The following is a 144,179-nucleotide window of genomic DNA, read 5'->3' as shown; positions in this document are numbered from 1 at the left end:
TGGGGGGTATATTGTTTTTGTCATTCCGTTTGTAACACATCGAAATATTCATCTAAGACCCATAAGTATATATATTCTGGATCCTCATTAAATTCTAAGACGATCTAGCCATGTCCGTCGTCTGTCCGTCTGTTGAAAACACGAAAGAGTCCAAACGGAAGAAGCTAGCGAGCTGAAATTTAGCACAAATATTTTATATTGATGCAGTTTGTTTGGTATTGAAAATGGGCAATATCGGTCCACGATTTCGCATATTTTATAGGCATCTTAATATCATTGTAAAATTTTATAATGATCGGTCTATAATTGACCCTATCCCCCATATAAGGTCCTCCTCAGAAAAGGACATTAAAGCTCATAACTGATTAAAAAAAGCAACTATAGCGATGAAATTCGACATAAACATATCTTATAGGAATCTTAATATCATTGTAAAATTTTATAATGATCGGTTCATAATTGACCCTATCCCCCATATAAGGTCCCCCTCAGTAAATGACATTAACGCTCATAACTGACTAAAAAAAGCAGCTATAGCGATGAAATTCGACTTAAACATATTTTTTTGGAATCTTAGTATCATTGTAAAATTTTATAAGAATCCGTCTATAATTGACCCTATCCCCCATATAAGGTCCTCCTCAAAAAAGGACATTAACACTCATAACTGATTAAAAAAAGCAGCTATAGCGATGAAATTTGACATAAACATATCTTATAGGAATCTTAATATCATTGTAAAATTTTATAAGGATCGGTTCATAATTGACCCTATCCCCCATATAAGGTCCCCCTCAGAAAACGACATTAACGCCCATAACTGACTAAAAAAGCAGCTATAGCGATGAAATTCGACTTAAACATATTTTTTTGGAACCTTAATATTATTGTAAAATTTTATAAGAATCGGTCCATAATTGACCCTATCCCCCATATTAGGTCCCGCTCAGAAAATGACATTAACGCTCATAACTGACTAAAAAAACATCTATAGCGATGTAATTCGACATAAACATATTTTTTAGGAACCTTTATATCATTGTAAAATTTTATAACGATCGGTCCATAATTGACCCTACCCCCATATAAGGTCCCCTTCAGAAAATGACTTTAACGCTCATAACTGTCCAAAAGAAGCATCTATAGCGATGAAATTTGAGATGAACATATTTTATAGGAACCTAAATCGCTTTGTAAAATTGTATATGGATCGGTTCATAATTAACCCTACTCCCCATATAAGGTCCCCTTCAGAAAAATACTTTGACGCTCAGAATGGTCTAAAATAAGCATCTATAGAAATTCGACACGAACATATTTTATAGAAACTTTAATATCATTGTAAAATTTTATAAGGATCGGTCCATAATTGACCCCCCATATAAGGTCCCCTTCAGAAAATGGCTTTAAGGTTCATAATTGTCTAAAAGAAGCTTCTATAACGATGAAATTCGACATAAACTTATTCTATTGAAACCTAAATCGCTTTGTAAAATTTTATAACGATCGGTCCATAATTTATCCTACCCCACAGTGGGGCAGAATGGAAATTTTTTGGAAATAAATCTGGCATTTCTAAACGGCTGATCCGATCGGTATAAAATTTGGCGTGAGCGTAGCCAAGGAGTATTCGAGTTTAAGTTTTGAAGATGAACCCTGCAGATGCCCCAGGGACGGCGCTGTGGCGGCTCAAAGTAGGGTACCTACGACATGTAAAATTTTTAAACTCGTGCCATTTTTTTTGTTTTTCACCCAAATACAAAGATTTTTATATTTTTGAAAGCGCTCGACGAGATCTTGAAAAAACATGCTTGGACATACTACTTATCTCTTATAATATCCGAGTTATAGGCATTTAAAAATTTAGTGATACAAAATTTACCATACCTTGGTCCGCCTTTTTTTGAACATCGGGCGTAATTTTGGACCAAATGGACTCAATTTTTTCTTGTTAGTTAGACAACAAAATTTCCAATAATATACAAAAAATTTCAGATCAATATCATTTACAGATCCAAAAATATACGTTTTTTAATTTAAAAATTCAAAAAATTTTAGATTTTTGCCGTTTTTTGCCAAAAATGTGTCTTAACTATTTTATTAATAAAATAAAATTTTCTTTAAGAACATATAACAATTTTATAGTTTTCTAAAAGGTATCTTTACGCAGAACGCTTTGGCGTAAAAAACTTGTCCTATGACCTATTTTTTATCAAAACTTCAACTTTGGGCGACATGTTCTAAAATCCCAAAGCTGGGATCAGAAAACTGAAAGCAGTTTTGGAAACCTGAATATGTTTTCTATTTACTCCAAAAGTATTTTCCCAGCCCTGAAAGAAATGTGGACCCTATGGGCAAAAAAGTAAAAAATCCCATTTTTGGGATTTTCATTCCTATTTTTGGGAATTGCGGGATGCCCTTTGACCTTTTCAATTTTTTTTTTGCATATTCTTATTTGAAATGACAAATTTAACAAGCGTTGAAAATTTCATTGAGTTTTGTTCATAAATAAAGATTTTGTCATATATTACATATTTGTTTAATTTCTAAAACTATGATTTATATCAAAATTTTAATAGGGTCGCAGATAGCTACAACAATTTAGTCCATATTTATCCCTTAATATCATTTTTTAGTTAGATATGGAAATTCTCGACCCTTTACAAAAAATTTCAAGCCAATATCTCAATTACATTCAAAAATATGTTCATTTAAACCTGTGTCCTTTAATTTCATCTTTTTCATATTTTAGTATTAAGTATGACAGAACATACATTTGGTGTTGAATAAAATATTTGGACAATTTTTAAAAATTATTTAGTTAATTATTTTATTAAAGACTATAACATTGTATATACAATAAAAAAATTATAATTTTATTATGAGCCACGCACAACAACACCTAAATCACCCCACACAAACCACCTTTCCCGCCCACCGAAACATAAAACACAATTTAATTCAATATCATCAGTTAGTATAATAGCTATTTTTATTTGAACTGTTTATCTTGAACATAATACAATTAATTCTTACAACCTACTTATATAGTTAATTCCTAACACTACTTATTTTCTATAAAATAATCTGTCATATCGGTATACATATCCAGAAGGTAATATAAGTCCTTTAAATCTTCCTTGTTTTGAGATGATAGAGTTTCATAACAAATCCATCTTTTTCGCATAGTTGAAAGAACAGGATCAGAAGATAGAAGTAAACTATTAAAAATATCTTCATTCTGTGATTGCCTGGAGCATTTTCTTGAGCTGAATAGTTGAACATGCTTAAAATCTCGATTCCTCGCTTCCTGGGCTTCTTCTGTTAACTCTCCAAGTGGAAGAATATTCGATTCAATTATTATTTGACCATGACACAATACTTTGTGTACTGTTGGTGTTAGGTTAGGTTGATAGGAGGATGTATACTACATCAAACCCGAAGAAATACACCTAGGCCACTATCGGGCCTGTTGTGCGCTCCAATTCAAGAAAAAAAAAAAAAAAAAAAAATTGTTCACTGAATGTATTATTTTTCCATGTTCAGAAAACAGTTTCCTGGACGTAATTCCTAAGAATCTTCCAATCGGTGTTGGTTAAGAATGTTATTTCCGGAATAACATCACTTCCAAGATACTTGGATCTAACTTCGACGAATGCCTGACAATGGCAAAGAAAGTGCTCCAGAGTTTCACTGTCCTCTCCACATGCTCTACATTCGTCTGAATTCGCACGTCCAATTTTGTATAGATGTGCTCGTAATCCTGTGTGTCCACTGAGAATACGTACCATCATACTAACCTCAGACTTGCTCATTTTGAGAAGATTTCTCGTCTTGCTCTCATCAGGGTCACCCCATAGAATCTTTGTGGTTCTACCCACTGTTTCATTATTCCAAGAGGCCTTATGGGATTCTCTCATCCATATTTTTAATTCAGCTTTTGTTGCGTCGAATGGTTTTGCGTTTGTCAGGTTAACTACATCGAGCTCCCTTCCCTTTAAAGCTATTACATTCGCCCTTTCGTTGCCGATTACTCCCGAGTGGCCTGGTACCCATATGATGTGAACCTTACCTCTGGGAGAGTATTCAGTTAAAGCTTTCTTACAATCCAATACGGTCTTAGATTTAATTCTATCACCTGATATCGCACAAATTGCCTTCTGGCTGTCGGTAAATATATTAAGCCCTGTGGGCGCCATATTTATTCTAATCCAATTTACACATTCCGTTATTGCTCGTACTTCTGCCTGGAAGCTTGTGTTATGATTAGGTAAACGGTGGTATATTTCTGTTTCTGGGTCTTCAATATAGAACCCCAGACCCACTTTGTCCCCTAATTTAGAGCCATCCGTGTAGCAACGGATTCCTACTGGTATTTGCTCTAATGTTCCGCTTGACCAAGACATTCTATCTGGGATTAGCGTTTCAAAGTTTCCGACATATTCAGTGTCTGGTATGCGATCAGGCACGTCCGATGAATGTGTATAACCTTACAATGTGTCCAGTATACATTGATGAGGTGTCCTATAACCGTTTTTGGCCAGTTCGCCTAAAGTAAAGAGCCGTTCGGCTGTAAGCGCCGCCTCATATCTTATATATGTTTCAATGGGTGGAATATCTAGCAACGTTTCCAGAGCCTTGGTTGAAGTAGTACACATGGCACCACTTATACCCAAGCAGCATGTACGCTGAACTCCCTGTAGTAGTTTGATATTACACTTTTTGTCCAAAGCAGTCCACCAGATTATTGAAGCATAAGCTAGAATTGGTCTAATTACACTTTTATAAAGCCAATTTGTCATAGTAGGAATAAGACCCCATTTCATGCCTATGGTTATCTTACATATCGCCCAGCACCGATGTGCCTTGTTGATCCTATCCTCTATGTGGTGTCTCCATTTTAATTTCCGGTCAAGTATTACACCTAAGTACTTAACTTTGTCTGTCACCGGTATCTTCTTGCCCAAGAAGCAAGGTTCAGTATATGTAGAAATTTTTGTCTGTTGGTGTTAGTTCCCTCCATTAGTTCCCCAAATCGATTTCCATTAATTTTATGTTTACTATTCAGTGCCATTAAAATAGTGTTAACTCTTCGAAGCAACTCCTTGTCGATTCCAGTTATTTTTGAAGTAATTTCAAAATCACGAAAAAACCTTCTCGCCGTATTACCGTCATTTGTACTACCGCAACTTGGAAGTGGTTTGTCGATGTTTAATCCCATCTGAACTTTAAATTCTTCTTGGATTCTGCTTTTTTCCGCAGCTCTCAGTTCTTTCAATTCTTCATTATTTTTTGTTGATTTAGTAAGATTCTCTGGCACACTTCTATATTTGAGGTTGTATGCTATGTGTAAAAAGTAATCTAAAAATCGTATTCTGGCATGAAGTGGTGAAATTCCGAAAGACAGGACTTCTTCATTAATACTTCTGCTTTTGTTTATATTTGAGAATTGCGACTTTTTCTCATTACATATTGAGCATCTCCAGAAGGAAGAAGTTTCTGTTATGGCATTGCTGACCTTTCCATCAATCATTGTGATGGAAAGGTCAGCAATGCTGATATGATACGTTAATAGAGAATTCCTTTATTTTTATGCAAATGGGCTCCAGTGCATTTATTTCATCTTTTAAATATTCCACTAAATCTTTTGTTGTTTTCTTTGACTCCTTTATATATTCAAATCCAATGGGTCTACAAAAATTTTTTGAACCCGGAGTTGTATTGATCCATATATCTTCAAATGAATTTCCGATGCTTGACGATGATGGATTAAGGGAATATGAACGAATTCGTAATGGCACTAATGATGACATAAATACACTTTTGTAGTCTGCTAATGTCCGACATCCACAAGCTTGTTTGTATTCTGGAAGTACTGATAAACCGTCACATCCCCACTTACACATTAAAACAACATCACAGTTATGAATTTTCCTTAGTTGGTCTTCTGAAAAGTCTGACACAATTCTTGATGCTATGTTTTCGAGCAAAGATGATATATCAATACAAGCTTCCACATCATTAACAGCAATAGGTGATGGTAGGATAGTTTGTTTTTTTTCCTGGATCGCCTTGTATGATGTTAATATATTGTGTCCTTTTTCATGCAGAGCTTTCCTTAATATTTGGTACTTATTTCGACTGAGACCCAGTTCCAACATAAGCGCTATTGCTTCCTCTTCAGTAAAATTTGATTGTGATGTTGGAGTTGGTATACTTTCCACAATTCGCTTAAGTCGTTTTGGTGATGCATTAGGAAGAATAGTTGCAATATGTACGGCATCCATAGGTTGGTTTTCCTTTTTCAGCATTTCGTTAAATGTATCAGCAATTTCCTCATTTGAGATTGAAAAAAGTTTTTGTGTGACCCTCTTTTTTTTTGACCTTGAACATAAGTCTTCGTATGACTTGCAAGGCGCTCCTGTTGATGTGTTGTAAGTTGAGATTTCCGTAGTAGTTTCCATCCAACTACAAAATTTTAATCGAAATTTCTTTTGATTTCCATCCACACTTTGTTTTTGATATGCCTGTTTTGTCTACTTTTCTACTATATGTAGTTTTTATATAATTTGAAATGTCTTCAATTCTTTCTGGCCCTTTTGAAGATACACTCCATAAAACGGAACACAACTCTTCGTACTTTAATGTAATCTTCATTGTAGATTTATTAAATATGGTACTTAAAATCTAAGAAGTTTACTTATATACCAATTCTTGTCATTTCCGATACAGGTATTCCAAAGTAAAAAATTACGAATTGTCTACCTATTAACATTTAGGACTATATTACTATAACCTGTAATTCAGTCATTGATATTTCTTATTAGTGAATGAATCGAAATTATCATTACCTGTATATGTTTACCTACATGATCATATGTTCTGTCATACTTAATACTAAAATATGAAAAAGATGAAATTAAAGGACACAGGTTTAAATGAAGATATTTTCGAATGTAATTCAGATATTGGCTTGAAATTTTTTGTAAAGGGTCGAGAATTTCGATATCTAACTAAAAAATGATATTAAGGGATAAATATGGACTAAATTGTTGTAGCTATCTGCGACCCTATTAAAATTTTGATATAAATCATAGTTTTAGAAATTAAACAAATATGTAATATATGACAAAATCTTTATTTATGAACAAAACTCAATGAAATTTTCAACGCTTGTTAAATTTGTCATTTCAAATAAGAAAATGCAAAAAAAATTGAAAAGGTCAAAGGGCATCCCGCAATTCCCAAAAATAGGAATGAAAATCCCAAAAACGGGATTTTTTACTTTTTTGCCCATAGGGTCCACATTTCTTTCAGGGCTGGGAAAATACTTTTGGAGCAAATAGAAAACATATTGAGGTTTCCAAAACTGCTTTCAGTTTTCTGATCCCAGCTTTGGGATTTTAGAACATGTCGCCCAAAGTTGAAGTTTTGATAAAAAATAGGTCATATTCGGAAGGACGCAGTGGCAACATTTTCAAAAAATAGGACAAGTTTTTTACGCCATATGTTCTTAAAGAAAATTTTATTTTATTAATAAAAGAGTTAGGACACATTTTTAGCAAAAAAACGCCAAAAATCTAAAATTTTTTGAATTTTTAAATTAAAAAACGCATATTTTTGGATCTGTAAACGATATTGATCTGAAATTTTTTGTATATTATTGGAAATTTTGTTGTCTAACTAACAAGAAAAAATTGAGTCCATTTGGTCCAAAATTACGCCCGGTATTCAAAAAAAGGCGGACAAAGGTATGGTAAATTTTGTATCACTAAATTTTTAAATGCCTATAACTCGGATACTATAAGAGACAAGTAGTATGTCCAAGCATGTTTTTTCAAGATCTCGTCGAGCGCTTTCACAAAATATAAAAATCTTTGTATTTGGGTGAAAAACAAAAAATGGCACGAGTTTAAAAATTTTTCATGTCGTAGGTACCCTACTTTGAGCCGCCACAGCGCCGTCCCTGGGGCATCTGCAGGGTTCATCTTCAAAACTTAAACTCAAATACTCCTTGGCTACGCTCACGCCAAATTTTATCCCGATCGGATCAGCCGTTTAGAAATGCCAGATTTATTTCCAAAAAATTTCCATTCTGCCCCACTGTGTACCCCCATATACGGTTCCCTTCGGAAAATGGCTTTAACGCTCATTACTAGCCTAAACTAAAATCGTTATAGAAGATTTGACGAGGATCGGTCCATAATTGACCAAACGTCCCCTCAGAAAATAACTTTAACGCTTTTTGCTACCTTAAAAATACAAGGACAGCGACAAAATTCGACAAAAATTTCCCTATACATAGATGTAATAAATGAGAAAATTGTTTTGATAATAACAAAAGCATCGATTCTTAAATATGAAAGTTGATTTATAAGGAAGCTTCCCTTTTTGGCAATGATTTGATGGTGGGTATACAAGATTCGGCACAGCCGAATATAACACTCTTACTTGTTTTAATTTGTAACTGATTGTAAGACTGTTTGTAGGCTGTTCAGTAATTTCAAGATTTTTTGAAATATGTCACAATTCGTTTACTTTTTTGAAATTTGCAAAATATTTCTACTTTTGTGAAATATTTCACTATTCAGTCGACTTTTAGAAATTTGCTGGATATTTCTACTTTTTATAGAGATTTTGTGAAATCTATCAGTATTTGATTGACTTTCTAGAAAAACTTGGACAAAATTAAAAGATTTTCAATATTCATTTGACTTTTTAGAAAAATGTCCTAAAACTCAGCTGTTCAGTAAATTACAAGATTTAATTATTCAGTTGACTTTTTAGACATTTTCAAGATATTTCTACTTTTGTGAAATATATAGTCATATATTTCACAAAAGTTGACTTTAGTTGACTTTTTACAAATTTGCAAGATATTTCTACTTTTTATAGAGATTTTGAGAAATCTTTGCATTTTTTTTAATTTGCAACTGATTGTAAGAATGTTTCTAGACTGTTCAGTAAATTGCAAGATTTTGTGAAATATTTCACTATTTGGGTGACTTTATAAAATAAATGAAATAAGTTGACTTCAGTAAATTGCAAGACTTTGTGAAATATTTCACTATTCGGTGGACTTTCTAGAAAAAATAGTTGACAAATTAGAAGATTTTGTGAAATATTTCACTATGCAGTTGAATTTTTATAAATTTGCAAGATATTTCCAATTTTTATAGAGATTTTGTGAAATCTTTGAACTGTTTCTAGATTGCTCAGTAAATTGCAAGATTTTGTGAAATATTTCACTATTTGGTTGACATTGTAGAAAAAGCAGTTGACAAATTAGAAGATTTTGTGAAATATTTCACTATGCAGTTGACTTTTTAAATATTTGCAAGATATTTCTACTTTTTATAGAGATTTTGAGAAATCTTTGCATTTTTTTAAATTTGTAACTGAATGTAAGACTGTTTCTAGACTGCTCAGTAAATTGTAAGATTTTGTGAAATTTTTCACTATTTGGGTGAGTTTCTAGACTGTTCAGATTTTGTGAAATATTTCACTATTCAGTCGACTTTTAGAAATTTGCTGGATATTTCTACTTTTTACAGAGATTTTGAGAAATCGTTGCATTTTTTAAATTAGGAACTTAATGTAAGACTGTTTCAAGACTGTTCAGTAAATTGAAAGATTTTGTTAAATATTTCACTATTTGGGTGACTTTGCAGAAAAATTAGTTGACAAATAAGAATATTTTGTGAAATATTTCACTATGGAGTTGCCTTATTATAAATTTGCAAGTCATTCTACTTTTTATAAAGATTTTGTGAAATCTAATAATATTTGCAATTTTTTAAACTTGTAACTGATTGTAGGACTGTTTCTTGACTGTTCAGTTGAAGTATGTCGCAACTAGTGAAATATTTCACTATTCAGTCGAATTTTAGAATTTGGTAGATATTTCTACTTTTTATAGAGATTTTGTGAAATCTATTGCTATTTGGTTGACTTTATAGAAAATCTTGGACAATATTAAAAAATTTTGTGAAATATTTCACTATTTTTAGAAAAATGTCCTAAAACCCAACTGTTCAGTAAATAACAAGATTTAATTATTCAGTTGACTTTTTAGACATTTTCAAGATATTTCTACTTTTATGAAATATATGACTATTCAGTTGACTTTTTAGAAATTTGCAAGATATTTCTACTTTTTATAGAGATTTTGAGAAATCTTTGAATTTTATGTTAAATTGTTAACTGATGGTTAGACTGTTTCTAGACAATCAACTGTTCATTGAATTGCAAGATTTAGTTGATTTTCTAGAAAAAAATCGTTGACAAACATTAGAAGATTTTGCGAAATATTTCAATATTCAGTTGAATTTTTAGAAAAATGTCATAAAAATAAACTGCTCAGTAAATTACAATATTTTTGTGAAATATTTCACTATGCAGTTGACTTTTTATAAATTTGCAAGATATTTCTACTTTTTATAGAGATTTTGTGAGATCTTTGAATTTTATGTTAAATTGGTAACTGATGGTAAGACTGTTTTTAGATAATCAACTGTTCATTGAATTGCAAGATTTAGTTGATTTTCTAGAAAAAAATCGTTGACAAACAATAGAAGAATAGAAGAAGTAAGACTGTTTTTAGAAAATCAACTGTTCATTATATTGAAAGATTTTTTGAAAATGTCGCAATTCGTTGACTTTTTAGAAATTTGCTAGATATTTCTACTTTTTATGGAGATTTTGTGAAATCTATCACTATTTGGTTGACTTTCTAGAAAAACTTGGACAAAATTAGAAGATTTTGTGAAATATTTCCCTATTCAGTTGACTTTTTAGAAAAATGTCCTAAAACTCAACTGTTCAGTAAATAACAAGGTTTCAATATTCAGTTGACGTTTTAGAAATATTCAAGATATTTCTACTTTTGTGAAATATATGACTATTCAGTTGACTTTTGAGAAATTTGCAAGATATTTCTAATTTTTGACTTCAGTAAATTGCAAGATTTTATGAAATATTTCACTAGTTGGTTGACTTTCTTGAAAAAATCGTTGACAAACATTAGAAGAATTTGTGAAATAATATTTTGTGAAAAATATTTGACAACATTAGAAAATATATAAAGATCAACTGCTGAAATATTTCATTAGACTTTTTAGAACACATCGTTGACAAATTAGAAGATTTTTATGAAATATTTCACTATTCAGTTGACTTTTTAGAAAAATGTCAGTAAATTACAAGATTTTATTATTCAGTTGACGTTTTAGAAATTTTCAAGATATTTCTACTTTTGTGAAATAAACTATTCAGTTGATTTTTTAGAAATTTGCAAGATATTTCAGTTGAATTTTTAGAAATTTTCAAGATATTTCTACTTTTGTGAAATATATGACTATTCAGTAAACTTTTGAGAAATTTGCAAGATATTTCTACATTTTTACTTCAGTAAATTGCAAGATTTTATGAAATATTTCACTAGTTGGTTGACTTTGTAGAAAAAATCGTTGACAAACAGAAGATTTTGTGAAATATTTCATTATGCAGTTGACTTTTTATAAATTTGCAAGACATTTCACTATTTGGTTGACTTTCTAGAAAAAATATTTGACAACATTAGAAAATATATAAAGAAATGCCGAAATATTTCACTAGACTTTGTAGAACAAATCGTTGACAAATTAGAAGATTATGTGAAATATTTCACTATGAATTTGACTTTTATAAATTTGCAAGATATTTCACTATTTGGTTGACTTTCTAGAAAAAATACAACATTAGAAAATATATAAAGATCAACTGCAGAAATATTTCAAATCGTTAACAAATTAGAAGATTTTGTGAAATATTTCACTATGCAGTTGACTTTTTAGAAATTTGCAAGATATTTTTACTTTTTATAGAGATTTTGAGAAATCTTTGCATTTTTTTTTTTAATTTGTAACTGACTATTTCGAGACTATTCAAAATGTTTCTAGTTTTGTGAAATATTTCGCTATTCAGTCGAATTTAAATTTGCTAGATATTTTTACTGTTTATAGAGATTTTGTGAAATCTATCACTATTTGGTTGACTTTCTAGAAAGACTTGGACACAAGTAGAAGATTTTGTGAAATATTTCACATTTCAGTTAACTTTTTAGAAAAAAGAAAAAAGATTTCATTATTCAATTGACTTTTTACAAATTTGCAAGATATTTCTACTTTTTATAGAGATTTTGAGAAATCTTTGCATTTTTTTATACCCACCATCAAAAAAGATGGGGGGTATATTGTTTTTGTCATTCCGTTTGTAACACATCGATATATTCATCCAAGACCTATAAAAGTATATATATTCTGGATCCTCATTTAATTCTAGACGATCTAGCCATGTCCGTCTGTTGAAAACACGATAGAGTCCAAACGGAAGCAGCGAGCTGAAATTTTGCACAAATATTTTATATTGATGCAGTTTGTTTGGTATTGAAAATGGGCAATATCGGTCCACGATTTCGCCTAGCCCCCATATAAGGTCCCCCTCAGAAAATGACATTGACGTTCATAACTGACTAAAAGAAGCAGCTATAGCGATGAAATTCGACATAAACATATTTTTTAGGAATCTTAGTATCATTGTAAAATTTTATAATGATCGGTCCATAATTGACCCTATCCCCCATATAAGGTCCCGCTCAGAAAATGACATTAACGCTCATAACTGACTAAAAAAAGCATCTATAGCCATGAAATTCGACATAAACATATTTTTTAGGAACCTTTATATCATTGTAAAATTCTATAAGGATCGGTCCATAATTGACCCTATCCCACATATAAGGTCCCGCTCAGAAAATGACATTAACGCTCATAACTGACTAAAAAAAGCATCTATAGCCATGAAATTCGACATAAACATATTTTTTAGGAACCTTTATATCATTGTAAAATTTTATAAGGATCGGTCCATAATTGACCCTTCCCCCCATATAAGGTCCCCTTCAGAAAATGACTTTAACGCTCATAACTGTCCAAAAGAAGCATCTATAGCGATGAAATTCGAGACGAACATATGTTATAGGAACCTAAATCGCTTTGTAAAATTTTATATGGATCGGTTCATAATTGACCCTACTCCCCATATAAGGTCCCCTTCAGAAAAATACTTTGACGCTCAGAATGGTCTAAAATAAGCATCTATAGAAATTCGACACGAACATATTTTATAGAAACTTTAATATCATTGTAAAATTTTATAAGGTCCATAATTGACCCCCCATATAAGGTCCCCTTCAGAAAATGGCTTTAAGGTTCATAATTGTCTAAAAGAAGCATCTATAGCGATGAAATTCGACATAAACTTATTCTATAGAAACCTAAATCGCTTTGTAAAATTTTATAACGATCGGTCCATAATTTATCCTACCCCCATATACGGTTCCCTTCGGAAAATGGCTTTAACGCTCATTACTAGCCTAAACTAAAATCGTTATAGAAGATTTGACGAGGATCGGTCCATAATTGACCAAACGTCCCCTCAGAAAATAACTTTAACGCTTTTTGCTACCTTAAAAATACAAGGACAGCGACAAAATTCAACAAAAATTTCCCTATACATAGATGTAATAAATGAGAAAATTGTTTTGATAATAACAAAAGCATCGATTCTTAAATATCAAAGTTTATTTATAAGGAAGCATTCCTTTTTGGCAATGATTTGATGGTGGGTATACAAGATTCGGCACAGCCGAATATAACACTCTTACTTGTTTTAAATTAGGAACTAAATGTAAGACTGTGCAGTAGATTGCAAGATTTTGTGAAATATTTCACTATTTGGGTGACTTCTTAGAAAAAAAATAGTTGACAATTTAGAAGATTTTGTGAAATATTTCACTATTCAGTTGACGTTGTATAAATTTGCAAGATATTTCTACTTTTTATATATATTTTGTGAAATCCTTCGTTGACTTTTTAGAAATTTGCTAGTGAAATCTATCACTATTTGGCTGACTTTCTAGAAAAACTAGGACAAAATAAGAAGATTTTGTGAAATATTTCACTATTCAGTTGACTTTTTACAAAAATGTCCTAAAACTCAACTGTTCAGTAAATTACAATACAAGATTTCATTATTCAGTTGACTTTCTAGACATTTTCAAGATATTTCTACTAGTAAATTACAAGATTTCATTATTCAGTTGACTTTTTAGAAATTTGCAAAATATTTCTACTTTTTATAAAGATTTTGAGAAATCTTTGCAATTTTTTAAAATTGTAACTGATTGTAAGACAGTTTCTTGACTGTTCAGTTGAAGTATGTCGCAATTCGTTGACTTTTTAAAAATTTGGAAGATAAATCACTATTTGGTTGACTTTCTAGAAAAAATATTTGACAACATTAGAAAAAATGTGAAGATCAACAGCCAGTAAAGTTTTTTTTATAAATTTTCAAAATATTTCTACTTTTGTGAAATATATGACTATTCAGTTGAATTTTTAGAAATATGCAAGATATTTCTACTTTTTATAGAGATTTTGAGAAATATTTCACTATTTGGTTGACTTTGTAGAAAAATCGTTGACAATTAGAAGATTTTGTGAAATATTTCACTATGCAGTTGACTTTTTATAAATTTTCAAGATATTTCTACTTTTTATAGAGATTTTGTGAAATCTTTGAATTTTATGTTAAATTGGTAACTGATTGTAAGACTGTTTCTGGACTGTTCAGTAAATTGCAAGATTTTGTAAAATATTTCACTATTTGCCTGACTTTCTAGAAAAAATCGTTGAAAATTTAAAAATGTTTTCAAAATCAACTGCTCAGTAATTTCAAGATTTTTTAAAATATTCGTTGACTTTTTGAAATTTGCATAATACTTCTACTTTTGCGAAATATTTCAGTCGACTCTTAGAAATTTGCTGGATATTTCTACTTTTTATCGAGATTTTGTGAAATCTATCACTATTTGGTTGATTTTCTAGAAAAACTTGGACAAAATTAGAAGATTTTCACTATTCAGTTGACTTTTTAGAAAAATGTCCTAAAACTCAACTGTTCAGTAAATTACAAGAATTCATTATTCAGTTGACTTTTTAGAAATTTTCAAGATATTTCTACTTTTTTTTAGAAATTCGCAAGATACTTCTACTTTTGTGAAATATTTCACTATTCAGTCGACTTTTAGAAATAGTTGAAAATTGATGTGTTGTATATAAAGGTTCTTATTTAAGTGAAAATTTTTGAAAATTATACAATTCATAAAATACAATATTCGAACTGTTTACTACAAAAATTATCATACAAAGTATTTACAGTAAATACAAATAACATTATATTCAACACCACCCCTTAATGTTACAATTGTATTATACAAAAACAATATTAAAAGAAGTTTACATACTAGTCTTTAACAAAATCGGAAACAATATTTAAACATTTTCGAAAATTCTCAAAAACAGGCTTTGAAGGGGTTTAGTAAAAATATCTGCTAAATGTTCTTTTGAATGAACAAAACACAGCTCAAATTCTTGTTCAGAAAATTTTTCTCGTATAAAGTGATATTTAACATCAATATGTTTGGTCCTTTTATGGTATTCAGGATTCTTGATAAGTTTAATTGTGCTTTGATTATCCAAATATAAAACATTTTCTTCAATGTTGTATGCAATTTCTTTCAAAAAGCGTTTCGTCCACACGATGTCTTTTACAGCTTCACATGCAGAAATATATTCTGCTTCAGTGGTTGATAGTGCAACCGTTCGTTGTTGTTGAGATTTCCATGTAACTGTACACTCACCCAACTGTGTTATAATTCCAGAAGTTGATTTACGATTTTCAATATCACCAGCATTATCAGAATCAGAAAAAGTTTTCAATATACATTCGTTTTGCTTTGTGTAGAGCAAGCCATGGTTGATTGTTCCTTTAATATATCGAATAACTCTTTTTGCAGCATTTATATGAACTTGACATGGCTTCTCCATATATCTGCTCAATACACAAACTGCATATGAAATATCAGTTCTACTTATTATTGATAAGTAAATTAATGAACCAACCAATTCTTTATAGGGAAACTGTTCATTTGATTTTTCATCTGTAATATAATGGTTTATCCATCCTGGTTCCAAAGGCGTAGATACAGAATTACAATCTTGTATCGAAAATCTCTTAATCTTCTCCATGTACTGTCGTTGGTTAAGAAATATAGATTCAGAATTTATTAGCTTTGTTCCTTTACTTGTCAAGTTTGCAGGTTTTTACCAGAAATTGTAAAAGAGAACAAATTTGAGCAATTAAAATTATTTTCTCTTTGCCAGAACTTGCAGGTTTTAGCCAGAAAATTTTTTCCTGGCAAATAGAAAAAAAATTGTCAAATAAATTATTTGTTTAAAAAAATACATTGAAAACAAAAAATGTTTGATATTTTTAATTTATTTTCATAAATAAGTATGTGTGATTGTAGTTTTTCAATTTTATTTTAATTTCAATAGAAATTTATATGAATAAACTTCAATACAAATTTATTGAAAGAGAAATTTAGTTTTTTCTGTTCCCGTACTTTTTATAAGTACGAAGAGAAAATTCATTAATTCTCTTTAGCCAGAAAAGTTCTGGAACAAAGCTATTATTTTAATTAATTTGAAAACCAAGAAATTTATTTATTTGACATTCTTTCATTTCGAAATCATTAGCTAGTTTGACATCATTATAAATTAACAACCCATCATCTACGTATATTGCCAATATAATTTTTGAACCTTTTATATTCTTGAAAAAGATACATGTATCAGACTTACTAATTTTCATATTAAATTTGTCCAGAATTTCACAAAATTTTTTATTAAAGCATCTTGGAGCTTGCTTTAATCCATAAAGACTTTTCTTCAGCAAGCAAACATTTTGAGGTTCTTTAATAACGACATTCCTTCAGATACTGCTACTGCTAGCATAAGACGAACAGCGTTATACTTTACCACAGGACTAAAAGTTTCTTCGTAGTCGAGACCATGCTCTTGGGTAAAACCTCTAGTCACTAAGCGAGCTTTGTATCGTTCAATTGTGTTATCAGCTTTGTATTTGATTTTATATACCCAACGGCAATCTACTAATTTTCTTCCTTCAGATAATTTGCAAAGTTTCCATGTCTTATTTTTCATTAGCGCGTCATATTCTTCTTTCATAGCTAGTTACCATTTTTCTGAATTTCTAGTTTTTATAGCTTCTTGATATGTAATTGGTTCTAAAAAGTCCTCCTCCATTACAGAAAGAAACATCTCATCAATGTTAATTTTATTTTTTGGATTGGGCCTCAAATTATATTTTGTATTTGTTCTTCTGGTATTAGCACTTCCATTTTCAAAATTTACTAGTTGAACACTTGGATTTTCAGACTGAAATGAAATTGAAACAACTTCTTTCTACATCTTGAGTACATTCGTCTACTTGCACATTTATATTGTTAGGTTCAAAACTTACAATTTCTTGGCAGTTTTCATGATTAATTTCTTCTTCATCTTGTTCAGCATTTAAATTGTCACATACTTCAGTTTCAAAGGGTTGACATGCTTCTTCAGAAATCTTGTAATGACAAACGCTGTGATTGTCGTCACTGTTGTTATTATTAATTACTATTTCAAGTTCATCACAAAAAATTATATATTACGTCTTTTATTGTTACTTTCAAAATATATACGATATCCTTTAACTTTTAAATCAAATCCAACAAAAATACCTTTCTTACTTTTTGCATTCCATTTTTTTCACATTTGTTTTGGAATATGTGCATAAACTTGAGTACCAAAAACTTTTAAATGTTCAATTTTAGGTATTTTGTTAAACCAAATTTCAAATGGAGATTTATTCTTGATTGAACTAGGACCAGTTCTATTTAATACATATACAACATGATATACTGCTTCAGCCCATAAAAACTTATTTAAATGTTTACTTTGTAGAGAACATCTTGCTAGTTCTACAATTGTCCGCATTTCTCTTTGAGCAGCTCCATTCTGTTTCGGGGTGTAAAATACAGTTTTCTGATGTTGTATACCGCAATTTTTAAACAACTGATCCATGTGTTTGTTTATAAATTCTGTACCATTATCGGATCTAAAGATGCTAATTTTGACATTTTGATTTTTCATCATGTTTGAAAAATGTTTAACATTTTCAAAAACTTCGCTCTTTTGTTGTAGAAAGTAAACCCACTAAAATTTGGAAAAATCATCTTTTAGCAATAAAAAATATTTTGATTTTCCAATTGAAAGTTCCTCCATCGGACCACAAACGTCTACATGAATTATTTCACCAGGAGCTTTTAAATTATTTTTACTTGAAGTATATGGTAATTTATGTTGTTTACCAAAACAACATCCTTCACATATTTTGTTATCATCATCTTTGTATTTAATATTTCGTAAGTTTTATACTTCTTTGACATGTTTTGGGTTTTGATGAACGAACCTTTGATGCCATATCCTTGAATCAGTACTTGTGTTTGCAGTATAATTACATTGATTAGTTATTACTTTTAATTCCAATTCGAATAAGTTGCCATTTCTATGACCAATAGCTTCAACTTTATTATTTCTAAAAAAGTGCACATATTTTTGTTTGATTTCATTTCATATCCTTTATCCATGACTGCAGCTGTTGAAAATAAATTAACTGTGATACTAGGTACAAAAAGAACGTTCTCCAAATATTTTTGCTTCCAACCATCATCACCATTAATAAGAACATCAATGTTTCCTTCGCCTACTGCATTCAAAATTGTTCCATCACCAATTTTTATTTCGGACGGTTCTTCAAACTTACGATAACTTGAAAACCATTCTCTATGTGCTGTCATATGTTCAGAAGCTCCAGAATCAGAATTAACCATGTTTCATTCGCATTTGAAACATTTGCTCTCCTAACCATGAAAGCATTAGATATGGAATTATGTGGCTTAAAGTTCTTCTTTTTCTTCCATAATGGACAATCTTTCTTCCAATGACCTTCTTTATTATATTTAAAACATTTACCCGGCTTTTTGCTATCATCACGTGGATTTTGTCTTCTTGTAGTAAAACCATCAGCCATTTCCAAATCACGATTCAAACGTGATTGTTCCAAAATGAGGCGATTAGTTAAATTTGCAATATTCCTTTTATTTTCTTCAGTAGATTCCCAAAATGATTATAGGTTGACGGTAACGTCATTAAAATCTTTGTAATAATCATATTTTCTGTCAACAGTTCACCTAAATTTCTTAATCGCTCAGCAAGTTCTTCTATTTTGGCAATATGCAATTCAATAGTGTCTTCTGAATTCTTTTTGAATTCATAGAATTGCTGTTGCAACAAATGAATGCTTACTTCGGTCTGCATTTCATGTACACTATGTTATTTTTGCCACATTTCATTAGCTTCATTACAACACATCAAGTATTTCATAATAACGTTATCAATTGAGGTAATAATAATCCTTTGAGCTTTGATATCAGCTTTCTCCCAAATTTGTAGATTTTGAAGATATAATGCATTATTTGCATCGCCACCGCCATCTGACATAATTGGCTTTCGGTAGGAACCATCAACAATTTTGTAAAGGTCCATGGATTTTAAAATAATACGCATCTGGAACTTCCATGAACTCCAATTCACAGCTCCGCATAATTTTTCAATTTTAAATTCTTCCATAATTAGTCCTTACCTTTTATTACTAACCCCTTTCAAAAATTCTAGATTGTAACACTAATCTATATATTTAAAATTTTATTTAATATTCAAGAATCCTATTCGGCTTTTAAAACATCAGCTTTTATTTTATTTTCCCTTCTAGGTCTTCAAATATTTATTTGCAATTTATCCTTTCTAGGCGACTTGAAAATAGTGAGAAACTTACTGATATTCCAATATACCAAAGCGTCTTGATATAAAAATATATCCTTCTAGGCGTCTTGTGAAAAACTATTTCCTTTTTGATAACTTTCTTTCTAGGCGTCTTGAAATATTTACTATTCCCTTCTAGGCCTCTTGCTATTAAGATCCTTTATTTTTGTAAATTTGCACAAATATTTCTTTATATTTATTCCATAAATTATATTATGCCCTCAGCGAGAGTGTCCAGGGCTCATAACCAGTTGAATATTGATGTGTTATATATAAGGGTTTTTATTGAAGAGAAAATGTTTGAAAAGTATACCGTTCATAAAATACAATATTCGAACGTTTACTCCAAAAATTATCATACAAACTATTTACAGTAAATACAAATAACATTATATTTAACAGAAATTTGCTGGATATTTCTACTTTTTATAGAGATTTTGTGAAATCTATCACTATTTGGTTGACTTTCTAGAAAAACTTGGAGAAAATTAGAAGATTTTCACTATTCATTTGACTTTTTAGAAAAATGTCCTAAAACTCAACTGTTCAGTAAATTACAAGATTTTATTATTCAGTTGATGATTTTCAAGATATTTCTACTTTTTTTACAAATTTGCAAGATATTTCTACTTTTTATAGAGATTTTGAGAAATCTTTGTATTGTTTTAAATTGCAAGATTTTGTGAAATATTTCACTATTTGGTTGACTTTCTAGAAAAAATCGTTGACAAATTAGAAGATTTGGTGAAATATTTCACTATGCAGTTGACTTTTTATAAATTTGCAAGATATTTCTACTTTTTATATATATTTTGTAAAATCCTTCGCTGATCTTTTAGAAATTTGCAAAATATTTCTACTTTTGTGAAATCTTTTACTATTCAGTTGACTTTAAGAAATTTGCTAAATATTTCTACTTTTTATATAGATTTTGTGAAATCTATCACTATTTGGTTGGCTTTCTAGAAAAACTTGGACTAAATTAGAAGATTTTGTGAAATATTTCACTATTTTTAGAAAAATTTCCTAAAAATCAACTGCTCAGTAAATTAAAAGATTTCATTATTCGGTTGACTTTTTATAAATTTGCAAGATATTTCTACTTTTTATAGAGATTTTGTGAAAACTTTGAATTTTATGTCAAATTGGTAACTGATTGTAAGAATGTTTCTAAAAAATCAACTGTTCAGTAAATTGCAAGCTTTTGTGAAATATTTCAATATTGGTTGACTTTCTAGAAAACATCTTTGACATCATTAGGAAAAATGTTAAAATCAACTGCTCAGTAAATTTTTTTTAGAAATTTTCAAGATATTTCTACTTTTGTAAAATATACTATTCAGTTGACTTTTTAGAAATTTGCAAGATATTTCTACTTTTTATAGAGATTTTGAGAAATCATTGCATTTTCTTAAATTTGTTACTGAATGTAATACTGTTTCTAGACTGTTCAATAAATTGCAAGATTTTGTGAAATATTTCACTGTTTGGGAGACTTTCTAAAGGAAATCGAAGACAAAATTAGAAGATTTTTTAAAATAAGTCTCTATTTTGTTGACTTCAGAAAATTGCATGATTTTGTGAAATATTTCACTATGCAGTTGACTTTTTATAAATTTCCACGATATTTCTACTTTTCATAGAGATTTTGTGAAATCTATCACTATTTGGTTGACTTTCTAGAAAAACTTGGACAAAATTAGAAGATTTCCACTATTCATTTGACTTTTTAGAAAAATGTCCTAAAACCCAACTGTTCAGTAAATAAAAAGATTTCATTATTCAGTTGACTTTTTAGACATTTTCAAGATATTTCTACTTTTGTGAAATATATGACTATTCAGTTGAATTTTTATAAATTCGCAAGATACTTCTACTTTTTGACTTCAATAAATTGCAAGATTTTGTGAAATATTTCACTATTTGGTTGACTTTGTACAAAAAATCGTTGACAAATTAAAAGATTTTGTGAAATATTTCACAATGCAGTTGACCTTTTATAAATTTACAAGATATTTCTACTTTTTATAGAGATTTTGTGAAATCTTTGAATTTTATGTTAAATTGGTAACTGGTGGTATGACTGTTTATAGGTAATCAACTATTCATTAAATTGAAAGATATGGTTGATTTTCTAGATAAAATTAGAAAATTTTGAGAAATATTTCAATATTCAGTTGAATTTTTAGAAAAATGTCATAAAAATCAATTGCTCAGTAAATTACAATATTTCGTGAAATATTTTACTATTCAGTTGACGTTTTAGAAATTTTCAACATATTTCTACTTTTGTGAAATATATGACTATTCAGTTGACTTTTTAGAAATTTGCAAGATATTTCTGTTTTTTGACTTCAGTAAATTGCAAGATTTTGTGAAATATTTCATTATTTGGTTTACTTTATAGAAAATATCGTTGACAAAATTAGAAAAATGTGATAAAATAAACTGCTTAGTATATTTCAAGATTTTTTGAAATATGTCGCAATTCGTTCACTTTGCAAAATTTTCTACTTTTGTGAAATATTTCACTATTCAGTCGACTTTTAGAAATTTGCTAGATATTTTTACTTTTTATAGAGATTTTGTGAAATCTATCACTATTTGGTTGACTTTCTAGAAAAACTTGGACACAAGTAGAAGATATTGTGAAATATTTCACTATTCAGTTGAATTTTTAGAAAAATGTCCTAAAACTCAACTGTTCAGTAAATTACAAGATTTAATTATTCACTTGACTTTTTAGAAATTTGCAAGATATTTCTACTTTTTATAAAAATTTTGAGAAATCTTTGCATTTTTTTAAATTATGAAATTAATGTAAGACTGTTTCAAGACTGTTTCAAGACTGTTCAGTAAATTGCAAGATTTTGTGAAATATTTCACTATTTGGTTGACTTTGTAGAAAAAATGGTTGACAAATTAGAAGATTTTGTGAAATATTTCAATATGCAGTTGACTTTTTATAAATTAGCAATATATTTCTACTTTTTATAGAGATCTTGTGAAATCTTTGCATTTTTTTTAAATTTGTAACTGAATGTAACACTGTTTCTTGACTATTCAGTAAATTGCAACATTTTGTGAAATATTTCACTATTTGGGTGACTTTATATAAGAAATGAAAAAGGTCTATATTTAGTTGACTTAAGTAAATTGCAAGATTTTGTGAAATATTTCACTATGCAGTTGACTTTTTATAAATTTGCAAGATATTTCTACTTTTTATTTAGATTTTGTGAAATCTTTGAATTTTTTGTTAAACTGGTAACTGATTGTAAGATTGTTTCTAGAACATTGTCAAGATATTTCTACTTTTGTGAAATATACGACTATTCAGTTGACTTTTTACAAATTTGCAAGATATTTCTACTTTTTATAAAAATTTTGAGAAATCTTTGCATTTTCTTAAATTTGTAACTGAAGGTAAGACTGTTTCTTGACTGTTCAGCAAATTGCAAGATTTTGTGAAATATTTCACTATTTGGGTGACTTTATATAAGAAATGAAAAAAGTCTATATTTAGTTGACTTCAGTAAATTGCAAGATTTTGTGAAATATTTCACTATTTGTTTGACTTTCTAGAAAAAATCGTTGACAAATTAGAAGATTTTGTGAAATATTTCACTATGCTCTTGACTTTTTATAAATTTGCAAGATATTTCTACTTTTTATTTAGATTTTGTGAAATCTTTGAATTTTTTGTTAAACTGGTAACTGATGTAATGTTGTTTCTAGAACATTTTCAAGATATTTCTACTTTTGTGAAATATATGACTATTCAGTTGACTTTTTAAAAATTTACAAGATATTTCTACTTTATATAGAAATTTTGAGAAATCTTTGCATTTTTTTTAAATTTGTAAGTGAATTCAAGACTGTTCAGTAAATTGCAAGATTTTGTGAAATATTTCACTATTTGGGTGACTTTATAAAAGAAATGAAATAAGTCTCTATTGAGTTGACTTCAGTAAATTGCACAATTTTATGAAATATTTCACTATTTGATTGACATTTTAGAAAAATGTCCTAAAACTCAACTGATCAGTAAATTACAAAATTTCATTATTCAGTTGACTTTTTAGACATTTTCAAGATATTTCTACTTTTGCGAAATATATGAATATTCAGTTGACTTTTTACAAATTTGCAAGATATTTCTACTTTTTATAGAGATTTTGAGAAATATTTGCATTTTTTTTTTTAATTTGGAACTTAATGTAAGACTGTTTCTAGTCTGTTCAGTAAATTGCAAATAGTGAAATATTTCACAAAATCTTGCAATTTACTAAACAGTCTAGAAACAGTCTTACATTCAGTTACAAATTAAAAAAAAGTTAAGATTTCTCAAAATCTCTATAAAAAGTAGAAAAATCTTGCAAATTTCTAAAAAGTCAACTGAATAATGAAATCTTGTAATTTACTAGTAGAATTATCTTGAAAATGTCTAGAAAGTCAAATGAATAATGAAATCTTGTATTGTAATTTACTGAACACTTGAGTTTTAGGACATTTTTCTAAAAAGTCATCTAAATAGTGAAATATTTCACAAAATCTTCTTATTTTGTCCTTGGACAAAATTAAAAAAATTTCACTATTCAGTTAACTTTTTAGAAAAATGTCCTAAAACTCAACTGGTCAGTAAATTACAAGATTTCATTATTCAGTTGACTTTTTAGTCATTTTCAAGATATTTCTACTTTTGTGAAATATATGACTATTCAGTTGACTTTTTACAAATTTGCAAGATATTTCTACTTTTTATAGAGATTTTGAGAAATCTTTGCATTTTTCTAGAAATTTGCAAAATAGAAATTTTGCTAGTGAAATCTGACTTGCTGACTTTCTAGAAAAACTAGGACAAAAGAAGAAGATTTTGTGAAATATTTCTCTATTCAGTTGACTTTTTAGAAAAATGTCCTAAAACTAAACTGTTCAGTAAATTACAATACAAGATTTCATTATTCAGTTGACTTTATACACATTTTCAAGATATTTCTACTACTAAATTACAAGATTTCATTATTCTGTTGACTTTTTAGAAATTTGCAAGATATTTCTAATTTTATAGAGATTTTGAGAAATCTTTGCATTTTTTAAATTTGTAACTGAATGTAAGACTGTTTCTAGACTGTTCAGTAAATTGCAAGATTTTGTGAAATATTTCACTATTTTGGTGACTTTATAAAAGAAATGAAATAAGTTGACTTCAGTAAATTGCAAGGCTTTGTGAAATATTTCACTATTTGGTTGACATTCTAGAAAAAATCGTTGACAAATTAGAAGATTTTGTGAAATATTTCACTATTCAGTTGACGTTTTATAAAGTTGCAAGACATTTCTACTTTTTTTAGAAATTTGCAAAATAGAAATTTTGCTAGTGAAATCTGACTGGCTTTACTAGTGAAATCTGACAGTTGAGTTTTAGGACATTTTTCTAAAAAGTCAACTGAATAGTGAAATATTTCACAAAATCTTCTTATTTTGTCCTTGGACAAAATTAAAAAAATTTCACTATTCAGTTGACTTTTTAGAAAAATGTCCTAAAACTCAACTGGCCAGTAAATTACAATATTTCATTATTCAGTTGACTTTTTAGAAATTTGCAAAATATTTCTACTTTTTATAAAGAGTTTGAGAAATCTTTGCAATTTTTTAAATTTGTAACTGATTGCAAGACTGCTTCTTGACTGATTTCATTATTAAGTTGACTTTTTAGACATTTTCAAGATATTTCTACTTTTGTGAAATATATGACTATTCAGTTGACTTTTTACAAATTTGCAAGATATTTCTACTTTTTATAGAGATTTTGAGAAATCTTTCCATTTTTTTTTAAACTTGGTACATAATGTAAGACTGTTTCTAGACTGTTCAGTAAATTGCAAGATTTTGTGAAATACTTCACTATTTGGGTGACTTTATAAAAGAAATGAAATAAGTTGACTTCAGTAAATTGCAAGGCTTTGTGAAATATTTCACTATTTGGTTGACATTCTAGAAAAAATCGTTGACAAATTAGAAGATTTTGTGAAATATTTCACTCTTCAGTTGACGTTATATAAATTTGCAAGATATTTCTACTTTTTATATGTATTTTGTGAAATCTTTCGTTGACTTTTTAGAAATTTGCTAGTATAATCTATCACTATTTGGCTGACTTTCTAGAAAAACTAGGACAAAAAAAGAAATGAAATAAGTCTCTATTTAGTTCGCTTCAGTAAATTGTACGATTTTATGAAATATTTCACTATTTGGTTGAATTTTTAGAAAAATGTCCTAAAACTCAACTGGTCTGTAAATTACAAGATTTCATTATTCAGTTGACTTTTTAGACATTTTCAAGATATTTCTAAAATATATGACTATTCAGTTGACTTTTTACAAATTTGCAAGACATTTTTACTTTTTATAGAGATTTTGAGAAATCTTTCCATTTTTAATACCACCATCAAAAAAGATGGGGGGTATATTGTTTTTGTCATTCCGTTTGTAACACATCGAAATATTCATCTAAGACCCATAAAAGTATATATATTCTGGATCCTCATTAAATTCTAAGACGATCTAGCCATGTCCATCCGTCTGTCCGTCTGTTGAAAACACGATAGAGTCCAAACGGAAGCAGTTAGCGAGCTGAAATTTTGCACAAATATTTTATGTTGATGCAGTTTGTTTGGTGTTGAAAATGGGCAATATCGGTCCACGATTTCGCCTAGCCCCCATATAAGGTTCCCCTCAGAAAATGACATTAGGGAGAATCCATGTGAAAGCGGACAGCAGTCGGATTTACCATCTCCGATTTTAATGAAATTTGCCACACATATTATGGTTTGAAAGTGTTCCTCAAATCCATGACTTTTTGGTCGGAATCTCATTCCAGTCCAAAAATATCGCGCTTTGAAAATTTAAAAATATGTTAAAATTGTCTAAAAGTATATACACATAATTACTCATAACTTTGAAACTCCTTAAAGTACAGAATAATTTTTGATTTCATTTTAAAGCCAAAGATATTGTCTTTAATATCGCGTAAATAAAATATTTTACTTCCAAAAGGTTAAAGGTCAAATTTCAAAGTGTAAAATTCAATGTAAAATATATCAGTCAGCCCCGTGTTAAAAATTAAAAAAGAACATGGTAGAATGACACTTGAACTCTCCTCTATGTCCTACCAAAAACAAATCGATGGAGACTCGTTTAGTTTAGAAGTTATTAATCAAAACATAATATAAATCAAGTTTTTTAAACTAAATTTTTATACAAAATAATATAAAACTAAAGGAAATAGGCAACAAAACTCAGTAAATAAATTTAAATATAGATATGTCGATTTTTTTGGTACATTGTAATTACCGCATATCTCTAAAACACAAGTAAATAAATGTAAATCATTATTATCCGATCTTTCTGAAGATGTATGTTTTAAGATCCGATTAAAATATAGTGTTGAAAACAAGGTCTTAAAAGTAAATTTTTTGACTTTTATCTGCTGTAGTGTCGACTATACCCGACTATGCTCTCTTATTTATTTTTTATACCCACCATCAAAAAAGATGGGGGGGATATTGATTTTGTCATTCCGTGTGTAACACGTCGAAATATTGTTCACAGACCCCATAAAGTATATATATTCTGGGACCTCGTAAGATTCTAAGACGATCTAGCTATGTCCGTCCGTCTGTCCGTCTGTCTGTTGTTGGCACGATAGCGTCCACCAAAAAAGAGATATTGAGATGAAATTTTCCCAAAATATTTTTTATTGATCAGAAATGTTTGGTATTGAAAATGGGCAAAATCGGTCAACGATTTCACATAGCCCCCATACAAATGTACCCCCGGAATATTGTGTAAAAAGCTTCAAACATTCACAAATTCGTTGTTTATGAAGCAAATGGCACAAAATTTAGCATAAGTCAGTTTTTTGACCTCCGAAATAAAATTCTGAATTATGTCGGACATAGAACCACAATTGGCCCTACCCCCCATATAAGGTCCCCTTTTGAAAATTACTATAATTCTGATTACTGGCTTAAACATACGAATATAGCGACGAAATTTGCTAAACATGGGTTTCTTGCCAATATCTCTCCACCAAACTATATGTGGATCGGTCCATAATTGACCCTACCCCCCATATAAGGTCCCCTTCAGAAAATGGCATTAACGGTCATTATTGGCGTTAAAATACGAGTATAGCGATGAAATTTGACATAAGTAAGTTTCATACGAGTAAAAATCTCTCCACTAAATTTCATGTGGATCGGTCCATAGTTGCCCCTACCCCCCATATAAGGTCCCCTCCATAAAATTACTTTAACGCTCATTACTGGTTTAAAAATACGAATATAGCGATGAAATTTTACAGAAGTAAGTTTTATATGAGCCAAAATCTCTTTACCAAATTTTATGTGGATCGGTCCATAATTGGCCCTATCCGCCCATATAAGGTCCCCTTCTGAAAATGTCTTTAACGCTCATAATTGGCGTAAAAATACGAGTATAGCGAAGAAATTTGACAGAAATAAGTATCTTAGGAGCCAAAACCTTTATGCGGATCGGGCCTTAAATGACCCTATCCCGCACATAAGGTCCCTAACAGAAAATTACTTTAACGCTCATTACTGGCCTAAAAAAGCGAGTAAGGCGATGAAATTCGAAATAGTCTTGTATGAGCTAACATCTCTCTACAAAATTTTGTGGGGATCGGTCCATAATTGACTCTACCTTTCATTTAAGGTCCCCATCAGAAAATAACTTAAACGCTCATTACTGGCGTAAATGAAATTCGATGCAATTCGACATAAACTCATTTTTAGCTAAAATCTCTCTACCATATTTTATGAGGATCGGTCCATAATTAACCTTAACCCCGTATAAGGTCCCTTTAAGAAAATGACTTTAATGCTCATTACTGGCTAAAAAATACAAGTAGATCTATGAAATTTGAAATAAATAAACTGAAATCTTCCTACCGACTTTTGTGAGAATTGGTCCATATGTGTATATATAACCCTACTCCCTATATAAATTAACATATTTAATTCGAAAGAGCACTGTCAAAAGTTAACCCCCATTAATGGACCTCTTTCAAATATTACAATGATGTTCTCATTAATATCGATACATAATAATAAAATATTCAAAATATCAAAGTTTATTTATATGACAGTGATTTGATGGTGGGTATATAAGATTCGGCATAGCCGAATATAACACTCTTACTTGTTTTTAATTTACATTTGTCAATTTTACTTAAATGACTAAGGCAATAAGTACAACAACATATAATATGTCTTCAGTGCGAAAAAAGAAACATTTTAAGATGTCTGGTTTAAGAAACGTTCAGAAATGGATGAGGGACGTGAATAAGAATATTTCATTAAAAGATAAAATATGTGACACATGCAGACTATCGCTTGTATTTATAAAAAAATCTTATTTTGCTTTTAATGCACTCAATAGTTAAAGCACACTTTAGCCTTAAAAACCATTAATTGTGATATTCATAAACAAATAATAAACGTATATTAACTATTGTGCTGATTTATGTTTAAGTTGGCAGCACTGTACAATATGGCTGTCATTTTATGTGTTAGTGCTGCGTACAATTAGGATAAAATATTCGTTGATTCGGTTTTCTTAATTTCATATTTTTGTTTATAATAGATTTTTGACAATAAAAACAAACTTTTTAAGAAAAATAAATATATATATGGCTTTAATAAATGTCTATTTAGTTCAGATGTATAAATATAAGATATAATTTCTAATTATTATTAAAAGTATCCGAATAACGGATATTTTGCGACAAAATATACATCACTATGACACATTTTCTTATTTTTACTTATTTTCCTTGCAATTTTTGATAAATTTTTGCAAATATTGATAAATTTCTTTGATATTTGACTAATTTTAATGCCGGCGAATATATTTTGCATTAGTATAACACTAATCAATATAATTTACATGGTTAATTACTTTATGGCATTATATTTAACCAACAAACTTTGAAAAAGCCAAATCAAATGATTTTGTCGATCATTTGGTTGACAGACGAGCATTTCCAAATTGCCTAAAAATAGTGCTGGACAATTGGAATATTGTCAAATATTCATGCATTAATCCAATAATGCCTAGATTTGAGTTTTTTCCTCAAAATATAATCGTTTAAAAATTTTCTGGGATTTTATTTACAAATTTGTAACGTTAAAATTAGAATTTTTAGATTTTATTTTAAAAGAAACCATAATTAGTTTTCGCAATCAACCTAAAATTACCGGAAAAATCTTTATCTGAGAAAAAAAATTGTTAAAAATCAACTTATTGTTGGCTTAAAGAAGGGTCGAGCCTACAATAAAATTCTTCTAATTGTCAATATTTTATTGAAGGTGTTTTAAGCTATTTCACGTTTATAAATACGATTTTCCTGAATTTTGACTAAAATTGTTTAATAAACCTAAAATAAGTTTTTATAAATACAGCCGTATATCTTTATCAACAAATAAAAAAATTGAATCTTTGGATGATACTGAAGAAATTGTTGAGCCTGAGTGCAATGAAAATGATTCAGATGATCGTTTTTCATCAGAAAAAGTTTTGTTGTCTAAATTAAATGAATCATTGCCATTCCTAGAAGAAACACCTATATCGTCTAAGAAACTCTCTTCCAAAAAATACAGTCACTCAAAATATAATAAATTAAATACTTCGATTAAAAAGGCTCTCTATGTGTATGTACAATACATCAAAACGTTAAGTTGATGGTACATACAATCAATTCCAAAAAGTTAACCAACAACTTGGCTGAATTTAAAATGGAAACATACCAAGATTGCTAAAAACAAATGATATGTTCTCCAAGTACCCCAAATTGCTACCTTTCTAAATGCAAAGTATGCCCCGGAACCGAAATTTTAAAAGACAAACTATTTGAGATATTTCGTGATAATGACATAGATGAAATTACTTTCAAGCAGTACATATCAGTTGATAGAGATAATTTGGAAACGATCATAAAATCCAGTGATGAATTTATAGATTATTTTGTTGAAAAGCTGCAAAAATTACTCCCTCATTCATTTATAACAAAATAGCAACAATCATTTTTATCCTTTAAAAAATCATCATTAAAAGAAAATGAATATGTTGTTATTTGCGACTTTTCGGAAAATGTTTCATTCGTTGTTCAAGATTCCGTACAAGGTTATCACTGGAATAATGTACAGTCTACATTGTACCCAATTATTATATACTACAAATGTAATGGAGAAATAAAAAATACAAATTTTATAATAATTTCCAGCAGCTTAGTACACAATACAGTAGCTGTTCATTTGTTCCACAAACATATGCATTTTTTTATAAAAAACTAATTTGGGTCCGTTCCTAACAAGGTAACATATTTCTCTGATGGGTGTGCAGCTCAGTTTAAAAATAAAGAAAATTTCGTAAATTTATGTGTTGGGGTCTAATTTTTAACTTGTTCATAAATATTCGTTACTTTTTCAATTTTAAATTTAAATTCAAATATTTTTAGATTTTCCAATTGAGTAACCTTTTATTTTTTTTGTCTTCTTACAATTTTGAACATTTGAAAATTTTCAACTAAGTAGTCTTTGATTTTTTTTATTTTCAAATTTTAGTTTAAATATTTTTAAGGTTTTTCACTCAGTTGGCTTTGACTTTGTTATTTTGAAATTTAAATTTTAGTTTGAATATTTTTCTTTATTTTTAATCATGTTAGCTTTGATTTATGTTTTTATTTTAAAATTTGAATTTGAATTCAAATTTGGAAAAGGTAGAATCAACTGAGTTGGCTGAGCTTCAAATTTAAATTGCAATTCAAATATGTTTATTTTTATTTCAATCAAATTACCTTTGATTTTTGGGAATTCATAAAATGCTTTGGTATACTGTTTTGAAATTTGAAAATGAAATTTGAAATGTTTTAATATTTGAAAATTTTAATCTAGTTAGCTTTTTGGTTTTTTTGTTGAAAATAATGTAGAAAAATTGTATGTAGGTAAATTGTTATTTTTGAAATTTGAAATTTGAAAATTATATGTGATTGTAGTTTAGGAAATTATTTTTTCATCACGTAGGCTATGGTTTTGGAAATTTTGATTGTTAGATAGTTTTAGGTTTGTAGGAAATTATTCATTATAGTTTTGATTGTTAAATTGTTCGGTTGAAAAGTCTAAAAATAATAGTGTGGAGTGTAAAAATATTGTGCCTTGAAAATAGAGTAAAAGGATATTCTTAGTAAATTAAAAGTGAAAAATGGACGAATTTGAAAGGATAATCAAAATAGACACTATGAAAGGAATATTTTGGCAGGACATGTTCAGCCAGTGAAGTTAAACGGATATTTTAATAAACGGATAAGGATTATTTTAATAGACATGTGGATAATTAGTGGAGGAAAAAAAAAACAAAAAAAAGGAATATGAGTGAACTTTGTAATGAAAAGAAATACATGTCAATATATTTGAATGAAAACATATTTAATTGAAAATTTAATATATCAAAACCTAACAAGATAAATGTGAATATAAAATGTTTGAATTTTTCAAATGAAAACTAACGTTTAGAAGGAAATGAAAATGGCAGAGAGGAAACAAAACTTATTTGAAAATTAAAATTCTTCAAAATTTAAGAATTAATTAAAATGAAACAAAAGAACAGTGATAAAAATTGCATGCATTATTCCTATTTTTGTGCATATAAATCAAAATTTATTTCAATGTAATTAAACATACTAATTTGAGTATAATCGCATGATTTAATGAAAATTTATCAATATTGCTAAATAAATACGTGAAGGAAAATAAACCAACAAATAAAAGAGTAAACCAAGAGGTGTGCCTTATTTCTGAGAATTTTGGATCAAATGTAAAGCTAACCTGTGACTAACTTGTGAAGATTGAATGAACGTGTAAATTTAAATGCTGTTAAAATAATAATTAATCATATTTTAAATGTTGATATCTAAAAGTTTTTTTTTTTTTTGTTAAATTTTGTTTTGTTATAAATTTGAATAATTCATATTTAATTATTTTGTTTTTAAATTTAAAAATTCTAATTGAATTGATTTTCTTAATTTGAAAATGTTTTTATTTTGTTTAACTTATTAATTAATGTAAAGAAAAAAATATTTATTGTTCTATAAGCCATTGTCTTTGTGATGCGGATATGTACATGTCGTCGTTGCAGTCAATGTATGTAAGTTTTTCTTTGTAAATTTTTAATTTTCTCTTAATTTTTTTTGGTAAATAACTTTTTGAATTTCTTAGTTGTTATAAGATAAATATGGAAACAACTTTGATCTTTAATAAGTTTTGTATATTAATTTTTAGTTATTTTTATTTAAATTAAATAAATGAATTGTCTGTTAATTTTGAATATTTAAAAGAAAATATGGTGCATTAAATCTTTTTATTTGAGTTGTGGAGATGAAGTAGGATAGATGGATTAGAATTGCAGCAAAGTAAGTTTATTAATTAGGGATTGTATTTTAGACAATTAAAATATGATCATGGTGGTATATTTACCAAAAGGGATGGCAATTAATATGGGTGTTAACATCAAAACCCAATCAGATATTCAGGTTTTTCAGACAATAGTAACTCATTGATCAGAACCCAAAGCACGTAAGGCAATGACGTTACAAATGGCGCCCAACGGGAACATGAATTTTTGACTTTAGTGTATCTTAGTTGTCAAATTTATTTTGATTGATAATTGTACATTGGTTGAGAGTGATTGTTTTGAACCATTGGTTAGGCAATATCCTGTGATATGTTGTTCGTATCAGAGCTGTGTTGTTTAATCAATCTTTTATTGAATTTCAAAACACATTATCCTATAAAATTCGAAAAGATTAGATGTAATGAATTTGAGGTTCAATAATATTGTCGTGAATTGTTTGAATATTTGTAATTTCACTATTATTTTGCTGTAATTCCATTTTGAACACGAATTCTCCACAACTCAAGTATTTTATTGAATTGATTGAATATTGTTGGTTTGTTTTGAATTGTTTGATTTTTGTTGTTCTTTTTTTTTCTTTTTTTGAAATTTTGATTATTTTTATCACTGTTCATAATTTAATCTATTTTAGTTCGCGAAATTTAATTTAGTTCTTTTTTTTATATATATTTGTTAAGTTTTGATATTTTTAATTTTTGAAAATGGATCCTAAGTTACGCGTGGTTATACAAAATCTTTGGAAAATATGGGTAGGAATACTGTTTCCGAAAGGGATTCAGATCGTGCATTTAGCGAATCTGAACTTAATGATACGGTTAGAAATATAGATGAAAATTTATTGAAAGATAGTGATGATAATATTAAGGTAGCAAATAGTTTAACTGTAGATAGTGTTAGGAAATTAGTTAATGAAGTTGTCCAAAATAAGGTAGTAGGTCTTTTATCTGATTTAGAACAGAGTCTATCTATGAGGATGAATGAGACAATAACGGAGTTATTGTCACATTCAAATTTTAATCTCAAGGGTAATCATCAACAAGTAGAGGATAGTAAGAATTTTAGATCTTCTGACGAAAAACACTCCAGAATCTGTAATAAATCTTTGGAAATGCACAGATGGAATGTTCATTTCTCAGGAGATGATAGGGAACTGAGAGTGGATGATTTTATTCGTAGAGTAGAACATATAGCTTTTTCTCAGGGTGCTTCTCTTCAGGAAGTAGCTAACAATTTATATTTGTTATTGAAAGGTCAAGCTGCTAATTGGTATTTTCAATGGGTTCAGCGTAATAATAATATTACTTGGAATTCATTGAAATCAGCTTTAGGAGTGCAATTTAGATCCTGCGAAAGCGATTACGACTTGGAACATAAGATGATGAATAGGTTGCAGAAATCTAATGAAACATTTGACCAATTCTACAATATTATGTTAGATTTGAATTCGAGAATGAGTTGTCCAAGATCGGATAGAGATTTAATGGAAATTATGAAGCGTAACATCTCGAGTAAAATGCTCATTTTTATTCATAATTCCACATCACAGACTTTACCTGAGTTCCTTGTAGAATGTCGACGTGCAGAACGCCATGTTTCAAAAATTGAGGTCGGTTTTAATAGGACAATTTTTAAGCCGAAAGTTAACGAGGTTGATTTGGTAGAAGAAGTTTCTTCTGAAGTTTCTGATAAAGATGAGTTTATCGAAGCATTAAGTCGAGGAAAATCAAACAAGGATGTTTCTGACATTACTTGTTTTGATTGCAGGGAAAAGGGACATTTTGCTTTTGACTGTACGAAAAAATCTGGAAGAGTATTTTGTTATCGGTGTGGTAGGGATAACTATGTGGTTTCCAACTGTCCTTTTTGTGCTGAGGGAAACTTCAAGAAGAACAGGAAATCCGGGGATTCTGTTCAGTAAATCATACCCCGGAATCAGAGTTATCGAAATTTTCACAGGACGTTCAGGATAATTTCCATAACAGGTGGGCAGATTATTTAAAGGTTAGGACCAAAATTTTTAAGGAAGTTGACGATGAAGATTTTGGACAAATATCAGGCAAAATCTTAAAAACCAGACAGCGACATAAACAGCTTAGAAGTGAACATAAATTAGTAGAAAGTGCTATAATTAGTGGTGAAAATGGTGACATTAGACCTTTTGCAGAGGTTGAGATTTTTGGTGACAAACTGAAAGGCTTATTAGACAGTGGTGCTACTATTTCTGTTTTAGGTTGTGATTCAATTGAATTCTTAAAGGATCACAATGTTCAAATTAGTGATTTTCGTTCTGAAGTTAAAACTGCTAGTCGTTCCACAATGCCTATTGTAGGGAAAATTATTACAGATGTGACATTTAATAACCGTTGTGAACCTATAACTTTTTATATTTGTCCCGGACTTTCACAAAAACTTTACTTAGGATTTAATTTTTGGAAAATTTTTGGCTTGGATTCATCACTAAATTTGGAAGTAAATGAAATTGAGAACAAAATTGACAGCAATAGACATAAATTGACAGATTTGCAGGATAATGAACTCGAAAGAGTGATAAAATTGTTTCCTTCGTCGGAAATCCTAGGTCTAGGAAAAACGACGATTTTGGAACATGTGATTGATACTGACAATGCTAAACCAGTCAAGCGTAGACATTACCCTATTTCACCAGCCAAGCAGAAGGTGGTTTATGAGGAACTTGATCGTATGATAAGTTTAGGTGTCATTGAGGAAAGTAGTAGTTCTTGGTCATCGCCCGTGACTGCAGTCATTAAGCCAAATAAGACGAGAATTTGCCTGGATAGTCGTGAACTTAATAAAGTTACGGTCAAAGATGCGTATCCCATTCCGAATATTGAGGGTCTATTGATGAGACTGGAGGATACAATTTTCATAAGTGCAATAGATCTTAAGGACGCATTCTGGCAAATTCCGTTGGAGGAATCTAGTCAGGAGAAAACAGCTTTTACAGTCGCCGGTAGACCTCTCTATCACTTTAAAGTCATGCCATTCGGTCTCTGCAATGCGCCGCAGACAATGATGAGGCTAATGGATAAGGTTATTCCGTCAGAGCTGAGGGAAAGGGTATTTGTTTATTTGGACGATCTCCTTATTTTTTCAAAGGATTTTGATGATCACCTATTGTTATTGAAAAAGGTTGCTGAATGTTTGCGCAAAAGTGGTTTGACAATAAATGTGACTAAATCTAAATTCTGTATGAAAGAGGTTAACTATTTAGGTTTTATAGTTGGTGGTGGGGTTATTAGGACATCAGATGAGAAAGTAGAAGCTATTAGGAATTTCAAAATCCCCCGCACAGTTCGTGAAGTACGACAGTTTCTTGGTGTAGCCAATTATTATCGTAAGTTTGTTCCTAACTTTTCTACTATGACCTCTCCCATTTCTGATTTAATAAAGAAGGGAAAGAAATTTGAAATGACCGAGGAAGCTTTAGAAGCTATTTCTAATTTGAAGAACGCTTTGACCACTGCTCCGGTTCTAGTTCATCCGGATTATTCCAAACCTTTTATGGTTCAGTGTGATGCTTCCAATTCGGGAATTGGTGCAGTCCTTTGTCAGATTGATGAAAACGGTTTTGAGAGGCCTATTTACTTTTATTCGAAGAAGTTAAATAAATCTCAAAAGAATTACTCCGTTACGGAACTTGAATGTTTGGCAGCGGTGTCAGCTGTAAAAAAGTTTCGTCCTTATTTGGAAATGCAACCTTTCAAAATAATAACCGACCATTCCAGCTTAAAATGGTTGATGAGCCAAAAGGACTTGTCTGGTAGACTGGCTCGTTGGAGTCTTGCCTTACAAGGATATGACTTTGAGATTGAACACAGGAAAGGTTCAGAGAATATTATACCTGACGCATTGTCTCGCTCATTTGTTGAGAACGAAATTGCTGAACTTTCTGAATGTGTTCTGGATATTGATTTGGATAGTAATGAGTTTGAAAGTGAGGACTATAAATCTTTAAGACAAAATTGTGAGGACAATAGGGAATCGTTACCGGACATTAAAGTTTCTGGAAAATATGTATATAAAAGAGTGGGATTTTCGGAAGGAAATTCGATTTCTGATACCTTGGTATGGAAGTTATGGGTTCCAAATTCTCTCACTGAGGATCTGATTAAGTTTGCACATACTCCTCCTCAAGCATCCCATGGTGGGATTTCTAAGACTCTCTTTAGACTACATGAAAAGTATTATTGGCCTAACATGGCAATTCAAGTCAGGAATTTCATAGGTAGTTGTGAAATATGTAAATCTACCAAAGCACCAAACTATGTGACAAGGCCACCGATGGGAAAACAGACCATCACCGAAGTACCATTTCAGAAGATTTTTATTGATTTGTTAGGACCGTATCCTCGTTCAAAAGCCGGAAACACATACATGCTCGTTATTTTGGATCATTTTAGTAAGTTTTGTTTTATTCACCCATTACGAAAGGCAGATTCGAATAGTATTATACAATTTTTACAGTCTAATGTATTCAGTATGTTTGGTGTTCCTGAGACCATACATAGTGACAATGGGAGTCAATTTACATCTAAGGACTTCGCTGAAATGTGTAGGATTTATGGTATTCGTCAAACATTTAGTGGATCCTATGCACCTCAGAGTAATGCCTCTGAAAGGGTAAATAGGTCGATATTGGCTGCAATTCGATCATATGTTTGTGAAAATCAAACGGTATGGGATGAGAACATTTGTCAGATTAATCAATCCCTTCGAAGCTCGGTACATTCTTCAATAGGAATATCTCCATATTTTGCTTTATTTGGTAGAAATATGATTTTACATGGTTCTGCATACAACATCCTTAGGAATTTGGAGAATGTCAATGACGGGGAGATTGAGATTATTGGCCAACCAGATCAGATGAAACTTATTAATGACTCGATACTGAAAAACTTGGAAAAGACCTATAAAAAGACCGAACGTACATACAACTTAAGAGGTTGTCGAAATGTAAGGTATGAGCCTGGTCAGGAAGTTTACAGAAAGAATTTCCAACAGAGTGATTTTTCTAGACAATTTAATGCTAAATTGGCCCCAAAGTACGTTAAGGCCCGAATAGAATCAACGTTAGGAAACTGCTTATACAGATTGACTGATTTGAATGGTAAATTTATAGGTGTATTTCATGGAAAGGATCTTAAACAATAAGGATATAATTTCGCCCGGCTATTATCGTGGATCGTGCCACACGTAGGAACATGTATTTTAATGGCACAGAGTCCCAAAACATTTCCCTTTACATGGAATTTTTGAAAATGTTTTGGTTTGTTGGGGTCTAATTTTTAACTTGTTCATAAATATTCGTTACTTTTTCAATTTTAAATTTAAATTCAAATATTTTTAGATTTTCCAATTGAGTAACCTTTTATTTTTTTTGTCTTCTTACAATTTTGAACATTTGAAAATTTTCAACTAAGTAGTCTTTGATTTTTTTTATTTTCATATTTTAGTTTAAATATTTTTAAGGTTTTTCACTCAGTTGGCTTTGACTTTGTTATTTTGAAATTTAAATTTTAGTTTGAATATTTTTCTTTATTTTTAATCATGTTAGCTTTGATTTATGTTTTTATTTTAAAATTTGAATTTGAATTCAAATTTGGAAAAGGTAGAATCAACTGAGTTGGCTTAGATTTTTTCCTATTTAAATTTTAAATTTCAATTTGAATAATATTTCTATTTTTAATTAAGTGTGCCTTGCTTTTTACCCAAATTCAAATTATAATTCGAATATTTTTGATTAAGTTAGCATTGACTTTGCTTCAAATTTAAATTGCAATTCAAATATGTTTATTTTTATTTCAATCAAATTACCTTTGATTTTTGGGAATTCATAAAATGCTTTGGTATACTGTTTTGAAATTTGAAAATGAAATTTGAAATGTTTTAATATTTGAAAATTTTAATCTAGTTAGCTTTTTGGTTTTTTTGTTGAAAATAATGTAGAAAAATTGTATGTAGGTAAATTGTTATTTTTGAAATTTGAAATTTGAAAATTATATGTGATTGTAGTTTAGGAAATTATTTTTTCATCACGTAGGCTATGGTTTTGGAAATTTTGAGTTAGATAGTTTTAGGTTTGTAGGAAATTATTCATTATAGTTTTGATTGTTAAATTGTTCGGTTGAAAAGTCTAAAAATAATAGTGTGGAGTGTAAAAATATTGTGCCTTGAAAATAGAGTAAAAGGATATTCTTAGTAAATTAAAAGTGAAAAATGGACGAATTTGAAAGGATAATTAAAATAGACACTATGAAAGGAATATTTTGGCAGGACATGTTCAGCCAGTGAAGTTAAACGGATATTTTAATAAACGGATAAGGATTATTTTAATAGACATGTGGATAATTAGTGGAGGAAAAAAAAACAAAAAAAAAAGGAATATGAGTGAACTTTGTAATGAAAAGAAATACATGTCAATATATTTGAATGAAAACATATTTAATTGAAAATTTAATATATCAAAACCTAACAAGATAAATGTGAATATAAAATGTTTGAATTTTTCAAATGAAAACTAACGTTTAGAAGGAAATGAAAATGGCAGAGAGGAAAGAAAACTTATTTGAAAATTAAAATTCTTCAAAATTTAAGAATTAATTAAAATGAAACAAAAGAACAGTGATAAAAATTGCATGCATTATTCCTATTTTTGTGCATATAAATCAAAATTTATTTCAATGTAATTAAACATACTAATTTGAGTATAATCGCATGATTTAATGAAAATTTATCAATATTGCTAAATAAATACGTGAAGGAAAATAAACCAACAAATAAAAGAGTAAACCAAGAGGTGTGCCTTATTTCTGAGAATTTTGGATCAAATGTAAAGCTAACCTGTGACTAACTTGTGAAGATTGAATGAACGTGTAAATTTAAATGCTGTTAAAATAATAATTAATCATATTTTAAATGTTGATATCTAAAAGTTTTTTTTTTTTTTTGTTAAATTTTGTTTTGTTATAAATTTGAATAATTCATATTTAATTATTTTGTTTTTAAATTTAAAAATTCTAATTGAATTGATTTTCTTAATTTGAAAATGTTTTTATTTTGTTTAACTTATTAATTAATGTAAAGAAAAAAATATTTATTGTTCTATAAGCCATTGTCTTTGTGATGCGGATATGTACATGTCGTCGTTGCAGTCAATGTATGTAAGTTTTTCTTTGTAAATTTTTAATTTTCTCTTAATTTTTTTTTGGTAAATAACTTTTTGAATTTCTTAGTTGTTATAAGATAAATATGGAAACAACTTTAATCTTTAATAAGTTTTGTATATTCATTTTTAGTTATTTTTATTTAAATTAAATAAATGAATTGTCTGTTAATTTTGAATATTTAAAAGAAAATATGGTGCATTAAATCTTTTTATTTGAGTTGTGGAGATGAAGTAGGATAGATGGATTAGAATTGCAGCAAAGTAAGTTTATTAATTAGGGATTGTATTTTAGACAATTAAAATATGATCATGGTGGTATATTTACCAAAAGGGAGGGCAATTAATATGGGTGTTAACATCAAAACCCAATCAGATATTCAGGTTTTTCAGACAATAGTAACTCATTGATCAGAACCCAAAGCACGTAAGGCAATGACGTTACAAATGGCGCCCAACGGGAACATGAATTTTTGACTTTAGTGTATCTTAGTTGTCAAATTTATTTTGATTGATAATTGTACATTGGTTGAGAGTGATTGTTTTGAACCATTGGTTAGGCAATATCCTGTGATATGTTGTTCGTATCAGAGCTGTGTTGTTTAATCAATCTTTTATTGAATTTCAATCCACATTATCCTATAAAATTCGAAAAGATTAGATGTAATGAATTTGAGGTTCAATAATATTGTCGTGAATTGTTTGAATATTTGTAATTTCACTATTATTTTGCTGTAATTCCATTTTGAACACGAATTCTCCACAACTCAAGTATTTTATTGAATTGATTGAATATTGTTGGTTTGTTTTGAATTGTTTGATTTTTGTTGTTAATTTTTTTTTTTTTTTGAAATTTTGATTATTTTTATCACTGTTCATAATTTAATCTATTTTAGTTCGCGAAATTTAATTTAGTTCTTTTTTTTTATATATATTTGTTAAGTTTTGATATTTTTAATTTTTGAAAATGGATCCTAAGTTACGCGTGGTTATACAAAATCTTTGGAAAATATGGGTAGGAATACTGTTTCCGAAAGGGATTCAGATCGTGCATTTAGCGAATCTGAACTTAATGATACGGTTAGAAATATAGATGAAAATTTATTGAAAGATAGTGATGATAATATTAAGGTAGCAAATAGTTTAACTGTAGATAGTGTTAGGAAATTAGTTAATGAAGTTGTCCAAAATAAGGTAGTAGGTCTTTTATCTGATTTAGAACAGAGTCTATCTATGAGGATGAATGAGACAATAACGGAGTTATTGTCACATGCAAATTTTAATCTCAAGGGTAATCATCAACAAGTAGAGGATAGTAAGAATTTTAGATCTTCTGACGAAAAACACTCCAGAATCTGTAATAAATCTTTGGAAATGCACAGATGGAATGTTCATTTCTCAGGAGATGATAGGGAACTAAGAGTGGATGATTTTATTCGTAGAGTAGAACATATAGCTTTTTCTCAGGGTGCTTCTCTTCAGGAAGTAGCTAACAATTTATATTTGTTATTGAAAGGTCAAGCTGCTAATTGGTATTTTCAATGGGTTCAGCGTAATAATAATATTACTTGGAATTCATTGAAATCAGCTTTAGGAGTGCAATTTAGATCCTGCGAAAGCGATTACGACTTGGAACATAAGATGATGAATAGGTTGCAGAAATCTAATGAAACATTTGACCAATTCTACAATATTATGTTAGATTTGAATTCGAGAATGAGTTGTCCAAGATCGGATAGAGATTTAATGGAAATTATGAAGCGTAACATCTCGAGTAAAATGCTCATTTTTATTCATAATTCCACATCACAGACTTTACCTGAGTTCCTTGTAGAATGTCGACGTGCAGAACGCCATGTTTCAAAAATTGAGGTCGGTTTTAATAGGACAATTTTTAAGCCGAAAGTTAACGAGGTTGATTTGGTAGAAGAAGTTTCTTCTGAAGTTTCTGATAAAGATGAGTTTATCGAAGCATTAAGTCGAGGAAAATCAAACAAGGATGTTTCTGACATTACTTGTTTTGATTGCAGGGAAAAGGGACATTTTGCTTTTGACTGTACGAAAAAATCTGGAAGAGTATTTTGTTATCGGTGTGGTAGGGATAACTATGTGTTTTCCAACTGTCCTTTTTGTGCTGAGGGAAACTTCAAGAAGAACAGGAAATCCGGGGATTCTGTTCAGTAAATCATACCCCGGAATCAGAGTTATCGAAATTTTCACAGGACGTTCAGGATAATTTCCATAACAGGTGGGCAGATTATTTAAAGGTTAGGACCAAAATTTTTAAGGAAGTTGACGATGAAGATTTTGGACAAATATCAGGCAAAATCTTAAAAACCAGACAGCGACATAAACAGCTTAGAAGTGAACATAAATTAGTAGAAAGTGCTATAATTAGTGGTGAAAATGGTGACATTAGACCTTTTGCAGAGGTTGAGATTTTTGGTGACAAACTGAAAGGCTTATTAGACAGTGGTGCTACTATTTCTGTTTTAGGTTGTGATTCAATTGAATTCTTAAAGGATCACAATGTTCAAATTAGTGATTTTCGTTCTGAAGTTAAAACTGCTAGTGGTTCCACAATGCCTATTGTAGGGAAAATTATTACAGATGTGACATTTAATAACCGTTGTGAACCTATAACTTTTTATATTTGTCCCGGACTTTCACAAAAACTTTACTTAGGATTTAATTTTTGGAAAATTTTTGGCTTGGATTCATCACTAAATTTGGAAGTAAATGAAATTGAGAACAAAATTGACAGCAATAGACATAAATTGACAGATTTGCAGGATAATGAACTCGAAAGAGTGATAAAATTGTTTCCTTCGTCGGAAATCCTAGGTCTAGGAAAAACGACGATTTTGGAACATGTGATTGATACTGACAATGCTAAACCAGTCAAGCGTAGACATTACCCTATTTCACCAGCCAAGCAGAAGGTGGTTTATGAGGAACTTGATCGTATGATAAGTTTAGGTGTCATTGAGGAAAGTAGTAGTTCTTGGTCATCGCCCGTGACTGCAGTCATTAAGCCAAATAAGACGAGAATTTGCCTGGATAGTCGTGAACTTAATAAAGTTACGGTCAAAGATGCGTATCCCATTCCGAATATTGAGGGTCTATTGATGAGACTGGAGGATACAATTTTCATAAGTGCAATAGATCTTAAGGACGCATTCTGGCAAATTCCGTTGGAGGAATCTAGTCAGGAGAAAACAGCTTTTACAGTCGCCGGTAGACCTCTCTATCACTTTAAAGTCATGCCATTCGGTCTCTGCAATGCGCCGCAGACAATGATGAGGCTAATGGATAAGGTTATTCCGTCAGAGCTGAGGGAAAGGGTATTTGTTTATTTGGACGATCTCCTTATTTTTTCAAAGGATTTTGATGATCACCTCTTGTTATTGAAAAAGGTTGCTGAATGTTTGCGCAAAAGTGGTTTGACAATAAATGTGACTAAATCTAAATTCTGTATGAAAGAGGTTAACTATTTAGGTTTTATAGTTGGTGGTGGGGTTATTAGGACATCAGATGAGAAAGTAGAAGCTATTAGGAATTTCAAAATCCCCCGCACAGTTCGTGAAGTACGACAGTTTCTTGGTGTAGCCAATTATTATCGTAAGTTTGTTCCTAACTTTTCTACTATGACCTCTCCCATTTCTGATTTAATAAAGAAGGGAAAGAAATTTGAAATGACCGAGGAAGCTTTAGAACTGCTCCGGTTCTAGTTCATCCGGATTATTCCAAACCTTTTATGGTTCAGTGTGATGCTTCCAATTCGGGAATTGGTGCAGTCCTTTGTCAGATTGATGAAAACGGTTTTGAGAGGCCTATTTACTTTTATTCGAAGAAGTTAAATAAATCTCAAAAGAATTACTCCGTTACGGAACTTGAATGTTTGGCAGCGGTGTCAGCTGTAAAAAAGTTTCGTCCTTATTTGGAAATGCAACCTTTCAAAATAATAACCGACCATTCCAGCTTAAAATGGTTGATGAGCCAAAAGGACTTGTCTGGTAGACTGGCTCGTTGGAGTCTTGCCTTACAAGGATATGACTTTGAGATTGAACACAGGAAAGGTTCAGAGAATATTATACCTGACGCATTGTCTCGCTCATTTGTTGAGAACGAAATTGCTGAACTTTCTGAATGTGTTCTGGATATTGATTTGGATAGTAATGAGTTTGAAAGTGAGGACTATAAATCTTTAAGACAAAATTGTGAGGACAATAGGGAATCGTTACCGGACATTAAAGTTTCTGGAAAATATGTATATAAAAGAGTGGGATTTTCGGAAGGAAATTCGATTTCTGATACCTTGGTATGGAAGTTTTGGGTTCCAAATTCTCTCACTGAGGATCTGATTAAGTTTGCACATACTCCTCCTCAAGCATCCCATGGTGGGATTTCTAAGACTCTCTTTAGACTACATGAAAAGTATTATTGGCCTAACATGGCAATTCAAGTCAGGAATTTCATAGGTAGTTGTGAAATATGTAAATCTACCAAAGCACCAAACTATGTGACAAGGCCACCGATGGGAAAACAGACCATCACCGAAGTACCATTTCAGAAGATTTTTATTGATTTGTTAGGACCGTATCCTCGTTCAAAAGCCGGAAACACATACATGCTCGTTATTTTGGATCATTTTAGTAAGTTTTGTTTTATTCACCCATTACGAAAGGCAGATTCGAATAGTATTATACAATTTTTACAGTCTAATGTATTCAGTATGTTTGGTGTTCCTGAGACCATACATAGTGACAATGGGAGTCAATTTACATCTAAGGACTTCGCTGAAATGTGTAGGATTTATGGTATTCGTCAAACATTTAGTGGATCCTATGCACCTCAGAGTAATGCCTCTGAAAGGGTAAATAGGTCGATATTGGCTGCAATTCGATCATATGTTTGTGAAAATCAAACGGTATGGGATGAGAACATTTGTCAGATTAATCAATCCCTTCGAAGCTCGGTACATTCTTCAATAGGAATATCTCCATATTTTGCTTTATTTGGTAGAAATATGATTTTACATGGTTCTGCATACAACATCCTTAGGAATTTGGAGAATGTCAATGACGGGGAGATTGAGATTATTGGCCAACCAGATCAGATGAAACTTATTAATGACTCGATACTGAAAAACTTGGAAAAGACCTATAAAAAGACCGAACGTACATACAACTTAAGAGGTTGTCGAAATGTAAGGTATGAGCCTGGTCAGGAAGTTTACAGAAAGAATTTCCAACAGAGTGATTTTTCTAGACAATTTAATGCTAAATTGGCCCCAAAGTACGTTAAGGCCCGAATAGAATCAACGTTAGGAAACTGCTTATACAGATTGACTGATTTGAATGGTAAATTTATAGGTGTATTTCATGGAAAGGATCTTAAACAATAAGGATATAATTTCGCCCGGCTATTATCGTGGGTCGTGCCACACGTAGGAACATGTATTTTAATGGCACAGAGTCCCAAAACATTTCCCTTTACATGGAATTTTTGAAAATGTTTTGGTTTGTTGGGGTCTAATTTTTAACTTGTTCATAAATATTCGTTACTTTTTCAATTTTAAATTTAAATTCAAATATTTTTAGATTTTCCAATTGAGTAACCTTTTATTTTTTTTGTCTTCTTACAATTTTGAACATTTGAAAATTTTCAACTAAGTAGTCTTTGATTTTTTTTTATTTTCAAATTTTAGTTTAAATATTTTTAAGGTTTTTCACTCAGTTGGCTTTGACTTTGTTATTTTGAAATTTAAATTTTAGTTTGAATATTTTTCTTTATTTTTAATCATGTTAGCTTTGATTTATGTTTTTATTTTAAAATTTGAATTTGAATTCAAATTTGGAAAAGGTAGAATCAACTGAGTTGGCTTAGATTTTTTCCTATTTAAATTTTAAATTTCAATTTGAATAATATTTCTATTTTTAATTAAGTGTGCCTTGCTTTTTACCCAAATTCAAATTATAATTCGAATATTTTTGATTAAGTTAGCATTGACTTTGCTTCAAATTTAAATTGCAATTCAAATATGTTTATTTTTATTTCAATCAAATTACCTTTGATTTTTGGGAATTCATAAAATGCTTTGGTATACTGTTTTGAAATTTGAAAATGAAATTTGAAATGTTTTAATATTTGAAAATTTTAATCTAGTTAGCTTTTTGGTTTTTTTGTTGAAAATAATGTAGAAAAATTGTATGTAGGTAAATTGTTATTTTTGAAATTTGAAATTTGAAAATTATATGTGATTGTAGTTTAGGAAATTATTTTTTCATCACGTAGGCTATGGTTTTGGAAATTTTGATTGTTAGATAGTTTTAGGTTTGTAGGAAATTATTCATTATAGTTTTGATTGTTAAATTGTTCGGTTGAAAAGTCTAAAAATAATAGTGTGGAGTGTAAAAATATTGTGCCTTGAAAATAGAGTAAAAGGATATTCTTAGTAAATTAAAAGTGAAAAATGGACGAATTTGAAAGGATAATTAAAATAGACACTATGAAAGGAATATTTTGGCAGGACATGTTCAGCCAGTGAAGTTAAACGGATATTTTAATAAACGGATAAGGATTATTTTAATAGACATGTGGATAATTAGTGGAGGAAAAAAAAAACAAAAACAAGTTAGAGTGCTATATTCGGCTGAGCCGAATCTTAAATACCCTCCACCAGCAACTTTTGTATTAATACATTTCTAATTAATAAAATATTTGTAGAAATAAGTTTTCTCATGTCATAAATAGAAAAAACCCAAGATTTAAACATCTTAAATCTACTACAATTCCAAGATTTATTGAACATTAGAAACGCCACTTCCTTTTAAATTTTTATAGCGCCCTAAGATATGCTTTAGCGATATCTAGTATTTGCATGTGTGTGAAAGATTTAAGGATTTTCAAAATACATACATATATATAATTTTGTTCTACACAAATTTATAATGCAAATAGTTAAATACGGTTAAATCGCTTTTAGGGGCAGGACCTAGTATGAGAAATATGACCAAATATAGACCGATCGTGAAAAATTTTTGAAATAACATTAAGTGCTTTTTGCATTACAAAATAGTATTTATGAACAAAAATAGTATTTTTTTATATCATTATTTGGTAATGAGTTATGTGCCTTTAAGTGTTTTTCTGAAAGGGACCTTGTATGGGAGCTATGATCAATTATGGATCGATAGGAAAACAATTTCACAGTAATATTTCTCTGTATATGAGCAATATTTCTGCCAAACTTTATATGGATATCTTAATTTAGTAATGAGTTATGCGCGTTTAAGTGATTTTCGGGAGGGGACCTTGTATGGGAGCTATGACCAATTATGGACCGATCGGAAAAAAATTTCACGGTAATATTTCTATGCATGTGGGCAATACTTACACCAAATTTTATATGGATATCTTAATTTAGTTATGAGTTATGCGCGTTTAAGTGATTTTCGGGAGGGGACCTTGTATGGGAGCTATGACCAATTATGGACCGATCGGAAAAAAATTTCACGGTAATATTTCTATGCATGTGGGCAATACTTACACCAAATTTTATATGGATATCTTAATTTAGTTATGAGTTATGCGCGTTTAAGTGATTTTCGGGAGGGGACCTTGTATGGGAGCTATGACCAATTATGGACCGATCGGAAAAAAATTTCACGGTAATATTTCTGTGCATATGGACAATACTTATACCAAATTTTATATGGATATCTTTATTTTGTAATGAGTTATGTGCGTTTAAGTGAGTTTCGGGAGGGGACCTTGTATGGGAGCTATGACCAATTATGGACCGATCGGAAAAAAATTTCACAGCAATATTTCTATGCATGTGGGCAATACTTACACCAAATTTTATATGGATATCTTAATTAAGTTATGAGTTATGCGCGTTTAAGTGATTTTCGGGAGGGGACCTTGTATGGGAGCTATGACCAATTATGGACCGATCGGAAAAAAATTTCACGGTAATATTTCTATGCATGTGGGCAATACTTACACCAAATTTTATATGGATATCTTAATTTAGTTATGAGTTATGCGCGTTTAAGTGATTTTCGGGAGGGGACCTTGTATGGGAGCTATGACCAATTATGGACCGATCGGAAAAAAATTTCACGGTAATATTTCTATGCATGTGAGCAATACTTGTACCAAATTTTATATGGATATCTTAATTTAGTTATGAGTTATGCGCGTTTAAGTGATTTTCGGGAGGGGACCTTGTATGGGAGCTATGACCAATTATGGACCGATCGGAAAAAAATTTCACGGTAATATTTCTATGCATGTGAGCAATACTTGTACCAAATTTTATATGGATATCTTAATTTAGTTATGAGTTATGCGCGTTTAAGTGATTTTCGGGAGGGGACCTTGTATGGGAGCTATGACCAATTATGGACCGATCGGAAAAAAATTTCACGGTAATATTTCTATGCATGTGGGCAATACTTGTACCAAATTTTATATAGATATCTTAATTTAGTAATGAGTTATGCGCGTTTAAGTGATTTTCGGGAGGGGACCTTGTATGGGAGCTATGTCCAATTATGGACCGATCCATAAAATTTTTCCTCTGGAAGAATTCTATTGACATAAGATTTTAATTTGTGAAATTTTGTGAAGATATCGACATTGTGGCGGAAGTTATTAACAAAAAACCCATTTTCCGGGAATTTGTACTTTTGTATGGGAGGTATATGAAATTGTGGACCGATTCTGGCAATTTTCAGCAGGGATCAAGATCTTGTGCAGAAACGAATATATGGTGATTTCCATGAAATTATCTTGCATAGTTTTCGAGAAAATTATATCATAATGTGTAAAAAATGCTTATTTTTTTCCGAGGTTGTTTTAAATTTTGATTCATAACTTTTCCCGGTGTGAACCGATTTTGCCCATTTGCAATACCAAACAACTTAGGAAAATGAAGAACATTTTGGGTGAATTTGGTTAAACTCTATTGCTTCGTTTTATCGTGAGCGTGTTTTACATAGACAGACGGACAGACGGACAGACGGACATAGCTAAATCGACTCAGAATTTGATAAGGACCCAGAATATATATACTTTGTTGGGTCTCAGATGAATATTTCTTGGTGTTACACACGGAATGACAAAGTTATATATACCCTCTATCACCACTGATGGTGGTGGAGGGTATAAAAAAGGAATATGAGTGAACTTTGTAATGAAAAGAAATACATGTCAATATATTTGAATGAAAACATATTTAATTGAAAATTTAATTATCAAAACCTAACAAGATAAATGTGAATATAAAATGTTTGAATTTTTCAAATGAAAACTAACGTTGAGAAGGAAATGAAAATGGCAGAGAGGAAAGAAAACTTATTTGAAAATTAAAATTCTTCAAAATTTAAGAATTAATTAAAATGAAACAAAAGAACAGTGATAAAAATTGCATGCATTATTCCTATTTTTGTGCATATAAATCAAAATTTATTTCAATGTAATTAAACATACTAATTTGAGTATAATCGCATGATTTAATGAAAATTTATCAATATTGCTAAATAAATACGTGAAGGAAAATAAACCAACAAATAAAAGAGTAAACCAAGAGGTGTGCCTTATTTCTGAGAATTTTGGATCAAATGTAAAGCTAACCTGTGACTAACTTGTGAAGATTGAATGAACGTGTATATTTAAATGCTGTTAAAATAATAATTAATCATATTTTAAATGTTGATATCTAAAAGTTTTTTTTTTTTTTTTGTTAAATTTTGTTTTGTTATAAATTTGAATAATTCATATTTAATTATTTTGTTTTTAAATTTAAAAATTCTAATTGAATTGATTTTCTTAATTTGAAAATGTTTTTATTTTGTTTAACTTATTAATTAATGTAAAGAAAAAAATATTTATTGTTCTATAAGCCATTGTCTTTGTGATGCGGATATGTACATGTCGTCGTTGCAGTCAATGTATGTAAGTTTTTCTTTGTAAATTTTTAATTTTCTCTTAATTTTTTTTGGTAAATAACTTTTTGAATTTCTTAGTTGTTATAAGATAAATATGGAAACAACTTTGATCTTTAATAAGTTTTGTATATTAATTTTTAGTTATTTTTATTTAAATTAAATAAATGAATTGTCTGTTAATTTTGAATATTTAAAAGAAAATATGGTGCATTAAATCTTTTTATTTGAGTTGTGGAGATGAAGTAGGATAGATGGATTAGAATTGCAGCAAAGTAAGTTTATTAATTAGGGATTGTATTTTAGACAATTAAAATATGATCATGGTGGTATATTTACCAAAAGGGAGGGCAATTAATATGGGTGTTAACATCAAAACCCAATCAGATATTCAGGTTTTTCAGACAATAGTAACTCATTGATCAGAACCCAAAGAACGTAAGGCAATGACGTTACATATGCTATCACAATAAGGATTTTGGATGTGAAGCTGAGTGGCATTTTTTCACAACCAGTCATGGTAAAAGTCCTAGTGATGGACTTGGAGGCACTGCGAAAAGAGAGTCTCGTAGAGCAAGCCTACAACGACCGCTTGAATTTCAAGCCTTGAAAACCAAATAACAACACCATTATTTTTATTTGACCAAATAACAACACCATTATTTTTATTTGACTGGTGTCAAAAAAAACCAAAAAAAAAATTTAATTTTATCTACCTTACTGAAGTTGATTATAAAGAAGAAGGAGATTTTCTAAAAAATCGGTTTTTTGGATTAAGGACTATCCCATGCACTCAAAAATACCATTGTTTTATACCAATAGATACTAATAAAATAAAGGTTAAAATTTTCTCAGATGATGTAGCTTTTTCCATTGAGAAAATTTATCTTTAATAAAACAACCTTAGATATATTTTTTATTTCAATAACAAAAGGAAGTATATAAACACTGCAAGCAGTGGATATAGTTCTGTATAACATTTAACAATTTTTACATTTGAAGAATTCACTGTTAATAGTATGTATATATCCCACCTTATACATATTTAAATTGACATTTCATTTAAATACCAACAGCGGTCTAAAAGTTATCGCTTTAGACCACACACTTACATTTTTAGTTGCTTGAGTTTTAATATAAACTTATAAACATATATTTCTTATGTTATTTTGTATAAAAATTTAGTTTAAAAAACTTGATTTATATTATGTTTTGGTTAATAACTTCTAAACTAAACGAGTTTCCATCGATTTGTTTTTGGTAGGATATAGAGGAGAGTTCAAGTGTCATTCTACCATGTTCTTTTTTAATTTTTAACACGGGGCTGACTGATATATTTTTACATTGAATTTTACACTTTGAAATTTGACCTTTAACCTTTTGGAAGTAAAATATTTTATTTACGCGATATTAAAGACAATCGGCTGTATTTATAAAAACTTATTTTAGGTTTATTAAACAATTTTAGGCAAAATTCAGGAAAATCGTATTTATAAACGTGAAATAGCTTAAAACACCTTCAATAAACCGTTGACAATTAGAAGAATTTTATTGTAGGCTCGACCCTTCTTTAAGCCAACAATAGGTTGATTTTTAACAATATTTTTCTCAGATAAAGATTTTTCCGGTAATTTTAGGTTGATTGCGAAAACTAATTATGGTTTCTTTTAAAATAAAATCTAAAAATTCTAATTTTAACTTTTACAAATTTGTAAATAAAATCCCAGAAAATTTTTAAACGATTACATTTTGAGGAAAAAACTCAAATCTAGGCATTATTGGATTAATGCATGAATATTTGACAATATTCCAATTGTCCAGCACTATTTTTAGGCAATTTGGAAGTGCCCGTCTGCCAACCAAATGATGGACAAAATCATTTGATTTGGCTTTTTCAAAGTTTGTTGGTTAAATATAATGCCATAAAGTAATTAACCATGTAAATTATATTGATTAGTGTTATACTAATGCAAAATATATTCGCCGGCATTAAAATTAGTCAAATATCAAAGAAATTTATCAATATTTGCAAAAATTTATCAAAAATTGCAAGGAAAATAAGTAAAAATAAGAAAATGTGTCATAGTGATGTATATTTTGTCTCAAAATATCCGTTATTCGGATACTTTTAATAATAATTAGAAATTATATCTTATATTTATACATCTGAACTAAATAGACATTTATTAAAGCCATATATATATTTATTTTTCTTAAAAAGTTTGTTTTTATTGTCAAAAATCTATTATAAACAAAAATATGAAATTAAGAAAACCGAATCAACGAATATTTTATCCTAATTGTACGCAGCACTAACACATAAAATGACAGCCATATTGTACAGTGCTGCCAACTTAAACATAAATCAGCACAATAGTTAATATACGTTTATTATTTGTTTATGAATATCACAATTTTATTAATGGTTTTTAAGGCTAAAGTGTGCCTTAACTATTGAGTGCATTAAAAGAAAAATAAGATTTTTTTATAAATACAAGCGAATATCTTTGGCTTTAAAATGAAATCAAAAATTATTCTGTATTTTAAGAAGTTTCAAAGTTATGAGTAATTATGTGTATTATTGTATATATACTTTTATATACAATTTTAACATATTTTTAAATTTTCAAAGCGCGATATTTTTGGACTGGAATGAGATTTCGATCAAAAAGTCATGGATTTGAGGAACACTTTCAAACCATAATATGTGTGCGAAATTTCATTAAAATCGGAAATGGTAAATCCGAAAATTGATATTTTCTGTCCGTTTTGATATGGATTCTCCCATTAACGTTCATAACTGACTAAAAGAAGCAGCTATAGCGATGAAATTCAACATAAACATATTTTTTAGGAATCTTAGTATCATTGTAAAATTTTATAAGGATCAGTCCATAATTGACCCTATCCCCCATATAAGGTCCCCCTCAGAAAATGACATTAACGCTCATAACTGACTAAAAAAAGCAGCTATAGCAATGAAATTCGACATAAACATATTTTTTAGGAACTTTTGTATTGTAAAATTTTATAAGGATCGGTCCATAATTGACCCTATCCCCCATATAAGGTCCCCCCTCAGAAAACGACATTAACGCTCATAACTGACTAAAAAAAGCAGCTATAGCGATGAAATTCGACTTAAACATATTTTTTTGGAACCTTAATATCATTGTAAAATTTTATAAGAATCGGTTCATAATTGACCCTATCCCCCATATAAGGTCCCGCTCAGAAAATTACATTAACGCTCATAAATGACTAAAAAAGCATCTATAGCCATGAAATTCGACATAAACATATTTTTTAGGAACCTTTATATCATTGTAAAATTTTATAAGGATCGGTCCATAATTGACCCTTCCCCCCATATAAGGTCCCCTTCAGAAAATGACTTTAACGCTCATAACTGTCCAAAAGAAGCATCTATAGCGATGAAATTCGAGACGAACATATGTTATAGGAACCTAAATCGCTTTGTAAAATTTTATAAGTATCGGTTCATAATTGACCCTACTCCCCATATAAGGTCCCCTTCAGAAAAATACTTTGACGCTCAGAATGGTCTAAAATAAGCATCTATAGAAATTCGACACGAACATATTTTATAGAAACTTTAATATCATTGTAAAATTTTATAAGGATCGGTCCATAATTGACCCCCCATATAAGGTCCCCTTCAGAAAATGGCTTTAAGGTTCATAATTGTCTAAAAGAAGCATCTATAGCGATGAAATTTGACATAAACTTATTCTATAGGAACCTAAATCGCTTTGTAAAATTTTATAACGATCGGTCCATAATTTATCCTACCCCCATAAACGGTTCCCTTCGGAAAATGGCTTTAACGCTCATTACTAGCCTAAACTAAAATCGTTATAGAAGATTTGACGAGGATCGGTCCATAATTGACCAAACGTAGTATGTCCATATATAAAAATATAAAAATCTTTGTATTTGGATGAAAAACAAAAAAATGGCACGAGTTTAAAATTTTACATGTCGTAGGTACCCTACTTTGAGCCGCCACAGCGCCGTCCCTGGGGCATCTTCAAAACTTAAACTTGAATACTCCTTGGCTACGCTCACACCAAATTTTATACCGATCGGATCAGCCGTTTAGAAATGCCAGATTTATTTCCAAAAAATTTCGATTCTGCCCCACTGTGTTATGTTTGTCAAAGATTTTTTCTAGAAAGTCAACCAGATAGTGAGATATTTCACAAAATTTGGCAATTTACTGAGCAGTTGATTTTCTAGAAACAGTCTTATAATCAGTTACAAATTTAACATAAAATTCAAAGATTTCACAAAATCTCTATAAAAAGCAGAATATATTGCAAATTTATAAAAACTCAAATGCATAGTGAAATATTTCACAAAATCTTCTATATAATATATAGAATTTCTTTTATAAGTAATTTCTTTTATAAAGTCACCCAAATAGTGAAATATTTCACAAAATCTTGCAATTTATGGAACAGTCTAGAAACAGTCTTACAATCGGTTAGAAATTAAAAAAATGTAAAGATTTCTCAAAATCTCTATAGAAAGTAGAAATATCTTGCAAATTTCTAAAAAGTCAACTGAATAGTCATATATTTCACAAAAGTAGAAATATCTTGAAAATATCGATAAAGTCAACTGAATAATGAAATCTTGTAATTTACTGAACAGTTCTAAAAAGTCAACTGAATAGTGAAATATTTCACAAAATCTTCTAATTTTGTCCAAGTTTTTCTAGAAAGTCAACCAAATAGTGATAGATTTCACAAAATATAAAGTCTTGCAATTTACTGAAGTCAACTTATTTCATTTCTTTTATAAACTCACCCAAATAGTGAAATATTTCACAAAATCTTTCAATTTAATGAACAGTCTAGAACGTCTTACAATAGTTACAAATTTAAAAAAAATGCAAAGATTTCACAAAATCTCTATAAAAAGTAGAAATATCTTGAAAATTTGTAAAAAGTCAACTGAATAGTCATATATTTCACAAAAGTAGAAATATCTTGAAAATGTCTAAAACGTCAACTGAGTAATGGAATTTTGTAATTTACTGAACAGTTGAGTTTTAGGACATTTTTCTAAAAAGTCAACTGAATAGTGAAAATCTTCTAATTTTGTCAAAGTTTTTCAAGAAAGTTAACCAAATAGTGAGAGATTTCACACTATTTGGTGAAAATCTCTATAAAAAGTAGAAATATCCAGCAAATTTCTAAAAGTCGACGGAATAGTGAAATTTTTCACAAAAGTAGAAATATTTTGTAAATTTCAAAAAAGTCAACGAACAGTCTAGAAACAGTTACAATAAGTTACAAATTTAACAAAATGCAAATATTTTTCAAAATCTCTATAAAAGTATCTTGCAAATTTGTAAAAAGGTGAAATATTTCACAAAATTTCACAAATAGTGAAATATTTCACAAAATCTTCTAATTTGTCAACGATTTTTTCTACAAAGTCAGCCAAATAATAAAATATTTCATAAAATATTGCAATTTACTGAAGTCAAAAAGTAGAAATATCTTGCAAATTTCTAAAAAGTCAACTAGTCATATATTTCACAAAAGTAGAGATATCTTGAACATTTATAAAAAGTTAACTGAATAATGAAATTAACGGAATAATGAAATTTTACATGAAGAACTTTGACATTCATGTGAACATTTAGATAATAACGGGCGGACTTTCAATGGGGAGCTTGGCACCACATATATGAATTAAATACAAATTTTTCATAGATAGATAGAAATTGGCGAACTTGCAATAATTTGCTTGGCATCTCTCATATGTAACATATTGTTAATCTGGAAAACTATTATAGTTAGAATTTTCAAAATCGTTAAGTGGGTTTTTTATTTAATCAGTTTAAACGGATAAACTGATTTTCTTGAAATTTTCACAGCGTATTCCTGTATGTCTGGAATAGGTAATAGGTTACTTTTTATTTTGAAATTTCAAGTGGGCGAGGTGCCACGCCCATATTAGAAAATATTAAATCCGTATATTTGAGATAATATAACAGTTAGAGTTCTCAAATTTTGTCGGAGCTGCTTTAGTGTCAATATGATTATTTATGACAAAAAGTAGGCGGACTAGCATTAGGGGGCGTGGCACCTCCCATATAAATTAAAAACAAAAATTCGTTTATCTTAGAAACAATTACAGTTAGAATCTTAAAATTTTGCACAAATAACTTTAACATCCATGTTAACATTTTGGGAAATAAATTGGCGGACTACCCATGAGGGGAGCGGCACCTCCCATATTAATTAAATGCAAAAATTCGTTCATCTGGGAAACTAATAGAACTAAATTCTTCAACTTTTGCACTAAGAACTTAAATATTCGTCTGAACATTTTGGATGAAAAAGATCGGACTTCCATCTGGGTGGGCTTGGAGCCCTCATATGAATTAAATAGAAAAATTCGTATATCTGAGAAACTATTAGATGTAGAATCTTTAAATATTACATGAAGTACTTTGACATTAATGTGAACATTTAGGGAATAATTGGCGGACTTTAAATGGGGGACTTGGCACTTCCCATATTAATTAAATACAAAAATTCATTTATCTGGGAAACTAATAGAACTAGATTCTTCAAATTTTGCATAAATTACTTTAATATTCAACTGAACATTTTGGGGGAAAACGAGCGGACTTTCATATGGGGGGCGTGGAGCCCCCATATGAATTAATTAGAAGAAATCGTATATCTGAGAAACTATTAGAGATAGAATCTTCAAATTTTACTTGAAAAACTTTGACATTCATCTGAACAATTAGAGTATAACGGGCGGACTTTCAATAGGGAACTTGACAACTCCCATGTGACTTAAATATAAAATTTCGTTTATCTGGGAAACTAATAGAACTAGATTCTTCAAGTTTTGCAGAAATTACTTCAACAATCATCTGAATATTTTGGAGGAAAAAGATCGGACTTTCATCTGAGGAGCTTGAAGCCCCCATATGAATGAAATAGAATAATTGTATATCTGGAAACTACTAGAGCTAGAATCTTAAAATTTTACATAAAAAACTCTGACATTCATGTGAACATTTAGAGAATAACGGGCGAGCTTTCAATTGGGGGCTTCTTATATCTTGGAAGCTATTATATTATTCAAATTTTTCATAGATAGATACAAATTGGCGAACTTTCAGTAATTGCTTGGCATCTCTAATATGTAACATATTGTAAATCTAGAGAACTATTGCAGTTTGAATCTTCAAAATCGTTAATTGGGTTTTTTATTTATACTGCTTTTAGGGTAGCAAAGCACACAGGGTAAAGCTAGTTTAACATAAAATTCAAAGATTTCACAAAATCTCAATAAAAAGTAGAAATATCTTCCAAATTTGTAAAAAGTCAACTGAATAGTCATATATTTCACAAAAGTAAAAATATATTGAAAATGTCTAAAAAGTCAACTGAATAATGAAATATTGTAATTTACTGAACAGTTGAGTTTTAGGACATTTTTCTAAGAAGTCAACTGAATAGTAAAAATCTTAAAATTTTGTCCAAGTTATTCTATAAAATCAAACAAATAGTGATAGATTTCACAATATCTCTATAAAAAGTAGAAATATCTAGCAAATTTCTAAAAGTCGACTGAATAGTGAAATATTTCACAAAAGTAGAAATATTTTGCAAATTTCTAAAAAGTCAACGAATTGTGACATATTTCAAAAAATCTTGAAATTTACTGAGCTGTTGATTTTTATAACATTTTTCTAATTTTGTCAACGATTTTTTCTATAAAGTCAACCAAATAGTGAAATATGTCACAAAATCTTGCAATATAATGAACAGTTGATTTTCTAGAAACAGGCCACAGTGGGGCAGAATGGAAATTTTTTGGAAATAAATCTGGCATTTCTAAACGGCTGATCCGATCGGGATAAAATTTGGTGTGAGCGTAGCCAAGGAGTATTCGAGTTTAAGTTTTGAAGATGAACCCTGCAGATGCTCCAGGGACGGCGCTGTGGCGGCTCAAAGTAGGGTACCTACGACATGTAAAATTTTTAAACTCGTGCCATTTTTTTGTTTTTCACCCAAATACAAAGATTTTTATATATTTGAAAGCGCTCGACGAGATCTTGAAAAAACATGCTTGGACATACTACTTATCTCTTATAATATCCGAGTTATAGGCATATAAAAATTTAGTGATACAAAATTTACCATACCTTGGTCCGCCTTTTTTTGAATACCGGGCGTAATTTTAGACCAAATGGACTCAATTTTTTCTTGTTAGTTAGACAACAAAATTTCCAATAATATACAAAAAATTTCAGATCAATATTGTTTACAGATCCAAAAATATACGTTTTTTAATTTAAAAATTCAAAAAATTTTAGATTTTTGGCATTTTTTTGCCAAAAATGTGTCTTAACTCTTTTATTAATAAAATAAAATTTTTATTAAGAACATATAACAATTTTATAGTTTTCTAAAAGGTATCTTTACGCAGAACGCTTTGGCGTAAAAAACTTGTCCTATTTTTTGAAAATGTTGCCACTGCGTCCTTCCGAATATGACCTATTTTTTATCAAAACTTCAACTTTGGGCGACATGTTCTAAAATCCCAAAGCTGGGATCAGAAAACTGAAAGCAGTTTTGGAAACCTCAATATGTTTTCTATTTACTCCAAAAGTATTTTCCCAGCCCTGAAAGAAATGTGGACCCTATGGGCAAAAAAGTAAAAAATCCCATTTTTGGGATTTTCATTCCTATTTTTGGGAATTGCGGGATGCCCTTTGACCTTTTCAATTTTTTTTTTGCATTTTCTTATTTGAAATGACAAATTTAACAAGCGTTGAAAATTTCATTGAGTTTTGTTCATAAATAAAGATTTTGTCATATATTACATATTTGTTTAATTTCTAAAACTATGATTTATATCAAAATTTTAATAGGATCGCAGATAGCTACAACAATTTAGTCCATATTTATCCCTTAATATCATTTTTTAGTTAGATATGGAAATTCTCGACCCTTTACAAAAAATTTCAAGCCAATATCTCAATTACATTCAAAAATATGTTCATTTAAACCTGTGTCCTTTAATTTCATCTTTTTCATATTTTAGTATTAAGTATGACAGAACATACATTTGGTGTTGAATAAAATATTTGGACAATTTTTAAAAATTATTTAGTTAATTATTTTATTATAATATTGTATATAAAATAAAAAAATTATAATTTTATTATGAGCCACGCACAACAACACCTAAATCACCCCACACAAATTACCTTTCCCGCCCACCGAAATATAAAACACAATTTAATACAATATCATCAGTTAGTATAATAGCTTTTTTTATTTGAACTGTTTATCTTAAACATAATACAATTAATTCTTACAACCTACTTATATAGTTAATTCCTAACACTACTTATTTTCTATAAAATAATCTGTCATATCGGTATACATATCCAGAAGGTAATATAAGTCCTTTAAATCTTCCTTGTTTTGAGATGATAGAGTTTCATAACAAATCCATCTTTTTCGCATAGTTGAAAGAACAGGATCAGAAGATAGAAGTAAACTATTAAAAATATCTTCATTCTGTGATTGCCTGGAGCATTTTCTTGAGCTGAATAGTTGAACATGCTTAAAATCTCGATTCCTCGCTTCCTGGGCTTCTTCTGTTAACTCTCCAAGTGGAAGAATATTCGATTCAATTATTATTTGACCATGACACAATACTTTGTGTACTGTTGGTGTTAGTTCCCTCCATGGATACAGAGATACAAGTAATTTAGAAATTTCAGATGTGTATTCCCCAAATCGATTTTCATTAATTTTAGTTTTAACTCTTCGAAGCAACTCCTTGTCGATTCCAGTTATTTTTGAAGTAATTTCAAAATCACGAAAAACCCTTCTCGACGTATTACCGTCATTTGTACTACCGCAACTTGAAAGTGGTTTGTCGATGTTTAATCCCATCTGAACTTTAAATTCTTCTTGGATTATGCTTTTTTCCGCAGCTCTCAGTTCTTTCAATTCTTCATTATTTTTTGTTGATTTAGTAGGATAGTTTGTTTTTTTTTTCCTGGATCGCCTTGTATGATGGTAATATATTGTGTCCTTTTTCATGCAGAGCTTTCCTTAATATTTGGTACTTATTTCGACTGAGACCCAGTTCCAACATAAGCGCTATTGCTTCCTCTTCAGTAAAATTTGATTATGATGTTGGAGTTGGTATACTTTCCACAATTCGCTTAAGTCGTTTTGGTGATGCATTAGGAAGAATAGTTGCAATATGTACGACATCCATATGTTGGTTTTCCTTTTTCAGCATTTCGTTAAATGTATCAGCAATTTCCTCATTTGAGATTGAAAAAAGTTTTTGTGTGACCCTCTTTTTTTTTACCTTGAACATAAGTCTTCGTATGACTTGCAAGGCGCTCCTGTTGATGTGTTGTAAGTTGAGATTTCCGTAGTAGTTTCCATCCAACTACAAAATTTTAATCGAAATTTCTTTTGATTTCCATCCACAGACTTACTTTTTACATCAAAAAGTTTTAAAAAGTTTTCAATTTTTGATATGCCTGTTTTGTCTACTTTTCTACTATATGTAGTTTTTATATAATTTGAAATGTCTTCAATTCTTTCTGGCCCTTTTGAAGATATACTCCATAAAACGGAACACAACTCTTCATACTTTAATGTAATCTTCATTGTAGATTTATTAAATATGGTACTTAAAATCTGAGAAGTTTACTTATATACCAATTCTTGTCATTTCCGATACAGCTATTCCAAAGTAAAAAATTACGAATTGTCTACCTATTAACATTTAGGACTATATTACTATAACCTGTACTTCAGTCATTGATATTTCTTATTAGTGAATGAATCGAAATTATCATTACCTGTATATTTTTACCTACATGATCATAAATGAAACAGAACGAAATGATCTGTCGAAAAAATTTAGGTAAAAAATGGTTATAAATTTTTGAAAATTCAAGCATAATAGGACCTTTCAATTATAAGGATAAGCAAACAAATAGAAAATAGGTAAATATAAGATTTAAATATGTGCTGTCATACTTAATACTAAAATATGAAAAAGATGAAATTAAAGGACACAGGTTTAAATGAACATATTTTTGAATGTAATTGAGATATTGGCTTGAAATTTTTTGTAAAGGGTCGAGAATTTCCATATCTAACTAAAAAATGATATTAAGGGATAAATATGGACTAAATTGTTGTAGCTATCTGCGATCCTATTAAAATTTTGATATAAATCATAGTTTTAGAAATTAAACAAATATGTAATATATGACAAAATCTTTATTTATGAACAAAACTCAATGAAATTTTCAACGCTTGTTAAATTTGTCATTTCAAATAAGAATATGCAAAAAAAAAATTGAAAAGGTCAAAGGGCATCCCGCAATTCCCAAAAATAGGAATGAAAATCCCAAAAATGGGATTTTTTACTTTTTTGCCCATAGGGTCCACATTTCTTTCAGGGCTGGGAAAATACTTTTGGAGTAAATAGAAAACATATTGAGGTTTCCAAAACTGCTTTCAGTTTTCTGATCCCAGCTTTGGGATTTTAGAACATGTCGCCCAAAGTTGAAGTTTTGATAAAAGATAGGTCATATTCGGAAGGACGCAGTGGCAACATTTTCAAAAAATAGGACAAGTTTTTTACGCCAAAGCGTTCTGCGTAAAGATACCTTTTAGAAAACTATAAAATTGTTATATGTTCTTAATAAAAATTTTATTTTATTAATAAAAGAGTTAAGACACATTTTTGGCAAAAAAACGCCAAAAATCTAAAATTTTTTGAATTTTTAAATTAAAAAACGTATATTTTTGGATCTGTAAACGATATTGATCTGAAATTTTTTGTATATTATTGGAAATTTTGTTGTCTAACTAACAAGAAAAAATTGAGTCCATTTGGTCCAAAATTACGCCCGGTATTCAAAAAAAGGCGGATCAAGGTATGGTAAATTTTGTATCACTAAATTTTTAAATGCCTATAACTCGGATATTATAAGAGATAAGTAGTATGTCCAAGCATGTTTTTTCAAGATCTCGTCGAGCGCTTTCACAAAATATAAAAATATTTGTATTTGGGTGAAAAACAAAAAAATGGCACGAGTTTAAAAATTTTACATGTCGTAGGTACCCTACTTTGAGCCGCCACAGCGCCGTCCCTGGGGCATCTGCAGGGTTCATCTTCAAAACTTAAACTCGAATACTCCTTGGCTTCGCTCACGCCAAATTTTATCCCGATCGGATCAGCCGTTTAGAAATGCCAGATTTATTTCCAAAAAATTTCCATTCTGCCCCACTGTGCAGGCTTACAATCAAAAAATTCAATGATTTCACATATTTGCAAATTTAAAAAAAGGCAACTGCATAGTGAAATATTTCACAAAATCTTACAATTTGTCAACGATTTTTTCTACAAAGTCAACCAAATAGTGAAATATTTCATAAAATCTTGCAATTTACTGAAGTCAAAAAGTAAAAATATCTTGCAAATTGGTAAAAAATCAACTGAATAGTCATATATTTCACAAAAGTATAAATATTTTGAAAATTTCTAAAAAGTCAACTGAATAATGAATTCTTGTAATTTACTAAACAGTTGAATTTGAGCACATTTTTCTAAAAAGTCAACTGAATAGTGAAATATTTCACAATATCTTCTACTTTTGTCCAAGTTTTTCTAGAAAGTCAAACAAATTGTGATAGATTTCACAAAATCTCTATAAAAAGTAGAAATATCTAGCAAATTTCTAAAAGTCGACTGAATAGTGAAATATTTCACAAAAGTAGAAATATTTTGCAAATTTCTAAAAATTTAACGAATTGCGACATATTTCAAAAAATCTTGAAATTACTGAGCAGTTGACTTTAGGAACATTTTTCAATTTTCAGCGATTTTTTGTAGAAAGTCAAACAAATATTGAAATATTTCACAAAATCTTGCAATCTACTAAACAGTCTAGAAACAGTCTTACAATCAGTTACCAATTTAACATAAAATTCAAAGATTTCACAAAATCTCTATAGAAAGTAGAAATATCTTGCAAATTTATAAAAAGTCTTCTAATTTGTCAACGATTTTTCTACAAGGTCAACCAAATGGTGAAATATTTCACGAAATTACATTCTGTTACAAATTTAAAAAAATGCAAAGATTTCTCAAAATCTCTATAAAAAGTAGAAATATCTTGCAAATTTATAAAAAGGCACTATATTTCACAAAAGCTTCAAATTTGTCAACTATTTTTTCTACAAAGATTAGAAGATTTTCACTATTCATTTGACTTTTTAGAAAAATGTCCTAAAACTCAACTGTTTAGTAAATTACAAGATTTCATTATTCAGTTGACTTTTTAGAAATTTTCAAGATATTTCCACTTTTGTGAAATATATGACTAGTCAGTTGCCTTTTTATAAATTTGCAAGATATTTCTACTTTTTATAGAGATTTTGAGAAATCTTTGAATTTTATGTTAAATTGGTAACTGATTGTAAGACTGTTTCTAGACTGTTCAGTAAATTGCAAGATTTTGTGAAATATTTCACTATTTGTTTAACCTTCTAGAAAAAAATCGCTGAAAATTGAAAAATGTTTTTAAAATCAACTGCTCAGTAATTTCAAGATTTTTTGAAATATGTCGCAATTCGCTAAATTTTTAGAAATTTGCAAAATATATTTATTTTTTTGAAATATTTCACTATTCAGTCGACTTTTAAAAATTTGCTAGATATTTCTACTTTTTATAGAGATTTTGTGAAATCTATCACTATTTGTTTGACTTTCTAGAAAAACTTGGACAAAATTAGAAGATATTGTGAAATATTTCACTATTCATTTGACTTTTTAGAAAAATGTCCTAAAATTCAACTGTTCAGTAAATTACAAGAATTCATTATTCAGTTGACTTTTTAGAAATGTTCAAGATATCTCTGCTTTTGTGAAATATATGACTATTCAGTTGACTTTTTATAGAGATTTTGAGAATTCGTTGCATTTTTTTTTTTTAATTTGTAACTGATTTTTAGAAAGCTTCTAGACTGTTCAGTAATTTCAAGATTTTTTGAAATATGTCGCAATTCGTTGACTTTTTTGAAATTTGCAAAATATTTCTACTTTTGTGAAATATTTCACTATTCAGTCGACTTTTCGAAATTTGCTAAATATTTCTACTTTTTGTGAAATCTTTGAATTTTATGTTAAATTGGTAACTGATTGTAAGTCTGTTTCTAGACTGTTCAGTAAATTGCAAGATTTTGTGAAATATTTCACTATTCAGTTGACTTTTAGAAATTTGCTAGATATTTCTACATTTTATAGAGACTTTGTGAAATCTATCACTATTTGGTTGACTTTCGAGAAAAACTTGGACAAAATTAGAAGATTTTCTCTATGCAGTTGACTTTATACAAAAATGTCCTAAAGCTCAACTGTTCAGTTAATTACAAGATTTCATTACTCAGTTGACTTTTTAGACATTTTCAAGACATTTCTACTTTTGTGAAATATATGACTATTCAGTTGACTTTTTATAGAGATTTTGAAAATTCGTTGCATTTTTTTTTTTTAGATTTGTAAACTGTTTCTAGACTGTTCAGTAAATTGCAAGATTTTGTGAAATTGTTCACTATTTGGTTAACTTACTAGAAAAAAACGTTAAAAATTGAAGAATGTTCTTAAAATCAACTGCTCACTAATTTCAAGAATTTTTTGAAATATGTCGCAATTTGTTGACTATTTCACTATTTGGTTGACTTTCTAGAAAAAATCTTTGAAACATTTAATTTTTTTTTACAAATTTTCAAGATATTTCTACTTTTGTGAAAAATATGACTATTCTGTTGACTATTTATTAATTTGTAATATATTTGTAGTTTTTATAGTGATTTTGAGAAATATTTACATTTTTTTAAATTTGTAACTGAATGTAAGACTGTTTCTAGACTGTTCAGTAAATTGCAAGATTTTATGAAATATTTCACTATTTGGTTGACTTTGTAGAAAAAATCGTTGACAAATTAAAAGATTTTGTGAAATATTTCACTATGCAGTTGACTTTTTATAAATTTGTAATATATTTCCACTTTTTATAGAGATTTTTATAGAGAAATCCTTGCATTTTTTTTAAATTTGTAACTGACTGTTCAGTAAATTGTAAGATTTTGTGAAATAAGTCTCTATTTAGTTGACTTCAGAAGATTTTGTGAAATATTTCACCATTTGGTTGACATTGTAGAAAAATTGTTGACAACTTAGAAGAATTTTTAAAAATTTGCAAGATATTTCTACTTTTTATAGAGATTTTGTGAAATCTTTGAATTTATTGTTAAATTGTAAGACTGTTTCTAGACTGTTCAGTAAATTGCAAGATTTTGTGGAATATTTCACTACTTGGTTGACTTTCTAGACTGCTCAGTAAATTGCAAGATTTTGTGAAATATTTCACTGTTCAGTTGACTTTTTAGAAAAATGTCCTAAAACTCAACTGTTCAGTAAATTACAATACAAGATTTCATTATTCAGTTGACCTTTTAGAAATTTGCTAGATATGTCTACTTTTTAAAGAGATTTTGAGAAATCTTTGCATTTTTTTTTAAATTTATTTTAAATTTAAATTTATAACTGATTGTAAGACTGTTTCTCTCGGGGGAGTTTTCCAGATTTTTCCTACCGAGCGCGTCCCCGGGTGGCGGATAGGGGGTGGTGATGGACCATCTGTCCTCTCCCAGCTTTAATTTCACTTAAGCTGAGGGAGGGCAGATTGTCCACCACCTGGGAATATTATATTCCCCGCGGACCAAAAAACTGGAAAAAAAAAAAAAAAAACAAATATGGAAAATAAAAATAAAAAGATAAAAGTTACGGTGCAGGGCCTAAATAACCCAGTACCGGCGGCAAGTGTTGATCTACTCGCGAGTCACGTGTCGTCGTCATCCTGCAATCGTGAGCAGAATACTACTACGGAGGTGGGTACCTTGGCCTCCGTGGCGGACAATGCGTCAAGTGTACAGCATGCCGCTGGCAAAAATATAGGGGTGAAAGAGAAGGATGTACTCGGAGAGAGCTCTAAGCTACCTCAGCCTTTAAATATAGGTGAGGGTTCCGACTCTGAATCCTCAGATGATAATAAAAATAATACCATTATAGCAAATCCCAAAAAGGATGAAGTAGAGCAAATGGTGAAAGAGGTGAGTGATAGCATAGCTAAACTACCTATTACTAAGAAAAGACTTTCTGGAGCACAGAGGAGGAAGTTGAAAAAGATGCTTCAGGAAATCATAGTTAGTCAATCCCACGACACTCCAAAGGAAAAATCGGACTCTCTCACAAGATCTGAGGCAAAAAGGATCAGGTCTCCCGAGGAGTTGACAACTGACAATAAACCTAAGAAGAAAAAGAGCTCCCCGTCTTCTAATACACAGTCGAAGCCAAGCCATACTTCACTCAAAGGAATCTCAAGTGAGAATCCTGCGAGTAGGGGTGACAACGCCAAGCCAGATATTCCGAAGACGAACACGTCGGCGAAATCAACCTCGAAGGTAAGGGAATCTAAAAAGAAGCCCCGAAAAACGAGGAAGGAGAAGCTAGATGGAGGAAAAGGAAAAGAGCCGCCATCTTACGCCAAAGTTGCCAGAAGTAGGCACCGGGACGATCTCTGCTATGCAGTTTACGATGCCGGTAATCCGACAGGCAAAATTCCAATAGACCAACAGAGTAAAATAGAAGACCTGGTCAACAATAAGATAGTGGACCATGCAATCGCTTCAAAGGGCATACAACCAATAGAGAGCGAGAGCTGCGAGTTCAGCATGGGCGTGATGTTGATGAGGTTGGCATCTCACCAATGTGTTAGCACCCTAAAGAACTTGGTGGAAAGTATCCCTCCTCCCTGGGACGGCGCTAGGCTGGGACTGGCAAAGAAGAGCGAGCTTCCGGTGCTCCTAAAGTCCACTGTCTACATAAAAGGATGGGGCAGTAAACTGGCTAATGAACGTATACTGGAAATTCTTGGAGGTCAAAATGCTGAGCTGGCCGTGGAAAAATGGGATGTCTTTTACAGGAAAGAAGAACATGAGGGAACTTTATTTGTAATAGGTATCGATCAGAAATCCATGGCTAGTCTTGCCAAGAATAAAGGTAGGGCTTACTTCGCCTCTAAATCTGTCATATTCAAAATTGGGAAGGTGCCGATTGGAAGGGCTGCTACAACAAGCCTCGAAAAGGACACTAAAAAACCTAAGACCACAGCATCAGTATCCACTACTGATAACGTTGAGGAGTCAAATCCTAAAATCGAGGAATTTACCATTAACTCGCCAGAAGAAAGTGTAGTTGCCCTTTCCAAAATTGGGAAGGCGCCGATTGAAAGGGCTGTCAAAACCGGCCCCGACAAGGACACTAAAACACCTAAGACAGTACCCAAAGCATCATTAGCAAGTACTAGCAACGTTGAGGAGTCAAATCCTAAAAGCGAGGAGGAAATCACTCACCCGCCAGAAGACAGAACAGCAATGCTCTCCAGAATTGGGAATGTGTCTATTAAAAATATTGCTATTCCTATGCCTGATAAGGACACCGCAGTGCCATCAACAGTACTCACATTAATAGCCACTTCAGGCTATCCGGAGGAGTCAAATCCAAAGAGCGAGGAGGTGACCACCAACTCGCTGGAAGACAGTTTAATGGATGACCATGATTGAGGTTATCCAAATAAACCTCCATCGGAGCGAGACAGCTACCAACGCTCTGATGGCTAAAATCAACACAGGTAAAATACATATAGCTTTAATCCAGGAACCTTGGACGATTCGCAACAAGGTTTCTGGATTAAATCACGTAAATTTCCAACTTTTCTACGCTGATACAGGATCTCGCCCGAGAACATGTATCTTATGTCACAAGAACTTATGTTTTCTCCTCTCAACAGGATTATCAACATCGGATGCAACGGTGCTGAAGCAAGGTCGTGGCAACATATTCCTTGCATCTATTTACCTGCCTTTCGATTCTCCGACACTACCACCAACGTCGGATCTGATGAAACTGGTTGAAGAGGCACAAAGGAAAAATAAGAAAATTGTAATAGGTTGTGATGCCAACTCGCATCATGTAGCTTGGGGTAGTACAAACACCAATCGCAGGGGACAAGCCCTCATGGATTTCTTTAATACTAAAGACTTGATAACATTGAACTTAGGTAATAAAGCTACCTTCGTCAATAGAATCAGAGAAGAAGTATTAGATATAACTATATGTTCAGAAGAGCTTATAAACGAAATTCAGGATTGGAGAGTTTCGGACGAGCACTCCTTTTCTGATCATCGGTACATAAGATTCAAAATACTAAGGCCACCACCAAAGCCGATAAAGTTTCGGAATAAGTCTAAAACTAATTGGACAATGTTCGGGACCTTACTAAAGAACCGTTTAGGTCAGGACACTTTTCAATGTCGAAATAAAGAGGATATAGATGCCAAAGTGGAAACGTTCACAAGTGCCCTGGTTGAATCGTTCGAGGACAGCTGCCCTCTGCGAGAGCGGAGATCTGCCCAGGAAAAACCCTGGGTAACTGGGGAGATCCGGAACCTTGGGAAGACTCTTCGCAAACTATTTAACCGGGCACGGCGTAAAAAGACCGCAGTATACTGGGATGAGTATCGTATTAAACTTGGTGAATATAAGAAAATCGTTCGAAAAGCCAAACGAGACTCCTGGAAACTTTTCTGTGAACAGGTAGATAGCGTAAATGACGTATCGAAGATAAAAAAATTCCTATCCAAAACTCATGTCCAACCGGAATCTATGATCGATGACACGGGCAGGAGGCTTGAGGATATGGAGGAGACAATGAAACTCCTAATGGATTCTCATTTCCCACCCGGTATATCGAATAACATAGATGAACCGATATTGGAGGAAGGGGAGGGTAACACGGAAATAGTTATTACAACTGACATGGTGAAAGGGGCAATCAAGAGCTTTGCTCCCTATAAAGCTGCAGGGCCGGATGGAATTTTCCCGGCACTTTTGCAGATGGAGGCGGGACTGGTTTCCGTACATCTGTCACAGATATTCACTGCATGCTTAAAATTGGCATATACCCCAGTTAAATGGCAGGATGCAAGGGTAATATTTATACCCAAACCAGGGAAACCTAGCTATGCGACACCTAAGTCCTATCGACCGATAAGTCTTACGTCCTTCCTACTTAAAACCTTGGAACGGATAGTCGATAGCATGGTTAAAAGCAGCATACCATACAATGACCTTAAATATAAGCAGCATGCTTATGTAAAGGGACGATCGGTGGAAACCGCTTTAAATGAAGTTGTCCACTACATAGGTGAATCTTTCGATAGCAAACTGTATACACTGGCAGTATGCATTGACATCGAAGGCGCTTTCAATAACGTGCACACTGATACCCTTATCCAGTCCCTAGACCAGTTTTATGTTGACCGGGTGCTCCGTAACTGGATCAACTACATGCTAAGGAACAGATGGATAAGCTGCGAGATGTACGATATAACTATCAGGAAAAAGGTATTTCGCGGTATACCACAGGGTGGCATTTTGTCACCTTTACTCTGGGTCACCACGATTAATAGCCTCCTAAGGACCCTAACCGAGAAAGGACTTAGACCTGTCTGCTATGCAGACGATGTCGTAATACTTTTAAAGGGAAAGGATCCAAATTACTTGTGTAGAAGAGCTGAGGAGGCTCTGAATACGGCCTTGAGCTGGGCTCAACCGAGAGGCCTCAATGTTAACCCGGCGAAGACGGAAATCTGTCTTTTCACAAGAAAGACAAAAATTTCTACATATACTGAACCTTGCTTCTTGGGCAAGAAGATACCGGTGACAGACAAAGTTAAGTACTTAGGTGTAATACTTGACCGGAAATTAAAATGGAGACACCACATAGAGGATAGGATCAACAAGGCACATCGGTGCTGGGCGATATGTAGGAGAACCATAGGCATGAAATGGGGTCTTAGTCCTACTATGACAAATTGGCTTTATAAAAGTGTAATTAGACCAATTCTAGCTTATGCTTCAATAATCTGGTGGACTGCTTTGGACAAAAAGTGTTATATCAAACTACTACAGGGAGTTCAGCGTACATGCTGCTTGGGTATAAGTGGTGCCATGTGTACTACTTCAACCAAGGCTCTGGAAACGTTGCTAGATATTCCACCCATTGAAACATATATAAGATATGAGGCGGCGCTTACAGCCGAACGGCTCTTTACTTTAGGCGAACTGGCCAAAAACGGTTATAGGACACGTCATCAATGTATACTGGACACATTGGAAGGTTATACACATTCATCGGACGTGCCTGATCGCATACCAGACACTGAATATGTCGGAAACTTTGAAACGCTAATCCCAGATAGAATGTCTTGGTCAAGCGGAACATTAGAGCAAATACCAGTAGGAATCCGTTGCTACACGGATGGCTCTAAATTAGGGGACAAAGTGGGTCTGGGGTTCTATATTGAAGACCCAGAAACAGAAATATACCACCGTTTACCTAATCATAACACAAGCTTCCAGGCAGAAGTACGAGCAATAACGGAATGTGTAAATTGGATTAGAATAAATATGGCGCCCACAGGGCTTAATATATTTACCGACAGCCAGAAGGCAATTTGTGCGATATCAGGTGATAGAATTAAATCTAAGACCGTATTGGATTGTAAGAAAGCTTTAACTGAATACTCTCCCAGAGGTAAGGTTCACATCATATGGGTACCAGGCCACTCGGGAGTAATCGGCAACGAAAGGGCGAATGTAATAGCTTTAAAGGGAAGGGAGCTCGATGTAGTTAACCTGACAAACGCAAAACCATTCGACGCAACAAAAGCTGAATTAAAAATATGGATGAGAGAATCCCATAAGGCCTCTTGGAATAATGAAACGGTGGGTAGAACCACAAAGATTCTATGGGGTGACCCTGATGAGAGCAAGACGAGAAATCTTCTCAAAATGAGCAAGTCTGAGGTTAGTATGATGGTACGTATTCTCAGTGGACACACAGGATTACGAGCACATCTATACAAAATTGGACGTGCGAATTCAGACGAATGTAGAGCATGTGGAGAGGACAGTGAAACTCTGGAGCACTTTCTTTGCCATTGTCAGGCATTCGTCGAAGTTAGATCCAAGTATCTTGGAAGTGATGTTATTCCGGAAATAACATTCTTAACCAACACCGATTGGAAGATTCTTAGGAATTACGTCCAGGAAACTGAGTTTCTGAACATTCAGTAAACAATTTTTTTTTTTTTTTTTTTTTTTTTTTTCTTGAATTGGAGCGCACAACAGGCCCGATAGTGGCCTAGGTGTATTTCTTCGGATTTGATGTAGTATACATCCTCCTATCAACCTAACCTAACCTAACCTAAGACTGTTTCTAGACTGTTCAGTAAATTGCAAGATTTTGTGAAATATTTCATTATTTGGTTGACCTTGTAGAAAAATCGTTGACAAATTAGAAGACTTTTTATAAATTTGCAAGATATTTCTACTTTTTGACTTCAGTAAATTGCAAGATTTTATGAAATATTTCACCATTTGGTTGACTTTCTAGAAAAAATCGTTGACAAATTAGAAGATTTTGTAAAATATTTCACTATGCAGTTGACTTGTTTATAAATTTGCAAAATATTTCTACTTTTTATATAGATTTTGTGAAATCTTTGAATTTTTTGTTAAACTTGTAACTGATTGTAAGACTGTTTCTAGAACATTTTCAAGATATTCCTACTTTTGTGAAATATATGACTTTTCAGTTGACTTTTAATAAATTTACAAGATATTTCTACTTTTTATAGAGATTTTTAGAAATCTTTGCTTTTTTTAAATTTATAACTGAATGTAAGACTATTCAGTAAATTGCAAGATTTTGTGAAATATTTCACTATTTGGGTGACTTTGTAAAATAAATGAAATAAGTCTCTATTTAGTTGACTTCAGTAAATTGCAAAATTTTGTGAAATATTTCACAATTTGGTTGACTTTCTAGAAAAAAATCGTTGACAAATCAGAAGATTTTGTGAAATACTTCACTATGCAGTTGACTTTTTATAAATTTGCAAGATATTTCTACTTTTTATAGAGATTTTGTTAAATCTATAACTATTTAGTTGACTTTCTAGAAAAACTTGGACAAAATTCTTCTCTATTCAGTTGACTTTTTAGACATTTTCAATATATTTTTACTTTTGTGAAATATATGACTATTCAGTTGTCTTTTTACAAATTTGAAAGATATTTCTACTTTTTATAGAGATTTTGTGAAATCTTTGAATTTTATGTTAAATTGTAAGACTGTTTCTAGACTGTTCAGTAAATTGCAAGATTATGTGAAATATTTCACTATTTGGTTGACTTTCTAGAATTTTCAGTAAGTTGTAAGATTTTGTGAAATATTTCACTATTTGGTTGACTTTCTAGAAAAAAATCGTTGAAAATTGAAAAATGTTCTTATAATCAACTTCTCAGTAATTTCAAGACTCTTTGAAATATGTCGCAATTCGTTGACTTTTTATACCCTACACCACTATAGTGGGGAGGGTATTATGCGTTTGTTCTGATGTTTGTAACACCCAAAAATATTGGTCTTACACCCACCTTAAAGTATACCAATCGGCTCAGAATCACTTCCTGAGTCGATTAAGCTATGTCCGTCTGTCCGTCCGTCCGTCCGTCTGTCTGTCTGTCTGTGTGTCCATGTAAACCTTGTGCGCACTCTACAGGTCGCAATTTTTGAGATAATTTGATGAAATTTGGAACATTCACTTCTCTTGGTCCAAGGACGCTATTGAAAATGATTGAAATCGGTCCATTATTTCACCTAGCCCCCATACAACCGGACCCCCCGAATAGGGCTTTTGACCTGATAATTATGTTAAATGATCCACTATATCTACAAGAATGGGAAAAATTTAGTTTTATATATGTCTTAATAATTATAGTGATTTTCGTAAAGATCGGGCATTATTTGACCCTAGCCCCCATACAAAGTCCCCCTCAGAAAATGACTTGAATGTTCACAATTCACTTATAAACACTAGTATCACGATGAAATTTGGCACAAATGAGTTTTATATAAACATAATTCCCAACAATAAATTTTATAGGGATCGGACCAAGTTTTACCCTAGCCCCCATATAACCGGACCTTCCGATTTGGGCCTTTTAGCTCATAACTTTGTCAAATATACTACTATCTCTCCAAAAATCGGCACAACTAAGTTTGATATAATTATAAATAACACTGTCGATTTTTATAATGATCGGGCATTATTTGACCCTATCCCCCATACAAAATTCCCTTCAGAAAATGACTTGAATGTCCACAATTCACTTATAAACACTAGTATCATGATGAAATTTGCCACAAATAGATTTTTGCCCTAGCCCCCATACAACCGGACCTACCGATTTGGGCCTTTTAGCTCATAACTACTATAAATATACTACTATCTTCCCAAAAATTGGAACAACTAAGTTTAATATAATTATAAATGACACTGTCATTTTTCGCCATGATCGGAAATAAAAATTAGCCTATTGCCAGACATACAGGAATGTGCTGTGAAAATTTGAAGAAAATCGGTTTAGCCGTTTAGTAGTCTATAACGTTCAAACATATAAACCCATAAACAAACAAACATACAAACAAACACACATTCATTTTTATATATGTATATAGATAATTCCCAATAACACATTTTATAAGGATCGGCTCAATTTCTGCCTTAGCCCCCATACATCCGGACCTTCCGATTTCGGCCGTTTATCTTTTAACTACGTCTAATATACTACTATCTATCCAAAAGTCGGCACAATGTGGTGATGTTTGTAACACTCAAAAATATTTGTCCTTATTAAGCTATGTCCGTCTTTGTGACCGTATAAACCTTGTGTGCACGCAACAGATCGCAATTTTGAATATAATTTGTTAAAATGGGTCACAACTATTTTCTGGATCCACTGACGATGGCTGTTGAAAATGATTGAAATCGGTCTTTTATTTCTCCTATTCAGCATACAATCGAACATGAACAGACATTATTTGGAACCTATATAAGATTAACAGAAATGCTTTATTATTGAAATTAATCACATTTAATATTCGCAATTGGTGTAGGGTATCATATGGTCGGCCACGCCCGACTATAATTTCTTAATTGTTTTTTTTTTAAATTTGTAACTGATTTTTAGACTGCTTCTAGACTGTTCAGTAATTTCAAGATTTTTTGAAATATGTCGCAATTCGTTGACTTTTTTGAAATTTGCAAAATATTTCTACTTTTGTGAAATATTTCACTATTCAGTCGACTTTTAGAAATTTGTTGGATATTTCTACTTTTTATAGAGATATTGTGAAATCTATCTATCTAAATCTATTTTAAGATTTTCACTATTCAGTTGACTTCTTAGAAAAATGTCTTAAAACTCAACTGTTCAGTAAATTACAATATTTCATTATTCAGTTGACTTTTTAGACATTTTCAATATATTTTTACTTTTGAGAAATATATGACTATTCAGTTGACTTTTTACAAATTTGGAAGATATTTCTACTTTTTATAGAGATTTTGTGAAATCTTTGAATATTATGTTAAACTAGCTTTACCCAGTGTGCTTTGCTACCCTAAAAGCAGTATAAATAAAAAACCCACTTAACGATTTTGAAGATTCTAACTGCAATAGTTCTCTAGATATACAATATGTTACATATTAGAGATGCCAAGCAAATTACTGAAAGTTCGCCAATTTCTATCTATCTATGAAAAATTTGAATAATATAATAGATATACGAAGCCCCCAAATGAAAGCTCGCCCGTTATTCTCTAAATGTTTACATGAATGTCAGAGTTTTTTATGTAAAATTTTAAGATTCTAGCTCTAGTAGTTTCCAGATATACAATTATTCTATTTGTTTCATGTGGGGGCTTCAAGCTTCCCAGATGAAAGTCCGATCTTTTTCCTCCAAAATATTCAGATGATTATTGAAGTAATATCTGCAAAATTTTAAGAATATAGTTCTACTAGTTTCCCAGGTAAACGAAATTTTATATTTAAGTCATATGGGAGTTGTCAAGTTCCCCATTGAAAGTCCGCCCGTTATACTCTAATTGTTCAGATGAATGTCAAAGTTTTTCAAGTAAAATTTGAAGATTCTAACTCTAATAGTTTCTAAGATAACGAGTCCGCTCGTTTTCCCCCAAAATGTTCAGTTGAATATTAAAGTAATTTATGCAAAATTTGAAGAATCTAGTTCTATTAGTTTCCTAGATAAATGAATGTTTGTATTTGATTAATATGGGAAGTGCCAAGTCCCCCATTAAAAGTCCGCCAATTATTCCCTAAATGTTCACATTAATGTCAAAGTACTTCATGTAATATTTAAAGATTCTACATCTAATAGTTTCTCAGATATAAGAATTTTTCTATTAAATTTATGTGGGGGTTTCAAGCCCCCAAGATAAAAGCCCGCCCTTTTTTCTCCAAAATGTTTAGATGAATATTAAAGTAATTTGTGCAAAATTTGAAGAATCTAGTTCTATTAGTTTCCCAGATAAATGAAATTTTGTGTTTAATTAATATGGGAGGTACCAAGTCCCCCATTGAAAGTCCGCCCGTTATACTCTAATTGTTCAGATGAATGTCAAAGTTCTTCAAGTAAAATTTAAAGATTCTAGCTCTAATAGTTTCTCAGATATACGAATTTTTCTATTTAATTCATAGGGGGGCACCAAGCCCCCCAGATGGAAGTCCGATCTTTTTCATCCAAAATGTTCAGACGAATATTTAAGTTCTTAGTGCAAAAGTTGAAGAATTTGGTTCTATTAGTTTCCCAGATAAACGAATTTTTGCATTTAATTAATATGGGAGGTGCCGCTCCCCTCATGGGTAGTCCGCCAATTTATTTCCCAAAATGTTAACATGGATGTTAAAGTTATTTGTGCAAAATTTTAAGATTCTAACTGTAATTGTTTCTAAGATAAACGAATTTTTGTTTTTAATTTATATGGGAGGTGCCACGCCCCCTAATGCTAGTCCGCCTACTTTTTGTCATAAATAATCATATTGACACTAAAGTGGCTCCGACAAATTTTGAGAACTCTGTTATATTATCTCAAATTTAATATTTTCTAATATGGGCGTGGCACCTCGCCCACTTGAAATTTCAAAAAAAAGTAGCCTATTACCTATTCCAGATATACAGGAATACACTGTGAAAATTTCAAGAAAATCGGTTCAGCAGTTTTGTAGTCTATAACGTTCAAACATACAAACATACAAACATGCAAACATACAAACAAACACACATTCTTTTTTATATATATAGATTCCAGATATACAGGAATACACTGTGAAAATTTCAAGAAAATCGGTTCAGCAGTTTTGTAGTCTATAACGTTCAAACATACAAACATACAAACATGCAAACATACAAACAAACACACATTCATTTTTATATATATAGATGTAAGACTGATTCTAGACTGTTCAGTAAATAGCAAGAATATGTGAAATATTTCACTATTGGGTTGACTTTCTAGACTTTTCATTAAATTGTAAGATTTTGTGAAATATTTCACTATTTGATTGACTTTCTAGAAAAAATCGTTGAAAATTAAAAAATGTTCTTATAATAATAATATAATATATAAGACTGTTTCTAGACTGTTCAGTAAATTGCAAGATTTTGTGATATATTTCACTATTTGGGTGACTTTATAAAAGAAATGAAATAAGTCTCTATTTAGTTGACTTCAGTAAATTGCAAGATTTTGTGAAATATTTGTTTGACTTTGTAGAAAAAATTGTTGACAAATTAGAAGACTTTGTGTAATATTTCACTATGCAGTTGCCTTTTTATAAATTTGCTAAATATTTCTACTTTTTATAGAGATTTTGTGAAATTTTTGAATTTTATGTTAAATTGATAACTGATTGTAAGACTGTTTCTAGACTGTTTAGTAAATTGCAAGATTTTGTGAAATATTTCACTATTTGTTTGACTTTCTACAAAAAATCGCTGAAAATTGAAAAATGTTCCTAAAGTCAACTGCTCAGTAATTTCAAGATTTTTTGAAATATGTCGCAATTCGTTAAATTTTTAGAAATTTGCAAAATATTTCTACTTTGTGAAATATTTCACTATTCAGTCGACTTTTAGAAATTTGCTAGATATTTCTACTTTTTATAGAGATTTTGTGAAATCTATCACTATTTGTTTGACTTTCTAGAAAAACTTGGACAAAATTAGAAGATATTGTGAAATATTTCACTATTCAGTTGACTTTTTAGAAATTTTCAAGATATTTATACTTTTGTGATTTTTTACCAATTTGCAAGATATATCTTTTTGACTTCAGTAAATTGCAAGATTTTATGAAATATTTCACTATTTGGTTGACTTTGTAGAAAAAATCGTTGACAAATTGTAAGATTTTGTGAAATATTTCACTATGCAGTTGCCTTTTTTTAAATTTGCAAATATGTGAAATATTTGAATTTTTTGTTAAACTGGTAACTGATTGTAAGCCTGTTCTTAGAAAATCAACTGTTCATTATATTGCAAGATTTTGTGCAATATTTCACTATTTGGTTGACTTTATAGAAAAAATCGATGACAAAATTAGAAAAATGTTATAAAAATCAACTGCTCAGTAAATTTCAAGATTTTTTGAAATATGTCACAATTCGTTGACTTTTTAGAAATTTGCAAAATATTTATACTTTTATGAAATATTTCACTATTCAGTCGACTCTTAGAAATTTGCTAGATATTTCTACTTTTTATAGAGATTTAGTGAAATCTATCACCATTTGGTTGACTTTCTAGAAAAACTTGGACACAATTAGAAGATTTTGTGAAATATTTCACTATTCAGTTAACTTTTTGAAAAATGTCCTAAAACTCAACTGTTCAGTAAATTACAAGATTTCATTATTCAGTTGACTTTCTAGAAATTTTCAAGATATTTCTACTTTTTATAGAGATTTTGTGAAATCTTTGCACTTTTTTTTTAAATTTGTAACTGATTATAAGACTGTCTATTGGTTGACTTTCCAGAAAAAATCGTTGAAAATTGAAAAATGTTCTTAAAATCAACTGCTCAGTAATTTCAAGAATTTTTTGAAATATGTCGCAATTCGTTGACTATTTCACTATTTGGTTGACTTTCTAGAAAAAATCTTTGACAACATTAGAAAAAATGTAAAATTCAATCAAAAATCAACTGCTCATATTTTTTACAAATTTTCAAGATATTTCTACTTTTGTGAAAAATATGACTATTCTGTTGACTATTTAGAAATTTACAAGATATTTCTACTTTTTATAGTGTTTTTGTGAAATACTATATAAAAAGTCGAAATATCTTGCAAATTTATAAAAACTCTTCTAATTTGTCAACGATTTTTCGACAAGGTCAAACAAATGGTGAAATATTTCAAAAAATTACATTCAGTTACAAATTTAAAAAAATGCAAAGATTTCTCAAAATCTCTATAAAAAGTAGAAATATCTTGCAAATTTATAAAAAGGCAACTGCATAGTGAAATATTTCACAAAATCTTGCAGTTTACTGAAGTCAAAAAGTAGAAATATCTTGCAAATTTCTAAAAGGTCAACTGAATAGTCATATATTTCACAAAAGTAGAAATATCTTGAAAATTTCTAAAAAGTCAACTGAATAATGAAATCTTGAAATTTACTAAACAGTTGAGTTTTAGGACACTTTTCTAAAAAGTCAACTGAATAGTGAAATATTTCACAAAATCTTCTAATTTTGTACAAGTTTTTCAAGAAAGTCAACTGCATAGTGAAATATTTCACAAAGTCTTCTAATTTGTCAACTATTTTTTCTACAAAGTCAACCAGATAGTGAAATATTTCATAAAATCTTGCAATTTACTGATGTCAAAAAGTAGAAATATCTCGCAGACTTGTAAAAAATCAACTGAATAGTCATATATTTCACAAAAGTATAAATATCTTGAAAATTTCTTAAAATTCAACTGAATAATGGAATGAAATTTCTTGAAAAATTGAGTTTTAGGACATTTTTCTAAAAATAGTGAAATATATCACAAAATCTTCTAATTTTGTCCAAGTTTTTCTAAAAAGTTAACCATATAGTGATAGATTTCAGAAAATATACATAAAAAGTAGAAACATCTAGCAAATTTGTAAAAGTCGACTGAATAGTGAAATATTTCACAAAACTAGAAATATTTTGCAAATTTCTAAAAAGTCAACGAATTGCGACATATTTCACAAAATCTTGCAATTTAATGAACAGTTGATTGTCTAGAAACAGTCTTACAATCAGTTACAAATTTAACATAAAATTCAAAGATTTCACAAAATCTCTATAAAAAGCAGAATATAAATTCAAATTTATAAAAAGTCAACTGCATAGTGAAATATTTCACAAAATCTTCTAATTTGCCAACGATTTTTTCTATAAAGTCAACCAACTAGTGAAATATTTCATAAAATCGTGCAATTTAATGAAGAGTTGATTTTCTAGAAACAGTCTTACAATCAGTTACAAGTTTAACAAAAAATTCAAAGATTTCACAAAATCTATATAAAAAGTAGAAATATTTTGCACATTTTGCAAAATATTTTTTAAAATATTTCACAAAATCATCTAATTTTTCAACGATTTTTTCTACAAAGTCAAGCAAATAGTGAAATATTTCATTAAATCTTGCTATTTACTGAAGTCAGCTAAATAGAGACTTATTTCATTTCTTTTATAAAGTCACCCAAATAGTGAAATATTTCACAAAATCTTGCAATTTAATAAACAGTCTAGAACAGTCTAGAACAAAAGTTACAAATTTAAAAAAATGCAAAGCTTTCTCAAAATCTCTATAAAAAGTAGAAATATCTTGAAAATTTGTAAAAAGTCAACTGAATAGTCATATATTTCACAAAAGTGGAATCTTGTAATTTACTTAAGAGTTGAGTTTTAGGACATTTTTCTAAAAAGTCAACTGAATAGTGAAAATCTTCTAATTTTGTTAAAGTTTTTCAAGAAAGTCAACCAAATAGTGATAGATTTCACAAAATATCTATAAAAAGTAGAAATATCCAGCAAATTTCTAAAAGTCGACTGAATAGTGAAATATTTCACAAAAGTAGAAAAATTTTGCAAATTTCACAAAAGTCAGCGAATTGCGACATATTTCAAAAAATCTTGAAATTGCAGAACTGTGTAGAAACAGTTACAATTAGCTACAAAATTAAAAAAACTGCAAAGATTTTTTAAAATCTCTATAAAAGTATCTTGCAAATTTATAAAAAGGCGATTTTTTCTATAAAGTAAACCAAATAATGAAATATTTCATAAAATCTTGCAATTTACTGAAGTCAAAAAGTAGATATATCTTGAACATTTCTAAAAAGTCAACTGAATAATGAATTCTTGTAATTTACTGAACAGCTGAGTTTTAGGACATTTTTCTAAAAAGTCAACTGAATAGTGAAATTTTCACAAAGTCTTCTAATTCTGTCCAACTTTTTCTAGAAAGTCAACCAAATAGTGATAGATTTCACAAAATCTCTACAAAAAGTAGAAATATCTTGAAAATTTCTAAAAGTCGATTGAATAGTGATATATTTCACAAAAGTAGAAATATTTTGCAAATTTCAAAAAATCAGCGAATTGCGACATATTTCAAAAAATCTTGAAATTACTGAACAGATGATTTTAAGAACATTTTTCAATTTGTCAGCGATTTTTTCTACAAAGTCAACCAAATAGTGAAATATTTCATAAAATATTGCAATTTACTGAAGTCAAAAAGTAGAAATATTTTGCGAATTTCTTAAAAGTCAACTGAATAATGAAATCTTGTAATTTATTGAAAAGTTGAGTTTTAGAATATTTTTCTAAAAATAGTGAAATATATCACAAAATCTTCTAATTTTGTCCAAGTTTTTCTAAAAAGTTAACCATATAGTGATAGATTTCAGAAAATATACATAAAAAGTAGAAACATCTAGCAAATTTGTAAAAGTCGACTGAATAGTGAAATATTTCAGAAAAGTAGAAATATTTTGCAAATTTCTAAAAAGTCAATCTTGCAATTTAATGAACAGTTGATTTTCTAGAAACAGTCTTACAATCAGTTACCAGTTTAACAAAAAATTCAAAGATTTCACAAAATCTATATAAAAAGTACAAATATCTTGCAAATTTCTAAAATGTCAACTGAATAGTAAAATATTTCACAAAGTATTGTAATTTGCTGAGCAGATGATTTTTATGACAGTTTTCTGAAAATTCAGCTGAATTTTGAAATATTTCACAAAATTTTCTAATGTTTGTCAAAGATTTTTTCTAGAAAGTCAACCAGATAGTGAGGTATTTCACAAAATTTGGCAATTTACTGAGCAGTTGATTTTCTAGAAACAGCCTTACAATCAGTTACAACTTTAACATAAAATTCGAAGATTTCACAAAATCTCTATAAAAAGCAGAATTATATTGCAAATTTATAAAAAGTCAGCTGCATAGTGAAATATTTCATAAAATCTTCTAATCTGTCAACGATTTATTCTATAAAGTCAACCAAATAGTGAAATATTTCATAAATCTTGCAATTTAATTAACAGTTGATTTTCTAGAAACAGTCTTAACAAAAAATTCGAAGATTTCACAAAATCTATATAAAAAGTAGAAATATCTTGCAAGTTTCTAAAAAGTCAACTGAATAGTAAAATATTTCACAAAATATTGTAATTTGCTGTGCAGTTGATTTTTATGACTTTTTTCTAAAAATTCACCTGAATATTGAAATATTTCACAAAATCTTCTTATGTTTGTCAAAGATTTTTTCTAGAAAGTCAACCAGATAGTGAAATATTTCACAAAATTTGGCAATTTACTGAGCAGATGATTTTCTAGAAACAGTCTTACAATCAGTTACCAATTTAACAAAAAATTCAAAGATTTCACAAAATCTCTATAAAAAGTAGAAATATCTTACAAATTTATAAATAGTCAACTGAATAGTGAAATATTTCACAAAATCTTCTAATTTTGTCCAAGTTTTTCTAGAAAGTCAACCAAATAGTGATAGATTTCACAAAATCTAAAGTCTTGCAATTTACTGAAGTCAACTTATTTCATTTCTTTTATAAAGTCACCCAAATAGTGAAATATTTCATAAAATATTGCAATTTACTGAAGTCAAAAAGTAGAAATATTTTGCAAATTTCTTAAAAGTCAACTGAATATAAAAAGCAGAATTATATTGCAAATTTATAAAAAGTCAACTGCATAGTGAAATATTTCATAAAATCTTCTAATCTGTCAACGATTTATTCTATAAAGTCAACCAAATAGTGAAATATTTCATAAAATCTTTCAATTTAATTAACAGTTGATTTTCTAGAAACAGTCTTAACAAAAAATTCGAAGATTTCACAAAATCTATATAAAAAGTAGAAATATCTTGCAAGTTTCTAAAAAGTCAACTGAATAGTAAAATATTTCACAAAATATTGTAATTTGCTGTGCAGTTGATTTTTATGACTTTTTTCTAAAAATTCACCTGAATATTGAAATATTTCACAAAATCTTCTTATGTTTGTCAAAGATTTTTTCTAGAAAGTCAATCAGATAGTGAAATATTTCACAAAATTTGGCAATTTACTGAGCAGATGATTTTCTAGAAACAGTCTTACAATCAGTTACCAATTTAACAAAAAATTCAAAGATTTCACAAAATCTCTATAAAAAGTAGAAATATCTTACAAATTTATAAATAGTCAACTGAATAGTGAAATATTTCACAAAATCTTCTAATTTTGTCCAAGTTTTTCTAGAAAGTCAACCAATTAGTGATAGATTTCACAAAATCTAAAGTCTTGCAATTTACTGAAGTCAACTTATTTCATTTCTTTTATAAAGTCACCCAAATAGTGAAATATTTCACAAAATCTTGCAATTTAATGAACAGTCTAGAACAGTCTTACAATAGTTACAAATTTAAAAAAATGCAAAGATTTCTCAAAATCTCTATAAAAAGTAGAAATATCTTGAAAATTTGTAAAAAGTCAACTGAATAGTCATATATGTATTTCACAAAAGTAGAAATATCTTGAAAATGTCTAAAACGTCAGCTGAATAATGGAATCTTGTAATTTACTTAAGAGTTGAGTTTTAGGACATTTTTCTAAAAAGTCAACTGAATAGTGAAAATCTTCTAATTTTGTTAAAGTTTTTCAAGAAAGTCAACCACATAGTGATAGATTTCACAAAATCTCTATAAAAAGTAGAAATATCCAGCAAATTTCTAAAAGTCGACTGAATAGTGAAATATTTTTCATAAGTAGGAAAATTTTGCAAATTTCAAAAAAGTCAGCGAATTGCGACATATTTCAAAAAATCTTGAAATTACTGAACAGATGATTTTAAGAACATTTTTCAATTTTCAATGATTTTTTCTAGAAAGTCAACCAAATAGTGAAATATTTCACAAAATCTTGCAATTTACTGAACAGTCTAGAAGCAGTCTTACAATCAGTTACGAATTTAACAAAAAATTCGAAGATTTCACAAAATCTATATAAAAAGTAGAAATATTTTGCAAATTTATAAACAAGTCAACTGCATAGTGAAATATTTCACAAAATCTTCTAATTTGTCAACGATTTTTTCTACAAAGTCAACCAAATAATGAAATATTTCATAAAATCTTGCAATTTACTGAAGTCAAAAAGTAGAAATATCTTGCAAATTTCTAGAAAGTCAACTGAATAATCATATATTTCACAAAAGTAGAGATATCCTGAACATTTCTAAAAAGTCAACTAAATAATGAATTCTTGTAATTTACTGAACAGTTGAGTTTTAGGACATTTTTCTAAAAGTCAACTGAATAGTGAAATATTTCACAAAATCTTTTAATTCTGTCCAACTTTTTGTAGAAAGTCAACCAAATAGAAATATCTTGCAAATTTCTAAAAGTCGATTGAATAGTGAAATATTTCACAAAAGTAGAAATATTTTGCAAATCTCAAAGAAGTCAGCGAATTGCGACATATTTCAAAAAATCTTGAAATTACTGAACAGATGATTTTAAGAACATTTTTCAATTTGTTTCAGTATTTCACAAAATCTTGCAATTTAACAGATGATTTTCTAGAAACAGTCTTACAATCAGTTACCAATTTAACATAAAATTTAAAGATTTCACAAAATCTCTATAAAAAGTAGAAATATCTTACAAATTTATAAAAAGTCAACTGCATAGTGAAATATTTCACAAAATCTTCTAATTTGTCAACGATTTTTTCTACAATGTCAACCAAATAGTGAAATATTATACAAAACCTTCTAATTTGTCAACGATTTTTTCTACAAAGTCAACAAAATAGTGAAATAAATCATAAAATCTTGCAATTTACAGAAGTCAAAAAGTAGAAATAGTTTGCAAATTTCTAAAAAGTCATCTGAATAATGAAATATTGTAATTTACTGAACAGTTGAGCTTTCTTCTAATTTTGTCCAAGTTTTTCTAGACAGTCAACCAAATAGTGATAGATTTCACAAAATCTAAAGTCTTGCAATTTACTGAAGTCAACTTATTTCATTTCTTTTATAAAGTCACCCAAATAGTGAAATATTTCACAAAATCTTGCAATTTAATGAACAGTCTAGAACAGTCTTACAATAGTTACAAATTTAAAAAAATGCAAAGATTTCTCAAAATCTCTATAAAAAGTAGAAATATCTTGAAAATTTGTAAAAAGTCAACTGAATAGTCATATATTTCACAAAAGTAGAAATATCTTGAAAATGTCTAATACGTCAACTGAATAATGGAATCTTGTAATTTACTTAAGCGTTGAGTTTTAGGACATTTTTCTAAAAAGTCAACTGAATAGTGAAATATTTCACAAAATCTTTTAATTCTGTCCAACTTTTTGTAGAAAGTCAACCAAATAGAAATATCTTGCAAATTTCTAAAAGTCGATTGAATAGTGAAATATTTCACAAAAGTAGAAATATTTTGCAAATCTAAAAGAAGTCAACGAATTGCGACATATTTCAAAAAATCTTGAAATTACTGAACAGATGATTTTAAGAACATTTTTCAATTTGTTTGTTTTTTCAGTAGTGAAATATTTCACAAAATCTTGCAATTTACTGAACAGATGATTTTCTAGAAACAGTCTTACAATCAGTTACCAATTTAACATAAAATTCAAAGATTTCTCAAAATCTCTATAAAAAGTAGAAATATCTTACAAACTTATAAAATGTCAACCAAATAGTGAAATATTATACAAAACCTTCTAATTTGTCAACGATTTTTTCTACAAAGTCAACAAAATAGTGAAATAAATCATAAAATTTTGCAATTTACAGAAGTCAAAAAGTAGAAATAGTTTGCAAATTTCTAAAAAGTCATCTGAATAATAAAATATTGTAATTTACTGAACAGTTGAGCTTTCTTCTAATTTTGTCAAAGTTTTTCCAGAAAGTCAACCAAATAGTGATAGATTTCGCAAAATCTCTATAAAAAGTAGATATATCTAGCAAATTTGTAAAAGTCGACTAAATAGTGAAATATTTCATTAAAGTAGAAATATTTTGCAAATTTCTAGAAAGTCAACCAAATAGTGAAATATTTACAAAATCTTGCAATTTACTACAATTTAACAGTCTAGAAACAGTCTTACATTCAGTTACAAATTTAAAAATATGCAAAGATATCTCAAAATCTCTATAAAAAGTAGAAATATCTTGTAAGTTTCTAAAAGTCAACTGAATAGTCATATATTTCACAAAAGTAGAAATATCTTGAAAATTTTCTAGAAACAGTCTTACAATCAGTTACCAGTTTAACAAAAAATTCAAAGATTTCACAAAATCTATATAAAAAGTAGAAATATCTTGCAAATTTATAAAAGTCAACTGCATAGTGAAATATTTCACAAAATCTTCTAATTTGTCAACGATTTTTTCTACAAAGTCAACCAAGTGGTGAAATATTTCACAAAATCTTGAAATTTACTGAACAGTCCAGAAACAGTCTTAGAATCAGTTGCAAATTTAAAAAAATGCAAAGATTTCTCAAAATCTATATAAATAGTAGAAATATCTCGCAAATTTCTATAAAGTCAACTGAATAAACTGAATTGTATTGTAATTTTCTGAACAGTTGAGTTTTAGGACATTTTTCTAAAAAGTCAACTGAATAGTGATATATTTCACAAAATCTTATTTTCTCCAAGTTTTTCTAGAAAGTCAACCAAATAGTGTAGATTTCACAAAGTCTCTAGAAAATGTAGAATATTTAGCAAATTTTCAAAAGTCGACTGAATAGTGAAATATTTCACAAAAGTAGAAATATTTGACAAATTTCAAAAAAGTCAACGAATTGCGACATATTTCAAAAAATCTTGAAATTACTGAGCAGTTGATTTTAAGAACATTTTTCAATTTTCAACGATTTTTTTAGAAAGTCAACCAAATAGTTATATATTTCACAAAATCTTGCAATTTACTGAACAGTCTAGAAACAGTCTTACAATTTAACATAAAATTCAAAGATTTCACAAAATCTCTATAAAAAGTAGAAAAATCTTGTAATTTACTGAACAGTTGAGTTTTCTTCTAATTTTGTCCAAGTTTTTATAGAAAGTCAACCAAATAGTGATTGATTTCACAAAATCTCTATAAAAAGTCGAAATATCTAGCAAATTTCTAAAAGTCGACTGAATAGTGAAATATTTCACAAAAGTAGAAATATTTTGCAAATTTCTTAAAAGTCAACGATCGCGACATATTTCGCAAAATCTTGCAATTTAATGAACAATTGATTTTCTAGAAACAATCTTACAATCTGTTACCAGTTTAACAAAAAAGTCAAAGATTTCACAAAATCTAAAGTCAACCAAATAGTGAAATATTTCACAAAATCTTGCAATTTAATGAAGAGTTGGCTTTCTTACAATCTTACAGTCTTACAATCAGCTACCAGTTTAACAAAAAATTCAAGGATTTCACAAAATCTATATAAAAAGTAGAAAAGTCTTGTAAATTAATAAACAGTCAACTGCATAGTGAAATATTTCACAATATCTTCTAATTTGTCAAGGATTTTTTTTTCTAGAAAAATCACAAAATCTTGAAATTTACTGAAGTCAACTAAATAGAGAGTTAGAAATTTAAAAAAATGCAAAGATTTCTCAAACTCTCTATAAAAAATAGAAATATCTTGCAAATTTCTAAAAAGTCAACTGAATAGTCATATATTTCATAAAAGTAGAAATATCTTGAAAATGTCTATAAAGTCAACTGAATAATGAAATCTTGTAATTTACTGAACAGTTCTAAAAAGTCAACTGAATACTGAAATATTTCACAAAATCTTCTAATTTTTTCCAAGTTTTTCTAGAAAGTCAACCAAGTAGTGATAGATTTCACAAAATCTTTATAAAAAGTATAAATATATAGCAAATTTCTAAAAGTCGACTGAATGGTGCAAAATTTCATAAAGTAGAAATATTTTGCAAATTTCAAAAAAGTCAACAAAAGTTCTACAAAGTCAACCAAATAGTGAAATATTTCACAAGATCTTGCAATTTACTGAACAGTATAGAAACAGTCTTACATTCAGTTACAAATTTAAAAAAATGCAAAGATTTCTCAAAATCTATATAAAAAGTAGAAATATCCAGCAAATTTCTAAGAGTCGATTGAATAGTGAAATATTTTGCAAATTTCAAAAAAGTCAGCGAATTGCGACTTATTTCAAAAATCTTGAAACTAATGAACATATATATATATATATTTTAAACAATTTTTTTCCAGAAAGTCAACCAAATAGTGAAATATTTCACAAAATCTTCTAATTTGTCAACGTTTTTTTCTACAATGTCAACCAAATAGTGAAATATTATACAAAATCTTCTAATTTGTCAGCGATTTTTTCTACAAAGTCAACCAAATAGTGAAATATTTCACAAAATCTCTATAAAAAGTAGAAATATCCAGCAAATTTGTAAAAGTCGACTGAATAGTGAAATATTTCACAAAAGTAGAAATATTTTGCAAATTTCTAAAAAGTCAACGAGTTGCGACATATTTCACAAAATCCTGCAATTTTATGAACAGTTACCAGTTTAACAAAAAATTCAAAGATTTCACAAAATCCATATAAAAAGTAGAAATATCTAGCAAATTTCTAGAAAGTCAACTGAATAGTACAATATTTCACAAAGTATTGTAATTTGCTGAGCAGATGATTGTTATGAGATTTTTCTAAAAATTCAGCAGAATATTGAAATATTTCACAAAATCTTCTAATATTTTTTTTAGAAAGTCAACCAGATAGTGAGATATTTCACAAAATTTGCCAATTTACTGAGAAGTTGATTTTCTAGAAACAGTCTTACAATCAGTTACAAATTTAACATAAAATTCTAAGATTTTACAAAATCTCTATAAAAAGCAGAATTATATTGCAAATTTATAAAAGGTCAACTGCATAATGAAATATTTCACAAAATCTTCTAATTTGTCAACGACTTTTTCTATAAAGTCAACCAAACAGTAAAATATTTCACAAAATCTTGCAATTTAATGAAGAGTTGATTTTTTAGAAACAGTCTTACAATTACAGTTTAACAAAAAATTCAAAGATTTCACAAAATCTATATAAAAAGTAGAAATATTTTGCAAATTTATAAAAAAGTCAGCTGCATAGTGAAATATATCACAAAATTTTCTAATTTGTCAACGATTTTTTCTACAAAGTCAAGCAAATAGTGAAATTTCATAAAATCTTGCAATTTACTGAAGTCAACTAAATAGAGATTTATTTCATTTCTTTTATAAAGTCACCCAAATAGCGAAATATTTCACAAAATCTTCCAATTTGTCAACGATCTAGAACAGTCTTACAATAGATACAAATTTAAAAAAATGCAAAGATTTCTCAAAATCTCTATAAAAAGTAGAAATATCTTGAAAATTTGTGAAAAGTCAACTGAATAGTCATATACTTCACAAAAGTAGAACTAAAAAGTCAACTGCATAGTGAAATATTTCACAAAATCTTCTAATTTGTCAACGATTTTTCTACAAAGTCAACCAAATAATGAAATATTTCATAAAATCTTGCAATTTACTGAAGTCAAAAAGTAGAAATATCTTGCAAATTTCTAAAAAGTCATCTGAAAAGTAGAAATATATATTTCACAAAAGTAGAGATATCTTGAACATTTCTAAAAAGTCAACTGAATAATGAATTCTTGTAAACAGTTGAGTTTTAGGACATTTTTCTAAAAAGTCAACTGAATAGTGAAATATTTCACAAAATCTTCTAATTCTGTCCAACTTTTTCTAGAAACTCAACCAAATAGTGATTGATTTCACAAAATCTCTATAAAAAGTAGAAATATCTAGCAAATTTCTAAAGGTCGACTGAATAGTGAAATATTTCACAAAAGTAGAAATATTTTGCAAATTTCAAAAAAGTCAACGAATTGCGACATATTTCAAAAAATCTTGTAATTACTGATCAGTTGATTTTAAGAACATTTTTCAATCTTCAACGATTTTTTTAGAAAGTCAACCAAATAGTTATATATTTCACAAAATCTTACAATTTACTGAACAGTCTAGAAACGATTTTTTCTAGAAAGTTAACCAATTAAATAGTGAAATATTTCACAAAATCTTGCAATTTACTGAACAGTCTAGAAACAGTCTTACAATTAAATATAAAATTCAACGATTTCACAAAATCTCTACAAAAAGTCGAAATATCTTGCAAATCTTGTAATTTACTGAACAGTTGAGTTTTCTTCTAATTTTATCCAAGTTTTTATAGAAAGTCAACCAAATAGTGATTGATTTCACAAAATCTCTATAAAAAGTCGAAATATCTAGCAAATTTCTAAAAGTCGACTGAATAGTGAAATATTTCACAAAAGTAGAAATATTTTGCAAATTTCTTAAAAGTCAACGAATCGCGACATATTTCACAAAATCTTGCAATTTAATGAACAATTGAATCTTACAATCTGTTACCAGTTTAACAAAAAAGTCAAAGATTTCACAAAATCTACATAAAAAGTAGAAACATAGTGCAAATTTCTAAAAAGTCAACTGAATTGTAAAATATTTCACAATATATTGTAATTTGCTGAGCAGTTGATTTTTATGACATTTTTCTAAAAATTCACTTGAATTTCACAAAAACTTCTAATGTTTGTCAAAGATTTTTTCTAGAAAGTCAACCAGATAGTGAAATATTTCACAAAATTTGGCAATTTACTGAGCAGATGATTTGCTAGTAACAGTCTTACAATTAACAATTTAACATAAAATTCAAAGATTTCACAAAATCTCTATAAAAAGTAGAATTATCTTGCAAATTTACAAAAAGTCAACTGCATATTTCACGAAATATTCTAATCTGTCAACGATTTTTTCTATAAAGTCAACCAAATAGTGAAATATTTCACAAAATCTTGCAATTTACTGAACAGTCTAGACTCTAGAAACAGTCTTACAATTTAACATAAAATTCAAAGATTTCACAAAATCTCTATAAAAAGTAAAAATATCTTGCAAATCTTGTAATTTACTGAACAGTTGAGTTTTCTTCTAATTTTGACCAAGTTTTTCTAGAAAGTCAACCAAGTAGTGATAGATTTTACAAAATCTTTATAAAAAGTAGAAATATCTAGCAAATTTCTAAAAGTCGATTGAATAGTGAAATATTGCGCAAAAGTAGAAATATTTTGCAAATTTCAAAAAATCAACGAATTGCGAAATATTTCAAAAAATCTTGAAATTACCGAGCAGTTGATTTTAAGAACATTTTTCAATTTTCAACGATTTCTTCTAGAAAGTCAACCAAATAGTGAAATATTTCACAAAATCTTGAAATTTACTGAACAGTCTAGAAACAATCTTACAATCAGTTACAAATTTAAAAAAAAATGCAAAGATTTCTCAAAATCTCTATAAAAAGTAGAAATATCTTGCACATTTCTAAAAAGTCAACTGAATAGTCATATATTTCACAAAAGTAGAAATATCTTAAAAATATCTAAAAAGTCAACTGAATAATGAAATCTTGTAATTTACTGAACAGTTGAGTTTTAGGACATTTTTCTAAAAAGTCAACTGAATAGTGAAATATCTCACAAAATCTTCTAATTTTGTCCAAGTTTTTCTAGAAAGTCAACCAAATAGTGATAGATTTCACAAAATCTATATACAAAGTAGAAATATTCAGCAAATTTGTAAAAGTCGACTGAATAGTGAAATATTTCACAAAAGTAGAAATATTTTGCAAATTTCAAAAAAGTCAACCAAATAGTGAAATATTTCATAAAATCTTTTAATTTACTGAACATTATAGAAACAGTCTTACATTCAGTTACAAATTTAAAAAAACGCTAAGATTTCTCAAAATCTCTATAAAAAGTAGAAATATCCAGCAAATTTCTAAAAGTCGATTGAATAGTGAAATATTTTGCAAATTTCAAAAAAGTCAGCGAATTGCGACATATTTCAAAAAATCTTGAAACTAATGAACATATATATGATTTTAAGAACATTTTTTCAATTTTCAAAAATTTTTTTCTAGAAAGTCAACCAAATAGTGAAATATTTCACAAAATCTTCTAATTTGTCAACGTTTTTTCTACAATGTCAACTAAACAGTGAAATATTATACAAAATCTTCTAATTTGTCAGCGATTTTTTCTACAAAGTCAACCAAATAGTGAAATATTTCGCAAAATCTCTATAAAAAGTAGAAATACCTAGCAAATTTGTAAAAGTCGACTGAATAGTGAAATATTTCACAAAAGTAGAAATATTTTGCAAATTTCTAAAAAGTCAACGAATTGCGACATATTTTACCAGTTTAACAAAAAATTCAAAGATTTCACAAAATCTATATAAAAAGTAGAAATATCTAGCAAATTTCTAGAAAGTCAACTGAAGACTAAAATATTTCACAAAGTATTGTAATTTTCTGAGCAGATGATTGTTTTGAGATTTTTCTAAAAATTCAGCAGAATATTGAAATATTTCACAAAATCTTCTAATGTTTGTCAAAGATTTTTTTTAGAAAGCCAACCAGATAGTGAGATATTTCACAAAATTTGGCAATTTACTGAGCAGTTGATTTTCTAGCAACAGTCTTACAATCAGTTACAAATTTAGATAAAATTCTAAGATTTCACAAAATCTCTATAAAAAGCAGAATTATATTGTAAATTTATAAAAAGTCAATTGCATAATGAAATATTTCACAAAATCTTCTAATTTGTCAACGATTTTTTCTATAAAGTCAACAAAAAAGTAAAATATTTCATTAAATCTTGCAATTTAATGAAGAGTTGATTTTCTAAAAATAGTCTTACAATTACAGTTTAACAAAAAATTCAAAGATTTCACAAAATCTATATAAAAGTAGAAATATTTTGCAAATTTATAAAAAAGTCAACTGCATATTGAAATATATCACAAAATCGTCTAATTTGTCAACGATTTTTTCTACAAAGTCAAGCAAATAGTGAAATTTCATAAAATCTTGCAATTTACGGAAGTCAACTAAATAGATTTTTTTCTAAAAAGTCAACTGAATAGTGAAATATTTCACAAAATCTTCTAATTTTGTCCAAGTTTTTCTAGAAAGTCAACCAAATAGTGATAGATTTCACAAAATTTAATTACTGAAGTCAACTTATTTAATTTCTTTTATAAAGTCACCCAAATAGTGAAATATTTCACAAAATCTTGCAATTTAATGAACAGTCTAGAACAGTCTTACAATAGTTACATATTTAAACAAGTTAGAGTGCTATATTCGGCTGAGCCGAATCTTAAATACCCTCCACCAGCAACTTTTGTATTAATACATTTCTAATTAATAAAATATTTGTAGAAATAAGTTTTCTCATGTCATAAATAGAAAAAACCCAAGATTTAAACATCTTAAATCTACTACAATTCCAAGATTTATTGAACATTAGAAACGCCACTTCCTTTTAAATTTTTATAGCGCCCTAAGATATGCTTTAGCGATATCTAGTATTTGCATGTGTGTGAAAGATTTAAGGATTTTCAAAATACATACATATATATAATTTTGTTCTACACAAATTTATAATGCAAATAGTTAAATACGGTTAAATCGCTTTTAGGGGCAGGACCTAGTATGAGAAATATGACCAAATATAGACCGATCGTGAAAAATTTTTGAAATAACATTAAGTGCTTTTTGCATTACAAAATAGTATTTATGAACAAAAATAGTATTTATTTATATCATTATTTGGTAATGAGTTATGTGCCTTTAAGTGTTTTTCTGAAAGGGACCTTGTATGGGAGCTATGATCAATTATGGATCGATAGGAAAACAATTTCACAGTAATATTTCTCTGTATATGAGCAATATTTCTGCCAAACTTTATATGGATATCTTAATTTAGTAATGAGTTATGCGCGTTTAAGTGATTTTCGGGAGGGGACCTTGTATGGGAGCTATGACCAATTATGGACCGATCGGAAAAAAATTTCACGGTAATATTTCTATGCATGTGGGCAATACTTACACCAAATTTTATATGGATATCTTAATTTAGTTATGAGTTATGCGCGTTTAAGTGATTTTCGGGAGGGGACCTTGTATGGGAGCTATGACCAATTATGGACCGATCGGAAAAAAATTTCACGGTAATATTTCTATGCATGTGGGCAATACTTACACCAAATTTTATATGGATATCTTAATTTAGTTATGAGTTATGCGCGTTTAAGTGATTTTCGGGAGGGGACCTTGTATGGGAGCTATGACCAATTATGGACCGATCGGAAAAAAATTTCACGGTAATATTTCTGTGCATATGGACAATACTTATACCAAATTTTATATGGATATCTTTATTTTGTAATGAGTTATGTGCGTTTAAGTGAGTTTCGGGAGGGGACCTTGTATGGGAGCTATGACCAATTATGAACCGATCGGAAAAAAATTTCACAGCAATATTTCTATGCATGTGGGCAATACTTACACCAAATTTTATATGGATATCTTAATTAAGTTATGAGTTATGCGCGTTTAAGTGATTTTCGGGAGGGGACCTTGTATGGGAGCTATGACCAATTATGGACCGATCGGAAAAAAATTTCACGGTAATATTTCTATGCATGTGGGCAATACTTACACCAAATTTTATATGGATATCTTAATTTAGTTATGAGTTATGCGCGTTTAAGTGATTTTCGGGAGGGGACCTTGTATGGGAGCTATGTCCAATTATGGACCGATCCATAAAATTTTTCCTCTGGAAGAATTCTATTGACATAAGATTTTAATTTGTGAAATTTTGTGAAGATATCGACATTGTGGCGGAAGTTATTAACAAAAAACCCATTTTCCGGGAATTTGTACTTTTGTATGGGAGGTATATGAAATTGTGGACCGATTCTGGCAATTTTCAGCAGGGATCAAGATCTTGTGCAGAAACGAATATATGGTGATTTCCATGAAATTATCTTGCATAGTTTTCGAGAAAATTATATCATAATGTGTAAAAAATGCTTATTTTTTTCCGAGGTTGTTTTAAATTTTGATTCATAACTTTTCCCGGTGTGAACCGATTTTGCCCATTTGCAATACCAAACAACTTAGGAAAATGAAGAACATTTTGGGTGAATTTGGTTAAACTCTATTGCTTCGTTTTATCGTGAGCGTGTTTTACACAGACAGACGGACAGACGGACATAGCTAAATCGACTCAGAATTTGATAAGGACCCAGAATATATATACTTTGTTGGGTCTCAGATGAATATTTCTTGGTGTTACACACGGAATGACAAAGTTATATATACCCTCTATCACCACTGATGGTGGTGGAGGGTATAAAAAAAGCAAAGATTTCTCAAAATATCTATAAAAAGTAGAAATATCTTGAAAACTTGTAAAAAGTCAACTGAATAGTCATATATTTCACAAAAGTAGAACTATCTTGAAAATGTCTAAAACGTCAACTGAATAATGGAATCGTGTAATTTACTGAACAGTTCTAAAAAGTCAACTGCATAGTGAAATATTTCACAAAATCTTCTAATTTGTCAACGATTTTTTCTACAAAGTCAACCAAATAAAGAAATATTTCATAAAATCTTGCAACTTACCGAAGTCAAAAAGTAGAAATATCTTGCAAATTTCTAAAAAGTCAACTGAAAAGTAGAAATATCTTTCTAAAAAGTCAACTGAATAGTCATATATTTCACAAAACTAGAGATATCTTGAACATTTCTAAAAAGTCAACTGAATAATAAATTCTTGTAATTTACTGAACAGTTGAGTTTTAGGACATTTTTCTAAAAAGTCAACTGAATAGTGAAATATTTCACAAAATCTTCTAATTCTGTCCAACTTTTTCTAGAAAGTCAACCAAATATTGATTGATTTCATAAAGTCTCTATAAAAAGTAGAAATATCTTGCAAATTTCTAAAAGTCGATTGAATAGTGAAATATTTCACAAAAGTAGAAATATTTTGCAAATTTCAAAAAAGTCAGCGAATTGCGACATATTTCAAAAATCTTGAAATTACTGAACAGATGATTTTAAGAACATTTTTAAATTTGTCAGCGATTTTTTCTACAAAGTCAACCAAATACTGAAATATTTCATAAAATCTTGCAATTTACTGAAGTCAAAAAGTAGAAATATTTTGCAAATTTCTAAAAAGTCAACTGAATAATGAAATCTCGTAATTTATTGACCAGTTGAGTTTTAGGACATTTTTCTAAAAATAGTGAAATATATCACAAAATCTTTTAGTTTTGTCCAAGTTTTTCTAGAAAGTCAACCAAATAGTGATAGATTTCAGAAAATATACATAAAAAGTAGAAATATCTAGCAAATTTGTAAAAGTCGACTGATTAGTGAAATATTTCCCAAAAGTAGAAATATTTTGGAGATTTCTAAAAAGTCACAAAATCTTGCAATTTAATGAACAATTTATTTTCTAGAAAAAATCTTACAATCAGTTACCAGTTTAACAAAAAATTCAAAGATTTCACAAAATATATATAAAATGTAGAAATATTTTGGAAATTTATAAAAAAGTCAACTGCATATTGAAATATTTCACAAAATCGCTATAAAAAGTAGAAATATCTAGCAAATTTCTAAAGGTTGACTGAATAGTGAAATATTTCACAAAAGTAGAAATATTTTGCAAATTTCAAAAAAGTCAGTGAATTGCGACATATTTCAAAAAATCTTGAAATTATAGAACAGTGTAGAAACAGTTACAATCAGTTACAAAATTAAAAAAAATGCAAAGATTTTTCAAAATCTCTATAAAAGTATCTTGCAAATTTATAAAAAGGCAACTGCATAGTGAAATATTTCACAAAATCGTCAAATTTGTCAACGATTTTTTCTTCAGAGTCAAGCAAATAGTGAAATTTCATAAAATCTTGCAATTTACTGAAGTCAACTAAATAGAGACTTATTTCATTTATTTTACAAAGTCACCCAAATAGTGAAATATTTCTTAAAATCTCTATAAAAAGTAGAAATATCTTGCAAATTTCTAAAAAGTCAACTGAATAATGGAATCTTGTAATTTACTTAAGAGTTGAGTTTTAGGACATTTTTCTAAAAAGTCAACTGAGTAGTGAAAATCTTCTAATTTTGTTAAAGTTTTTCAAGAAAGTCAACCAAATAGTGATAGATTTCACAAAGACTCTATAAAATGTAGAATATTTAGCAAGTTTCCAAAAGTCGACTGAATAGTGAAATATTTCACAAAAGTAGAAATATTTTGCAAATTTCTAAAAAGTCAACGAATCGCGACATATTTCACAAAATCTTGCAATTTAGTGAACAATTTATTTTCTAGAAACAGTCTTACAATCAGTTACCAATTTAACATAAAATTCAAAGATTTCACAAAATCTCTATAAAAAGTAGAATTATCTTGCAAATCTTGTAATTTACTGAACAGTTGAGTTTTCTTCTATTTTTGTCCAAGTTTTTCTATAAAGTCAACCAAATAGTGAAATATTTCACAAAATCTTGCAATATAATGAAGAGTTGATTTTCTAGAAACAGTCTTACAATTAGTTACCAGTACACAGTGGGGCAGAATGGAAATTTTTTGGAAATAAATCTGGCATTTCTAACGGCTGATCCGATCGGTATAAAATTTGGCGTGAGCGTAGCCAAGGAGTATTCGAGTTTAAGTTTTGAAGATGAACCCTGCAGATGCCCCAGGGACGGCGCTGTGGCGGCTCAAAGTAGGGTACCTACGACATGTAAAATTTTTAAACTCGTGCCATTTTTTTGTTTTTCACCCAAATATTTTTATATTTTGTGAAAGCGCTCGACGAGATCTTGAAAAAACATGCTTGGACATACTACTTATCTCTTATAATATCCGAGTTATAGGCATTTAAAAATTTAGTGATACAAAATTTACCATACCTTGGTCCGCCTTTTTTTGAATACCGGGCGTAATTTTGGACCAAATGTTGTTAGCTAGACAACAAAATTTCCAATAATATACAAAAAATTTCAGATCAATATCATTTACTGATCCAAAAATATACGTTTTTTAATTTAAAAATTCAAAAAATTTTAGATTTTTGGCGTTTTTTTGCCAAAAATGTGTCTTAACTCTTTTATTAATAATATAAAATTTTTATTAAGAACATATAACAATTTTATAGTTTTCTAAAAGGTATCTTTACGCAGAACGCTTTGGCGTAAAAAACTTGTCCTATTTTTTGAAAATGTTGCCACTGCGTCCTTCCGAATATGACCTATTTTTTATCAAAACTTCAACTTTGGGCGACATGTTCTAAAATCCCAAAGCTGGGATCAGAAAACTGAAAGCAGTTTTGGAAACCTCAATATGTTTTCTATTTGCTCCAAAAGTATTTTCCCAGCCCTGAAAGAAATGTGGACCCTATGGGCAAAAAAGTAAAAAATCCCATTTTTGTTGAATAAAATATTTGGACAATTTTTAAAAATTATTTAGTTAATTATTTTATTATAATATTGTATATAAAATAAAAAAAATTATAATTTTATTATGAGCCACGCACAACAACACCTAAATCACCCCACACAAATTACCTTTCCCGCCCACCGAAATATAAAACACAATTTAATACAATATCATCAGTTAGTATAATAGCTTTTTTTATTTGAACTGTTTATCTTAAACATAATACAATTAATTCTTACAACCTACTTATATAGTTAATTCCTAACACTACTTATTTTCTATAAAATAATCTGTCATATCGGTATACATATCCAGAAGGTAATATAAGTCCTTTAAATCTTCCTTGTTTTGAGATGATAGAGTTTCATAACAAATCCATCTTTTTCGCATAGTTGAAAGAACAGGATCAGAAGATAGAAGTAAACTATTAAAAATATCTTCATTCTGTGATTGCCTGGAGCATTTTCTTGAGCTGAATAGTTGAACATGCTTAAAATCTCGATTCCTCGCTTCCTGGGCTTCTTCTGTTAACTCTCCAAGTGGAAGAATATTCGATTCAATTATTATTTGACCATGACACAATACTTTGTGTACTGTTGGTGTTAGTTCCCTCCATGGATACAGAGATACAAGTAATTTAGAAATTTCAGATGTGTATTCCCCAAATCGATTTTCATTAATTTTATGTTTACTATTCAGTGCCATTAAAATAGTTTTAACTCTTCGAAGCAACTCCTTGTCGATTCCAGTTATTTTTGAAGTAATTTCAAAATCACGAAAAAACCTTCTCGACGTATTACCGTCATTTGTACTACCGCAACTTGAAAGTGGTTTGTCGATGTTTAATCCCATCTGAACTTTAAATTCTTCTTGGATTCTGCTTTTTTCCGCAGCTCTCAGTTCTTTCAATTCTTCATTATTTTTTGTTGATTTAGTAGGATAGTTTGTTTTTTTTTCCTGTATCGCCTTGTATGATGGTAATATATTGTGTCCTTTTTCATGCAGAGCTTTCCTTAATATTTGGTACTTATTTCGACTGAGACCCAGTTCCAACATAAGCGCTATTGCTTCCTCTTCAGTAAAATTTGATTATGATGTTGGAGTTGGTATACTTTCCACAATTCGCTTAAGTCGTTTTGGTGATGCATTAGGAAGAATAGTTGCAATATGTACGACATCCATATGTTGGTTTTCCTTTTTCAGCATTTCGTTAAATGTATCAGCAATTTCCTCATTTGAGATTGAAAAAAGTTTTTGTGTGACCCTCTTTTTTTTTACCTTGAACATAAGTCTTCGTATGACTTGCAAGGCGCTCCTATTGATGTGCTGTAAGTTGAGATTTCCGTAGTAGTTTCCATCCAACTACAAAATTTTAATCGAAATTTCTTTTGATTTCCATCCACAGACTTACTTTTCACATCAAAAAGTTTTAAAAAGTTTTCAATTTTTGATATGCCTGTTTTGTCTACTTTTCTACTATATGTAGTTTTTATATAATTTGAAATGTCTTCAATTCTTTCTGGCCCTTTTGAAGATGTACTCCATAAAACGGAACACAACTCTTCGTACTTTAATGTAATCTTCATTGTAGATTTATTAAATATGGTACTTAAAATCTGAGAAGTTTACTTATATACCAATTCTTGTCATTTCCGATACAGGTATTCCAAAGTAAAAAATTACGAATTGTCTACCTATTAACATTTAGGACTATATTACTATAACCTGTAATTCAGTCATTGATATTTCTTATTAGTGAATGAATCGAAATTATCATTACCTGTATATTTTTACCTACATGATCATAAACGAAACAGAACGAAATGATCTGTCGAAAAAATTTAGGTAAAAAATAGTTATAAATTTTTGAAAATTTAAGCATAATAGGACCTTTCAATTATAAGGATAAGCAAACAAATAGAAAATAGGTAAATATAAGATTTAAATATGTGCTGTCATACTTAATACTAAAATATGAAAAAGATGAAATTAAAGGACACAGGTTTAAATGAACATATTTTTGAATGTAATTGGCTTGAATGATATTGGCTTGAAATATTTTTGTAAAGGGTCGAGAATTTCCATATCTAACTAAAAAATGATATTAAGGGATAAATATGGACTAAATTGTTGTAGCTATCTGCGATCCTATTAAAATTTTGATATAAATCATAGTTTTAGAAATTAAACAAATATGTAATATATGACAAAATCTTTATTTATGAACAAAACTCAATGAAATTTTCAACGCTTGTTAAATTTGTCATTTCAAATAAGAATATGCAAAAAAAAAAAAATGAAAAGGTCAAAGGGCATCCCGCAATTCCCAAAAATAGGAATGAAAATCCCAAAAATGGGATTTTTTACTTTTTTGCCCATAGGGTCCACATTTCTTTCAGGGCTGGGAAAATACTTTTGGAGTAAATAGAAAACATATTGAGGTTTCCAAAAAAAATTGAGTCCATTTGGTCCAAAATTACGCCCGGTATTCAAAAAAAGGCGGACAAAGTTATGGTAAATTTTGTATCACTAAATTTTTAAATGCCTATAACTCGGATATTATAAGAGATAAGTAGTATGTCCAAGCATGTTTTTTCAAAATCTCGTCGCTTTCAGAAAATATAAAAATCTTTGTATTTGGGTGAAAAACAAAAAAATGGCACGAGTTTAAAAATTTTACATGTCGTAGGTACCCTAATTTGAGCCGCCACAGCGCCGTCCTCATCTTCATCTTCAAAACAAAATATATCACAAAATCTTCTAATTTTGTCCAAGTTTTTATAGAAACTCAACCAAATAGTGGTAGATTTCTCAAAATCTCTATAAAAAGAAGATATATCCAGCAAATTTCTAAAAGTCGATTGAATAGTAAAAAATTTAGCAAATTTCAAAAAAGTCATCGAGTTGCGACCTACTTCAAAAAATCTTGAAATTAATGAAGAACATTTTTTCAATTTTCAACAATTTTTTTCTAGAAAGTCAACCAAATAGTGAAATATTTCACAAAATCTTCGAATTTGTCAACGTTTTTTTTTTCTACAATGTCAACCAAATAGTGAAATATTATACAAAATCTTCTAATTTGTCAGCGATTTTTTCTACAAAGTCAACCAAATAGTGAAATATTTCACAAAATCTCTATAAAAAGTAGAAATATCTAGCAAATTTGTAAAAGTCGACTGAATAGCGAAATATTTCACAAAAGTAGAAATATTTTGGAAAGTCAACGAATTGCGACATGTTTCACAAAATCTTGCAACTTTATGAACAGTCTTTCAATCAGTTACCAGTTTAACAAAAAATTCAAAGATTTCACAAAATCTATATAAAAAGTAGAAATATCTTAAAATTTCTAAAAAGTCAGCTGAATAGTAAAATATTTCACAAAGTATTGTAGTTTGCTAAGCAGATGATTGTTATGACATTTTTTTAAAAATTCAGCTGAATATTGAAATATTTCACAAAATCTTCAAATTCTGTACAACTTTTTCTAGAAAGTCAACCAAATAGTGATTGATTTCACAAAATCTCTATAGAAAGTAGAAATATCTTTTCAAAAAAGTCAGCGAACTGCGACATACTTCAAAAATCATGAAATTATTGAAGAGATGATTTAAGAACATTTTTCAATTTGTCAGCGATTTTTTCTACAAAGTCAACCAAATAGTGAAATATTTCATAAAATATTGCAATTTACTGAAATCAAAAAGTAGAAATATTCTCCAAATTTCTTAAAAGTCACCTGAATAATGAAATTTTCTAATTTACTGAACAGTTGAGTTTAGGACATTTTTCTAAAAATATTGAAATATTTCACAAAATCTCTATAAAAAGCAGAAATATCTAGCAAATTTGTGAAAGTCGACTGAATAGTGAAATATTTCACAAAAGTAGAAATATTTTGCAAATTTCTAAAAAGTCAACGAATTATGACATATTTCACAAAATCTTGCAATTTAATGAACAGTTGATTTTCTAGAAACAGTCTTACAATCAGTTACCAGTTTAACAAAAAATTCAAAGATTTCACAAAATCTATATAAAAAGTAGAAATATTTTGCAAATCTTGTAATTTACTGAACAGTTGAGTTTTCTTCTAATTTTGACCAAGTTTTTCTAGAAAGTCAACAAAGTAGTGATAGATTTCACAAAATCTTTATAAAAAGTTGAAATATCTAGCAAATTTGTAAAAGTCGACTGAATAGTGAAATATTTCACAAAAGTAGAAATATTTTGCAAATTTCAAAAAATCAACGAATTGCGAAATATTTCAAAAAAAAATCTTGAAATTACCGAGCAGTTGATTTTAAGAACATTTTTCACTTTTCAACGATTTCTTCTAGAAAGTCAACCAAATAGTGAAATATTTCACAAAATCTTACAATTTACTGAACAGTCTAGAAACAATCTTACAATCAGTTACAAATTTAAAAAAAAATGCAAAGATTTCTCAAAATCTCTATAAAAAGTAGAAATATCTTGCAAATTTCTAAAAAGTCAACTGAATAGTCATATATTTCACAAAAGTAGAAATATCTTGAAAATGTCTAAAAAGTCAACTGAATAATGAAATCTTGTAATTTACTAAACAGTTGAGTTTCAGGACATTTTTCGAACAAGTCAACTGAATAGTGAAATATTTCACAAAATTTTCTAATTTTGTCCAAGTTTTTCTAGAAAGTCAACGAAATAGTGATAGATTTCACGAAATCTATATAAAAAGTAGAAATATCTGTCAAATTTGTAGAAGTCGATTGAATAGTGAAATATTTCACAAAAGTAGAAATATTTTGCAAATTTCTAAAAAGTCAACGAATCGCGACATATTTCACAAAATCTCTATAAAAAGTAGAAATATCTAGCAAATTTCTAAAAAGTCAATTGAATAGTCATATATTTTACAAAAGTAGAAATATCTTGAAAATATCTATAAAGTCAACTGAATAATGAAATCTTGTAATTTACTGAACAGTTCTAAAAAGTCAACTGAATAGTGAAATATTTCACAAAATCTTCTAATTTTATCCAAGTTTTTCTAGAAAGTCAACCAAATAGTGACAGATTTCACAAAATCTAAAGCCTTGCATTTTACTGAAGTCAACTTATTTCATTTCTTTTATAAAGCCACCCAAATAGTTAAATATTTCACAAAATCTTGCTATTTAATGAACAGTCTAGAACAGTCTTACAATAGTTACAAATTTAAAAAAAAAAAAATGCAAAGATTGCTCAAAATCTCTATAAAAAGTAGAAATATATTGAAAATTTGTAAAAAGTCAACTGAATAATGGAATCTTGTAATTTACTGAACAGTTGAGTTTTAGGACAATTTTCTAAAAAGTTAACTGAATAGTGAAATATTTCACAAAATCTTCTAATTCTGTCCAACTTTTTCTAGAAAGTCAACCAAATAGTGATTGATTTCACAAAATCTCTATAAAAAGTAGAAATATCTTGCAAATTTCTAAAAGTCGATTGAAGAGTGAAATATTTCACAAAAGTAGAAATATTTGCAAATTTCAAAAAAGTCAGCGAATTGCGACATATTTCAAAAATCTTGAAATTACTGAACAGATGATTTTAAGAACATTTTTCAATTTGTCAGCGATTTTTTCTACAAAGTCAACCAAATAGTGAAATATTTCATAAAATATTGCAATACTGAAGTCAAAAAGTAGAAATATTCTGCAAATTTCTTAAAAGTCAACTGAATAATGAAATCTTGTAATTTACTGAACAGTTGAGTTTTATGACATTTTTCTAAAAATAGGGAAATATTTCACAAAATCTTCTAATTCTGTCCAACTTTTTCTAGAAAGTCAACCAAATAGTGATAGATTTCACAAAATCTCTATAAAAAGTAGAAATATCCAGCAAATTTGTGAAAGTCGACTGAATAGTGAAATATTTCACAAAAGTGGAAATATTTTGCGAATTTCTAAAAAGTCAACGAATTGCGACATATTTCACAAAATCTTGCAATTTATTGAACTGTTGATTTTCTAGAAACATTCTTACAATCAGTTACCAGTTTAACAAAAAATTCAAAGATTTCACAAAATCTATATAAAAAGTAGAAATATCTTGCAGAACAGTATAGAAACAAGAAGTTACAATCAGTTACAAATTTAAAAAAAATGCAAAGATTTTCCAAAATCTCTATAAAAGTATCTTGCAAATTTATAAAAAGGCAACTACATAGTGAAATATTTCACAAAATCTTCTAATTTGTCAACGATTTTTTCTACAAAGTCAACCATATAATGAAATATTTCATAAAATCTTGCAATTTACTGAAGTCAAAAAGTAGAAATATCTTGCAAATTTCTAAAAAGTCAACTGAATAGTCATATATTTCACAAAAGTAGAGATATCTTGAACATTTCAAAAAAGTCAACTGAATAATAAATTCTTGTTTTTTACTGAACAGTTGAGTTTTAGGACATTTTTCTAAAAAGTCAACTGAATAGTGAAATATTTCACAAAATCTTCTAATTCTGTCCAACTTTTTCTAGAAAGTCAACCAAATAGTGATAAATTTCACAAAATCTCTATAAAAAGTAGAAATATCTTGAAAATTTCTAAAAGTCAATTGAATAGTGAAATATTTCACAAAAGTAGAAATATTTTGCAAATTTCAAAAAAGTCAGCGAATTGCGACATATTTCAAAAAATTTTGAAATTACTGAACAATTGATTTTAAGAACATTTTTCAATTTGTCAGCGATTTTTTTTACAAAGTCAACCAAATAGTGAAATATTTCATAAAATATTGCAATTTACTGAAGTCAAAAAGTAGAAATATTTTTCAAATTTCTTAAAAGTCAACCGAATAATGAAATCTTGTAATTTACTGAACAGTTGAGTTTTAGGACATTTTTCTAAAAATAGGGAAATATTTCACAAAATCTCTATAAAAAGTAGAAATATCTAGCAAATTTGTGAATGTCGACTGAATAGTGAAATATTTCACAAAAGTAGAAATATTTTGCAAATTTCTTAAAAGCAGAGTTGGGGGTAGTGCATTAAATATTTAGTGCACTAGGGTTTCCACTAAATCCCACTATAGTGACGAAATTTTGATTTTCCACTATTTTTTATCACTATAGTGGTAGTGAAACATATTTTAACTACCATTAAAAAAATTAGTGGTAGAGAAAATTTTTCCACTACCACTAACCATTAGTGGTAGTGAAAATTTTGCACTACAATAAAATAGTGCAAATGTTTAACAGTCACTACATGAAAGCTTTAATATGCACTAAAATCTCAAAAAATAGTGTTTGTAAAAATAATCCAAACAAATTGAAAATACATATGTACATATGTATGTTCAAAATATTTCTATTTTATTACTTTTTATTGTATTAAAGAAAAATCATATACATACATACATATTTATGGTTTTTAGAAAATGAATTCGTTCGTAATAAATGAAAGAAAATGTCAAAAATATACTATAGATAAAGGCCTTAAAAAACAACGAATATAATACCAAACTACGAAATAAAATGTGGCCTCTTGATCCCGGATGCAATTTGAATGACAAACCTTTTAATTTCTTGTCACTTTGCGTGTTTTTCAAAATATATTTTTTCATAAATTTATTTTTTTTTTTGAGTTCCATTAACATTAGTGAATGATTATATTTTTCCACTATCCTGTTAGTGGAGAAAAACAATTTGCACTAAGCTGTAAAAAAAAGGGTTTTCACTATCACTAAATTAATTTTAGTGAAAAACTTTCTTGTACAACTACCACTATTGCTTAGTGAGGCTGTAATTTTTCAACTCACCACTAAATATCTATTAGTGATAGTGAAAAATTTTGCACTATCACTAACATTTAGTGGAAACTGCAAATTTAGTGCACTACCCCCAACTCTGCTAAAAAGTCAACGAATTGTGACATATTTCACAAAATCTTGCAATTTAATGAACAGTTGATTTTCTAGAAACAGTCTTACAATCAGTTACCAGTTTAACAATAAATTCAAAGATTTCACAAAATCTATATAAAAAGTAGAAATATTTTGCAAATTTATAAAAAAGTCAGCGAATTGCGACATATTTCAAAAAATCTTGAAACTAATGAACATATATATGATTTTAAGAACATTTTTTCAATTTTCAACAATTTTTTTCTACAATGTCAACCAAATAATGAAATATTATAAAAAATCTTCTAATTTGTCAGCGATTTTTTCTACAAAGTCAACCAAATAGTGAAATATTTCACAAAATCTCTATAAAAAGTAGAAATATCTAGCAAATTTGTAAAAGTCGACTAAATAGTGAAATATTTCACAAAAGTAGAAATATTTTGCAAATTTCTAAAAAGTCAACGAATTGCGACATATTTCACAAAATCCTGCAATTTTATGAACAGTCTTAAAATCAGTTACCAGTTTAACAAAAAATTCAAAGATTTCGCAAAATCTATATAAAAAGTAGAAATATCTAGCAAATTTCTAGAAAGTCAACTGAATAGTAAAATATTTCACAAAGTATTGTAATTTGCTGAGCAGATGATTGTTATGAGATTTTTCTAAAAATTCAGCTGAATATTGAAATATTTCGCAAAATCTTCTAATGTTTGTCAAAGATTTTTTCTAGAAAGTCAACCAGATAGTGAGATATTTCAAAAATTTGGCAATTTGCTGAGCAGTTGATTTTCTAGAAACAGTCTTACAATCAGTGACAAATTTAACATAAAATTCTAAGATTTTACAAAATCTCAATAAAAAGAAGAAATATATTGCAAATTTATAAAAAGTCAACTGCATAATGAAATATTTCACAAAATCTTCTAATTTGTCAACGATTTTTTCTATAAAGTCAACCAAATAGTGAAATGTTTCATAAAATCTTGCAATTTAATGAAGGGTTGAAGGTCAAGCAAATAGTGAAATTTCATAAAATCTTGCAATTTACTGATGTCAACTAAATAGAGACTTATTTCATTTCTTTTATAAAGTCACCCAAATATTTCACAAAATCTTCTAATTTGCCAACGATTTTTTTCTACAAAGCCAACCAAATAATGAAATATTTCATAAAATCTTGCAATTTACTGAAGTCAAAAGGTAGAAATATCTTGCAAATTTCTAAAAGTCGATTGAATAGCAGAAATATTTTGCAAATTTCAAAAAAGACAGCGAATGGTTTTAAGAACTTTTTCAATTTGTCAGCGATTTTTTCTACAAAGTCAACCAAATAGTGAAATATTTCATAAAATATTGCAATTTACTGAAGTCAAAAAGTAGAAATATATAGCAAATTTCTTAAAAGTCAACTGAATAATGAAATCTTGTAATTTACTGAACAGTTGAGTTTTATGACATTTTTCTAAAAATAGGGAAATATTTCACAAAATCTTCTAATTTTGTCCAAGTTTTTCTAGAAAGTCAATCAATTAGTGATAGATTTCACAAAATCTCTATAAAAAGTAGAAATATCTAGCAAATTTGTGAAAGTCGACTGAATAGTGAAATATTTCACAAAAGTACAAATATTTTGCAAATTTCTAAAAAGTTAACGAATTGCGACATATTTCACAAAATCTTGCAATTTAATGAACAGTTGATTTTCTAGAAACAGTCTTACAATCAGTTACCAGTTTAACAAAAAAGTCAAAGATTTCATAAAATCTATATAAAAAGTAGAAATATCTTGCAAATTTCTAAAATGCCAACTGAATAGTAAAATATTTCACAAAGTATTGTAATTTGCTGAGCAGATGATTTTTATGACAGTTTTCTAAAAATTCAGCTGAATATTGAAATATTTCACAAAATCTTCTAATGTTTGTCAAAGATTTTTTCTAGAAAGTCAACCAGATAGTGAGATATTTCACAAAATTTGGCAATTTACAGGGCAGTTGATTTTCTAGAAACAGTCTTACAATCAGTTACAAATTTAACATAAAATTCAAAGATTTCACAAAATCTCTATAAAAAGCAGAATATATTGCAAATTTATAAAAAGTCAACTGCTAGTAAAATATTTCACAAAATCTTCTATTTTGTCAACGATTTTATCTTTAAAGTGAACCAAATAGTGAAATATTTCATAAAATCTTGCAGTTTAATGAAGAGTTGATTTTCTAGAAACAGTCTTACAATCAGTTACCAATTTAACAAAAAATTCGAAGGTTTCACAAAATCTATATAAAAAGTAGAAATATTTTGCAAATTTATAAACAAGTGAACTACATAGTGAAATATTTCACAAAATCTTCTAATTTGTCAACGATTTTTTTCTAGAAAGTCAACCAAATTGTGAAATATTTCACAAAATCTTGCAATTTACTGAAGTCAACTAAATAGAGACTTATTTCATTTATTTTACAAAATTTCAATATTTTCACAAAAATATTTCACAAAATCTTGCAATTTACTGAAGTCAACTAAATAGAGACTTATATCATTTCTTTTATAAAGTCACCCAAATAGTGAAATATTTCACAAAATCTTGCAAATTTATGGAACAGTCTAGAAACAGTCTTACATTCGGTTAGAAATTAAAAAAATTTAAAGATTTCTAAAAATCTCTATAGAAAGTAGAAATATCTTGCAAATTTCTAAAAAGTCAACTGAATAGTCATATATTTCACAAAAGTAGAAATATCTTGAAAATATCGATAAAGTCAACTGAATAATGAAATCTTGTAATTTACTGAACAGTTCTAAAAAGTCAACTGAGTAGTGAAATATTTCACAAAATCTTCTAATTTTGTCCAAGTTTTTCTAGAAAGTCAACCAAATAGTGCACAGTGGGGCAGAATCGAAATTTTTTGGAAATAAATCTCGCATTTCTAAACGGCTCCGATCCGATCGGGATAAAATTTGGCGTGTGCGTAGCCAAGGAGTATTCGAGTTTAAGTTTTGAAGATGAACCCTGCAGATGCCCCAGGGACGGCGCTGTGGCGGCTCAAAGTAGGGTACCTACGACATGTAAAATTTTTAAACTCGTGCCATTTTTTGGTTTTTCACCCAAATACAAAGATTTTTATATTTTCTGAAAGCGCTCGACGACATACGGACATACTACTTATCTCTTATAATATTCGAGCTATAGGTATTTAAAAATTTAGTGATACAAAATTTACCATACCTTGGTCCGACTTTTTTTGAATACCGGGCGTAATTTTGGACCAAATGGACTCAATTTTTTCTTGTTAGTTAGACAACAAAATTTCCAATAATATACAAAAAATGTCAGATCAATATCATTTACAGATCCAAAAATATACGTTTTTAATTTAAAAATTCAAAAAATTTTAGTTTTTTGCCAAAAATGTGTCTTAACTCTGGTTGGTTGGTTGGTTTACGTGGTAGTTCACTACACGCGAACTGTCAAGTAGAATCAAAGAGACTCCGTTTTGACCGGACCACTCCACTCGTCAGATGTTGAATTTGTAGTATTAGATCCAGCCCGTAGCTATGAGAAATCTGAGGATATCATTGAGCCTAAAGACAGATATCTCGCCAAGGTTAGATATGAAGTAATTGCCAAGGAAGCGGTTTCTCTTTACGGCCAGAGCAGGGCATTCACAGAGGAGATGGAAGACCGTTTCTTCCTTTTCCCTGTCTTTGCAACTGCGACAGTGATCATTGAAAGGGAGCCCAAGCCGACTTGCGTGTCTGCCTATTACCCAGTGTCCTGTTATTACTGCTATCAGCCTCGATATGTCCCGCCTACTTCGGTTTATAAGGTGTCTTGTGCGTTTCTCATTGAAGGAGGGCCACAATAGCTTGGCGCCTTTACATGTGTCTAGGTTATTCCACCTATTTTCAGCTTTTCGAAGAAAGAATCTGAGGATATTGCTCTTGATATAACTTAACGGAGTTGCTACTGGAACGGCGTCGGAGATATCAAGAGCAGATCCCGTTCTTGCAAGCTCATCTGCCTGTTCATTACCGTAGTAGTCCCTATGCGCAGGGACCCAAACAAGGGTAATGTCAGACAGCCGACCCAGCATTGACAGATCCTTCTTGCATTGTCTAACTAATAAGGAAGTAGTAGTATAAGAGTTTAGTGAGAGAAGTGCCGCTTGACTATCGACAAAGATTCCTATGTTGCCGCGAATATTGAGGTCATGTAATACCCTACAGGCTGACATTATCGCAAAAATTTCAGCCTGAAAGACACTACAGTTGTTGGGAACACGGTGGGATATACTTACCCCAGCTTCTTCACAGAAGACACCAGAACCAACGCCGCAGTTCATTTTAGAACCATCTGTAAAGATTCTGGTGGTATATTCGCTTGGTAGATTACCTCCACACCACTCGCTCCTGGAAGGAACTCTGACTTTGAAGACTCTATCAAAGTCCATGTGTGGGGTAATAGGAGGTAACAAGCTTAAAATCTTAGCGTGTCCATATGTTCTTGATCTCCAACTTCCGGATGAGTTAAGCCTTAACGCGCTACAAGCAGATATGGTCATTATGTGCAGATCTATGGGTAGGATGTGCAATATAGTGTTCAGAGCTTCTGAAGGACTAGTTCTTATAGCACCTGTTATCCCAATGCATGCTGATCTCTGAACTTTGTATAGTTGATCCACAACAAACTTCTTCTTAGTTGAAGTCCACCATACAAGAGATCCGTATGTAAGAATAGGACGTACTATAGCTGTGTACATCCATTTAACTATGTTGGGACTAAGTCCCCATTTCATTCCAAACATCTTACGACAGGTATAGTAGGCGACCGTTGCCTTCTTGACTCTGTGCTGGATGTTGAGTTTCCATGATAATTTGGAGTCTAGAATAGTTCCTAGATATTTGGCATTGTTTGATAAGGGGATTTCGCGGTTTTTTAACCGTGGCAGGTTGAAGCTTGGAATCTTGGTCTTTGGTGTGAATAGTACCAGTTCTGTCTTGCTTGGATTTATTCCTAGACCACTGTCTGTGGCCCAGTTACTGAGTAGCACCAGAGCACCAGACATAATATCGCTAATCACGTCTGGGAACATTCCTGATACCAGTATCACAACGTCGTCCGCATAGGCAACGACCTTTATCCCTCTGTTGTCCAGTTCCTTAAGAATCGTATTAACAACGATAAGCCAAAGTAGTGGAGAGATTACACCGCCCTGAGGTGTGCCTCGTTAGTGTATTGTTTGAATTCGAGGGATCTTTCTATAACTCTTACAACCTCATGTAGAGCTGTCTCAGTAGATCGTCCTTTAAGGTAGGCATGTTGACTGGTTGAAAGCCGTGATGAGCTCTCTAGCCGTTGCCTAATATGTGAGTCGATGAGTCTTTCCAGCGTTTTGAGTTGAAAAGATGAAAGACTAATTGGACGAAAGTCCTTCGCATTTTCATGACTCCTTTTGCCAGCTTTGGGAATAAAAACGACCTTAACCTTTCTCCAGTTTACCGGAACATGGTTGAGAGAGAGGCTGAGCGTGTATATTCTATGAAGCCAGGGGATGATATATTCTTTTGCACTTTGTAACATCTTTGGCAAAATGCCATCAGGCCCTGGTGATTTGAAAGGGGAAAAACTATCAATCGCCCATGAGATTCTATCATAAGAGATGATATTTTTATTGATTCCCGTTAGAGTCCTACTGTCAGTGAAGATTTCCTTGACAGCATCTTTGCAGCCAGGGAAGTGAGTATTCAGTAGGATGTCAAGAGATTCTGCCGAGGATTCTGACCAAGTGTCGTCCTTCCTCTTAATATAGGTTGGATTAGATTGGCCTTTAGCAAGAATTTTGCTAAGTCTAGCAGAATCCTTTGTGTTATCTATAGATTCGCAGAAACTTCTCCATGAGGTTCTTTTTGCGAGTGCTATAGCTTTCTTATAAACTTTTAGTTTGTCGCGGTATGGCTGCCACGATTTATTGTTGTAGCATGTGTTAAAGGCCCTACGTGTTTCCTTACGTAGCTTAGATAGCTCCGAATTCCACCATGGAGGGAAGCTTTTCTTTGCCTTTGTGATTGGGCAGGAGACTTCGAAAGCCTTACCTAAGACTTTGCTAAAGTTTTCTTCTATCTTTTCAAGCCCAGTGATTGAATCATCAACCACTGGAATTTTCTTGAGCTTATGTCTAAGGATCCCTTTATACTTGAACCAATCGGTTCTTCTTGGGTTCCTATAGACCATTTTTTCCGTCGAGTTTTGTAGTATAATATCGAAGAGGATCCAATTGTGATCTGAAAAAGATTTTTCATTGGATACCCTCCACCTATCAACTGATATTTTAGATCTGTCGCTAATGAGTGTAATGTCCAGTACTTCCTCCCACCCATTATAATTATCCGCACTTGGAAAAATGGATGTAGGTTTGTTGCCAGAGTTACATATGTTTAGGTTGTTAGTATTAATGAAATTAAAGATTGACTCACCCCTTTCATTAGTTTCGCTGCTACCCCAGATTGTATGCCTTGCATTGGCATCACAGCCTAGGATTATGTCGTCAGATGTCTCAATTACGGCCAGGAGATCGCTCACTTCGTCTGGTGGTGCTGTCTTCTCGTGTGCCATATAGCTTGAGGCAATCATGAAGCTTCTGTTGTGCGGTAGCTCGACCTTTGCGACTGTTAGGTCTTCTGAGCTAAGCTGTGTACAAAGAAAAATGTTAATCGATTTTTTAGCAATTAGACATGATCGTGGCCTACCATTACTTCTTGCATATAGTATGTTGTATGTAGATGCTGGGAACCCTTTAACTTCTGAGTCCGTGACCCAGGGTTCTTGAACCAGGCAAATGTCCAGGTTTTCCTCGGCTAGGAGAACCCGTAGATTGTCTGAAGCACACTTTGAGTGCTTCAGATTAATTTGCACTATCTTCAGTGCCATTGTCAGGTTTATCAGGTGGCTCGGAGAGTTTCATGCCAGTGAGCAGAGAGTTGGCAGCTTCCATCTCATCCGTCTCTTCACTCCCCGATTTTGTCGGCCGGAACACCTTTACTTTGGCGCCCCTCACCCCAAAGAACAGCCTAAAGCCCACCTTCTCCAGCTCAACGGAGCCAGCTTCTGTGATGGCGAGAATTAGACATGTGTGCCCTTCGCCTTGTTCTGTGCGGATGATAGCCCAGTCATTCATGTGTATGTTGGGATTCTGCCGTTTGAGGCATTCCAACATCTTGGGTGCTTCGGCGCTCATCTTTGGTAACCAAACTCTTGCACGAGGTCTCATTGGAATTTCCTCAGCAGGGATTAGTTTAAGGCTTAAACCTACCCATACATCTCTAATCTTAGTGATGCACTTGCTGAGGAACTCCTTTGAGAATTCGTCCAGGCATTTGATCACCCTGTATCCCCGGTGAATCTCACTGGAGTCAAAACGGGGTACCTTGTCGTCTTTGTTAGTGAGCAAGTGTTCCATAATGAGCTCAGTTAATTTAGACTCAATGGCACCCCATTCTGTTACTACAGGGTTGATGGCCCCGTCTTTTTCAGTAACCAGAGCCATTAGGAGGTGGTCCTTCACCACTTCGTTAAATGGTCTTCTGGCAGTTGTCGTGGTGGCTACAAGTCCCGGAGTGGTTTTGCCTTCTATTACCTTCCTCCTTTTCGGCGATTTATTATCCTCAACCTGTGAGCGGTTTCGCTTGGACCTTTCGATTTCAGCAGCCATTTTGGATGTGCTGGGTGCGGTCTCCAAAGACTTTTGGTACTCATCCACCACAGCTTGATATTTGACGCGATCATCTTCATCGCGTTCATGAGGAGTACCATTAGCAGCATTCTTGGCAATCTTGTCGAGAATGAAAACAGCCTTGGTATATCTAGCTTTGAGGATGTCTTTCTGACTTTTCCTTTTTGGCCTTTTTTTCCTCGAATTGTCGCCAGCCTTGGCGTCAGATTGAGGAGTATTTGTCGGGCTTTTTGAGGGTAGGAGAGTGCTATGTCTTTCATTCCCACTACCTGAAGGACTCACTACCGTCTCTTGACTAGAGGCGAGAAGTTCGTCTTCGGATGAGGATCCAATCTCATCCTTTCTTCGTTGTTTTTGTTTTTTTTTCTGTATTTGTTTCCATATGTTGGTCCCACGAGTAGGCACGTAAGGGAAGAGACGGTCCATGCAGTGACGGCGTACATGGACTAGACTAGGATTTACAACCGGCCCGTGTCGTGGCACCGGAGGGGAGCTGTTAGCGACTAATCTTCTTTAACCACTGATTAGCCATTCAGATTCTCGGCACTGCTACCAACCACCTTAACCTTACAAGTGGGGGATGGGGAGGAGACGGGATTGTTTATAGGAAAAATTGGGAATTGAGGATAGGAGGGATAACCTTTGGTCATGAAGGCTTTTGAGTTCAGTGTCTTCCAAATACAAAGGGCTTATGCCGAGTGTATTTGCAATGCAAAAGAACAACAGCCAACACTAAAGCCACCACATCGCGGCAAGATTGTTATCCAGGTGGTGGGTCTTAACTCTTCTATTAATAAATTGAAACATATAACAATTTTATAGTTTTCTAAAAGGTATCTTTACGCAGAACGCTATGGCGTAAAAAACTTGTCCTATTTTTTGAAAATGTTGACACTGCGTCCTTCCGAATATGACCTATTTTTTATCAAAACTTCAACTTTGGGCGACATGTTCTAAAATCCCAAAGCTGGGATCAGAAAACTGAAAGCAGTTTTGGAAACCTCAATATGTTTTCTATTTACTCCAAAAGTATTTTCCCAGATCTGAAAGAAATGTGGACCCTATGAGCAAAAAAGTAAAAAATCCAATTTTTGGGATTTTCATTCCTATTTTTGGGAATTGCGGGATGCTCTTTGACCTTTTCAATTTTTTTTTTGCATTTTATATATATTACATATTTGTTTAATTTCTAAAACTATGATTTATATCAAAATTTTAATAGGGTCGCAGATAGCTACAACAATTTAGTCCATATTTACCCTTTAATATCATTTTTTTGTTAGATATGGAAATTCTCGACCCTTTACAAAAAATTTCAAGCCAATATCTCAATTACATTCAAAAATATGTTCATTTAAACCTGTGTCCTTTAATTTAATATTTTTCATATTTTAGTATTAAGTATGACAGAACATACATTTGGTGTTGAATAAAATATTTGGACAATTTTTAAAAATTATTTAGTTAATTATTTTATTAAAGACTATAACATTGTATATACAATAAAAAAATTATAATTTTATTATGAGCCACGCACAACAACACCTAAATCACCCCACACAAACCACCTTTCCCGCCCACCGAAATATAAAACACAATTTGATATTTGAACTGTTTATTTTAAACATAATACAATTAATTCTTACAACCTACTTATATAGTTAATTCCTTACACTCTATAAAATAATCTGTCATATCGGTATACATATCCAGAAGGTAATATAAGTCCTTTAAATCTTCCTTGTTTTGAGATGATAGAGTTTCATAACAAATCCATCTTTTTCGCATAGTTGAAAGAACAGGATCAGAAGATAGAAGTAAACTATTAAAAATATCTTCATTCTGTGATTGCCTGTAGCATTTTCTTGAGCTGAATAGTTGAACATGCTTAAAATCTCGATTCCTCGCTTCTTCTGTTAACTCTCCAAGTGGAAGAATATTCGATTCAATTATTATTTGACCATGACACAATACTTTGTGTACTGTTGGTGTTAGTTCCCTCCATGGATACAGAGATACCAGTAATTTCGAAATTTCAGATATATATTCCCCAAATCGATTTCCATTAATTTTATGTTTACTATTCAGTGCCATTAAAATAGTGTTAACTCTTCGAAGCAACTCCTTGTCGATTCCAGTTATTTTTGAAGTAATTTCAAAATCACGAAAAAACATTCTCGCCGTATTACCATCATTTGTACTACCGCAACTTGGAAGTGGTTTGTCGATGTTTAATCCCATCTCCAGAAGGAAGAAGTTTCTGTTATGGCATTGCTGACCTTTCCATCAATCATTGTTAAGCTTAGCTGATATGATACGTTAATAGAGAATTCCTTTATTTTTATGCAAATGGGCTTCAGTGCATTTATTTCATCTTTTAAATATTCCACTAAATCTTTTGTTGTTTTCTTTGACTCCTTTATATATTCAAATCCAATGGGTCTACAAAAATTTTTTGAACCCGGAGTTGTATTGATCCATATATCTTCAAATTAATTTCCGATGCTTGAGGATGATGGATTAAGGGAATATGAACGAATTCGTAATGGCACTAATGATGACATAAATACACTTTTGTAGTCTGCTATACTTACCACGATTCGCTTAAGTCGTTTTGGTGATGCATTAGGAAGAATAGTTGCAATATATACGGCATCCATAGGTTGGTTTTCCTTTTTCAGCATTTCGTTAAATGTATCAACAATTTCCTCATTTGAGATTGAAAAAAGTTTTTGTGTGACCCTCTTTTTTTGACCTTGAACATAAGTCTTCGTATAACTTGCAAGGCGCTCCTGTTGATGTGTTGTAAGTTGAGATTTCCGTGGTAGTTTCCATCCAACTACAAAATTTTAATCGAAATTTCTTTTGATTTCCATCCACAGACTTATTTTTTACATCAAAAAGTTTTCAATTTTTGATATGCTTGTTTTGTCTACTTTTCTACTATATGTAGTTTTTATATAATTTGAAATGTCTTCAATTCTTTCTGGCCCTTTTGAAGATACACTCCATAAAACGGAACACAACTCTTCGTACTTTAATGTAATCTTCATTGTAGATTTATTAAATATGGTACTTAAAATCTAAGAAGTTTACTTATATACTAGAGCCCTGCATGAGTGACTTAAATAATATTTTAAAACATTTAATTTTTTGAAAGTACTGTTTTTGACTCACTCATTGTTTTTTGAATGAATATAATAATTTATTCAAAACAAAAATGTATACGACAAAAAATTCAAATAAAGTAAAATACATGAATGTAAAGAGTATTGTATGATATGAGTATTGAGAGTGTTTTTGTGTTTCAAATCGAGTGCAAAACAGCGAGTGAATCGAATTATAGAAGGATTTATTATGTGTTTTAATTAGAATGCAATTCTTTGAACGAATTACCGTTCTTATGAATTTCTATAGCGAGATTACAAATAAAATGCATTATTGTTATGTATATATGTATATTTTATTAATTTAACTCATGTAATAATTATATTTGAATGTTATTTAGAGATGTAAACAAAACTACTGTAAAGTGAAAAAATATGAAATATAAGGATTTTTATAATTATATATTAGCACTGAGAGCACCTTCTTCTTGTGGAACAGCGTATTTTTTGTGATTCATGTGTAAGAAAATAATTTGATTTACAGCAATATCATTTGAGGCAATGGAGCATCTTTTTTCAGAAATTACGTTGCGGGCACAAGAGAAAACCCGTTCTGAAGGTGCGCTACTTGCTGGTATTGCTAAGATTCGGCAGCTTAATTTGTGTAAAAAGGGGAACTCATTCTTATGCGAATCCCACCACTTAAGTGTGTCGAAATCATCAAAAAATGACACTTCTGTGTTTTCGTATCGTCTCAACTCTGAGGCCACTAAATCCTCGTTGGTTTGAAAATCAGATGATCGAATAAAATCTGAAAACAGCTCTAAATTTTTCGATGAGATTGAGGCTACTGACAGTTGTTGTGGTTCTGTTATAGGCTCACAATTCTGTACTAGGCTTTGTATCAACTCGATACATTTTAATTTAATAAGATTTCGATCTTCTTCAGAAAAACTTAGCAATTTGTTTGCAGGGGGGAACAGGAATAGAGCAACTCGATGCCAGATGGACAAATTAGAAAAAACTACAGTATCCAAGTAGTGCCTAAGCTTGCTTTTCAAAGCCTGGGCAATACTTATATCCTCGTTGTTTTCAGCGCATTTCTTTTGAAATGCCTTTCATGCCTTTCTTGTAATATGAAAACAACTTCGTCCCAGCTGCTTTTTAATGACGACAACAGATAATAGAAAGTATTCCATCTTGATGGACAAAAGCTTTTTAAGGACTTTCTTATATTTGAATTTATCCCAGACTTTTTAAAGTACCCCACTATATTGGTGGCTACATCGCAAATAAATTTTACATCTGGGACTGCATCTATGGATTTCTGAATAACATTATTCAGTAGATGGTTAATACAATATATATGGGCAGTGCTGCGGAAAGCAGCAACCAATTCGCTAAGTATGTTACAAACTTTGCAGTATATGTTATCACCTAAAGGATTTCAGAATAATTAATAAGAAATCAGTGGCCATTAAAACTTTATAATGGTATATACAACTTACTAGTACATTTTTCGCCATTCATGCTGCGTATTCCCAACAAAACGTTATTCAATTGTGTATCTTTTATATAATGCATTGTTATTGCCAAAAATGATTTGTGTAAATAGCTGTCCGTCCACAAATCGGTGGTTAGAGCGAACCCAATGTCCTTTACTTTAGTGATGTCGGATTTTATCTCAGAAAATGCTACATCGTAAAGCTTACAAACATTTCTTCCTACTGTTGTTGAGTGTGGAAGTAATGATTTTACATCGACGTGCTTACCATATTTTGAGCCGATGGACAAAACGAAGCTAACAAGTTCATGAAGACCGGAATCTTCCACCAATGTAAAAGGTCTGCAGTTTTCAATAATCCATTTGGTAAATATATACAATGCTTTCCTTTTTGTGTCACTATCCACTAAAACGTTGTATACGTTATCCCGATCTTTTGTGGCGATGTAGCATTTATGTCTTACCAAGTTTGTAGTAGATTTACTGTTATGTTTATACACGCTAAAGCAAAATCGACACGCGACTACATTTAACAATTCTTCACCTGTGTCGTTTATAATCATTTTCCATACATTACTACGTCCCGTTTTATTGCTTAATTTATATTCTTGGTTAATTATTTTTGTTTTTATTATATCATGGCTTAACAAGCTAGTTCCACTGGAAACGGATGCTGTGCTATCAACGGCGTCGCTAGAATTCTGTTCCAATTTACAATAAAATATAATATAAATTAAAAAATTATCATACGGTTTAGTATTTATTAATTAGATATACCTCATTGTTTTCATTTTTAAATTAATTTGCGATATCATGTTTTTTTTATTATTTTTCTTTTTAAATTATTTTTCTTTTGGCATTTAAAACTCGATTCACTCGATTCAAAATATTTATTTTGTATTCTTTTAATATACGTAAGTTGTTAACTTACTCGATTTGAATGTAGACGTACACTTACACAAAAATACTCGCAATGATTGAGTAAAACAAAAATTTGAATTATTAAAATCAAATGTACACACTCTTTGTAAATAATATTCAAAATACAAAATGAGTTGAGTGCAATGCAGTGGATTACTCATTGTGGGTGACAAATAGAGTCACTCATGCAGGGCTCTATTATATACCAATTCTTGTCAAAGTAAAAAATTACGAATTGTCTACCTATTAACATTTAGGACTATATTACTATAACCTGTAATTCAGTCATTGATATTTCTTATTAGTGAATGAATCGAAATTATCATTACCTGTATACTTTTACCTACATCATCATAAACGAAACAGAACGAAATAATCTGTCGAAAAAATTTAGGTAAAAAATAGTTATAAATTTTTGAAAATTTAAGCATAATAGGACCTTTCAATTATAAGGATAAGCAAACAAATAGAAAATAGGTAAATATAAGATTTAAATATGTTCTGTCATACTTAATACTAAAATATGAAAAAGATGAAATTAAAGGACACAGGTTTAAATGAACATATTTTTGAATGTAATTGAGATATTGGCTTGAAATTTTTTTGTAAAGGGTCGAGAATTTCCATATCTAACTAAAAAATTATATTAAGGGATAAATATGGACTAAATTGTTGTAGCTATCTGCGACCCTATTAAAATTTTGATATAAATCATAGTTTTAGAAATTAAACAAATATGTAATATATGATAAAATCTTTATTTATGAACAAAACTCAATGAAATTTTCAACGCTTGTTAAATTTGTCATTTCAAATAAGAATATGCAAAAAAAAAATTGAAAAGGTCAAAGGGCATCCCGCAATTCCCAAAAATAGGAATGAAAATCCCAAAAATGGGATTTTTTACTTTTTTGCCCATAGGGTCCACATTTCTTTCAGGGCTGGGAAAATACTTTTGGAGTAAACAGAAAACATATTCAGGTTTCCAAAACTGCTTTCAGTTTTCTGATTCCAGCTTTGGGATTTTAGAACATGTCGCCCAAAGTTGAAGTTTTGATAAAAAAATAGGTCATATTCGGAAGGACGCAGTGGCAACATTTTAAAAAAATAGGACAAGTTTTTTACGCCAAAACGTTCTGCGTAAAGATACCTTTAGAAAACTATAAAATTGTTATATGTTCCTAAAGAAAATTTTATTTTATTAATAAAAGAGTTAAGACACATTTTTGGCAAAAAAACGCAAAAATCTAAAATTTTTTGAATTTTTAAATTAAAAAACGTATATTATTGGAAATTTTGTTGTCTAACTAACAAGAAAAAATTGAGTCCATTTGGTGCAAAATTACGCCCGGTATTCAAAAAAGGCGGACCAAGGTATGGTAAATTTTGTATCACCTATAACTCGGACATTATAAGAGATAAGTAGTAAAAATAAGCAGAAAATATAAAAATCTTTGTATTTGGGTGAAAAACCAAAAAATGGCACGAGTTTAAAAATTTTACATGTCGTAGGTACCCTACTTTGAGCCGCCTGGGGCATCTGCAGGGTTCATCTTCAAAACTTAAACTCGAATACTCCTTGGCTACGCTCACGCCAATTTTATCCCGATCGTATCAGCCGTTTAGAAATGCCAGATTTATTTCCAAAAAATTTCGATTCTGCCCCACTGTGTAGTGATAGATTTCACAAAATATAAAGTCTTGCAATTTACTGAAGTCAACTTATTTCATTTCTTTTATAAAGTCACCCAAATAGTGAAATATTTCACAAGATCTTGCAATTTAATGAACAGTCTAGAACGTCTTACAATAGTTACAAATTTAAAAAAAAAAATGCAAAGATTTCTAAAAATCTCTATAAAAAGTAGAAATATCTTGAAAATTTGTAAAAAGTCAACTGAATAGTCATATATTTCACAAAAGAAGAAATATCTTGAAAATGTCTAAAACGTCAACTGAATAATGGAATCTAGTAATTTACTGAACAGTTGAGTTTTAGGAAATTTTTCTAAAAAGTCAACTGAATAGTGAAAGTCTTCTAATTTTGTCGAAGTTTTTCAAGAAAGTTAACCAAATAGTGAGAGATTTCACAAAATCTCTATAAAAAGTAGAAATATCGAGCAAATTTCTAAAAGTCGACTGAATAGTGAAATTTTTCACAAAAGTAGAAATATATTGCAAATTTCAAAAAAGTCAACGAACAGTCTAGAAACAGTTACAATAAGTTACAAATTTAACAAAAATGCAAAGATTTTTCAAAATCTCTATAAAAGTATCTTGCAAATTTATAAAAAGGCAACTACATAGTGAAATATTTCACAAAATCTTCTAATTTGTCAACGATTTTTTCTACAAAGTCAGCCAAATAATAAACTATTTCATAAAATCTTGCAATTTACTGAAGTCAAAAAGTAGAAATATCTTGCAAATTTCTAAAAAGTCAACTGAATAGTCATATATTTCACAAAAGTATAGATATCTTGAACATTTCTAAAAAGTTAACTGAATAATGAATTCTTGTAATTTACTGAACAGTTGAGTTTTAGGACATTTTTCTAAAAAGTCAACTGAATAGTGAAATATTTCACAAAATCTTCTAATTCTGTCCAACTTTTTCTAGAAAGTCAACCAAATAGTGATAGATTTCACAAAATCTCTATAAAAAGTAGAAATATCTTGCGAATTTCTAAAAGTCGATTGAATAGTGAAATATTTCACAAAAATAGAAATATTTCGCAAATTTCAAAAAAGTCAGCGAATTGCAACATATTTCAAAAAATATTGAAATTACTGAATAGATGATTTTAACAACATTTTTCAATTTGTCAGCGATTTTTTCTACAAAGTCAACCAAATAGTGAAATATTTCATAAAATATTGCAATTTACTGAAGTCAAAAAGTAGAAATATTTTGCAAATTTCTTAAAGGTCAACTGAATAATGAAATCTTGTTATTTACTGAACAGTTGAGTTTAAGGACATTTTTCTAAAAATAGGGAAATATTTCACAAAATCTTCTAATTTTGTCCAAGTTTTTCTAGAAAGTCACCAACTAGTGAAAGATTTCACAAAATTTCTATAGAAAGTAGAAATATCTAGCAAATTTGTGAAAGTCGACTGAATAGTAAAATATTTCACAAAGTATTGTAATTTGCTGAACAGATGATTTTTATGACAGTCTAATGTTTGTCAAAGATTTTTTCTAGAAAGTCAACCAGATAGTGAGATATTTCACAAAATTTGGCAATTTACTGAGCAGATGATTTTCTAGAAACAGTCTTACAATCAGTTACTAGTTTAACATCAAATTAAAAGATTTCACAAAATCTCTATAAGGTAGGTAGGTAGGTAGGTTGATAGGAGGATGTATACTACATCAAATCCGAAGAAATACACCTAGGCCACTATCGGGCCTGTTGTGCGCTCCAATTCAAGAAAAAAAAAAAAAAAAAAAAAAATTGTTCACTGAATGTATTATTTTTCCATGTTCAGAAACTCAGTTTCCTGGACGTAATTCCTAAGAATCTTCCAATCGGTGTTGGTTAAGAATGTTATTTCTGGAATAACATCACTTCCAAGATACTTGGATCTAACTTCGACGAATGCCTGACAATGGCAAAGAAAGTGCTCCAGAGTTTCACTGTCCTCTCCACATGCTCTACATTCGTCTGAATTCGCACGTCCAATTTTGTATAGATGTGCTCGTAATCCTGTGTGTCCACTGAGAATACGTACCATCATACTAACCTCAGACTTGCTCATTTTGAGAAGATTTCTCGTCTTGCTCTCATCAGGGTCACCCCATAGAATCTTTGTGGTTCTACCCACCGTTTCATTATTCCAAGAGGCCTTATGGGATTCTCTCATCCATATTTTTAATTCAGCTTTTGTTGCGTCGAATGGTTTTGCGTTTGTCAGGTTAACTACATCGAGCTCCCTTCCCTTTAAAGCTATTACATTCGCCCTTTCGTTGCCGACTACTCCCGAGTGGCCTGGTACCCATATGATGTGAACCTTACCTCTGGGAGAGTATTCAGTTAAAGCTTTCTTACAATCCAATACAGTCTTAGATTTAATTCTATCACCTGATATCGCACAAATTGCCTTCTGGCTGTCGGTAAATATATTAAGCCCTGTGGGCGCCATATTTATTCTAATCCAATTTACACATTCCGTTATTGCTCGTACTTCTGCCTGGAAGCTTGTGTTATGATTAGGTAAACGGTGGTATATTTCTGTTTCTGGGTCTTCAATATAGAACCCCAGACCCACTTTGTCCCCTAATTTAGAGCCATCCGTGTAGCAACGGATTCCTACTGGTATTTGCTCTAATGTTCCGCTTGACCAAGACATTCTATCTGGGATTAGCGTTTCAAAGTTTCCGACATATTCAGTGTCTGGTATGCGATCAGGCACGTCCGATGAATGTGTATAACCTTCCAATGTGTCCAGTATACATTGATGACGTGTCCTATAACCGTTTTTGGCCAGTTCGCCTAAAGTAAAGAGCCGTTCGGCTGTAAGCGCCGCCTCATATCTTATATATGTTTCAATGGGTGGAATATCTAGCAACGTTTCCAGAGCCTTGGTTGAAGTAGTACACATGGCACCACTTATACCCAAGCAGCATGTACGCTGAACTCCCTGCAGTAGTTTGATATTACACTTTTTGTCCAAAGCACTCCACCAAATTATTGAAGCATAAGCTAGAATTGGTCTAATTACACTTTTATAAAGCCAATTTGTCATAGTAGGACTAAGACCCCATTTCATGCCTATGGTTCTCCTACATATCGCCCAGCACCGATGTGCCTTGTTGATCCTATCCTCTATGTGGTGTCTCCATTTTAATTTCCGGTCAAGTATTACACCTAAGTACTTAACTTTGTCTGTCACCGGTATCTTCTTGCCCAAGAAGCAAGGTTCAGTATATGTAGAAATTTTTGTCTTTCTTGTGAAAAGACAGATTTCCGTCTTCGCCGGGTTAACATTGAGGCCTCTCGGTTGAGCCCAGCTCAAGGCCGTATTCAGAGCCTCCTCAGCTCTTCTACACAAGTAATTTGGATCCTTTCCCTTTAAAAGTATTACGACATCGTCTGCATAGCAGACAGGTCTAAGTCCTTTCTCGGTTAGGGTCCTTAGGAGGCTATTAATCGTGGTGACCCAGAGTAAAGGTGACAAAATGCCACCCTGTGGTATACCGCGAAATACCTTTTTCCTGATAGTTATATCGTACATCTCGCAGCTTATCCATCTGTTCCTTAGCATGTAGTTGATCCAGTTACGGAGCACCCGGTCAACATAAAACTGGTCTAGGGATTGGATAAGGGTATCAGTGTGCACGTTATTGAAAGCGCCTTCGATGTCAATGCATACTGCCAGTGTATACAGTTTGCTATCGAAAGATTCACTTATGTAGTGGACAACTTCATTTAAAGCGGTTTCCACCGATCGTCCCTTTACATAAGCATGCTGCTTATATTTAAGGTCATTGTATGGTATGCTGCTTTTAACCATGCTATCGACTATCCGTTCCAAGGTTTTAAGTAGGAAGGACGTAAGACTTATCGGTCGATAGGACTTAGGTGTCGCATAGCTAGGTTTCCCTGGTTTGGGTATAAATATTACCTTTGCATCCTGCCATTTAACTGGGGTATATGCCAATTTTAAGCATGCAGTGAATATCTGTGACAGATGTACGGAAACCAGTCCCGCCTCCATCTCTCTATAAAAAGTATAATTTTCTTGCAAATTTATAAAAAGTCAACTGCATAGAGAAATATTTCACAAAATCTTCTAATTTGTCAACGATTTTTTCTACAATGTCAACCAAATAGTGAAATATTATACAAAATCTTCTAATTTGTCAACGATTTTTTCTACAATGTCAACCAAATAGTGAAATATTATACAAAATCTTCTAATTTGTCAGCGATTTTTTCTACAAAGTCAACCAAATAGTGAAATATTTCATAAAATCTTGCAATTTACTGAAGTCAAAAAGTAGAAATATTTTGCAAATTTCTAAAAAGTCAACTGAATAATGAAATCTCGTAATTTATTGAACAGTTGAGTTTTAGGACATTTTTCTAAAAATAGTGAAATATATCACAAAATCTTCTAATTTTGTCCAAGTTTTTCTAGAAAGTCAACCAAATAGTGATAGATTTCAGAAAATATACATAAAAAGTAGAAATATCTAGCAAATTTGTAAAAGTCGACTGAATAGTGAAATATTTCACAAAAGTAGAAATATTTTGCAAATTTCTAAAAAGTCAACGAATTGCGACATATTTCACAAAATCTTGCAATTTAATGAACAGTTGCTTTTCTAGAAACAGTTACCAGTTGACAAAAAAGTCAAAGATTTCACAAAATCTATATAAAAAGTAGAAATATCTTGCAAATTTCTAAAATGTCAACTGAATAGTAAAATATTTCACAAAGTATTGTAATTTGCTGAGCAGATGATTTTTATGACATTTTTCTAAAAATTCAGCTGAATATTGGAATATTTCACAAAATCTTCTAATGTTTGTCAAAGATTTTTTCTAGAAAGTCAACCAGATAGTGAGATATTTTACAAAATTTGGTAATTTACTGAGCAGTTGATCTTCTAGAAACAGTCTTACAAGCAGTTACAAATTTAACATAAAATTCAAAGATTTCACAAAATCTCTATAAAAAGCAGAATTATATTGCAAATTTATGAAAAGTCAACTACATAGTGAAATATTTCACAAAATCTTCTAATTTGTCAACGATTTTTTCTATAAAGTCAACCAAATAGTAAAATATTTCATAAAATCTTGCAATTTAATGAAGAGTTGATTTTCTAGAAACAGTCTCACAATCAGTTACCAGTTTAACAAAAAATTCAAAGATTTCACAAAATCTATATAAAAAGTAGAAATATTTTGCAAATTTATAAACAAGTCAACTGCATAGTGAAATATTTCACAAAATCATCTAATTTGTAAACGATTTTTTCTACAAAGTCAAGCAAATAGTGAAATATTTCATAAAATCTTGCAATTTACTAAAGTCAACTAAATAGAGACTTATTTCATTTCTTTTACAGTCACCCAAATAGTGAAATATTTCACAAAATCTTGCAATTTACTGAACAGTCTTACATCTATATATATAAAAATGAACGTGTGTTTGTTTGTATGTTTGTATGTTTGAACGTTATAGACTACAAAACTGCTGAACCGATTTTGTTGAAATTTTCACAGCGTATTCCTGTATGTCTGGAATAGGTAATAGGTTATTTTTTATTTTGAAATTTCAAGTGGGCGAGGTGCCACGCCCATATTAGACAATATTAAATCCGTATATTTGAGATAATATAACAGTTAGAGTTCTCAAATTTTGTCGGAGCCACCTTAGTGTCAATATGATTATTTATGACAAAAAGTAGGCGGACTAGCATTAGGGGGCGTGGCACCTCCCATATAAATTAAAAACAAAAATTCGTTTATCTTAGAAACAATTACAGTTAGAATCTTAAAATTTTGCACAAATAACTTTAACATCCATGTTAACATTTTGGATGAAAAAGATCGGACTTCCATCTGGGGGGTTTGGAGCCCCCATATGAATTAAATAGAAAAATTCGTATATCTGAGAAACTATTAGAGCTAGAATCTTTAAATTTTACTTGAAGAACTTTGACATTCATCTGAACAATTAGAGTATAACGGGCGGACTTTCAATGGGGGACTTGGTACCTCCTATATTAATTAAATACAAAATTTCGTTTATCTGGGAAACTAATAGGACTAGATTCTTCAAATTTTGCATAAATTTAATAGAATTTAATAGAAAAATTCATATATCTGAGAAACTATTAGATGTAGAATCTTTAAATATTACATGAAGTACTTTGACATTAATGTGAACATTTAGGGAATAATTGGCGGACTTTAAATGGGGGACTTGGCACCTCCCATATTAATTAAATACAAAAATTCATTTATCTGGAAAACTAATAGAACTAGATTCTTCAAATTTTGCATAAATTACTTTAATATTCAACTGAACATTTTGGGGGAAAACGAGCGGACTTTCATATATGGGGCGTGGAGAAATTACTGCAATAATCATCTGAATATTTTGGAGGAAAAAGATCGGACTTTCATTTGGGGAGCTTGAAGCCCCCACATGAATGACATAGAATAATTGTATATCTGGAAACTACTAAAGCTAGAATCTTAAAATTTTACATAAAAAACTCTGACATTTACGTGAACATTTCGAGAATAACGGGCGAGCTTTCAATTGGGGGCTTCTTATATCTTGGAAAGTATTATATTATTCAAATTTTTCATAGATAGATACAAATTGCTTGGCATCTCTAATATGTAACATATTGTAAATCTAGAGAACTATTGCAGTTTGAATCTTCAAAATCGTTAATTGGGTTTTTTATTTATACTGCTTTTAGGATAGCAAAGCACACTGGGTAAAGCTAGTTTAACATAAAATTCAAAGATTTCACAAAATCTCTATAAAAAGTAGAAATATCTTCCAAATTTGTAAAAAGTCAACTGAATAGTCATATATTTCACAAAAGTAAAAATATATTGAAATGTCTAAAAAGTCAACTGAATAATGAAATATTGTAAAAAAAAAAAAAATATTGTAAGTAAAAATCTTAAAATTTTGTCCAAGTTATTCTATAAAGTCAAACAAATAGTGATAGATTTCACAATATCTCTATAAAAAGCAGAAATATCCAACAAATTTCTAAAAGTCGACTGAATAGTGAAATATTTCACAAAAGTAGAAATATTTTGCAAATTTCAAAAAAGTCAACGAATTGCGACATATTTCAAAAAATCTTGAAATTACTGAACAGTCTAGAAACAGTTACAATCAGTTACAAATTAAAAAAAAAAATATGCATAGATTTCTCAAAATCTCTTTAAGTAGTAGAAATATCTTGCAAATTTATAAAAAGTATTTTAATTTGTCAACGATTTTTCTAAAAGGTCAACCAAATGGTGAAATATTTCAAAAAATCTTGCAATTTACCGAATTCAACTAAATAGAGACTTATTCCACAAAATCTTCTAATTTTGTCTACAAAAGTCACCCAAATAGTGAAATATTTCACAAAATCTTACAATTTACTGAACAGTCTAGAAACAGTCTTACAATCAGTTACAAATTTAAAAAAAATGCAAAGATTTCTCAAAATCTCCATAAAAAAAAAATATCTTGCAAATTTGTAAAAAGTCAACTGAATAGTCATATATTTCACAAAAGTAGAAATATCTTGAAAATGTCTAAAAAGTCAACTGAATAATGAAAACTTGTAATTTACTGAACAGTTGAGTTTTATGGCATTTTTCTAAAAAGTCAACTGAATAGTGAAATATTTCACAAAATCTTCTAAATGTGTCCAAGTTTTTCTAGAAAGTCAACCAAATAGTTGATAGATTTCACAAAATCTCTATAAAAAGTAGAAATATCTAGCAAATTTCTAAAAGTCGACTGAATAGTGAAATATTTCACAAAATTAGAAATATTTTGCAAATTTCTAAAAATTTAACGAATTGCGACATATTTCAAAAAATCTTAAAATTACTGAGCAGTTGACTTTAAGAACATTTTTCAATTTTCAGCGATTTTTTGTAGAAAGTCTATCAAATAGTGAAATATTTCGCAATTTATTAAACAGTCTAGAAACAGTCTTACAATCAGTTACCAATTTAACATAAAATTCAAAGATTTCACAAAATCTCTATAAAAAGTAGAAATATCTTGCAAATTTATAAAAAGTCTTCTAATTTGTCAACGATTTTTCTGCAAGGTCAACCAAATGGTGAAATATTTCACAAAATTACATTCTGTTACAAATTTAAAAAAATGCAAAGATTTCTCAAAATCTCTATAAAAAGTAGAAATATCTTGCAAATTTATAAAAAGGCAACTATATTTCACAAAATCTTCAAATTTGTCAACTATTTTTTCTACAAAGATTAGAAGATTTTCACTATTCATTTGACTTTTTAGAAAAATGTCCTAAAACTCAACTGTTCAGTAAATTACAAGTTTTCATTATTCAGTTGACTTTTTAGACATTTTCAAGATATTTCTACTTTTGTGAAATATATGACTATTCAGTTGACTTTTTACAAATTTGCAAGATATTTTTACTTTTTATGGAGATTTTGAGAAATCTTTGCATTTTTTTTAAATATGTAACTGATTGTAAGACTGTTTCTAGACTTTTCAGTAAATTGCAAGATTTTGTGAAATATTTCACTATTTGGGTGACTTTTGTAGACAAAATTAGAAGATTTTGTGGAATAAGTCTCTATTTATTTGAATTCGGTAAATTGCAAGATTTTTTGAAATATTTCACCATTTGGTTGACCTTTTAGAAAAATCGTTGACAAATTAAAAGACTTTTTATAAATTTGCAAGATATTTCTACTATTTAAAGAGATTTTGAGAAATCTATGCATTTTTTTAAATTTGTAACTGATTGTAAGTGTTTCTAGACTGTTCAGTAATTTCAAGATTTTTTGAAATATGTCGCAATTCGTTGACTTTTTTGAAATTTGCAAAATATTTCTACTTTTGTGAAATATTTCACTATTCAGTCGACTTTTAGAAATTTGTTGGATATTTCTACTTTTTATAGAGATATTGTGAAATCTATCACTATTTGTATGACTTTATAGAATAACTTGGACAGTTGACTTCTTTGAAAAATGTCCTAAAACTCAACTGTTTAGTAAATTACAAGATTTCATTATTCAGTTGACTTTTAAAACATTTTCAAGATATTTCTACTTTTGTGAAATATACGACTATTCAGTTGACTTTTTATAGAGATTTTGAGAATTCGTTGCATTTTTTTTTTTAAATTTTTAACTGATTTTTAGACTGCTTCTAGACTGTTCAGTAATTTCAAGATTTTTTGAAATATGTCGCAATTCGTTGACTTTTTTGAAATTTGCAAAATATTTCTACTTTTGTGAAATATTTCACCATTCAGTCGACTTTTAGAAATTTGCTAAATATTTCTACTTTTTATAGAGATTTTGTGAAATCTTTGAATTTTATGTTAAATTGGCAACTGACTGTAACACGGTTTCTAGACTGTTCTTACTGAACTGCAAGATTTTGTGAAATATTTCACTATTCAGTTGACTTTTAGAAATTTGCTAGATATTTCTACATTTTATAGAGACTTTGTGAAATCTATCACTATTTGGTTGACTTTCTAGAAAAACTTGGATAAAATTAGAAGATTTTCTCTATTCAGTTGACTTTATACAAAAATGTCCTAAAACTCAAATGTTCAGTAAATTACAAGATTTCATTATTCAGTTGACTTTTTAGACATTTTCAGGATATTTCTACTTTTGTGAAATACATGACTATTCAGTTGACTTTTTATAGAGATTTTGAGAATTCGTTGCATTTTTTTTTAAATTTGTAAACTGTTTCTAGACCGTTCAGTAAATTGCAAGATTTTGTGAAATTGTTTACTATTTGGTTAACTTACTAGAAAAAAACGTTGAAAATTGAAGAATGTTCTTAAAATCAACTGCTCAGTAATTTCAAGAATTTTTTGAAATATGTCGCAATTTGTTGACTATTTCACTATTTGGTAGACTTTCTAGAAAAAATCTTTGAAACATTTAATTTTTTTCTTACAAATTTTCAAGATATTTCTACTTTTGTGAAAAATATGACTATTCTGTTGACTATTTATTAATTTGTAATATATTTCTAATTTTTATAGTGATTTTGAGAAATATTTGCATTTTTTAAATTTGTAACTGAATGTACAATGACTGTTTCTAAACTGTTCAGTAAATTGCAAGATTTTATGAAATATTTCACTATTTGGTTGACTTTGTAGAAAAAATCGTTGACAAATTAAAAGATTTTGTGAAATATTTCACGATGCAGTTGACTTTTTATAAATTTGCAATATATTTCCACTTTTTATAGAGATTTTGTGAAATCTTTGAATTTTATGTTAATTGGATTTTCGAGAAATCTTTGCATTTTTTTTTTAAATTTGTAACTGAATGTAAGACTGTTCAGTAAATTGTAAGATTTTGTGAAATAAGTCTCTATTTAGTTGACTTCAGAAGATTTTGTGAAATATTTCACCATTTGGTTGACATTGTAGAAAAATTGTTGACAACTTAGAAGAATTTTTAAAAATTTGCAAGATATTTCTACTTTTTATAGAGATTTTGTGAAATCTTTGAATTTATTGTTAAATTGTAAGACTGTTTCTAGACTGTTCAGTAAATTGCAAGATTTTGTGGAATATTTCACTACTTGGTTGACTTTCTAGACTACTCAGTAAATTGTAAGATTTTGTGAAATATTTCACTGTTCAGTTGACTTTTTAAAAAATGTCCTAAAACTCAACTGTTCAGTAAATTACAATACAAGATTTCATTATTCAGTTGACCTTTTAGAAATTTGCTAGATATTTCTACTTTTTGAAGAGATTTTGGGAAATCTTTGCATTTTTTTTAATTTGTAACTGATTGTAAGACTGTTTCTAGACTGTTCAGTAAATTGCAAGATTTTGTGAAATATTTAACCATTTGGTTGACCTTGTAGAAAAATCGTTGACAAAGTAGAAGACTTTTTATAAATTTGCAAGATATTTCTACTTTTTATAGAGATTTTGAGAAATCTATGCATTGTTTTTAAATTTGTAACTGATTGTAACTGTTTCTAGACTGTTCAAGATTTTTTGATATATGTCGCAATTCGTTGACTTTTTTGAAATTCGCAAAAAATTTACAAGATATTTCTACTTTTTATAGAGATTTTTAGAAATCTTTGCTTTTTTTTTAAATTTATAACTGAATGTAAGATTATTCAGTAAATTGCAAGATTTTGTGATATATTTCACTATTTGGGTGACTTTGTAAAATAAATGAAATAAGTCTCTATTTAGTTGACTTCAGTAAATTGCAAGATTTTGTGAAATATTTCACAATTTGGTTGACTTTCTATAAAAAATCGTTTCCAGAATGTTCAGTAAATTGTAAGATTTTGTGAAATATTTCACTATTTGGTTGACTTTTTATAAATTTGCAAGATATTTCTACTTTTTATAGAGATTTTGAGAAATCTTTGATTTTTTCTAGAATTTGTGAAATATTTCAATATTTGGGTAAATTTATAAAAGAAATGAAATAAGTTGACTTCAGTAAATTGCAAGACTTTGTGAAATATTTCACCATTTGGTTGACTTTCTAGAAAAAATCGTTGACAAATTAGAAGATTTTGTGAAATATTTCACTATGCAGTTGACTTGTTTATAAATTTGCAAAATATTTCTACTTTTTATATAGATTTTGTGAAATCTTTGAATTTTTTGTTAAACTTAACTGATTGTAAGACTGTTTCTAGAACATTTTCGAGATATTCCTACTTTTGTGAAATATATGACTTTTCAGTTGACTTTTAATAAATTTACAAGATATTTCTACTTTTTATAGAGATTTTTAAAAATCTTTGCTTTTTTTACATTTATAACTGAATGTAAGATTATTCATTAATTTAATTTTGTGAAATATTTCACTATTTGGGTGACTTTGTAAAATAAATGAAATAAGTCTCTATTTAGTTGACTTCAGTAAATTGCAAGATTTTGTGAAATATTTCAGAAAAAAATCGTTGACAAATTAGAAGAGTTTGTGAAATATTTCACTATGCAGTTGACTTTTTATAAATTTGCAAGATATTTCTACTTTTTATAGAGATTTTGTTAAATCTATAACTATTTAGTTGACTTTCTAGAAAAACTTGGACAAAATTAGAAGATATTCTCTATTCAGTTGACTTTTTAGACATTTTCAATATATTTTTACTTTTGTGAAATATATGACTATTCAATTGACTTTTTACAAATTTGAAAGATATTTCTACTTTTTATAGAGATTTTGTGAAATCTTTGAATTTTATGTTAAATTGTAAGACTGTTTCTAGACTGTTCAGTAAATTGCAAGATTATGTGAAATATTTCACTATTTGGTTGACTTTCTAGAATTTTCAGTAAGTTGTAAGATTTCGTGAAATATTTGTTGACTTTCCAGAAAAAATCGTTGAAAATTGAAAAATGTTCTTATAATCAACTTCTCAGTAATTTCAAGATTCTTTGAAATATGTCGCAATTCGTTGACTTTTTCGAAATATGCAAAACATTTCTACTTTTATGATATATTTTACTATTCAGTCAAATTTTAGAAATTTGCTAGATATTTCTACATTTTATAGAGACTTTGTGAAATCTATCACTATTTGGTTGACTTTCTAGAAAAACTTGGACAAAATTAGAAGATTTTCACTATTCAGTTGACTTTTTCAAGATACTTCTACTTTTGTGAAATATATGACTATTCAGTTGACTTTTTACAAATTTGAAAGATATTTCTACTTTTTATAGAGATTTTGTGAAATCTTTGAATTTTATTTCAATTGTAAGACTGTTTCTAGACTGTTCAGTAAATTGCAAGATTTTGTGAAATATTTCACTATTTGGTTGACTTTCTATAAAAACTCGTTTCTAGAATGTTCAGTAAATTGTAAGATTTTGTGAAATATTTCACTATTTGGTTGACTTTCTGGAAAAAAAATCGTTGAAAATTGAAAAATGTCTTATAATCAACTTCTCAGTCATTTCAAGATTCTTTGAAATATAATAAGTCAACTGACTTTTTTGAAATTTGCAAAATATTTCTACTTTTGTGAAATATTTCACTATTCAGTCGACTTTTAGAAATTTGCTAGTTATTTCTACTTTTTATAGAGATTTTGTGAAATCTTTGAATTTTATGTTAAATTGGTAACTGACTATTTCTAACTGGTAAGACTATTTCTAGACTGTTCAGTAAATTGCAAGATTTTGTGAAATATTTCACTATTCAGTTGACTTTTAGAAATTTGCTAGATATTTCTACATTTTATAGAGACTTTGTTAAATCTATCACTATTTGGTTGACTTTCTAGAAAAGCTTGGACAAAATTAGAAGATTTTCTCTATTCAGTTGACTTTATACAAAAATGTCCTAAAACTCAACTGTTCAGTGAATTACAAGATTTCATTATTCAGTTGACTTTTTAGAAATTTGCAAGATATTTCCACTTTTTGACTTCAATAAATTGCAAGATTTTATGAAATATTTCACTATTTAATTGACTTTGTAGAAAAAATAATTGACAAATTAAAAGATTTCGTGAAATATTCTACTATGCAGTGCCTTTTTATAAATTTGCAAGATATTTCTACTATTTATAGAGATTTTGAGAAATCAACCGCTCGGCAATTTCAAGATTCTTTGAAATATGTCACTATTTGGTTGACTTTCTAGAAAAACTTGGACAAAATTAGAAGATTTGTGAAATATTTCACTATGCAGTTGCCTTTTTTTAAATTTGCAAATTTGTGAAATCTTTGAATTGTTTGTTAAACTGGTAACTGATTGTAAGCCTAATTCTAGAAAGTCAACTGTTCATTATATTGCAAGATTTTGTGAAGTATTTCACTATTTGGTTGACTTTATAGAAAAAATCGTTGACAAAATTAGAAAAATGTTATAAAAATCAACTGCTCATTAAATTTCAAGATTTTTTTAAATATGTCGCAAATCGTTGACTTTTAGAAATTTGCAAAATATTTCTACTTTTGTGAAATATTTCACTATTCAGTCGACTCTTGAAAATTTGCTAGATATTTCTACTTTTTATAGAGATTTTGTGAAATCTATCACTATTTGGTTGACTTTCTAGAAAAACTTGGACACAATTAGAAGATTTTGTGAAATATTTCACTATTCAGTTGCTTTTTAGAAAAATGTCCTAAAACTCAACTGTTAAGTAAATTACAAGATTTCATTATTCAGTTGACTTTTTTAGAAATTTTCAAGATATTTCTACTTTTTATAGAGATTTAAGAAATCTTTGCATTTTTTTTAATTTGTAACTGATTATAAGACTGTCTAGACTGTTCTGTTAATTTGCAAGATTATGTGAAATATTTCACTATTTGGTTGACTTTCTAGAAAAAATCGTTGAAAATTGAAAAATGTTCTTAAAATCAACTGCTTCGTTGACTATTTCACTATTTCCTTTCTAGAAAAAATCTTTGACAACAATATTTTTTTTACAAATTTTCAAGATATTTCTACTTTTGTGAAAAATATGACTAGGGTAGAAGGGGGACCATAGCCACTTTTTTTTTGAGGCGGCCTCAAATTAAAACCACAATACATATTCTTAATTTTTTTCTTGGTTCGGATACTTAGATATGTTGGCTTTAGTTTTATCGCTTTCAATCTTTCCTAAGTCATCCTCATACACATATTTTTTTAACTTTTCCGCACTGACCAGAAACGGCGATACCGCCCCATCCATGGGGTAAATATGCCAAGGGGATGGGGCAGACTTGTCATTAGTAAAATAAGGCAAAAAAATTAAAAAGTAAAAAACTTATTTTGCTGCTTTATATTTTAATTCACTAAACAAAGTATAATAAACTAGATATTTATTGTTTATTTCACATAACTAAACAAAAAAAAATAAAACAAATTATTAATGATTTTTTCTATATTTTAACAAAATTTTGTTCTACATCACAAGCATTACATATATTTGGCGAATGTGCCCCACGGGCAGTTCTGGGGTTTAGTTTAAATTTTTTTTCGGGTTTCAAATTATATTATCGAAAATATTATTATGTCTTATTATTCACTATTATTGACGTTCTATCACTGACCAATATATTTTTTCTATCACAAAAACTAAAAAAGTTAGCACAAAAAATTCACACAGTGAAATATTTTCACAGCCCTTTGAAAAACAACTAATCACGTCTGCCTCCCATCATATTGTAAAGTTAATCTTTCAAACTGAGATAGATAATCGATAAACAAAAATAAAATTTGATAATGCGATAAAATCGATTACTCGGTTTTCAAGTTATTCGCTTTGGCAGATGTGCCCCTATGGCGCATGATCCCCCTTCTACCCTATTCAGTTGACTATTTAGAAATTTGCAAGATATTTCTACTTTTTATAGTGATTTTGAGAAATATTTGCATTTTTTTAATTTTGTAACTGAATGTAAGACTGTTTCTAGACTGTTCAGTAAATTGCAAGATTTTGTGAAATATTTCACTATTTGGTTGACTTTGTAGAAAAAATCGTTGACAAATTAAAAGATTTTGTAAAATATTTCACTATGCAGTTAAATTTTTATAAATTTGCAATATATTTCTACTTTTTATAGAGATTTTGTGAAATCTTTGATTGTAAGACTGTTTCTAGAAAATCAACTGTTCATTATATTGCAAGATTTTGTGAAATATTTCACTATTTGGTTGACTTTATAGAAAAAATCGTTGACAAAATTAGAAAAATGTTATAAAAATCAACTGCTCAGTAAATTTCAAGATTTTTTGAAATATGTCAAAATTCGTTGACTTTTTAGAAATTTGCAAAATATTTCTACTTTTGTGAAATATTTCACTATTCAGTCGACTTTTAGAAATTTGCTAGATATTTCTACTTTTTATAGAGATTTTGTGAAATCTATCACTATTTTGTTGACTTTCTAGAAAAACTTGGACACAATTAGAAGATTTTGTGAAATATTTCACTATTCAGTTGACTTTTTAGAAAAATGTCATAAAACTCAACTGTTCAGTAAAATACAAGATTTCATTATTCAGTTGACTTTTAAAACATTTTCAAGATATTTCAACTTTTGTGAAATATATGACTATTCAGTTGACTTTTTATAGAGATTTTGAGAATTCGTTGCATTTTTTTTTTAAATTTGTAACTGATTTTTAGACTGCTTCTAGACTGTTCAGTAATTTCAAGATTTTTTGAAATATGTCGCAATTCGTTGACTTTTTTGAAATTTGCAAAATATTTCTACTTTTGTGAAATATTTCACTATTCAGTCGACTTTTAGAAATTTGCTAAATATTTCTACTTTTTATAGAGATTTTGTGAAATCTTTGAATTTAATGTTAAATTGGTAACTGATTGTAAGACTGTTTCTAGACTGTTTAGTAAATTGCAAGATTTTGTGAAATATTTCACTTTTTGTTTGACTTTCTGCAAAAAATCGCTGAAAATTGAAAAATGTTCTTAAAGTCAACTGCTCAGTAATTTCAAGATTTTTTGAGATATGTCGCAATTCGTTAAATTTTTAGAAATTTGCAAAATATTTCTACTTTTGTGAAATATTTCACTATTCAGTCGACTCTTAGAAATTTGCTAGATATTTCTACTTTTTATAGAGATTTAGTGAAATCTATCACTATTTGGTTGACTTTCTAGAAAAACTTGGACACAATTAGAAGATTTTGAGAAATATTTCACTATCCAGTTAACTTTTTAGAAAAATGTCCTAAAACTCAACTGTTCAGTAAATTACAAGATTTCATTATTCAGTTGACTTTCTAGAAATTTTCAAGATATTTTTACTTTTTATAGAGATTTTGTGAAATCTTTGCATTTTTTTTAATTTGTAACTGATTATAAGACTGTCTAGACTGTTCTGTTTTCACTATTTGGTTGACTTTCTAGAAAAAATCGTTGAAAATTGAAAAATGTTCTTAAAATCAACTGCTCAGTAATTTCAAGAATTTTTTGAAATATGTCGCAATTCGTTGACTATTTCACTATTTGGTTGACTTTCTAGAAAAAATCTTTGACAACATTAGAAAAAATGTAAAAATCAATCAAAAATCAACTGCTCATATTTTTTACAAATTTTCAAGATATTTCTACTCTTGTGAAAAATATGACTATTCTGTTGATTATTTAGAAATTTACAAGATATTTCTACTTTTTATAGTGTTTTTGTGAAATACTGTTTCTAGACTGTTCAGTAAATTGCAAGATTTTGTGAAATATTTCACCATTTGGTTGACTTTGTAGAAAAATCGTTGACAAATTAGAAGACTTTTTAAAAATTTGCAAGACATTTCTACTTTTTATAGAGATTTTGTGAAATCTTTGAACTTTTTGTTAAATTGTAAGACTGTTTCTAGACTGTTCAGTAAATTGCAAGATTTTGTGAAATATTTCACTATTTGGTTGACTTTCTAGAAAAAATCGTTTCTAGACTGTTCAGTAAATTGTAAGATTTTGTGAAATATTTCAATATTCAGTTGACTTTTTAGAAATTTTCGAGATATTTCTACTTTTTAAAGAGATTTTGAGAAATTTTTTAGAAATATCTAGCAAATTTCTAAAAGTCGACTGAATAATGAAATTTTTCACAAAAGTAGAAATATTTTGCAAATTTCTAAAAATTTTACGAATTGCGACATATTTCAAAAAATCTTGAAATTACTGAGCAGTTGATTTTAAGAACATTTTTCAATTTTCAGCGATTTTTTCTAGAAAGTCAAACAAATAGTGAAATATTTCACAAAATCTTGCAATTTACTGAACAGTCTAGAAACAGTCTTACAATCAGTTACCAGTTTAACATAAAATTCAAAGATTTCACAAAATCTCTATAAAAAGTCGAAATATCTTGCAAATTTATAAAAACTCTTCTAATTTGTCAACAAATGGAGAAATATTTCACAAAATTACATTCAGTTACAAATTTAAAAAAATGCAAAGATTTCTCAAAATCTCTATAAAAAGTAGAAATATCTTGCAAATTTATAAAAAGGCAACTGCATAGTGAAATATTTCACAAAATCTTCTAATTTGTCAACTATTTTTTCTACTAAGTCAAACAAATAGTGAAATATTTCACAAAATCTTGCAGTTTACTGAAGTCAAAAAGTAGAAATATCTTGCAAATTTCTAAAAGGTCAACTGAGTAGTCATATATTTCACAAAAGTAGAAATATCTTAAAATTTCTAAAAAGTCAACTGAATAATGAAATCTTGTAATTTACTAAACAGTTGAGTTTTAGGACACTTTTCTAAAAAGTCATCTGAATATTTCACAAAATCTTCGAATTTTGTACAAGTTTTTCGAGAAAGTCAACCAAATAGTGATAGATTTTGCAAAATCTCTATAAAAAGTAGAAATATCTAGCAAATTTCTAAAAGTCGCCTGAATAGTGAAATATTTCACAAAAGTAGAAATGTTTTGCAAATTTCTAAAAAGTCAACGAATTGTGACATATTTCAAAAAATCTTGAAATTTACTGAATAGTTGATTTTTATAACATTTTTCTAATTTTGTCAACGATTTTTTCTATAAAGTCAAACAAATAGTGAAATATTTCACAAAATCTTTCAACATAATGAACAGCTGATTTTCTAGAAACAGTTTTACAATCAGTTACCAGTTTAACAAAAAATTCAAAGATTTCACAAATTTGCAAATTTAAAAAAAGGCAACTGCATAGTGAAATATTTCACAAAATCTTCTAATTTGTCAACTATTTTTTCTACAAAGTCAACCAGATAGTGAAATATTTCATAAAATCTTGCAATTTACTGAAGTCAAAAAGTAGAAATATCTCGCAAACTTATAAAAAATCAACTGAATAGTCATATATTTCACAAAAGTATAAATATCTTGAAAATTTCTAAAAAGTCAACTGAATAATGAATTCTTGTAATTTACTGAACAGTTAAATTTTAGGACATTTTTCAAAAAAGTCAACTAAATAGTGAAATATTTCACAAATTTCTAAAAAGTCAACGTATTGCGACATATTTCAAAAAATCTTGAAATTACTGAGCAGTTGATTTTAAGAACATTTTTCAATTTTCAGCGATTTTTTCTAGAAAGTCAACCTAATATTGAAATATTTCAAAAAATCTTGCAATTTACTGAACAGTCTTACAATCAGTTACCAATTTAACATAAAATTCGAAGATTTCACAAAATCTCTATAAAAAGTAGAAATATCTTGCAAATTTATAAAAAGTCTTCTAATTTGTCAACGATTTTTCTACAAGGTCAACCAAAGGGTGAAATATTCCACAAAATTACATTCAGTTACAAATGTAAAAAAATTCAAAGATTTCTCAAAATCTCTATAAAAAGTAGAAATATCTTGCAAATTTATAAAAAGGCAACTGCATAGTGAAATATTTGACAAATTCGAAAATTTTGTGAAAGTCAACCAAATAGTGAAATATTTCTAAAATCTTGCAAGTCAACTGAATAGTCATATATTTCACAAAAGTAGAAATATCTTGAAAATTTCTAAAAATTCAACTGAATAATGAAATATCGTGATTTATTGAACAATTGAGTTTTAGGACATTTTTCTAAAAATAGTGAAATATATCACAAAATCTTCTAATTTTGTCCAAGTTTTTCGAGAAAGTCAACCATATAGTGACAGATTTCAGAAAATATACATAAAAAGTAGAAATATCTAGCAAATTTGTAAAAGCCGACTGAATAGTGAAATATTTCACAAAAGTAGAAATATTTTGCAAATTTCTAAAAAGTCAACGAATTGCGACATATTTCACAAAATCTTGCAATTTAATGAACAGTTGATTTTCTAGAAACAGTCTTACAATCAGTTACCAGTTTAACAAAAAATTCAAAGATTTCACAAAATCTATATAAAAAGTAGAAATATCTTGCAATTTTCTAAATGTCAACTGAATAGTAAAATATTTTACAAAGTATTGTAATTTGCTGAGCAGATGATTTTTATGACATTTTTCTAAAAATTCAGCTGAATATTGGAATATTTCACAAAATGTTTGTCAAAGATTTTTTCTAGAAAGTCAACCAGATAGTGAGATATTTCACAAAATTTGGCAATTTACTGAGCAGTTCTAGAAACAGTCTTACAGTCAGTTACAAATTTAACATAAAATTCAAAGATTTCACAAAATCTCTATAAAAAGCAGAATATATTGCAAATTTATAAAAAGTCAACTGCGTAGTGAAATATTTCACAAAATCTTCTAATTTGTCAACGATTTTTTCTACAAAGTCAAACAAATATTTCACAAAATCTTGCAATTTACTGAAGTCAACTAAATAGAGACTCATTTCATTTCTTTTACAAAGTCACCCAAATAGTGAAATATTTCACAAAATCTTGTAATTTACGGAACAGTCTAGAAACAGTCTTACATTCGGTTAGAAATTTAAAAAAATGCAAAGATTTCTCAAAATCTCTATAAAAAGTAGAAATATCTTGCAAATTTCTAAAAAGTCAACTAAATAGTCATATATTCCCACAAAAGTAGAAATATCATTTTTCAATTTTCAACGATTTTTTCTACAAAGTCAAGCAAATAGTGAAATATTTCATAAAATCTTGCAATTTACTGAAGTCAACTAAATAGAGACTCATTTCATTTCTTTTACAAAGTCACCCAAATAGTGAAATATTTCACAAAATCTTGTAATTTAAGGAACAGTCTAGAAACAGTCTTACAATAGTTACAAATTTAAAAAAATGCAAAGATTTCTCAAAATCTCTATAAAAAGTAGAAATATCTTGAAAATTTGTAAAAAGTCACAAAAGTAGAAATATCTTGAAAATGTCTAAAACGTCAACTGAATAATGGAATCTTGTAATTTACTTAAGAGTTGAGTTTTAGGACATTTTTCTAAAAATAGGGAAATATTTCACAAAATCTTCTAATTTTGTCCAAGTTTTTCTAGAAAGTCAACCAATTAGTGATAGATTTCACAAAATCTCTATAAAAAGTAGAAATATCTAGCAAATTTGTGAAAGTAGACTGAATTTTGAAATACTTCACAAAAGTAGAAATATTTTGCAAATTTCTAAAAAGTCAACGAATTGCAACTTATTTCACAAAATCTTGCAATTTAATGAACAGTTGATTTTCTAGAAACAGTCTTACAATCAGTTACCAGTTTAACAAAAAATTCAAAGATTTCACAAAATCTATATAAAAAGTAGAAATATCTTTCAAGTTTCTAAAAAGTCAACTGAATAGTAAAATATTTCACAAAATATTGTAATTTGCTGAGCAGTTGATTTTTATGGCATTTTTCTAAAAATTCACCTGAATATTGAAATATTTCACAAAATCTTCTTATGTTTGTCAAAGATTTTTTCTATAAAGTCAACCAGATAGTGAAATATTTCTCAAAATTTGGCAATTTACTGAGCAGATGATTTTCTAGAAACAGTCTTACAATCAGTTACCAATTTAACATAAAATTCAAAGATTTCACAAAATGTCTATAAAAAGTAGAAATATCTTGCAAATTTCTAAAAAGTCAACTGAATAGTCATATATTTCACAAAAGTAGAAATATCTTGAAAATATCTGTAAAGTCCACTGAATAATGAAATCTTGTAATTTACTGAGCAGTTCTAAAAAGTCAACTGAATAGTGAAATATTTCACAAAATCTTCTAATTTTGTCCAAGTTTTTCAACAAAATAGTGATAGATTTCACAAAATCTAAAGTCTTGCAATTTACTGAAGTCAACTTATTTCATTTCTTTTATAAAGTCACCCAAATAGTGAAATATTTCACAAAATCTTGCAGTTTAATGAACAGTCTAGAACAGTCTTACAATAGTTACAAATTTAAAAAAATGCAAAGATTTCTCAAAATCTCTATAAAAAATAGAAATATCTTGAAAATTTGTAAAAAGTCACAAATGTAGAAATATCTTGAAAATGTCTAAAACGTCAACTGAATAATGGAATCTTGTAATTTACTTAAGAGTTGAGTTTTAGGACATTTTTCTAAAAAGTCAACTGAATAGTGATAGATTTCACAAATTCTCTATAAAAAGTAGAAATATCCAGCAAATTTCTAAAAGTCGACTGAATAGTGAAATATTTCACAAAAGTGGAAAAATTTTGCAAATTTCAAAAAAGTCAGCGAATTGCGACATATTTCAAAAAATCTTGAAATTACAGAACAGTGTGATTTTTCAAAATCTCTATAAAAGTATCTTGCAAATTTATAAAAAGGCAACTACATAGTGAAATATTTCACAAAATCTTATAATTTGTCAACGATTTTTCTATAAAGTCAACCAAATAATGAAATATTTCATAAAATCTTGCAATTTACTGAAGTCAAAAAGTAGAAATATCTTGCAAATTTCTAAAAAGTCAACTGAATAGTCATATATTTCACAAAAGTACAGATATCTTGAACATTTCTAAAAAGTCAACTGAATAATGAATTCTTGTAATTTAGTGAACAGTTTAGTTTTAGGACATTTTTCTAAAAAGTGAAATATTTCACAAAGTCTTCTAATTCTGTCCAACTTTTTCTAGAAAGTCAACCAAATAGTGATAGATTTCATAAAATCTCTATAAAAAGTAGAAATTTCTTGAAAATTTCTAAAAGTCGATTGAATAGTGAAATATTTCACAAAAGTAGAAATATTTTGCAAATTTCAAAAAGTCAGCGAATTTCGACATATTTCAAAAAATCTTGAAATTACTGAACAGTCTAGAAGCAGTCTAAAAATCAGTTACAAATTTAAAAATTTTTTTTTTTAAATT

General features: G+C 29.6%; 2 protein-coding genes across 2 annotated transcripts; both read right to left on the bottom strand.

The window, feature by feature from the left end:
* Positions 1-46,848: 46,848 nt before the first annotated feature.
* Positions 46,849-113,355, bottom strand: LOC119603400. Its single transcript, XM_037955418.1, has 3 exons — positions 113,198-113,355; positions 112,880-113,138; positions 46,849-46,892 (listed from the first exon to the last, which is right to left on the bottom strand). The coding sequence occupies exons 1-3, from the start codon at positions 113,210-113,212 to the stop codon at positions 46,849-46,851; spliced, it is 318 nt and encodes a 105-aa protein (XP_037811346.1). The 5' UTR covers positions 113,213-113,355.
* Positions 113,353-114,606, bottom strand: LOC119603399. Its single transcript, XM_037955417.1, has one exon. The coding sequence runs from the start codon at positions 114,604-114,606 to the stop codon at positions 113,353-113,355; it is 1,254 nt and encodes a 417-aa protein (XP_037811345.1).
* Between the last annotated feature and the right edge of the window lie 29,573 nt (positions 114,607-144,179).

This window comes from Lucilia sericata, unplaced genomic scaffold, assembly GCF_015586225.1.
Source record: "Lucilia sericata isolate MDLA Ls3-8-SP2 unplaced genomic scaffold, ASM1558622v1 Contig000301F_arrow, whole genome shotgun sequence".
In the NCBI taxonomy this organism is placed as follows: Eukaryota; Metazoa; Arthropoda; class Insecta; order Diptera; family Calliphoridae; genus Lucilia; species Lucilia sericata.
Note: the sequence above shows the minus strand (reverse complement) of the source record. Positions and strands in the feature narration are given on the sequence as shown.

What these genes read in the sequence shown, in the direction of transcription:
- LOC119603400 (XM_037955418.1), bottom strand. An exon ending in TACTAACAACCTAAACATAT is followed by an intron (nt 46,893 to 112,879) that starts GTAACTCTGGCA and finishes TATTATTTTTAG; the next exon opens with ACTTTTCAACCGAACAATTT.
- LOC119603399 (XM_037955417.1), bottom strand. Translation starts at nt 114,606, where the DNA reads ATGGACCGTCTCTTCCCTTACGTGCCTACTCGTGGGACCAACATATGG.